This window comes from Mesoplodon mirus, assembly GCF_964341445.2.
Source record: "Mesoplodon mirus genome assembly, chromosome: X".
Taxonomy (NCBI): Eukaryota; Metazoa; Chordata; class Mammalia; order Artiodactyla; family Ziphiidae; genus Mesoplodon; species Mesoplodon mirus.
In genome coordinates this window covers 123,162,437-123,306,615 of record NC_138981.1, presented here as the reverse complement: position 1 = coordinate 123,306,615, position 144,179 = coordinate 123,162,437, and the positions used below count along the sequence as shown (strand labels likewise).

The following is a 144,179-nucleotide window of genomic DNA, read 5'->3' as shown; positions in this document are numbered from 1 at the left end:
GGCAGGAAAGGGGTCAAAAGAATAATTTTGAAGTCAATATATATATATATATATATATATATATATATTTTTTTTTTTTTTTTTTTTTTTTTTTTTTTTGCGGTACGCGGGCCTCTCACTGCTGTGGCCTCTCCTGTTGTGGAGCACAGGCTCCGGACGTGCAGGCCCAGTGGCCATGGCTTACGGGCCCAGCTGCTCCGCAGCATGCGGGATCTTCCCGGACTGGGGCACGAACCCATGTCCCCTGCATCGGCAGGCAGACTCTCAACCACTTTGCCACCAGGGAAGCCCTCAATATTTTTTTATCTTCATATATCTTGACTTTACCAAAGGGATAATCTAAAAAAGATAGTAGAGATCAACCTAAAGAACTTAGGTTTGTTTTTTGACATTTGCCTTTATTCAAGGAGTTTCTAATAAATACATGGTACTGTAATAGAAGGAGATACATAAGACAAATAATTCTCTCTCCCAGAGTTTACAGGGTAGTGGGGGAATTAGATACGTACACAAGGAGCCATAATATGTAGTAGAATATTCTGTATGTGCCATACTAAATGTACAGATGATGTGCCATGAGAATTCAGAGGAAGGAGAAGTAACTTCCTGGGATTTAGGAAGAAGAGAAGTCAAACTTGACCTTGAAGACTGGGTATAACGTGAATATACATAAGGGGACAAAGTATATTCCTGCCTGAGTAACCTCTGGAAAAAGCATGGAGTCCACAAAGCATGGGATATAGAGGGAAAATGTGAGCAGGAATACTTGGAGATTCATCAAAATAGCTCACATTAACTGAGCACTTATGTAGCTGGTACTCTGCCTGGTCTTTTATATACATTTAATCCTCACAAAACATGATGAGGCAGAAGTATTATTATTGCTTTTTAAAGATTAAGAAATTTAAACTAAATATCAAAACTTAACATTCTTCTTTAAGATGATTATTTTTAATTCCTTGTCAGGCAATTCATATTTCTTTGGGTACCATCACTGGAGCTTTATTAGTTTCCTTTAGAGATGTCACATTCGCCTGATTCTTCATGATCCGTGTAGCTTTGCATAGGTGAATGTGCATTTAAAGTAGCAGAGGACTTTTGAAGTCTTTACAGAATGGCATTGGTGGATAAAAATCTTCTCCTGTCAGTTCCTAGGTGGATGGTATTACCCCCAGGATTGCAGTGGAGCTCAGTTCGAGCTGGGTCATGTGGCTGCTATTGGGTCTACAGTGGAGTCTGTGGTTGGAGGGTCTGTTACCAAATGCATGGACATGTGTGGTCCCCACCAGGTCCCTGGGATGGCTCCAGCTGCATCACTGGGTGGGCCGCTGGAATGTCAGGACTTGCCCTATACCATGGCTGAAAGGGATTAGAACCAAATCACAGAGCTGCATCAGGGTCCACAGATGGGACCAAGGTCTGAAGGCCTGCCTCCAGGGTCATGGATGAGCATGCCACCTGCTGGCTTCTTGGTCAGGCAGGACTACCCCTGGACCTGGGCTGAGTGGGGCTAGAACCACTTGCTGTTTCAGGCTCTGCAATCAGACTGAGTTTGGCTGGCTTGCCTTTAGGGGCATTGAAGACCTTGTCTGTGGATGGGTCTCTGGGCAGGTGGGAATCCTCCCTGACTGTGGCTGTGAGGGGCTAAAGAAAGAGCTCAAATAAGAATCCTAACTTTACACCTCAAAAAATAGAAAAAGAAGAAGAAACTAAGTTCAAAGTTAGCAGAAGGAAGGAAATAATAAAAATTAAAGCAGAAATAAATGAAATGGAGAATAGAAAGACAATAGAAAATATCAATGAAACTAAAATTTGTTCTTTTAAAAAGATGAACAAAATTGACAAACCTTTAGCTAAACAAAGAAAAAAGAAGACTCAAAATTATAAATGAAAGAGGAGGCATTACAACTTTTACCGCAGAAGTACAAAGGATCATAAGAGATTACAGTTATACACCAACAAATTGGATAACCAAGAAGAAGTAAATTCCTAGAAACATACAACCTACCAAGACTGAATCATGAAGAACAGAAAATTCAAATAGAACAATAAGTAAGGAGATTGAAGAAGTAATCAAAAACATCCCAACAAAGAAAATCTCAGGACCAGATGGCTTCTTGATTAACTCTACCAAATACTTAAAGAATTAATGCCAACATTTCTCAAACTCTTCAAAAAATTGAAAAGAAAGAAACACTTCCAAACTCATTTTATAAGACCAGCATTACCTTGCTGCCAAAGCCAAAGGACACTACAAGGAAAGAAAAATAAAACAAAACCTATAGGTCAATATCTCTGATGAATATAGATGCAAAAATACTCAACCAAATACTAGCAATCGTATTATCAGCACATTAAAAGGAACAGACACCATGATCAAGTGGGATTTATCCCTGGGATGCAAGGATGGTTCAACATAGGCAAATCAAAAAATGTGAGGCATCACATTAACAGAATGAAAGATAAAAATCACATAATCATCTCAATAGATGCAGAAAAAGCATTTGATAAAATTTAACATCTTTTCGTGCTAAAAACACTCCACAAATTAGGTACAGAAGGAATGCACCTTAGCATAATAAAGGCCACATATGCCAATCCCACAGGTAACATCATATTCAGTGGGAAAAAATTGAAAGCTTTTCCTCTAAGATCAGGAACAAGACAGAAGTACCCACTCTCAGCAGTTCTAGTCAACAGAGTACTGGAAATCATAGCCAGAACAAGAAAGAGAGAAGGAGAGAAAGAGAAAGAAAGAACGAAAGAAAGAAAGAAAGAAAGAAAGAAAGAAAGAAAGAAAGAAAGAAAGAAAGGAAGAAAGGAAGGAAGGAAGGAAGGAAGGAAGGAAGGAAGGAAGGAAGGAAGGAAAGAAAGAAAGAAAGGAGGAAGGAAGGAAGGAAGGAAGGAAGGAAGGAAGGGAAGGAGGGAAAAAGAGGAAGGGAGGAAGGAAGGAAGGGCATTCAAATAGGAAAGAAAAGTAAAATTGTCTCTGTTTGCAGTTGACATGATATTATATATAGAAAACACGAAAGACACCACCAAAAACCATTGGAACTAACAAATGAATTCAGTAAGGTACAGGATACAAAATCAACATACAAAAATCAGTTATGGGGCTTCCCTGGTGGTGCAGTGGTTGAGAGTCCACCTGCCGATGCAGGGGACACGGGTTCGTGCCCTGGTCTGGGAGGATCCCACATGCCGTGGAGCGGCTGGGCCCGTGAGCCATGGCTGCTGAGCCTGCGTGTCCAGAGCCTGTGCTCCACAACGGGAGGGGCCACAACAGTGAGAGGCCCGTGTACTGCAAAAAAAAAAAAAAATCAGTTATGTTTCTATGCACTGACAATGAGCTATCCAAAAAGAAATTAAGAAAACCACCCCACTTATAATAGCATCAAAAAGAATTAAATACTTAGGAATAAATTTTTTAACATGTTTATTGGAGTATAATTGCTTTACTATGTTGTGTTAGTTTCTGCTGTATAACAAAGTGAGTCAGCTATACATATACATATAACCCCATATCCCCTCCCTCATGCATCTCCCTCCCACCCTCCTTATCCCACCTCTCTAGGTGGTCAAAAAGCACCAAGCTAATCTCCCTGTGTGATGTAGCTGCTTCCCACTAGCTATCTGTTTTACATTTGGTAGTATATATATGTCCATGCCACTCTCTCACTTTGTCCCAGCTTACCCTTACCCTTCCCCATGTCCTCAAGTCCATTCTCTACATCTGCATCTTTATTCCTATCCTGCCCCTAGGTTCTTCAGAACCTTTTTTTTTTAGATTCCATATATATGTGTTAGCATACGGTATTTGTTTTTCTCTTTCTGACTTACTTCACTCTGTACAACAGACACTAAGTCCATCCACCTCACTACAAATAACTCAATTTCGTTTCTTTTTATGGCTGAGTAATATTCCATTGAATATATGTGGCACATCTTCTTTATCCATTCATCTGTCAGTGGACACTTAGGTTGCTTCCATGTCCTGGCTATTGTAAATAATGTTGCAATGAACATTGTGGTCCATGACTCTTTTTGAATTATGGTTTTCTCAGGGTATATGCCCAGTAGTGGGATTGTTGGGTCGTATGGTAGTTCTATTTTTAGTTTTTTAAGGAACCTCCATACTGTTCTCCATAGTGGCTGTATCAACTTACATTCCCACCAACAGTGCAAAAGGGTTGCCTCTTCTCCACACCCTCTCCAGCATTTACTGTCTGTAGATTTTTTTTTTTTTTTTTTTTTTTTTGCGGTATGCGGGCCTCTCACTGTTGTGGCCTCTCCCGTTGCGGAGCACAGGCTCCGGATGCGCAGGCCCAGCGGCCATGGCTCACGAGCCCAGCCGCTCCGCGGCATATGGGATCCTCCCAGACCGGGGCACGAACCCGTATCCCCTGCATCGGCAGGCGGACTCTCAACCACTGCGCCACCAGGGAGGCCCTGTCTGTAGATTTTTTGATGATGGCCATTCTGACTGGTGTGAGGTGATACCTCATTGTAGTTTTGATTTGCATTTATCTAATGATTAGTGATGTTGAGCATCCTTTCATGTGTTTGTTGGCAATCTGTATATCTTCTTTGGAGAAACGTCTATTTAGGTCTTCTGCCCATTTTGGGATTGGCTTGTTTGTTTTTTTGATATTGAGCTGCTTGTATATTTTGGAGATTAATCCTTTGTCAGTTGCTTCTTTTGCACATATTCTCTCCCATTCTGAGGGTTGTCTTTTGGTCTTGTTTATGGTTTCCTTTGCTGTGCAAAAGCTTTTAAGTTTCATTAGGTCATTTGTTTAATTTTGGTTTTATTTCCCTTTCTCTAGGAGGTGGGTCAAACAGGATCTTGCCGTGATTTATGTCGTGGAGTGTTCTGCCTATGTTTTCCTCTAAGAGTTTGATTGTCTGGCCTTACATTTAGGTCTTTAATCCATTTTGAGCTTATTTTTGTGTATGATGTCAGGGAATGATCTAATCTCATACTTTTACATGTCCCTGTCCAGTTTTCCCAGCACCACTTATTGAAGACACTATCCTTTCCACATTGTGTATTCTTGGCGTCCTTTTCAAAGATTAGTTGACTGTGTACATGTAGGTTTATTTCTGAGCTCTTTATTCAGTTCGTCTATATGTCTCTTTTTATGACAGTATGATACTGTTTTGATGACTATAGCTTTGTAATACAGTTTTAAGTCAGGAAGTGTGATGCCTCCAGCTTTGTTCTTCTTTCTCAAGATTGCTTTGATTATTAAGAGTCTTTTGTGGTTCCATATGAAATTTAGAATTGTTATTCTACTTCTGTGAAAAATGCCACCAGCATTTTGATAGAGATTGCATTGAATCTGTAGATCACTTTGGGTAGTATAGGAATTTTAATAATATGAATTTTTCTAATCCATAAACATGGAATATCTTTCCCTTTTTTTGGTGTCTTCTTTAATTTCTTTCATCAGTGTCTTATAGTTCCCAATGCTTCCTTGGTTAAATTTATTACTAAGTAGATCAATGGAACAGGATAAAAAGCCCAGAGATAAACCCATGCACATACGGTCACCTTATCTTTGATAAAGGAGGCAAGAATATACATTGGAGAAAAGATAGTCTCTTCAATAAGTGGTGCTGGGAAAACTGGACAGCTACATGTAAAGAATGCAATTAGAGCACTCTCTTAAATATTTGCAAATGAAGCAACTGACAAAGGATTAATCTCCAAAATTTATAAGCAGCTCATGCAGCTCAATAACAAAAAAACAAACAACCCAATCCAAAAATGGGCAGAAGACTTAAATAGGCATTTCTCCAAAGAAGATATACAGACTGCCAACAAACACATGAAAGAATGCTCAACATCATTAATCATTAGAGAAATGCAAATCAAAACTACAATGAGATATCATCTCACACCAGTCACAATGGCCATCATCAAGAAATCTAGAAACAATAAATGCTGGAGAGGGTGTGGAGAAAAGGGAACACTCTTGCACTGCTGGTGGGAATGTGAATTGGTACAGCCACTATGGAGAATAGTATGGAGGTTCCTTAAAAAAACTACAAATAGAACTACCATATGACCCAGCAATCCCACTACTAGGCATATACCCTGAGAAAACCATAATTCAAAAAGAGACATGTACCAAAATGTTCATAGCAGCTCTATTCACAATAGCCCGGAGATGGAAACAACCTAAGTGTCCATCATCGGATGAATGGATAAAGAAGATGTGGCACATATATACAATGGAATATTACTCAGCCATAAAAAGAAACGAAACTGAGCTATTTGTAATGAGGTGGATAGACCTAGAGTCTGTCATACAGAGTGAAGTAAGTCAGAAAGAGAAAGACAAATACCGTTTGCTAACACATATATATGGAATTTAAGGGAAAAAAAATGTCATGAAGAACCTAGGGGTAAAACAGGAATAAAGACACAGACCTACTTGAGAATGGACTTGAGGATATGGGGAGGGGGAAGGGTAAGCTGTGACAAAGCGAAAGAGAGGCATGGACATATATATACAGTACCAAACGTAAGGTAGATAGCTAGTGGGAAGCAGCCGCATAGCACAGGGAGATCGGCTCGGTGCTTTGTGACCGCCTGGAGGGGTGGGATGGGGAGGGTGGGAGGGAGGGAGGGAGACACAGGAGGGAAGGGATGTGGGAACAGAGGTATATGTATGACTGATTCACTTTGTTATAAAGCAGAAACTAATAAAAAAAAATAAGTGGTGCTGGGAAAACTGGATATCCACATACAAGACAATGAAGTTGGTCCCCTGTCTTACACCATACACAAAATTTAACTCAAAGTGGATTACAGACTTACCTGAAATCATAAAACTCCGAGAAGAAAACATAGGGGAAAAAACTCCTTGACATTGTTCTTGGCAATGATATTTTGGATACAACACCAAAGGCACAGGCAACAAGAGCAAAATTAAACAAGTGGGAATTCATCAAACCAAAAAGCTTCTGTGTAGCAAAGGAAACAACAAAATGAAAAGCAAACATATGGAAAATATTTGCAAACTACATATCCAATAAGGTGTTAATATCCAAAATACATAAGGAACTCTTACAACTTAATAGCAAAAAACAAGTTATGCAATTAAAAAATGGGCAAAGGACTTGAATACACATTTTCCCATTGAAGACATACAAATGGCCAACATTACTATGTGATGTGAAAAGGTCACTAATCATAAGGGAAATGCAAATCAATGCCATAATGCAATATTACCTCACACCTGCCAGAATGGCTATTATCAAAAAGACAAGAGATAATAAATGTTGGTGAGGATGTGGAGAAAAGGGAACCCTTGTGCACTGTGGAAATGTAAATTGTTACAGCCATTATGGAAAACAGTATGGAGGTTCCTCAAAAAATTCAAAATAGAAATACCATATGATCCAGTATTCCCATTTCTGGATATATATCCAAAGAAAATGAAATTAGTATCTCGGAAAGAGATATCTGTACTACCATGTTCATTATGGCATTATTCACAATAGCCAAGATATGGCAAAACCTAAGTGTCTGTTGATGGATGAATGGAAAAAGAAGATAAGATCTAAGTATTTACAGTGGAATACTATTCAGCCTTAAAAAAGGAGATCCTGTCATTTGTGGCAACATGGGTGAATCTGGAGGACAGTATGCTAATAAGCCAGACACAGAAAGAGAAATAATGATCTCAGTTATATGTGGAATCTAAAAAAGTCAAACTCATAGAACCTAGAGTAAATTGGTGGTTACCAGGGGCTGGGGGTAGGTCAAATGACTGTTGAATGTTGGTCAAAGGGTACAAACTTTCAATTATGAGATCAATAAGTTCTGAGGACCTAATACACAGCATGGTGACTGTTAATAGTATTGTTAATAGTATTGTGTTGTATACTAGAAGTTTGCTAAGTGAGTAAATCTTCAGTTATCTCTCTGCAGACAAAAAGCATGGTAACTCTGTGAAGTGATGGATATGTTAATTAACTTCATGGTGGTAATCATTTCACAATGTATGCATATATTAAATCATCACATTGTACACCTTAAATATATACAAATTTTTACTCGTTTATACCTCAATAAAGCTGGAAAATTTAAATAATATGCTTATGATACAAAGCTAATTTTAGTTGAAGCCAGATTTTTAACATAGATTTATTTATTTGAAGAATCTGACCTCATTTCAATTCACTGCACTAATACTCAATTACACTGTGTGAAGAGTATAACAGGAAATAAGGTTGAAAATGTAGCAAGCACTTGTGAAATGACTTGATTTATAGATAATGATGATGATAATAATAATAGCAATCATGTAAGAGGAATTGGAAACTATCCATCTTCTCCAGGCAACAAAATGACTCCCAGTGATCCCTGCCTCTTGGTATTCAAATCCTTGTCTACCCTTGGGCACTCTCCCAGGATTGGTCTGTGTGACCAATGTAATATGGCAGAAATGATGGCATGTCACTTTTTTTTTTTTGCGGTACGCGGGCCTCTCACTGGGGTGGCCTCTCCCGTTGTGGAGCACAGGCTCCGGGAGCGCAGGCCCAGCGGCCACGGCTCACGGGCCTAGTCGCTCCGCGGCATGTGGGATCTTCCCGGACCGGAGCACGAACCCGTATCCCCTGCATCGGCAGGCGGACTCTCAGCCACTGCGCCACCAGGGAAGCCCTTGCATGTCACTTTTGAGATTGTTATAAAAGACACTGTAGCTTCCCTCTCTCTCCGTCTCTTTCTGTCTCTGACTTTCATTACTCATTTTGGGGGAAGTTATGCCTTGTAGTAAACAATTGAATGAAAAGGTCTATGTCTTGAGGAACCCAAGAATCTTGCCAACATTCATGTCCATAGGTTTAGAAGTGAATTCTCCAGGCTTAATCAAGCCTTCAGATGACTGTGGCCGAATTGGACATCTTGACTCCAACCTTGTGAGAGACCTGAGCCAGAATCTCCCAGCTAAGCTGCTTCAAGATTATTGACACTCACATACTGTATAATAAATGTTTGTTGTCCTTCAGCTGCTAATTTTGGGGTAATTCATTACATAGAGATAGGTAACTAATACAGATTGTGGTAACTGGAAATAGGATGATGATATTACACACACTTAAAATATGTGAGTGGCTTTGGGAAAATATTAGTGTTTTCCAGAGTTCTGTTTCCAGTTCAGATGTTCATACTCTACACACTCTTCTCTGCATGATCTCATCCACTCTCATGGATTTAACTCTAATCTATATATGGATAACTCCAAAACCTGTTATTTCCAGAATAGATATTTTTTCTGAGTTTCGTACTTATATTGCCAACTTCCTACCTAAAATTTCTTTCCAAATTTCCAATAAGCACCTATAACTAAACATGTCATTTATGGAACTTAGCATCTCAACTCCCCAAATCAGCTCATCATTTTATATAATTTTTCTGAGATTGTGACACCCCATCCTTCTCAGTCACCCATTCTAGGAACCTAGGAGTTATCCTCATGTTTCACATTCAATCGATCATCTTATCCTGACAATTTAAACTCAAGTATTTCCTAGATTTGCACCACTTCTGTATCCCTTCTAACTCTTCCCTAGTTTCCTTTCACATCTGAATTATTGCAACTGTCACCTAACTGGACTCACTAGCTCCAAGCTTACCCTATAAAATCCATTTTCCACACAGTAGACAGTATTCTATTTCTAAATTGCAACTATGATCATCTTTAGCCTTTGCTTAAAATCTTTAAGTGGATATTTATGTCCCTCCAGATAAAGTCCAAATTCCTCACTGTGTATCAAACAGTTTCTATGGTCTTGCCCTTTACTGTGTCTCCAGATTTGTTTCTTGCTTATATATCTCTCATTGCACACTTCAACGAGGTGTTTTTTATATTTCCCCAAGCACAAGCCTTTTTTTTGTGATTTTACCTTTGCATGTATTTCTTCTACTTGGAATGCCATTGCCTTACCTTTTAGTCTAGTTCACTCCTTCTCTTCCTTTAGGAATAAGGTACAATAACCTCCTTTGGGTAAATGCCATACATTTCTCCCTCAGAATGGTTTAGGGAACACTCCTTACCCTCCCATAGTCCCTGGAGCACATCTTGTCATAATAAAAACTTTATTATATTAATATTGTCTGTTTTCATGAATAGCTTCATAACGAGGCTATACTCCTTAAGGACAGGATTTACATCTTAATTATATTTTATCCCTAGTGCCTAACACTGTGACTGGTTCAATATAATTTTGTTTCTTGAATAATACCATCAGGAATTGACAGCTGTTTGGAGGTTATAAACTGGGGGAAAGGCTAAGCAAGCTTAAAAGATGATCCAAGAAGGAATGGGAGACAATGATTCTCAAACTTTACTGTTAAAAAGAATCAACTAGTAAACTTGTTAAAATGCAGATTCCCCAACCTCATCCCTACATATTCTAATTTCTTAAGTCTAAAATAGGTCCAAGGAATCTGCATTTTTAGCAAACACCCAAGTAATTCTTTTTTTTTTTTTTTTTTTTTTTTTTTTTCTGTACGCGGGCCTCTCACTGTTGTGGCCTCTCCCGTTGCGGAGCACAGGCTCCGGACGCACAGGCTCAGCGGCCATGGCTCACGGGCCCAGCCGCTCCGCGGCATATGGGATCCTCCCAGACCGGGGCACGAACCCGCATCCCCTGCATCGGCAGGCGGACTCTCAACCACTGCGCCACCAGGGAGGCCCCACCCAAGTAATTCTGATGCAGAGGTTTTCTGCACAACAGTTCAGGAAACATTGATTTAAAAAATGAAGTTTTAATTTGATATTTCTGTAGTTTAGCATGTATGTTCATTTTTCTCATGATCTTTTGTTTCAAGTTATATGGCATATATGATAAACTTTATTGCATTTAAACCCTGTTCTATCATTTTAAATAGTGTATAAATCCCACCCCACCCTCCACCAGGATTTTTTTTCAATGTATGCTGCCACTAACAGCATACCTTTTTTTTTTAGAACATAGTCCCTGTTCTCAGAAACTTTATTTATTTTATTTTATTTTATTTTATTTTATTTATTTATTTTTAGCTGCATTGGGTCTTTGTTGCTGCATGAAGGCTTTTCTCTAGTTGAGGCAAGCGGGGCTACTCTTCTTGTGGTGCGCAGACTTCTCATTGTGGTGGCTTCTCTTGTTGCAGAGCGCAGGCTCTAGGCACGTGGGCTTCAGTAGTTGTGGCACGTGAGCTCAGTAGTTGTGGCTCAGGGCTCTAGAGCGTAGGCTCAGTAGTTGTGGCACACGGGCTTAGTTGCTCCACGGCATGTGGGATCTTCCCAGATCAGGGCTCGAACCTGTGTTCCCTGTATTGGCAGGCAGATTCTTAACCACTGTGCCACCAGGGAAGTCCAGGATTTTTAAAACAAAGTAAGTTTCAGTTTTTCAGAATGACTAATGTGGGTCTGCAATTCACAAAAAAGTCACAAAGAAATGCCTTGTCATAAACATATGTTGGGGAAATCAAATCCAGATGGTCAATAGTAATTCATATGTTTGAATATTAGCCTCTGCTGTGCTTCCAGATTTAAAATAATGAGGCTAAATCCCCCTTCAAAGAAGGTCAAGTCACACATGGATTTTCTTCCAAGCTTAAGTAATCTGTTTCTTTCTGAGACTTTAGAAAACCTAAAAAATCAAGTAACAAGGTCTGCAGCAACAGAGATTTTAGAGTAATGATTTAGTTGAGAATGTAAGATCCGTCTACTAAAGTGAGTATCCAGTTGAACTAATGTCAGTTTCATTTGTATATGAGTAAAGTTAATTTCTAAGATGTGTATATGTGGGTTTTACTACTTTTGTACTTTAAAAAAACAAATCACATGGCCCTAATGTTAGTGAATGGAAGTGGAATAAAATATATATCCCATATTATGCTCAATAGATTTTTAGTAGAAACTCTTTCTCCTGAGAAGGAGCAATTATATCCATCTACATGTAAGGAGATTAATAAGTTTAAATTGTATGTATCTGCAGTCAAATATAAGAAGACCTTTTAAAAACATGGACATTACAGAAAACAGATGGTTATTTTCAATATTGGGAAGGATAATATTGATAGCCACTTTCATTTTAATCCTCAGAATTGGACACTGAACAAACAAAAATCTGGTTATTTGCTTTTGGATACTGTGTCTGAAATTACAGTACACTGTTATCAGGCAGTTATGCTTTAGTTATATTTTCAAGTATTGAAAACTCAGGTTGTTTTCATATTGACCTGATTAACAAAGAGGGATTAGAATATTATTCCACTAAAAAGTTCATAATATTAAATAAGATCAAAATTACTTTTATTTCAAAGAAAAGATTGTGATATGTAGATTGATGAATTGAAGACCATAACATACAGAGAAATTAATCTAGCATAAATAAATCCAATAACCAAATACAAACAAAAAAGGAAAATGAAGAAAAAAACCTAGATGTCTCAAAAGTCTGAGGATTAAAAATTGTAAGTGAACAAAAAGCTTAGAAAATATCTACAAAACTGATCATTTTCTAGGAAAATATAAATTATAAAATTGACTTAGGTAAAGATAGAAAATCTGAAAAGACCAAAAACATGAAAGAAATATTTTAAGTGTAAAAATAAATTTCTTTCTAAAAGATTCTGAGCTTAAGAAAGATTCACCTATGAGTCATTTTATTTCTTCAAAAAATACTTTCCTATGATATTTAATCTGTTTCAGAGCATAAAGAAGAAAATTGTCCTTAGTGCATTCTATGGAGCTAGTATAATCCTGATAAAATAAAAAACATAGAAAAGATCATTTAAATTATAACTGGATTTTATTTATTATCATGCAAAATAGAGATGCCTGAATACAATATAAAATACTGGCCCTTGGATTTAGCAATATACTGAAAATAATATATATTGGCCTTGGAATATTTGTTCAGATTATGAGAATTGTTCAATATTTGTAAAACCATTCATATGATTCATAACATCAATAACAGATGAAAATAACGTCAATGTGATAGATACTGAAAAGATATCAGGTTGAGGACGTTCACTACTTAGTTGAGTATTTTCATTATGAATCCCAGGGCTAACATCACACTTAATGCTGAAAGACTAAAAGTTTTCCCTCTAAGTTCAGGAATAAGACAAGGATGTGTACTCTTACTTCTTTGATTCTACATTGTAACTGAAGGCTTTAGCCAGGGAAATTAGGCAATAAAATGAAATAAAAGGTATCCAGTTTGGAAAGGAAGAAGTAAAACTATTCTATTTGAAGATGAGATGATCTTATACATAGAAAACCCTAAGTAACACACATACACACACTATTAGAGCTAATAAGTAAGTTCAACAACGTTGCAAGATATAAGGTCAAAATACAAAAATCAGTGTTATTTCTACAAACATGCAAAAGGAAATGAAGAAAAGAATTACATTTTAAAAGGCATCAAAAAGAATCATATCATTGGTAATAAAGTAATCTTGAAAAAGAATAACATAGTTGGAGGATTCATACTTTTCACTTTCAGAAACTACCAGAAAGCTAAGGTAATAAAAATAATGCCATACTGGAATCATAGTAGACATATAGATCAGTGGAACAGAATTGGGAGTACAGAATTAAACCTTCACATTTACAGTCAGTTGGTTTTTAACAAGGGTTCCAAGACCATTCAGTAGGGAAATGTCTTATCAACAAGTGGTGCTGGAACAACTGGATATCTACATGCAAAAGAATGAATATGGACACAGTGTTCACACCATATACAAATATCAACTCAAAATGTATGAAAGACCTACATGTAAAAACTAAAACTATGAAACTCTTGGAAGAAAACGTAGGTGTACATTTTCATGACCTTCTGTTATGCAAAGGTTTCTTAAATATCACATCAAAAGGAAAAGGGATAAATGGAAAAAAGAAATCGGATTTCATTAAAACTAAAAACTTTGCTTCAAAGGACATCATCAAGAAAATGAGAAGAACTGTGGAAAATATTTGCAAATCCTATATCTGATAAGGGATTTTTTGTCCAGAATATATGACTAACTATTAGAACTCAATAATAAGAAGATTAATAATCTGCTTAAGAATTGGCAAAGAATCTAAACAGCTATTTCTCCAAAAGAAAAATACAAATGTGTAACAAGTACATGAAAAGATGCTCAACATCCTTAGTCATTAGGGAAATGCAAAATGAGATAACACTTCACATCTATTGGATGGAGATGTGCAAAAAGATAATAACAAGTGTTGGTGAGGATGTGGACAAATGGGAACCCACATATACTGCTTGTCGAGGTGTAATATGGTGAAGCTGCTTTGGAAAACAGTTGGTGGGAAGTTCCTCCGTCAGTTAAATATAGAATCATCATATGATACAGCAGTTCCACTCCTGACTATATACCCAAAGTGTTGAAAACCTATGTTCAAATAAAAACTTGTACAAGAATGTTCACAGTAATATTATTCATAGTATCCAAAAAAAAGTGGAAATAATTCAAATGTCTATCAACTGATGAATGGTAAGAAAAAGTGGTATACTAATTCAATGAAATATCATTTGGCAATAAAAAGGAATAAAAAGCAAGGAATGATATAACATGGATGAACCTTGGAAACAGACTCAACAGGTTCACATACTATATTATCCATTTACATGAAATTTCCAGAATGGGCACATCCATAGTGACAAAAAATAGATTAATGGTTACCAGAGTTTGGAAGGAGGCGGTAATGGGGAGTGACTGCTAACGGGTATAAGGTTTTTTTGGAGGGTGATAAAAGTATCCTAAAATTGATCATGGTGATGATTGCACAACTGTGAATATACTAAAAACCACTGAATTGTAGATTTTAAATGGGTAAATTGGGAGGTATAAGAATTATATTTCAATAAAGCTGTTAAAAATAATGTATAAGGACATCTTTTCATATATCTGATGTTATTTAAAACAATTTAATGGCTTCCTAATGTCCCTTGTATATAGATTAATAGCATTTATTTAACTACTTCCATACTGTTGAATATTTAAGTTGCTTTGCTTTGATATTATAATTAGTGTTTCAATGAGCATTGCTATAGTTAAAGCCTTGCATGTATCTTTCTTATTTCCCTAGGATAAATTCCTAGAAGAATTGCTGGCCCAAACATTATGCTCATTTTTACTTCAGTCAGACATTGACAAATCACTTCCCACAAGGGTTGTCTCACTTCTCCTGGCCATATGTGGTACATGAAAATACCCTGTGCCATGCACCATGCCCAGTGTCGGCTATTTTGTTCTGTGACTACTTTTTCTTTCCATCCTTTTTGTCCTCCTGCTCATATCCATTCTTCTTAAAATTAAAAAATATTTCTCTCATGTACTCTTTTCAGTATTCATTACTGAATCACTGATGACTTTTAGGAACTTCTCCAGTGAAATGCTCTAGGACATAATCAACATACTTCCTTTGCAACATGATATTCAGAACACTGATAAAGTCATACAAGACTGGCTTATCACATTTTCAGATGGCATGCAACTAAGAGGAACAGCTGTCTGTCACATAATCTCCATTCATTTGCTGCTTTAGTCCTTATAACATCCCTACATGACAAGCATCATTATCACTTCAAAAGGAGAAACTTGATAAGTCAAAGAGGTTAAAACATTTAATCAGGGTCATGTAGTTTTAATTGGTAGAGCAAGAGTTCACACTCAAGTGTGTTTCGTTCCAAAGCACGTGTACTTTGTACTGTACTACATTTGTTGTTCAGTTCAACACGTATGTATTGAGAACCTAGTATGCACCAGGTACACTGCTAGTGGTAGGGGATATAGTGATGTATAAAATTGACGTGGTCACTACTCTCATGGAACTTATAATCTAATGGGAATGCATAACAATAACAAGTCAACAAGTAAAAAAGTATAATCAATTTAAATAGTGATATGAGGAATGAAGAAAATAGAACAAGTTAGTGAAGTAACTGGGGAAGAACATTAGATAAAAGTGTTCAGATGTACCTCTTTGAGGAGATTTAGGCTGAGATTTGAATAACACGAAGGAGTTAGTCATGTGAAGACATGAAGAAGGATGTTCCAGAAAAAGGAACTAATCACAAGTACAAAGGCCTTGACACAGGAACAAACAGCATGATCTAGAAAGAAAACTAAGGTGATGTAGACATTTGCAATTTCTTCTGACAGCACAGTATCTTGAACATTTTCTTTATTTTGAGAAGTCTCCTTTTCATTAGACTTAGTAGTGTAACCGAAGGTGGGGTCTGACTGCTCGCCACTCAGAAGCCAATAAAGAGGCCAGGTAGGTGGAAAGGAAAGTTTGCTTTATTTTGGATGCCGGCAACTGGGAGGGGTGCAGGGGGCAGACACCTGTCCAAAGGCTGATTCCTCCCTCTGGCAATCAGGGGGCAAGAGCTTTTATAGACGGAGGGGGCTACATACAGAAACAGCACAGTCAGCTCTGACAGTCATCTTGAAATTGGTCATGCAGCGGTCTGACCAGAGTCACGTTGATTGTTTTAGGTACAGTTAATCTTCAGTTCCAGGGTCAGTTTGTTTCCATTTCTTTGAGGCCAATTCTCGGAATTTTTGTGGCAGCTTATGTCGTGGCTACAGCCTGCTCGCCATGTAGTTCACTTCTTCCACCTGGTGGGGGTGTCAGTATTTACAAGGCAGCTCACAGGATGTGGCTCAGAATATTATCTGTAGCCCTTAAGGAGGAACTAAAGGTCCTTGATGTTGCTTAATGACTAAGCTATTATTATTTGGTCTCCTTTGACTGTTTTCCTCTGCTTCTGTATTTTCTCACTTCTCTGATTAAACTTATTCTTTGGCTAAAGTTTTTCCACAGACAAAAGGCAGGCTGAGGTCATGGGGCAGGGTGGGCACAAGGACCATAGGGTCCTGCTCCATTTCAGTAGGACACAAAGTGTGCATCTTTCTTCAAGAGATTAAATACCAGGTATTTGCCTTTCTGGCCTTCCTTGCATATAAAGTATAGGAATGTGACCCAGGCTTCACCAATCAGACACAACTGTATGAAATTTTGACTCAGGAGTTAGAGTCACAAGAGGGAGAGGTAGGGGTCTTTTTCTCTTTGGTGGTCATCATGGCTCTGCAAAGTTATGTGCCTGGCCCAGCAGTGGAGTGGTGCACACCTAGTGCTCCAGAGCTTGATGGTGGAAGTTACCTCATGAGATCATTTCTTTTTTACAAATTTATTTATTTTATTTATTTTTATTTTTGGCTACATTGGGTCTTCATTGCTGTGTGCAGGCTTTCTCTAGTTGTGGCGAGCGGGGGCTACTCTTGGTTGCGGTGCGCAGGCTTCTCATTGCAGTGGCTTCTCTTGTTGTGGAGCACGGGCTCTAGGCACACAGGCTTCAGTAGTTGTGGCGCATGGGCTCAGTAGTTGTGGCTCGCAGGCTCTAGAGCTCAGGCTCAGTAGTTGTGGCACACAGGCTTCGTTGCTCCGCAGCATGTGGGATCTTCCCGGACCAGGGCTCGAACCCATATCCCCTGCATTGGCAGGAGGATTCTTAACCACTGTGCCACCAAGGAAGCCCATGAGATCATTTCTGAAGATGATTATTGACTGTTGTTTTTGGAAGCATAGCCTGGAGCCTCGTTCTCTAACACTCTCAGCAAGTTTTTTTTTAAGAATTCATTTTAGTAAGCTCCTTTTCTCATTAATTATTCAGTATAAGCCTCTGTTGCTTCTAATTTAGAACCCTAAATGATATAGTTAGTATGACTGAAGCTTAATGACAATGGGGCTTAGTTTTAGGAGACTGTGGCAAGCAAAATATTAGCTTCAGAAAGAGGTACACATCCTAATCGCCAGAACCTGCAAATATGTTACCTTACCTGGCAAAAGGGACTTTGTAGATATGATTAAGTTAAGAATCTTGAGATGATAAGATTATCATGGATTATCCAAGTAGTGCAAAGTAATCAATCACAATATTCCTTATAAGAGGGAAGCAAGAGGGTCAGCGGGTGAGACTGAGGAAGAGAGGTGTTGATGGAAGCAGAGGTCCATGAGCCAAGAGTTGCAGTCAGAGAGGAAAGCACAAACTACGTCATGTATGGTTTTATAGGTCATAGTAAGGTGTTTGGATTTTATGTATGATGTGAAGTAACTGGAGAATTTTAAGTAGGAAAATCACATTATTTGATATATGATCTTAAAACATGACTTTTGTTTCTATCTGGGGAAATTTACTAGATTGGGACAAGACTAGAGAGAATGAGGATACACCAGTTAGGAGGCTATGGCTGTAGTCAGAGTGAGAGAGGATGACAACTTGCACTTGTACATCAGTGATAGAAATATTCAGTTGAGAGGAAGAAAATAAATACATAAAATGTGAAAGGGAGATTGAATGAAGCAAAGCTCTCAGGAAAGAGACCCAAATACTGGCAGAAAGATTAGTTTCAGTTGAGAGGAACAGCTTCTTTATTTTAACAGTAAGACAGAAGTAAGCAAGGCCATGTGTGCATATGTATGTTTCATATTGAGAATACTGCATCTGATGGTATTTGACTTTCTGATTAGGAGGATGCTTTCTTCTCAAAGTGAAGGCAGTTAGCATAAAATATCTTCTCACCGTGTACAAAGATATAAAATATTATACTTAGATTAAGTAACATCAATCTTGGGTTTAATCTGCCATTGAATACTAAGAGTTAATTATATAGTCCAAATCCTGGGCTGAGGTTATCAAATCAGATTTGGAAAAGGATAAATGATTGAGTCCTAACCTCCAAAACAAAGAGACAAACAAAACAACTCATTGTCTGTGCCACCAGGAATATAATATACCAACTGAAAATACGTTTAATTTTATTGAACTACATGCTGTTCCAACTACATCTAAACTACTACAGATATTTCTAAAAACCACAACATTAGAAGGATATCAACAAACTAGAGTACATACAGAATACAACAAAAAAGATGATGAAATATCTAGAAAACTGAGTAGCAAGTGGAGAAAGTGGAGATCATTACTCAATACTAATTTTCATATACTTAAAAGGCTGTTATGTGAAAGAGTGAAAAATCAGTCATTGTTTAAATGGGGATGATAATAACACTGCCTAATGAAAAGAGTTCTTTTGATGATTAAATAAGTATATTTATATATGTATATTATTGTTTCTACTATTATTAATATATTCTTATTTTTCTAGAGGGCAGAACCTGGACCAGTAATGTTAGAACAAATCAAATATCAGCCAATTATGAGCATGAATTTTTTTTTCTTTCTCTTTTTTTTTATTTATTTTTTTTAATTTTTTTTTATTTTTTGCTTTATAACAAATTTAATCAGTTATACATATACATATGTTCCCATATCCCCTCCCTTTTGCGTCTCCCTCCCACCCTCCCTATCCCACCCCTCCAGGCGGTCACAAAGCACCGAGCTGATCTCCCTGTGCTATGCGGCTGCTTCCCACTAGCTATCTACCTTACGTTTGGTAGTGTATATATGTCCATGCCGCTCTTTCACTTTGTCACAGCTTACCCTTCCCCCTCCCCATATCCTCAAGTCAATTCTCTAGTAGGTCTGTGTCTGTATTCCTGTCTTACCCCTATGTTCTTCATGACATTTTTTTTTCTTAAATTCCATATATATGTGTCAGCATAGAGTATTTGTCTTTCTCTTTCTGACTTATTTCACTCTGTATGACAGTCTCTAGGTCCATCCATCTCACTACAAATAACTCAATTTCATTTCTTTTTATGGCTGAGTAATGTTCCATTGTATATATGTGCCACATCTTCTTTATCCATTCATCTGTCAATGGACATTTAGGTTGCTTCCATGTCCTGGCTATTGTAAATAGTGCTGCAATGAACATTGTGGTACATGACTCTTTTTGAATTATGGTTTTCTCAGGGTATATGCCCAGTAGTGGGATGGCTGGGTCATATGGAAATTCTATTTTTTTTTTTTTTTTTTTTTTGCGGTATGCGGGCCTCTCACTGTTGTGGCCTCTCCCGTTGCGGAGCACAGGCTCCGGACGCGCAGGCCCAGCGGCCATGGCCCACGGGCCCAGCCGCTCCGCGGCATATGGGATCCTCCCAGACCGGGGCACGAACCCGTATCCCCTGCATCGGCAGGCGGACTCTCAACCACTGCGCCACCAGGGAGGCCCTGGAAATTCTATTTTTAGCTTTTTAAGGAACCTCCATACTGTTCTCCATAGTGGCTGTATCAATTTAGATTCCCACCAACAGTGCAAGAGAGGTTCCCTTTTCTCCACACCCTCTCTAGCATTTATTGTTTGTAGATTTTTTGATGATGGCAATGCTGACTGGTATGAGGTGATACCCCATTGTAGTTTTGATTTGCATTTCTCTAATGATTAGTGATGCTGAGCATTCCTTCATGTGTTTGTTGGCAATCTGTATAGCTTCTTTGGAGAAATGTCTGTTTGGGTCTTCTGCCCATTTTTAGATTCAGTTGTTTGCTTTTTTGATATTGAGCTGCATGAACTGCTTGTACATATTGTAGATTAATCCACTGTCCGTTGCTTCATTTGCAAATATTTTCTCCCATTCTGAGGGTTGTCTTTTGGTCTTGTTTATGGTTTCCTTTGCTGTGCAAAAGCTTTTAAGTTTCATTAGGTCCCATTTGTTTATTTTTGTTTTTATTTCCATTTCTCTAGGAGGTGGGTCAAAAAGGATCTTGCTGTGATGTATGTCATAGAGTGTTCTGCCTATGTTTTCCTCGATGAGTTTTATAGTGTTTGGCATTACATTTAGGTCTTTAATCCATTTTGAGTTTATTGTTGTGTATGGTGTCAGGGAGTGTTCTAATTGCATTCTTTTACATGTAACTGTCCAGTTTTCCCAGCACCACTTATTGAAGAGACTGTCCTTTCTCCACTGTACATTCCTGCCTCCTTTATCAAAGATAAGGTGACCATATGTGTGTGGGTTTATCTCTGGGGTTTCTATCCTGTTCCATTGATCTATATTTCTTTTTTTGTTCCAGTACCATACTATCTTGATTATTGTAGCTTTGTAGTATAGTCTGAAGTCAGGGAGCCTGATTCCTCCAACTCCGTTTTTCTTTCTCAAGATTGCTTTGGCTATTCAGGGTCTTTTGTGTTTCCATACAAATTGTGCAATTTTTTGTTCTAGTTCTGTGAAAAATGCCAGTGGTAGTTTGATAGAGATTGCATTGAATCTGTAGATTGCTTTGGGTAGTAGAGTCATTTTCACAGTGTTGATTCTTCCATTCCAAGAACATGGTATATCTCTCTATCTGTTTGTATCATCTTTAATTTTTTTCATCAACGTCTTATAGTTTTCTGCATACAGATCTTGTCTCCTTAGGTAGGTTTATTCCTAGGTATTTTATTCTTTTTCTTGCAATGATAAGTGGGAGTGTTTCCTTAGTTTCTCTTTCAGATTGTTCATCATTAGTGTATAGGAATGCCAGAGATTTCTGTGCATTAATTTTGTATCCTGCTACTTTACCAAATTCACTGATTAGCTCTAGTAGTTTTCTGGTAGCATCTTTAAGAGTCTCTATGTATACTATCATGTCATCTGCAAACAGTGACAGCTTTATTTCTTCTTTTCCGATTTGGATTCCTTTTATTTCTTTTTCTCCTGGGATTGCCATGGCTAAATCTTCCAAAACTATGTTGAGTAAGAGTGGTGAGAGTGGGCAACCTTGTCTTGTTCCTGATCTTAGTGGAAATGGTTTCATTTTTTCACCATTGAGAACGATGTTGGCTGGGGGGGTTGTCATATTTGGCCTTTATTATGTTGAGGAAAGTTCCCCCTATGCATACTTTCTGGAGGGTTTTTATCATAAATAGGTGTTGAATTTTGTGGAAAGCTTTTTCTGCATTTATTGAGATGACCACATGGTTTTTATCCTTCAGTTTGTTAATATGGTTTATCACATTGGTTGATTTCCATATACTGTAGAATCCTTACATTCCTGGGATAAACCCTGTTTGATCATAGTGTATGATCCTTTTAATGTGCTGTTGGATTCTGTTTGCTAGTACTTTGTTGAGGATTTTTGCCTCTATGTTCATCAGTGATATTTTTTTTTCCTATTTATACAAAATTTATTATTATACTTTGTTCAGGATTACAAATCACCAAAAGGTCAACAACATAAGCACAAAAGAGGAAAAAGAGGCCAAGCTGCTGAATGTCACCAGCTTGTCTGTGGGGGTAAAAGGCTCTGGTCTCTGGGGAGTCTAAAGCAGGAGGTGAGGAGACAACTAGGCATAGAGGTCCTCTCGGTCTGCAGAGTAGGCCTTGGCCTCCTGCAGGAGAGCAAAGTTGAGGAATGGGAGGGTCTGTGCACCTCGTGATAGAACTCTTTGGGGTTTGCCAGCTGCAGCTCATACTTCATGTTGGGATCATGCCAGACATCCATAAAAAAACATTTTTTTTTTTTGGCATTTGCCTTTACTTTATAAAAACACACAACTTAAATACATATGACACTCTCTATACAAGACATGAACAGCTGTTAGATTTAACATTTTCCGTTAGTTCAACAGAAAGCAAATATGTAAATTACCTCGTGAGAGCAAAGCGTTTCTTTAGAGACTCTGCATTCCCGGCCCAAGGGCAGACCACTCTGCGGGCAGTCGATGCAGGAAGTTCACCCAAACTGTCCAACCTTCCAGCGAGTCATTTCATCAACATGGCTAACACAATCTAACTTAGCCACACCACAAGTTTAAGCTTTCATCTTCTCTAGAAATGCTTAATGGAAAAACCAATGTATAAACAGTATTAACTGTCTCTTACAATTGTGCCAAGTACCAATCATGAGAAACATGAACCCCTTTTCAGTTTGCAAAACTTGCAATGGAAGGTGGTTAGCTCTATTTCGTGGCTAAATTCCTCTACAGAAGTTTTACAGAAACATTGTCAGAGTCAGAGTGAGCTATATGGAGTGTGGTGGAGAAGGGAGTGACATCCCAAGACCCACTGAAATTGCTTACAGGACAGGCACTGTACCTGTCAAAGGCAATGTGCGCATGGCCTCACCTTTTCTAACTTGAGACCGAAATACCTCCCTCCCCCTCAAGATTCTGTGATTGTTCTATGAGGAACAGCTACCTCATTAATGATTCAGAGCTTACAGGGGCTGCCCGCTTATTCTGGCTTTCTTTCAAAAATTTAGCTGCCTTATCCATGGTTCATTTAGATTTTTTTTTTTTTTTTTTTAGTTTTCTTTTTTGTGACATCTTTGTCTGGTTTTGGTTTCACGGTGATGGTGGCCTCATAGAATGAGTTTGGGAGTGTTCCTCCCTCTGCTATATTCTAGAAGAGTTTGAGGATAGGTGTTAGCTCTTCTCTAAATGTTTGATAGAATTCGCCTGTGGAGTCATCTGTTCCTGGGCTTTTGTTCATGGGAAGATTTTTAATCACAGTTTCAGTTTCAGTGCTTATGACTGGTCTGTTTATATTTTCTACTTCTTCCTGGTTCGGTCTCGGAAGGTTGTGCTTTTCTAAGAATTTGTCCATTTCTTCCAGGTTGTCCGTTTTATTGGCATAGAGTTACTTGTAGTAATCTCTCATGATCCTTTGTATTTCTTCAGTGTCAGTTGTTACTTCTTTTTCATTTCTAATTCTGTTGATTTGTCTTCCCCCTTCTTTTCTTGATGAGTCTGGCTAATGGTTTATCAATTTTATTTATCTTCTCAGAAAACCAGCTTTTAGTTTTATTGATCTTTGGTATCGTTTCCTTCATTTCTTTTTCATTTATTTCTGATGTGATCTTTATGATTTCTTTCCTTCTGCTAACTTTGGGGTTTTTTGTTCTTCTTTCTCTAATTGTTTTAGGTGTAAGGTTAGGTTGTTTACTTGAGATGTTTCTTGTTTCTTGATGTAGGATTGTATTGCTATAAACTTCCCTCTTAGAACTACTTTTGCTGCATCCCATAGGTTTTGGGTCATCGTGTTTTCATTGTCATTTGTTTCTAGGTATTTTTTGATTTCCTCTTTGATTTCTTCAGTGGCCTGTGCCAGTTGGAGCCAGGAGTTCCCGCTCCGAAATCAGAAAATCAGAATCTGGTTTCCCTCGGGACCTTTCACCACTGGGAGATCTCATAAGATGTACAAGGAAATGCATGGCGGCCAAAGTTGCTGGATAGTTTTCTTCCAGGGGATAGAGAGCCCGAAGCTCTGTGGCATGAGAGGGGAGTGTCAGCAAACCCACCTCTTTGCTAGACTTGAATTCCTTTGCTCAAGTGCAGAAAAGCCATGCAGTGAAGAACTCCGTCTGAGTGTCTGTCTGTCTCCCCTCTGCCTTTCTCTGTGTGTGTGTGTGTGTGTGTGTGTCTGTCTGTCTGTGTGCATTCTTGTTTCTGTATATATCTGCTCCTTCCCTCTGTGGCCCACACTCCTGGGATCCCTGTCCCCTCTGGATACTTAAACTCTCAGAGAAATTCTCCCTTGCCTGGCAGCAAAAGACCTCTCCTCCTCTGTGATTGGCACCCACGGGTTCTCGGACTTTGTGTGACCACATGTTTACATAGTGCTTTTCAAACGCTTGAGTGGCAGGCAAAAATTGCCTTTCTGCTAGCCAACATAAGGTGACAAGCGTCCCTCCGGGAACGGACATTGACACATGGCACAAGACGAAGTTGACTCGGCCATCCGTCTTTTGAGAAAGCAAGAGAGGGACGACACTCTTTGGTGGCACTGGGGAACGCCAGAAACTTTATTTGGACACATGCCCACACAAGGAGGTGCTGAGGACCACACCCAGTCAAGGGCCACCACGCGCACACGCATGCCTTCACCACTGCCAACCCGAGGATGTGAAGTTTGCCTACCCTAAGGATGCCCTTTGCAAGTGGTTCTGCTCTTGTCCACCTTCCAAATGAGATCACATCCCAGCCCAGCCCTTCACCCCAGTCTTGTGGGACAGGGGAGCAGTGGTAGAATCAAGCTAAGCCATCACGGCCATAATCCTGAGCCACAAGAGTTGTCAGAAAGTTAAAGAGTGATGTCTTAAACCAGCAAAATCAGCTGAGGTGGTCGGTTATGCCTCGGTGTGGGTCGGTCTGCCAAACCTTACGAAAAAAAGGCCAGGTGTTTCTCAAGGGCCTACACAGGGGTGGGGGGAAAGGTTGCCCGTGCACTGGAGAAGGAAAAAAAGGTGGCTGTAGCTGGGATGGGAGTGGGGCTAGGGGGGTGGCGGGGGTAGGTCTTTCCTCATCTGGGCCTGGGTATCAGGCCCTTTATGATTCTCATGTACTTTGCATCCTCCCTGTCCTTCCACAGGTGCTTTCTTCCTCCCTCTAGTCTCAGCCCCTGGTCGAGGGTGCTGGCATGTGATGCCACTTACACTTTGCTCCACGGGTGGTATCTCTGGGCTGGATTCCCTGACTTGGGGGCTTCAACTGGCCCACGGTTTACATACGTTCTATCAGCTCTTTAAGCTTTTCCACGTCTGCGCGTCCATCCCAACGTGCATGCGTGCATGACAGTAGTCGTGCCTATCCCTGAGCATGCACGTGCACACACGTGCCCACACACACACACACACACACAGGCATGGGCACGTACCTGTGCAGAACTCTACATGTACGTGTTTCCACGAGAAAGGATTTTGGTCAGTGCCCCCTTGTTTACTGTCCCAGTTGTTTTCTGTCCCCCAGCTCCCCTCTGTGGATCAAGCCCACGTGCACATTTAGCTCCACAGGTTGTTCTTGGAACGATACAAACACCTGGGATTGCCCTGCCTACGTACGGGACGGTGTGGTTGAAAGTGGGCGCAGTGGGAGGCTGAGTCACGTGCACCTGGGTTCTGTTTCCTCCCGGTTGCCTTCAACAGGTTGACCGTGGGGAGCACGCAGGCTCGATTCCATTCCCCGTGCCCCTGTGTGTGGCACCATACAGGAAGACAAGGTGCCAGGGGCCCAGCCGACTTGGGACACGCTTTCCTCTTCCTGCAGCTCTCAGGTTCGTTCGCGTGTCCCCGCACCATCTGCTTAGAGAGGTGCTCCTGGGCTCCCTTTGCTCTGTAGGTGTTTGCCCTGAGCTGGTTTCTCTTTCCCCCTCAGGCAGCTGTGGGAGGCCACTGGGAACCAGGTCGTGGCTACGTGTGTGCTACAATGTCCTGAAGAAAGTGCGGATGGATCCAGCACTTGGGTGAAGCAATTAGGCTCTGAAGGTGAGGCTGAAAAGAGGAGGTGGGCTCTCTTCCCATCTGCCCTACTGTTTACTACTAAACACGCACAGAGCCCCCACCCTGATGGCCACCGTGGGAATCATGCCTGCCCCGGGGGCCACCGTCAACCCATCCCTGGTGCAGAAAGCAGCACCCTCTTCAGTCGCCGGGAGGCCCTCTGACCACTCGGGGCCTCACTGACTTCCTCAAGGACAAGGCTACCTTTCCGTTCCTCTCGGTAGCTCTGTGTTGGCCGAGCCTACCGCTCAGCTGTCCCCAGCAGCTTACACACCGCACGGTCCGCAGACGCCCTGGTAACGGGTTGGCCAGGTGACACCAAAGAGCCTGACTGACAGGCCAGGGGCCCTGTCAGGGTCACCTGGGGAAGACCTGCTTCAGGTTCTGTGTGATACACAGAGAGAGAATGTGCCCCCAGCGGCACCGGGCAGAGACGTGCCAGGAGAGAAGGGCATAGGGACCGGAGGATGTGATCGCTTTAGACAGGCAGTGAGGCGGCATATCGCACAGAGGGGCTCCCAGCCGCAGTCAGAGAAAGAGACACGAGCTCACGCGCGGAAAGGGCAGAGCCCCCAACACGGGCAGGACTGAGCTTAGAAGCTGCCTCGCAAGGGACAAGGACACCAAGACCCTGGCCAACTTCAACACATAAACTGTCTTCGCAGAGACTGAGCCTGCGTGCTCCCTCCTGAGGGGATGAGGGAGATCCCCGCTGGACAAGAAGTCATGCGTCTCAGGGCCCCGATGCCCCAATATGCCAAGGGACGATGCGGGTGAGGGACAGCATGGAGGACGTGGGCCCTCCACCTGGAACAACACCTACAGGGGAAGCCCCACATGCTGCGCCTCAGCGGGGCTGACAGGTTTCCACCCTCAAAGCCGAAGCTTTGTACCCCAGGGTGTATCTCAGTGAGGCTCATCCACTGGGGTGGACCACGAGGCCCCGGCGGCGGGCACCCGGGGCCACAGCGGGCAGTGTAAGCCTTCCTTCCCCACCGGAGGATGGCCTGACCATTTCCGCCACATCATGCCCGGGCAGGCGGGCCACGCCTGAACCCAGCCATGGCGCCTTACGCGTGGGTGGCCCAGGTCAAGCTGTGCGAGGACGCTGTCCAACCTTCCCTCTAGCCTTTTCATCCTTGCCAGGCCCCTCCCAGCAGCGCCGACCAGGGCAAGAGGGCTCCAGGGACTTGGGCCCAGCTGAGGGTCGGAGGCCCCCCGCTGCCCTGTGTCCCTCATTCAGCCGCAGGGCCGCTGCACGTAGTTTCCCTTTGCCTCCACGGTAGGGAACCCTAGGCACCGGAGTGTGGGAGCCACGAGAGAGGCTTCCTTCCAGCTTAAGGATCAGGGAGCTGAGGAGGGACAGAGTTCCTGTCTGTCTGTGAGTCTGTCTGTCTGTCTCTCTGCCTGCGGGGACAGCAGCCGGAGCGGGGCAGGACTTTCTCTCTAGGCCACGGCTGTGTGCCACCCTGGAAGTGTACACCATGGCCCTCAGGGCTTCAGATCCCCAAGGCTGATGCACGGCAGGTCGCAGCCAGTGCAGCTGGGAGGCGAGGACGAGGATTCCTGAAGCTGCCCTGGTGCTGCAACCCTCCTCGGCCTTGAAACAGCTGCGGGGGCAGTGGGCACCCACGTGTTCTCAGGAGTCCAAACAGGCAAAGGAAGCTCAGCGTGGTACCTCAGGGACAGAGGTGCTCCCCTCGGAACCAAAGTGCAGGCAACGGGGAGGGAGCACGGGGGCCCACGCTCCACTCTCCGAAGCCCAGCCGCCGCAGAGTCGGTCCCGGACCTTGTGCATTGGGCCAGAGGTGTGCCTGGAAAGCAGCTGTCCGCTCAGGAAGGAGCACTCCCAGTGCCCGCCAACCCTTCCCCTCAGCTTCCCCGGGCCACCCCCCATGCCCCACCCCGAAACGGATCCCTGGGCCTCCCGGCCCGAGATCTGTCTGCTCCAGGGCTTTCTCTTTCCCGAGGCCTGGCGCACAGTAAGCTGAGGGGAGCCTGCCACGTAGCGGGGTCCAGGCCTGCCGAAGGGATGTGCGGACAGAGGCTCCCAGAGCACGAGAACTGCTCACCGGACTGTTTGCTGAAGAGAAGCGTGCTCCTCTTGGGCACTAGTTCCGCTAAGCGTCCCGCCCGCTCCGCTCCCTAGGGCAGGCTCGGGTAGAGGTTTTTAGCCTCTGTGTAGCAGAGACTGAGTAACAGTTCTGCGCTGCCCCTCGGACCGCCGGGGCGGGAAGCAAGGCAGGCGGCCCACCTGCGGTTTGGGAAGGCAGGTGGGTGCCCTTCAGCCCCTTCCCCTCAGCCCTCACCTGTGCCCCTCTGCCTGTTGCATGCAAGGATGAGACCCCAAGAAAAGGAAGGGATTCATGGGCGGCCTTTCGCTCACGAGGGAACGGGGCTTCTCTCTGGCGGTTCCTCTCTTGCCCAGTCAGCAGAGCCTGGAAGCCAGCGAGCCGTCTGCTGCGCCCGCAGGCATCACTCTCTGTCACTGTCCCAGGGTCCCTGCATGCAAACAGCCCGGCCCCCTTCCTTGCCTGCTCGCTCGCTGGCTCACTCGCACGCACACACTCACCCGCGCCGCCACCGGGGCACACACCTACACGTCACACCGGCGTCTGCCTCACACGTCCTTGGAACGCTGCCCCGCGGGGTGGGCTGCCAGTGCCCGCCAGGATCCCACGCTCCCGCCCCGTGTGCTCGACGGTCAGCCTGAGCTTAAGGAGTCACCTGCCTCGCGTCGTGCCAGTGGGCGCCAGACGTCCTGGATGGAGGCTGCTGGCTCAGGCACGGACCCTAAGCGGCACCAGGCCATTAGGCCCCTGCAGGCCAGGGCCCTTCCCTGTCTCCTTGACCTGCCTGCGGAGCAAGTCTCCAGTTCTGCAGGCTCTCTTTCTTTGCCTCCTCCTCCTTCCAGTCCCTGCCCTGTGAGGAAGGCCCTGGGCCTCTCCGGAATCCCACGTCGTCCTGCCCTCCCCACGTCCTCCACTTCCACAGGCCCGCCATCTCGCCCACAGACAGGGAGGTCCGCAGGCACGGGCTAAGAAGCCTTGCACCACTTGATTCACTCGTGAATACTCCACGAACCCCCGTACCTATACACACACACCGAGACAGGAGCACTTGTGAGCGTGTTTATGTCTGTCTGGGCGTCATTCCCGGCACGTGGGGCCCCGCTCTCTGGAACCTTCACTGGCCATCCTTTCCTCGTTTCTCCCCTGGGCACCCGAACCGCGTAGGCAGACACCTCCACCCGTCTCCCACACCTGTAGACGCCTCCTGATGCTGGTGCTCTCTGGCCACCCTCTGAGGCTCCCCCCCCCCGCGCCTTCATCTCTGGGTCTGGAGTGCGCCCGACACACAGACACGTGCACACACAGGAGCCCAGGGACGGGAACACAAACAGGGAGCACGAGGCGTTTCAGCGGGGGACTCTGGATGTGTCCAGCGATATGAGACATGGCGTTGGTGGGCGGTAGGCCCGGCCCTTTTGTGGTCCCTTGCCATTTCCTGCCCCAGGTCCTCAATATTGTCCCCAGCTATCCTTGTGCCGTTTCCGCCTCTGCGTGTAGGTCGCCCGAGGGCATCGCTCAGGACGGGTTTAAAGGAGCATCTGATTTGGGGGCTCTGGCTCACTCAGGCCGGGAGGGAGGGAGGGGTACAAAATGCGGGGCGAGCCTGCGGCGGCAGAGGCCGGCATAACGTTGCACAAGCCTGAGGCGCGCCGTTCATTCTCCCGGGGAAGTTGTCCCTGGATCCCGGGACCCTGGCAGTGGCGGGCTGCACAGGCTCCCGGGAGGGGAGGTGTGGATAGTGACCTGTGCTTTCACACAGGCTTCTTGGTGGCTACAGAAGCATTTCATGCCCGTCTCTGGTGTATGCACTGATAGCCGCGGCTTGCGCCCGTCTCTGGAGCTTGTTTAGGCGGCGCTCTTAATCCCCCTCTCCTCGCGCACCAGGAAACAAAGAGGCAAGAAAAAGTCTCTTGTCTCTTCGGCAGCTCCCGACCTTTTCCCGCACTCCTTCCCGGCCAGCCGTGGCGCACTAGCCCCCTTCAGGCTGTGTTCACGCCGCCAACCCCAGTCCTCTCCCTGCGTTCCGACTGAAGCCCGAGCCTCAGCTCCCAGCCCCGCCCGCCCCGGCGGGCGAGCAGACAAGCCTCCGGGCTGGTGAGTGCCGGTCGGCACCGATCCTCTGTGCGGGAATCTCCCCGCTTTGCCCTCCGCACCCCTGTTGCTGCGCTCTCCTCCGTGGCTCCGAAGCTGCCCCCCTCCGCCACCTGCAGTCTCCGCCCGCGAAGGGGCTTCTAGTGTGTGGAAACCTTTCCTCCCTCACGGCTCCCTCCCAGAGGTGCAGGTCCCGTCCCTATTCTTTTGTCTGTGCTTATTCTTTTTTTTTTTTTCCCTACCCAGGTACGTGGGGAGTTTCTTGCCTTTTGGGAGGTCTGAGGTCTTCTGCCAGCGTTCAGTAGGTGTTCTGTAGGAGTTGTTCCACATGTAGATGTGTTTCTGATGTATTTGTGGGGAGGAAGGTGATCTCCACATCTTACTCTTCCATCGTCTTGAAGGTCCCCCAGCATGAATATTCCTGAATATCAATGTTAGGTGTGTCAATATAGGATATACTGCCTAGTTAGGTAGCAATGTCACTACCATTGAAAGAGCCCAGGCAGAAGACAGACTTACTGCCAGGATAATTCAGAGGATATTCCCATCTTGAGTGAAGTTAGGTGATCATAAGAGTCACATATATAACACTAAGAACCTAGGATGATTATGCTTTAATATATTCTTGAGAGTTATTAGCCAAGGGAACAAAAGAAACCTTTCTGTGCTATTATGATAGCCATTAATTCTGTTTGCCATATATGTTGAGTTTTTCTTCTAAGCACGTGGTAGAATTGTGATTGTGTAGGCTGCATGACTAGTTCTGTCTGATGAGTGTGAAGAAAGGTGACTGTGTCAGTTCCTCAGTGGATCATTCAGTTAATAATTCAATACCTTTACAGAGTCCTTTCTTCCCTCTGGCACAGTGACAAGCAATGTTACAAGATAATGGCTGTTCTTGACAACTTGGCAGAATGAGTAATTGTAATAACAGAGCCCCCCTGTGGAACAGTGATGGATGTATTATCTGAGTAAGAAATAAACTTATTTTAAGTCACTGGAATTTGAGGGTTGTTTGTTAGTGCAGCATAACCTCACCTATTTCGATGGATATGACCATATTGAATTCCAAATATCATTACTGACTTGCACAAGCTTGGGTCTAACATATAGGAGATGAGTTAGCAGACCCTAAGAAGAATTGAAATAATGAACATTTTTTATACATCTTGTACAAATAACATTTTTCACTCTCTGTTTTCCAACTCTGTAGTTCCCTACCTCATGACCCACAGCTCCAGCCCCAGATGAAAGATGGAAGTGCAGGAATTGGTGCAGCCGCTATGGGAAACAGTGTGGAAGTTCCTCAAAAAATAGAGCTACCATATAATCCAGCAATCCCACTTCTGGGTATATATCCAAAGGAATTGAGATCAGGGTCTCCTAGAGATATCTGTACTCCCAAGAGATAAGATTACTTAGAATTTTTTGACTTGTTAAAGTCAAATCAAATTAGAGGGAAATGTACACTGACTCTACAAATGCTGTCATTGTCTGTGACTGCCAACTTTCTCCTTTAGTTCTTGCCTTGCCAGATAACACTACTTTTTGTGTCCCAAATTATATGTTTTTCTTGTCTACCTGAAAGTTCTTTGAGGGTAAACCCATTTACTATCAACTCTGTCATTAGATTGCTTTATTACTTTGAAAATATCTCATATTTTTCTTGCTTGGTCTGGATTTCCTGATTTGTAAAAAAACGGGGAGGGGGACTGGACTAGGTGATATTCTCAACCACTTGTTAAGAATGATTCAGCTGTATTTTTCCCCAGTAGTTAGGAGAGTGCTGCTACTTTTGAGGAGCAAATTTTTAAAGGAAGCAATCATTCTTTTATAAAATAAAGGTACTGAAAAGAAAACCAAAGGAAGTAGTTAAGAGCTAAATATCCTTGAGGATCTGTAGATGAGGCCTGATGATAGGCTCAGAAGAAAATTAAGTGCTGTAGGATTATATTTACTTCTCAGGAAACAGCAGAAATCATTTTGCATATACCAAATGCCAGCTAACAACTGTTATTAATGAGGCCTTAGCTGTTAAGTTTTCATATTTCTTTGTAAAGGAAAGGTTACGGCTTAATAAGGTACCATGCCTATGGAATTAACTAACAGAAGATATCAGCTCTACTATTATCAAAGTGTATAGAAATGCCTCACAATATACCAGAAGAGCAAGAACCACCTCCAGAGATTTTAACTGCTTGGTGCCAGTACCTCTTGCTTCTTTTATTTTATCTTCATGGAGAGACCTCGCAGAGTGCTATGTAGAATAAGCAAGTAGCAGGTTGCCCAAAGAAGATCTTTTTCTAAACTCAAGTGGCTCAGGCATTTAAAAAAAAAAAAAATGGATGCAAATATTAGCTACCCCAATTACCAGCTGTATAAACTCGAACAAGAAAATTTAATTTCACTGAGCTTTAATATCCTTATTTGTAAAATGAAAATGACATTAACCTACCACACTCGTGAAATTTTTATGTATATGTATACTGAAGGGGAGCAGAATTTGCCACTCCAAAATACGTCTTTTTGGCATAAGGATTATTTTAGGCTTATTATTTTTAAGAAACAGCAGACGTAGGAAAAGCTCTAAAAACTGAGTAGAAGTTACCCTTTTGTAAGAGAGATTTACATTTATAAGGGAAATCTCCATTTGTAAGGGTGTGTCCCTCTCTATACCAGGAAGAGAAGGGTGACTCTGAAATTCTAGAAACTCTTATCAGTGGAGAAGGCAGTGACCTAAATCTGCATAACAACCTTACCCTTGTTCACTATGTTTTGCCTGATAACCTCCCATAACTGGCTCCCCTACCCCCCAACTTCTTCTTTTGTCTTTAACTGGAGGTAGTATTTAAGGTGGTGACTTGGGCCCTTTCAGGGAGTTACTCAGTTTTCCTGGGTCTCTCCCATGTATACAGGAGAGATACATGTTATTAAGCTTCTGTTTGTTTTTCTGCTGTTAACCTATCTTTTATTACAGGGGGTGTCTCAGCCAAGAACCTAGAAGGGTAGAGGGAAATTATTTTTCATATATATCACCTAACATGATGGATATAGCAAATAACATGCCCTGATCCATATCTCCATATCACCTCATCCACTTGTGAATTTTTTTGCAGCTGCTGGCTCTCTTTACTTTTCTACCGCAATGATAGCTGAGGGTGAGGGAAATCTAGAATGAATAGCAGAGAAGGGGGAGAAGATGAATACCAGTTGCAGCCCCAAAATCAACTACTCTGACAGTGATTATAGTTTGTTCTCTACACTCTTGCTTCTCAGTTTCCCCTAAGGAAGAAAGAACCACAGAAACCATGGAGAATGCTCCCAAAACTTGCTTGGAGAAGTGCATCTGTTTGGTGCAAAGGGTGGACTGGTTGGGGGGTTGGTGTTATGAAAATGTGCCACTCAGATCTTATGCTTCAGGGAGAATGATAGATTGATGGCTTCAGCCATTGCCCTTCTGGACCTACCACTGCACACCTGCCAAAGTCCTACTGCCCATGGGCTTCACCCATGGCTGAGCATGGTGGAGGTACTAAGGCAGACCCATTATGGTGGGACACAGAGCTCGTACAGTGGGAGACTTTGGTTTGAGGTCCCTCCATGGAGCTGGCCAAATCACCCTTGTACTTGGTAGAAATCTAAGCCTCTTTCTACCCTCTTTCAAGCCTCCTTCGCTCTCTCCTTCCAGAGGTGTCAGATCAGAATCATAGTTTAAAGGCTCTCCTCACCTCCTCCTCCCTCACCAAATAATCCTTTTACATATCTAATTTTGTCTTAGGACTTGGTTCTCAGTACACCAAACTAATGTGTCAGGGAAGATTGTAAATATAGGAACATGAACAACCTCAAGGGCAGCTTTTAAAAAAATGGGGTTGAAGTAAGAAGAACAAGACTCTTATCTTCCCATATTTTGGAGGGACAGTTTTGAAATATATACATCAGTGGTGCCCCAAGTGTGATCCACAGACACATAGGGTTCTCCATGAAACTTTCAGAGGGTCTGTGAGGTAAAAAAAAAACTATTTTTTTGTACTGTGTTGACATTTGTACTAATGGTCTAAAGTCAATAGTGGGTAAACTGCTGGTGCCTTAGCACAAATCAAGGAAGTGGCATCAAATTGTACAAGTGGTCACTGTATATTTCACCGCTATGCACTATCAGTTAAAAAACATCCCGTTTCACTTAGGAAAGTTCTTGATTAAACAGTAACGATATTAATTTAATTAATCCTCTACCTGTTCTTCTACGCTTTTAGATTCGTCTGGCTGGTCTAAGAATTAAATTGACATGAGACAGATTAACAGGAGAAAAATCAAACAATATTTAATAACATGTAAACATGGGAGAGACGCAGGAGAACTGAGTAACTTGCCAAAATGGCCGAAACCTTCACCTTAAAAATCATCTTCACCTAAAGACAGTAGAGGATGTTGAGGGTAGGTACTGGGACCTCAAAGGGGAGGAAGGCAATTGACAGGGAGATGGAAAAGCAAATGTTTGGTAAGCAAATGTTGGCTGGGCCAGGCAGAGACAATGGGACACAGGGTGGACTCTGATCTCTAGGCCCTGTTTCCCCACCGCGTAGCCCATATTCTTTGCAGATATCTCTGGAGATAGCTCTATTCTGGAACAGACCCTTTATCTAAATTCTTTAGGCAGCTCAGGGGGCGGTAAAAAGAAAGACTTCCTGAGTCTTCTGTTTCATAAAAATAATCAGCCTAAATTAATCCTCATGCCCAAGAGACATATTTTGGGGTGGCAAATCTTGCTCCCCTACACACCCTTGAACAAATGTGTTTTTAATATGCTGCGTGACAAAATGGGAAGTACACATAAAGCACTTCTGAAAGCACATACTGAAGTCAGATTGTTGTCTTCAACTAGCTACTATATTTCATGGAACACTGTTTTTTACATGAAAGAACGACTGAGAGAAAAAAACTGTGATTATTCAGACTTGGTTATTTTGCAGACACATCTTCAAAAATAAATGAAATGAGCCTGTACTTCAAAGAAAACAGATGACGGTAGTTCTTCCAATGATAGTATTTGACAATTCAAATGAAAATTAGACTTTTGGAAATTTTGTATCGACCACCATGAGTTTCATAGCTTCCCAATACTGAAAGACTTTTCTGATGAGATAGGTGGTGATATTAAGAAATGTGAAGTAGTACTTTTCAAATGGCCATGCAGACATTACAGAGTCATCCATGTGAAAATTCATTCAGCATGCAAAGTGGTCCTTGATATGGTTTCAGATTTCGCACTGCAATTATCTTTAAGAAATTCTTCCTTTTCCAACTAGCTATTTAAGTAAGGCTGAATATTCTTCATATACTTCAACCGAAACAGCATATCATTACAGATTAAATGGAAACACAGATTTGAGAATCCTGTTGTCCTCTATTACATTAGATATTAAAGAGGTTTGTAAAAATGTAAAACAATGATACTTTTTGTGTTATATTTCATTTTGAAAAATATAGGGCTTTTTTGTGTAAAGTGAATTATATATGATAACAGGTAATGGGTAATGTTATATTTAAGTGAATTAATAGATAACTATTTTATAATTGTTTCTGTTTAATTTCTAATGTAGAGAACAGCAATTGAAAAAACTCTTAAACAAAAACTCTTTAGAGTCTTTAGGGCCTTTAATAATTATTAAAAATGCAAAGGGGTCCTAAGGCAAAAACGTTTGAAAATTTCTGATCTAGCATAATGCTTTTAATCATTGCATATTATTACAAAACATGAGGGCACTGTTGTTGTTTAACCATTTTCTCATTTGTGCACATTTAGTGTTTCTCTCATCTTTTGCACAATTGCAAACATTGTTTTTGTTCCTGTTGATGTCTCCTAAGTAGATCGTACTCTGACATGACTTTATACATTTTATGCCCCATCTAGGCATGTCTCTTTTAAGGATCCTTCGTTTCAAGCCCTACTCACCCTACAAGACTCAATTCCAGTGCCACCTGGATAGATATAACCCACACAAACAAAACCTTTTGGGCTCTCAAAGTTTTAAATGTACAAGGGTCCCTGAGACCTACTGTTTTGAGAACTGCTTTGCTACACAGTTCCTCCTAATGCCCCCTTTATTCTCTTTTTGTTTTCCCTGTCTCATTGTCCCCACTCACTGCCGTACTTCTGCTTCCTGGAATAAGCTACCAAAGTCTCATCTCACGCCTACTTTAGTGGAAATCCAGATCAAGATTGTACCTGACCCATAGTAGGTACTCACTAAATGATAGTCTATTATTAGCAGTGTTACTTCTTAGCTTTAAGATCAAGGGCAAGCTATATAGTTATTTTTAACTAGTCTGCCACATACCACTAAATCACCTAAATTGTGAACAAGATTTGATTGCTAAAATGAGTCACTCTAAAGTACTTCTGAGTGTTGCATCTGTGTGATTGGTGTGTTGCGTTTTAGGAGGACTCTGACCTCTGACCCCAGAAGAAGACTGGCTAGTATAACCACCAGAATATCACTGCTTCCGCCTCAGAGGTCTCCTGGGACTGCCTGAGGACAGAGGGTGAGATTCCCATGAGCTACCAAGATTCATTGTGTAACTGGTTTTGTATCTGTTTTTTCATTAATATAGGTTTGACAAAAATTGATCTACCTTGTTTTATTTTAACACAGTAACGTCTTACTTTTAGCAAGATCATGGGGTAGAGGAAGCATAGCCCTTACCTCCCTCTTACTGTGGGAAGCTAAGATACTTACCTAAAGAACATAATAATTGTGGACCAGCCAGATTGTCATAGGTCAATAGGTAGCACTGTATCTTCAAATCAAAATATTCAGGAGGTCAAGTGTAAGAGTATATCCTCTTGATGGCATAAACACCAAACAGACTTTTTTTCTACAGAGGAAAATGTAGCAAATATAGCTAGCTGGTTGAAAACTATAGAATAACACCAGAATTTCTCATTTATTTTCAATAATAGCAGTAATACTAAGTCTGAAAATCTCTCTTTTTCCTTAAAAAAACCCAGCTTTATTGAGATATAATTCGCATATCATACAATTCACCCATTTAAAGTGTACCATTCAGTGGGTTTGTTATATTACAACATTCGTTTTTCTTAAATTATGGTAAAAATATATAACATAAAATTTGACATTTTAACTATTTTAAAGTATATAATTCAGTGGCATTATTCACATTCATGATGTTGTGCAACCTGTAGCCCTTTATCCCCCTTTTTTAAAGTCCATGCTTATTTATTTTAAAATTGCTTTTTTAATTTAAAAAATAGTACAGATTCTTTTGTACTTCTGCATAAATGTTATCACGTTGTATATAATAAACTTTTTGATCCAAAACTAAATTGGCTTCCAAACAAAGCAAGGAATATTTTGAAAAAAATACTTTCAACAGGGAATTCCCTGACGGTCCAGTGGTTAGGACTCCATGCTTTACTGCCAAGGTTGTGAGTTCAGTCCCTGGTCAGGAAACTAAGATCCCGCAAGCTGTGTGGCCAAAAAAAAAAAAAAAAAGACTTTCAACAAATATTCCAAAATCTATCTCATAAAATTTAAAATAGCATCAGGGGCTTCCTTGGTGGTGCAGTAGTTGAGAGTCCGCCTGCCGATGCAGGGGACGCGGGTTCGTGCCCCGGTCCAGGAAGATCCCACATGCCGCGGAGCGACTAGGCCCGTGAGCCATGACCGCTGAGCCTGCGCGTCCGGAGCCTGTGCTCCGCAACGGGAGAGGCCACAACAGTGAGAGGCCCAAGTACTGCAAAAAAAAAAAAAAAAAATAGCATCAGAAACAGCCCCAAATAGATAACACCTTACCCTGTTCTGTGCTCCAATTTCCTTCTTCCTCTGTAAAATCAGGAGACAAGTTTAGATGAATCCTAAGATCCGTTTCAGCCCTTCCTTCTCTAAAACCAAGCCTCTGAACAAGCACCTATTATCTAGGGGATAGTGGAAGATGCTGGGAATACAAAGAAACTTAAGATTCTTTCTGTTCTTGAGAAGCAACTTAGTTAGAAGTTTAATACAAGTCAAATGCTAATACACAGAGCACAGAGTCCAAGGAGTAGTGAGGGATATCAGCAGAGAATATTACAGAATTTCACATTGGGGGTGGTCTCAGGGTTCAGGATTTTAGGAGAAGTCTCATTGAGGGTTCATGGTAGGCCTTGAATACATAAATGGCTTTAAATAGGAGGATGGAGAGACTTGGCAGCTTGTTGGAGCCAGTGATATTTGTAAGGGAACAGTAAGAGGCAGACTTGGAAGGAATCAGATCATGGGTGATTCAGAATACGAAGTTCAGGAATTTAGATTATATTCTTTTGGGCAAGGAGAAGTCAATACTAAGGACAATAAAAAACACTGACAAGTTGCTGTTCAACAATGAATGCAGGAGGTGATATTTGAACTAGGATAAGAAGTAAAGATTTGAAAGGTGAAGCATGGCATTTCAACCAAAGGAAATGCTGTGTATAAAAGCGCAAATGGTTAAAATGCACTACATATTTGGGGAATGGAGAGCAGTCCACTATGGCTGGATAAAGGAGAGCATCACATGCTATAGTGACAGAAAAAAATTGAAAAGATGGGGGCGGGGAGGTCAACTTAGGAGAGCTCAGAACAGCATGTCAAAGGATTTGGATGTTGTTTTGTGAGCAAAGGAATCTTTAAAGATTCTTAAAGAATAGGGTCACATGATCTGAACTGCTCTTTTGGAAACCAAATACCCAAACAACTCTAGCTACAATTTAAAGGATGGTTTGGAAGATAACAATAAGGGAGAATTCCATTGTGATTGCCCAGGTGAGAAATGATGAGGCACTGGCTAGAAGGAGTGGGGTAAGAAAGGAGTAGATACCAAAGAAGAAGCCAAGTTGAAAGCAGCAATATTTAACAATACAAGAGGAAAAGTTGATGCTGGAATAAAGCAACAATAGTAAAAATAGTGAAACAATGTTGTCAAACACAAGTTTGTGTGCCCGACACGCCATGAGGCCAAACCTAAAAGTTGGAGTTTAGAGCAGATGAAGATTTATTGCAAAGGCCAAGCAAGGAGAACAGGTGGCTCGTGCTCAAAAGACCCAAACTCCCCAATGGGTTTCAGAGAAGAAGTTTGTATAGACAAAATTTGGGAGGTGGGCTGCAGTGTGTGTAACCCTCCTCTGATTGGTTGGTGGTGAGGTAACAGGGTGATGTTCCAGGAATCTCAATCATCAGCCTTCTGGTTCCAACCAGTCTGGGGTCCGTGTGCTTGGGCTCAGCCTGAAGTTACCATCCTCCACTGGGTGTGGGCCCTAGTTCCTGTAGAAGAACTCAGAGATCATAATCAGATTGTTACGTACGTCCCCCCCAGGAGGAACCAGAACCCTGCCCCATCCCCACACTATTGTTTCTTTCTGCATTCCTTCACTCCTCTAATTACTGTTTGAATCTGTCCTTTGGAACTCAGAGAAGGTCTAGGAAGCTAAAACGTTTTTCCTACAAACGGGAAATTGGGACACAGAAAGGCCTTTATACTTGGGAGAGCCCCACGGGGTCCTGCAGAGTTTCAACAACAGTACTAATAGTAATAGATACAACTTACTGTGTGATACTTGCTGTGTGCCAGAAACTGTGCTAGGAACTTTACGTATATTATTTCATTTAATCCTTACAATTACACACTGACATTGGTCATTCCTATGTTTACTGATGAGGAAATTGAGACTCAGAGAGGCTAAGAAATTTACTTATGTTCACACAACAAGTATTGAAAAAATTCTCAAGTATTATGGTATTTCTTGGTTATTCTCCAGTCTTATTTATGCAGAAGCTCAGTAACTGGCCCATGTAGATTTAGGTGTTCCTTCCCCTGTGAACTTTCCATGTGCATACACAAATATTAATGTTTCTTTCCCTGTCTACTCTCTAAACATCTTGAGGGAAGGAATCATTATCTTTGTATCTTAATATTCCCAACATCTAATGCGTTTTCACATTGGACACTCAACAATAATTTTCTAAATTATTTTTAATTTTTTATTGTGGTAAAATGCACATAACATAAAATTTGCTATCTTAACTATTTTTAAGTGTACAGTTCAGTAGTGCTAACTAATATATTCACATTATCCTGCAACAGATTTCCAGAACTCTTTTCATCTTGCAAAACTAAAACTCCTTATTCATTAAACAGCTCCCCATTTGCTCTTCACTCAGCCCTTGACAGCCACCATTCTACTTTATGTCTCTATGGATTTGACCACTCTAGGTACCTTATATAAGTGGAATCATCCAGTGTTTCTTCTTATGACTGGCTTATTTCATATTGTCCTCAAGGTTCAAGAGAAAGGTTCATGACACATGCAGCATGTCAGAATTTCCTTCCTTTAAAAAACAAAATTAACATGAGATCTACCATCTTAATAAGTCTTTAAGTGTACAATACAGTATTGTTAACTTTAGGCATGATGTTGCATAGTACACCTCTAGAACTTATTCATCATGCATAACTGAAACTTAATAGCAACACCCCATTTCTCCCTCCACCACCACCAGCCCCCCAGCCCCTGGAAAACACTCTTCTACTTTCTGCTTTCTTGACTATTTTAGATACCTTCCTTTTTAAAGCTGAGTAATATTCCATTTTATGTATATACCACATTTTGTTTATACATTCATCCATGGATAGACACTTGGGTGGCTTCTACCTTTTAACTACTGTGAATAATAGCTGCTATGAACATGGGTGTACAAATAGATTTTTAAGACCCTCCTTTCAATTATTTTGGGTGTATACCCAGAAGTAGATTGCTAGATTATTTGGTAATCATATTTTCCATTTTTTGAGGAACCACAATACTGTTTTCCACAGTGGCTACACCATTTTACACCCCATCAGCAGTGTACAAGGGTTCTAATGTCTCCACATCCTCACCAACCACTTCTTCTTTTCTTTTTTTTCTTTTTTTTGAGAGTAGTCATCCTAATGGCTGTGAGGAAGTGAACACTAATTTTTGAATGAATTAATGAATGCTTGAAAAAAATTTTTTTAATATTTCCAGCCTAATTTATCCTATTTCCATTTCTTTAGTTCATTCTTTTGTGGATAGCTATGGACTCTCTCTGATCACTCTATTATGTCTTTTGAACTATGCTTTGCCTAGGCTGTATGAAAATACCACTGAAAGTTCCCACTTAAACATCATTTTAGCTTTCAGAACTATTCTTCTCTTCTCAGTAAGCATCCTGCAAAGATTACATAGGATTACCCAGCTGACCTTTCTCACAGCCAACTCATGGCAGTTTGGGATAGGATAGAAACTTCAGTCTGGCTCTGGACCCAGTTTTTCATGTGTAGGTGCTTCTACATCACTGGGTTGGCAAGAACATACTTGATAAAACCTATGGATAAGATTCAGTTTATGGCTTTGTTAAACCAGTCAAATTTTGTTTGTCATGTACACATTATAAAATAAAAATGCAGAAAAACATTACCTATAGATGTTTTCTTTAGAAGGAAGGAAAATATTGCTTGAAATAAGCTGCATAGGATATAAAATTTGAAGATATTGATTTTACATTTCAAAGAGAAAATTATCTAAGGTGTTGTATAGTATTGTTTGTTTGCTTTCCTAAGGAGCAATATAAGTAACAATTTTAGTCTGAAGTGCATTTGCAAAAGCAAATTACAAAGCCTCCCATAAATATATGCTCATCTAGTATTCTTAATTTGAGGTTTCTACTGCCAAAAAAAGAGTGCTACAGCTATCTGTTATACCTGTATCTGTTTAGATCCACTGTTTAGAAGGACTGTTTTGACTTTGTAGTGGAAAATTTATCTTTTTGTTTTGATTTCTAGAAAATAAATCTGTATCCAAATTAAAAATATATATTGGGTTGGCCAAAAAGTTCGTTCGGAGTTCATTTGGTTAGTGAATACATTGTTCAATAAAGTTTTTGGTAAAAATGAAAAATGTATCTTTTAGTTTTACATTAAACCGAACGAACTTTTTGGCCAACCCAATATATAGGATGGTGTGATAAAATATATGAGATACATTCAACAGATGTCTTGTTCATGTTCTAAACATTCAGAAAGAAATAACATGGGGTCCAGTGAAGCTAATAGAAAGTATAGGAGAAGATTAGTTTTAAAACCATTGAAAATTATGAATTATGTACCACTTTGGAATAAATTATCTCATAAGACTTTACAATACACATAATACCAATTGAATCTTAAGTCACTTTTTCCTTAGAGTTCTTCTTTAATTATTTAGATGCAAATTGGTACTATTTAAAAGCGAGTTTTTATTTTTCATTAATGTGACAAAGATGTTAAAAATGAAAAGGTAAGACCTTTTAAAGAGAAAGGTGCTTATTTTTCTTGAACAGATTATACAGACAGCTTTAATCACAGTTACGAATTTACTTTTCTTAGATTCAAGGTGTAGGGTCAAATTCAGTTTAGCTTGGCTAATAGTCTCACAAGTTCACTTTGCCCAATCAGGATTCACCGAATGTTTATTATATGCAAGGCAGGGCCTAAGGCTAGGACAGCATAAAAATGAACAAATAAAACACTCTCCCTGCCCCTAAGGAGTTCACAGGCTAGTGCAGAGTAGACAATTAAATTCTTCAAACTTGTCACAGGAGATGAGGAGTTAGTGCCATGAGAAGTGCGGAAAACAGAGAGTTGCAAATAGACCTAAATCAAATTGATTTTTCACTACAAGTAGGTTCTTTTGCCAAGCAAGGGTCATAGGTCTCCTCCCCCCCAACCTTAATACAGAGTAGTATGTTACAATGCAAGCAAAATTTCATCTGCATTTTACCATATACATTTTTAGGAGCCAATTCCCCCAACAGTCATTCAGCCTGTTCTGTAAGCTGGATGAAACCCCAGCTCTGTGTCCCTTTGGATACTCCACAAGCATTTTACATGAGAGGTTCATTCAAACCAGCTTCAGACCAGATGTGGCACAAAGTAGTATAGAGTTCAACTATACTTCTAGTGGCATCAGGCAACAGAATCTCATGAAAATGGGATGGAGTCTTCAGCTGATGGAGCCACTGCAAAGAACATAAACTACTGGGCCTACTTTTTTATTTTACCCTATTTATGCAAAGGCAGTGAGGCCTATAAAATATTTCCAGGCATTTCATATATCTGGAATGTTATTCATTTCACTGAAGAAAACTCATGTCTAAAATTCATTATGCTGATTAGCACACCCTCTATTACAGATTTGATATGAAGAAGGTTGAAGGATTGTAGTAGAGCTTTTGATCTTAGTGTTTTCAATATGACGGACCAGCCCTGGATTGGTTCAATAACTTCAATTGTTAACTAACTAATTTAAGTAATTAGGTTAATACTAACCAATTAGCTAATACATGAAATAAATTAATTGATACACTATGCATTCACAAGCATATATATATACCAATGTATCTCTCTCTTTCTCTCTAATTATTTAAAATAATTATGAATAATATAATGAATAGTTTCTAAATGAGCAGAGTCTCATTCAAAAGTATCTTACTAATAGTTGTATGTTTCAGGAGCCTTTTAAAACTGGTAAACTTCGATGCCTTATAACTATACTAAGGATGCTGTCCTTTTGATAATGCAGTCATAACCTCAACAGGAAAATTTGATAAATTCTAAAAAGAGAAAAATATTATAAACCAATCTGTCATACGAATATAAATTCAAAATCTCATGCAGCTCAATATCAAAAAACTAACAACCCAATCTAAAAATGAGCAGAAGACCTAAATAGACATTTCTCCAAAGAAGATATACAGATTGCCACAGACACATGAAAGGATGCTGAACATCACTAATCATTAGAGAAATGCAAATCAAAACTACAATGAGGTATCACCTCACACCTGTCAGAATGGCCATCATCAAAAAATCTACAAACAATAAATACTGGAGAGAATGTGGAGAAAAGGGAACCCGCTTGCCCTGTTGGTGGGAATGTATATTGATACAGCCACTATGGAGAACAGTATGGAGATTCCTTAAAAAACTAAAACTAGAACTACCATATGACCCAGCAATCCCACTACTGGGCATATACCCTGAGGAAGCCATAATTCAAAAGGACACATGTACCCCAGTGTTCATTGCAGCACTATTTACAATAGCTAGGACATGGAAACAACCTAAATGTCCAACGACAGACGAATGGATAAAGAAGATGTGGTACATATATACAATGGAACATTACTCAGCCATAAAAAGGAACGGAATTGGGTCATTTGTAGAGATGTGGATGGACCTAGTGTCTGTCATGCAGAGGGAAGTAAGCCAGAAAGAGAAAAACAAATATCATATATTAACGCATATATGTAGAATCTAGAAAAATGGTACAGATGAAACTATTTGCAGGGCAAGAATAGAGATGTAGACGTAGAGAACAGACATGTGAACACAGAGCGGGAAGGGGAGGGTGGGAAGAACTGGAAGATTAGGATTGACATATATACACTACCATGTGTAAAATAGATAGCTAGTGGGAACGTGCACACAGGAAGTGCAGCTCGGTGCTCTGTGACAACCTAGATGGGTGGGAGTGGGGATGCGGTGGGGGAGGTCCAAGAGGAAGGGGATATATGTATACATATAGCTGATTCCCTTCATTGTACAGCAGAAACTAACAGCATTGTGGAGCAATTATACTCCAATAAAAAAAAAAGAATGAAGACAATAATAAGAACAAATTTCTTATGCTGTTAGCTGCCACTGAATGCCATTCCCAGGAGAATGCAAACACTCTGAACAGACTGATTGGAATATGGACACAGCCTCTCAGTGCAGTCAATACTCTTTATGGCAGTTACACTCTGGAGGTCTTTCTTTCTTCTTATGTATTATTGCTCATTTTAATTACATATAACAATCCACATTCACTGTCAAATATCTAAGCAATAAAGAAGGAAATAGAGTAAAAATAAATAAATAAATAAACATATTCAGAGTGACATTTCTGGAGGTTTTTTTACAGCCAAGTTTCAATGATAATAAAATTACCCAGTGGACTTTATAACCTCATAATAAATTGAACCTAAGACAATATAATCACCCGTTTTCAAATACATGGCTGAAATATCTATTTTACTCTCTGGAAGCCAAATACACAATTGAAGATAGAGACTTGTCATTATGAACTTCTGATTCAGCCAATGGGTCATCCAATGGTCGACTGAACATATGTTTCTTTCATCTATTTAGCCTTATAGAAACTATGAAATACTATTTAATAAATATTTATAGTTATTATGTGAGCCAGGGATTATTCTAGAAAGAGAACAAAACAGAATTGAACAAACAGACAAAAATGCCATCATGACGCTTTCATTCTGGTGGAGTTTTTTGGTTTTGTTTTTGTTCTTGTTTAAGTAAAAACCCAAGTAGTCCCTCTCTCCTGAACTCCTGACTCATATTTAACTGCCTGCTTGACATCTCCAATTGACTGCATTTAGGCAACTCTAAATTAACATCTCCACAACAAGCTCTTGATCTTTCCCCTCCCCACCTACCCAGTCTGTTCCATTTGAAATCTCCCCCCATTTTAAATAAAAACAGTTCCAACCATTTAGTTGCTCAGAACAAAATCATTGGGTCATCATTGTCATATCTTATTCACAATTCTAGAGTCCCACCGTACCTCACCCTCCAGTGCTACCATGTTGGTCCAAATCACTATCACATCACACCTGAAAATAGCCTCCTAACTGACCTAACTGCTTCTTCCCGGCCTCAACTATTTTCCACACAGAAGCCAGAGAGATCCTGGTGCAACAACAGCAAGATGGCAGAATAGGAAGCCCGAGACTCTCTGTCTTCCCATGGAGACACGAATTTAACAACAATATATGGACCAATTCCCTTTGTGAGAAATCCAGAAACCATTTAAGAGGCCCTTGCACCCAAGGTAAGTGTAAAACCAGCCACATTAGAGCCAGTAGGAAAATTACTGGCACCCTCTCTTCATAGTTCCTCCCTCTGGACTTTGCCACACAATTGGGAGGGAACTCCCAGCTCCCAGATTCTCTCCGGGGAGGAAAAAAGATTAGACCATAGTCCAACATTCTGACTTCTCAGGGGAGCTGCCTGATGGACTGGCTTCTGTGTCTCCTGTCTCAGCATGCTGATGGGGTATGGCATCCTCTAGATGCCTGGCGGCCACTGAGAACAAAAAAGAGCAAGGCAGTGTGCTGCTGCTCCAAAGGACCTGTGCTGCCACTGACAGAAGCTGATACAGCTTGGCAGCCTCTCCTTCAGGGGGGAAGGAGTGGAGCACGCATCCGACATTGCAGCTTTTCTGGGGGCCTTCCTTAGGGACTGGTTTCTGACGCGCCTGTGTCGCCTGTCTCGAGTACTGATGAGAACTGGCGTGCTCCCGATGCCTGGGGCCCTCTGAGAACAAAAAATCTTGTGTGGCTTGCTGCTACTCCATAGGACCCATGTTACAGCAGAGGCCAAGAGATACTTTCAACCAAGTATCTTATATTGGGGAAAAAAGACCTTTCAAAAATGTGGGGGAGAAATAACATTTACAAACAAAAACTGAGGGAAGATTTTACCAGCAGATCTAGCTTACAAAAAATATTAAAGGAATTTCTTCAAGCTTGAAAGCAGGTGACACCAGACAGAAATTTGAATCACACAAAATATCAGAGAGCACTGGTGAAGGTAATTGTATAATTGTAAAAGACATCATAAATGCATATTTCCTCTTCTTCTGTTAAGTGATTTTTTAATTGTATAAAATAATATGTATATAAGTGTATTATTGGTCCTATAACATATATAAGTGTAATATATTTGACAACAACAGCACAAAGGAGGCAGTAGGTGCAAAGTTGTATTGGAGTAAGGAATTGAGACCAGATGAGACCTCAGATCCATAGGAAAAAATGAGAAAACCAGAAATGGTAAATAAGGTTAATAATATGACCTATAAATATAAGTATACTTTTTCTCTTTTCTTCTCTAAGCTTTTTTATATTACATAAAATTTTATAAAGTAATAATTAAAATAATGTATTCTTAGGTTTGTAACATGTATAGATCTATTAATAGCTATCATAATAGTGCAAAAAGTGGGGAATAGAATAGACCTTTATAATTCTATAGAGATTAGAGTTATACAGTTTTAACATTTTTCACTAGAATTAAGTTAGCATAAATTTGAAGTAGATTATAAGTTAAAATGAATGTAGTAAACCCGAGCAATCACTAGGAAAATAGTAAACATGTGAAAAAAAATCATTTAAGGAATTAAAATGTTACACTAGAAAACGTTCACTTAATGCAAAAATACCCTTTATATATTCAGAGATAAGAAAAGATATACTGTCCATACCAACTAAAATAAAAGTTTTCTGTAAAAAGGGAATATTCAGAGAATAATAAATAAATCTTAGAAATTAAATATATGAGAGCATAATTTTTTTAAAAATCAATACATAATGTGGGATATAAAATTGAGGAAATTTCCCAGAAATTAAAACAAAAAGAGAAGAAATATAAGATAGAAAAGGATTTTTTTAAGAAAAAAAACCTAGAAGATCATTTTAGCATGTCTAACATCTGAATAACGAGAGTTCCAAAGAGAAATAATAAAGAAAAGATAGAGGGAATTTTTGAAGTAAATAAATTCATAAAACTAAAGAGTATGATTTTCCAGATTGAAAGGGCCCAGCACAATGAAGAATGAAAAGAAGCTCATGATATCATGAAATTTTTAATACCCGGGATGAAGAGAAAAATGAAAGGCTTCTCGAGCTACTTCTGGCTATGATGGTAAAAAGTCTGAGAGTAGCTCTCTCACTGTAACAGTAATAAAAGTGGACAAATTATATGAGGCTACTGCTTTCAGGCTTTTGACAACAGGCAACACAAACTGCAATCTCTGAGGGAGGCAAAATTCCTGAGGTGAGCCCATGATTACTATAGCTCTGTGCCTGTGGATACATTGCAGACCACAGTGCAACATGCTGGAGGCCAAGACAGTCACCCTGAGCTGATGAGGCCAGATCCACCAGGCATAGCAGCTGAAGTGGTCAGAACCCAGGGGTAGTAGACAACAGAGAGGAGAAACCTGAGCAGAGAAGTGGCTCTAGAAGTCTGTTAGGGGTCCCCCATGAGTTAGTTGCTGAGGTTTGGGTTTAACATATGCAGAATAAGACTATCCATAATTTACCAAAGAGCAGCTTCAATGGGGTTAAAACCAGAACAGAGATACTAAAGGTTCAATAGTGCTAGGGGACATTAGAGCTCCAGTCCAGCCAGGCCAGAAAGACCACATCATCACTTCCATAACAATCTAAATTGGCTAATATTAAAAAGAAGTCAATCCCAAGCTAGACCTCTTATACATTGCAGGTAAGAATGTCAAATCATTCAACATCTTTGGTAAGCATTCTTATAAAATTAAATATACACTTACAAAATGACTTAGCCAGCCTACCTCTAGGTATTTACACAAGAAGAATAAAAACTCTTGTGTACATTGACATGTACACAAATGTTTATAGCACACTTTTGTCATAATAACCAAAAACTGGAAATAACTTAAATTTCCATCAGGAGGTGAATGGATAAATAAAATGTGGTATATCCATATAATAGAACCCTACTCAGAAAACAAAACAAAACAAAACAAAGAACTACGGATACACACAACAATGTGCATGAATCACAAAAACATTACGTTGAATAAAACAAGCCAGACATAAAGAGAACATACTGTATAGCTTTATTTATGTAAAACTCTAGGAAAATGAAATCTACTCTGTAGAAACAGAATGTATTAATAGATTAGTAGTTGCCTGAGGACAGGGGAATGAATGAAGACTAACTGGGAAGAAGCATAAAGGTACATTTTATGGTGTAGGACATAAAAATGTCCTACATCTTGATTGTAATGGTGGTTGCATGGATGCATATATTTGTAAAAACTAATCTAATTTTACACTTCAAAGTTCATTTAAAATAATACTAGATATGAAGAGAAATGGGAAAATGCAGTCCATGTTCATGAAAAAAAGCAATCAATAGAAACCAAACTCCAAATGGCCCAGATGGTAGATTTAGCAAAGTCTTTAAAGTAGATATATTAAATATTTTCAAAGTTTCAGAGGAAAAATATGTCAGAATAACTGAAGGAAAATGCCTTAAATAGGGGATCTCTGAAGAAGAAAATGGAAATCTATAAAAAGGATCAAATGGATAAACTAAAACTGTAGTACAATACTGTATTGTAAAATCCACTGGATGTGTTTGACAGCAGTTTGGAGATGGCAGAAGAAAGACTCATCAACTATACTCCAGTAAAAATTTTTTTTAAAAATGAAGAAGAAAGACTCAATGAATTTAAATAAGGATCAGTAGTAACAATCTAACCTGAAGAACCAAGAAAGTATGAGATTGAAAGAAAATGAATAGAGCTTCAGTCTTGTACCACAATAAGAAAATTCAATAAACATCTATTTGGAGTTCCAGAAGAAGAGTGAGAATGAATTGTACAACATTTGAAGAATTAATGCCTGAAATTTTCCCAAATTTGATCAAAGTAGCCAATTTAAAGATTATATATAAAAGCTCAGTGAATCCTGGACAGGATAAATTAACACACAGGCACACACATATGCATGCACCCCTAATTTTATCTAGCCAAACTACTAAATACCAAAGACAGAGAAATCTTTAGTTAGTGTGGGGGGGAAAAGACATTAAATACAGAGGAACAAAGATACAAATGAGCTGACTTCCCTTCAGCAACAATTGAGACCATAAGACAATTGAATGTCATCTTCAAAGAGCCAAAAGAAAAGTAGTCAACCCAGAATTCTATATTAGATGATGGTATCCTTCACAAAAGAGTGAAATAAAGTCATTTTTGCATAAACAAAAGCTGAAAGACTCTGTTACCAGCAGACCTGCACTCAAAGAAATGCTAAATGATTTCTTCAGACAGTGGAAATGATGCCTGGTAGAAGCTCAGATCGACAGTAAGGAATGTAGAACATGAGAAATAGTTAACTAATGGATAAAGACGAAAATTCCTTGGAAGAGAAAAATATTGGGAAAAAAAACTAAATTGCATACAAAAAAAGAAAGAGGCATTAGAATTATGCTTTAAAAATTCTGAAGGGAAATAATTTCCTACATAATATTATATATTTAACCAAACCAAGAATTGATTATTCTTGGTTTGAATAACCTCAGGTTCAAATATTTTAAATTCTTCTCCTGCACTCTTTCTCAGGAACCTGCTGACTGATGTATTCCATTAAAACAAGGGCGTAAAACAAGAAAATAGGAAATGCAATATCCAGAAAACAGGCTCCAACAGAGGAGAGAGGTAAAAGGAATACCAAGACCCATTCTCCAGAATTATGATCCAGTGGATTGGGAGTGAGGCCCACACCGTTTTATTTATTTATTTATTTATTTATTTATTTATTTTATTTATTTGCGGTATGCGGGCCTCTCACTGTTGTGGCCTCTCCCGTTGCGGAGCACAGGCTCTGGATGCTCAGAACCTCAGCTCTCAGCCCCCGCCCGTCCCGGCGGGTGAGTAGACAAGCCTCTCAGGCTGGTGAGTGCTGGTAATCTCTCCGCTTTGCCCTCTGCACCCCTGTTGCTGCGCTCTCCTCCGTGGCTCCGAAGCTTTCCCCCTCCGCCACCCGCAATCTCCTCCCGCGAAGGGGCTTCCTAGTGTGTGGAAACCTTTCCTCCTTCAGGCTCCCTCCCACTGGTGCAGGTCCCGTCCCTATTCTTTTGTCTCTGTTTTTTCTTTTTTCTTTTGCCCTACCCAGGTACATGGGGAGTTTCTTGCCTTTTGGGAAGTATGAGGTCTTCTGCCAGCGTTCAGTAGGTGTTCTGTAGGAGTTGTTCCTCATGTAGATGTATTTCTGATGTATTTGTGGGGAGGAAGGTGATCTCCACGTCTTACTCCTCTGCCATCTTAAAGGTCCCTTCTAATTATATTCTTTTATGGAATGCATAGTATCCTTGGTATAGAGATGCCAGTTTTGTTTCTATCTGACCTCAAAAACTTTGTTCACTGTTGCTAAAATAAACTGAATCAAGAAGAGACAAATTGTTCAGTTCAGGAACTATGGAAATATGGAGGTAGAATACATACATAACCACTTTGCACGGATAAAACACATAGGAACAACAAACATAATAACTGAGGTATATCATCTAGTGGAAGCTCCTCATTTGAAAGTTAGTTGAACTTGAGGCCCAGAGATAGGAAGTGTTTGACCCAAGTTGTTTCATATAGATTCTCTCATTTGATGATCACAGTAACCCTATTAGGTATGCCAAGCTGGTCTCTTTAGTCTTAATTTACAGACAAGGACTTTGAGGTTCAAAAAATGAACATGACTTGTGGAAATGGCATCAGTCCTAAAGGAGTGAATTGTGCTATTTCTGACTCTGCCTTCTAGCCTTTCTGCATAACCTTGGCCAAATCCCTTCCCCATTATTGGTTTCAATTTCATCATCTATAAACCAGAGAAGTGAAAATGAATGACTTTCTGATCCTCTCATGTTATGATTCTACAGCTTTGTCACTGTAACGTAGTCAAGGCTTGACTCCAGTTCTGTTTGAACTCAAACCCACTACAGTTCACTCTGCCCTTTGCGTCTTTGTGCCTAGAGCAGGACAATCCTTATTCTATTGGGGGAATAAGTCAAAATGAGGTTCTACTGAGACTTGCACCTGAAGGCTCTTAAGTCAAGCTTGGCCCCATATGATTTCAGAATTGGGAACCAACAAACCCTTTTTCGTTTTGGGGGAGTTTTTTTGTTTTGTTTTTTACCCTTTTTTGTTTTCAGCGAAATCAAGCAATCATCTTCAGACATACTGCCCTTGACCCAGATGTGAAGAGCAGATGGTACAAAACCCTCTTTGCAATGGATTACAGAAGACAACATTTCCCCTTTCAAAGGAGAGAGGCCATTATTTCAGCTCCTTTTCTGAAGAGAGAAATTTCACCCTTAGCATTTTGTTTGTAGAAAGTAAATCATGTGGTCTGTTGCCCTGCTTGGTCTTATTGGGAAAAAAGCACTGAGACACAGATGGGACCATCAGTGAAGTATAATTTCCACGTATGAAGACTTTGTAGACAGCATTAGTACTGCATTAGCACCACATGGTTGAGGAGAATTGTAGGATCATTGCTGAGCAGTGTGATGAGGACATAATGCCTTTGGAGGCAGGCAATGTGGATCCAAATTCTGGGTTGACCTTCTGTAATCTTTGCTTCCTAGCACAATTTTTTATTTTTTGCGTTGGTTTTTATTTTTTGAGGATGGGGAGGGGCGTGCCGCAGGGCTTGTGGGATCTCAGTTCCCTGACCAGGGATTGAACCCTGGCCCCAGCAGTGAGAGCGCAGAGTCCTAACCATTGGACCACCAGGGAAGTCCCTTCTTGCACAGTTCTTTACCTCTATGCTTCCCAGCATATAAGCAGAGTCTAGCATAGAATAGGCACCGCATACATGTCGGAGGAATGAAGTAAGTTAGCTTTTCTTTCTGATTCACAATCTTTATCTAAAAATACACGTATAATGATTTACATCTGACAGTGCTGTTGTGAAGATTAAATGAGAAAAGGTATGTTAGGTTCCTGTACTGGTTTCCCAGGGCTGCTGTAATAAATTATCACAAATGTGGTGGCTTACAATAACAGAAATTTTTTCTCTCATAGTTCAGGAGGCCAAAAGCCTGAAATCAAGGTGTCAGCAGTGTTGGTTCTTTTCTGGACATTCTGACAGAGAAACCATGGAGACAGAAGTTTAATAATATGTATCTCTCCCTGTACACATGGGAGAGACTTGGGAAAATTGAGTAACTCCCTGAAATGGCCCACGTCACCACCTTAAAAACCATCTTGGGGCTTCCCTGGTGGCGCAGTGGTTGAGAGTCTGCCTGCCGATGCAGGGGACACGAGTTCATTCCCCGATCCGGGAAGATCCCACATGCCGCGGAGCGGCTGGGCCCGTGAGCCATGGCCGCTGAGCCTGTGCATCCGGAGCCTGTGCTCCGCAACGGGAGAGGCCACAAGAGTGAGAGGCCCGTGTACCACACACACACACAAAAAAACCATCTTGAACTAAAGACAAATGAAGGGCTTCCCTAGTGGTGCAGTGGTTAAGAATCCACCTGCCAATGCAGGGGACACGGGTTCCAGCCCTGGTCCAGGAAGATCCCACATGCCACAGAGCAACTAAGCCCATGCGCCACAACTACTGAGCCTGCGCTCTAGAGCCCGCAAGCCACAACTACTGAAGCCCACGTGCTCTAGGGCCCATGTGCTGCAACTACTGAGCCCATGCGCCACAACTACTGAAGCGCACACACCTAGAGCCCGTGCTCTGCAACAAGAGAAGCCACCACAATGAGAAGCCCACACACCACAATGAAGAGTAGCCCCTACTCGCTACAACTAGAGAAAGCCCACGTGCAGCAACGAAGACCCAAAGCAGCCAAAAATAAATAAATAAAATAAATTTTAAAAATAAATAAATGAAGACAAATGAAGATGTTGGGGTGGGTGGAGCCCGGTTTTCAGACAAAGCACAGTAAACAAGTGTATGGTTGTTATGCAGATTTAAGTCCATGCCTTCTCCGTGGATAAGAGTTCCAGATTTAGTAGTTCCTCCTCTTCCTGGTACAGAGAGGAAGACACTCCTACAAATGGAGATTTCCCTTATAAACATAAATTGCTCTTATAAAAAGGTAACTAACTTCTACTTGGCTTTCAGAGCTTCTCTCATGTCTGTTTTTTGTTTGTTTTTTTATTTAAAGCAAACAGCCTAAAATGATCCTTATGCCAAAGAGACATATTTTGCAGTGACAAATTGTGCTCCACCTCATTTTTTTAATACCCTTGCATCTGCTTTTCCCTATCTCCTTCATTGTTTTAACTTTGGGCAATTCTTATTAGTGTTTTACATCAATTAGAATTTGATTCAATTGTCTAACACAAAAATTCCAAATTACTACTGACAAGCAATAGAGAAGTTTATTTTCCTCTCATCTAAAGTAATTCTAGGACTGGACATCCAGGGCTGGTAGTGCGATTGTAAAGTCACCAGGAATTGAAATTCCTTCTCTTTTTCTGTTCCACCCTCCTAATGTGGTCTAATATGGCTGCTGAAGCTCTAGCCATTGCATCTGTGTTCTATGCATTAGTAAGAAGGAAGGGGGTTAGGCAATGGAGTCAGTTACCTTTAAGGATCCTTCCTGAATGTCCCACACAACATTTTCACTTATATTACATTGGCCAAAATTTAGTTCTCTCACTTGTTTTCTCTGCCAAGGAGGTTCAGAAATGCAGTCATTTAGTCAAGCATATTGACACAAGAGACATGTTTGGGGTTCTATTACTAAAGAAGGAAAAAACAAGCCTATTGGGTCAGTAACTAGCAGTCTTTACTACATTATTAATAAAGGAACTTGAGAAAGGTGAGAAATCAAGGAAAAAATGTCCAAAGAACAGCTGGGAGTAAGGCGTTGGTCATGCCTTCCTCCGAAGTTCTTTCTCCACATCAGGCTTATTTCAAACCAGTGGGTTTGTACACCTACCTCTGAATTTTTTTTTTTAAATCTCACTCTGATAGTAAAACATAATGATTTCCACATTCATGAGCATTTAACACTTGTGGTAATAACCTGACATTTCTATGCCCTTGAATTAACTGATGATTCAGTTAATGTATTAATTGAATGTAATGTTTACATTACATTCAGTGATGTAAACATCACTGAACGTAATACAGTTAAACATGAGTGAAAAAGAAACAGAGACTAGATAGTTTCTGAGTCTGTAGTTTGTGAGCTCCTTTGTTGAGTCATGGCTTTATAATCCAATCTGTTCCCTTTTTGCCACTGCTCATTCTTATGATGTATAAATGAGAAGTGACTACTTATAAATGAAGGAAACAATGGTTTAAACATAACTTATTCTGAAACACTTGAGCACTGCATTGGAGTACCTAAGTTGTTCCTCTTCCTTGGAAAAGGGTTATTTTACTTATTTTGCTTTACTATTTATGACTAAGGCATTGTGCCACATTTTTGGAGATTTTAACAATGTGCTGATGCATAGACAGGTACCAAATTGCTACGATGTTAATGAAGAATCCATGTTGGAGTCTCAGAAAGCTTGAACTTGTACAGTAGCAAATAGTGAAGGCAGTTTCAAAGCCTACTTATGTGTAGCCATATCCATTTTTGTTAGTCAAGAAAGGATATCTAGACCACTTAGAATCATGTTCTTATAAGAAACAGAGTAGCTAGTGAGCTGTAAATAAATGACATTACATTTGGATGCAGATTTTTCTTTTTGAAATTGTCTTCCTCCTTACTTTGTTCTCTCTGTATTAGCAGCTGTGTTAACATCATTGTTCTTTCCAAGAATGAGAAAGATCTTTTTTTTTAGTGTTACTCTTCCACTCTGGAATTACTGAACGCATCTTAAATTCCAAAGAGGTCTTGAATTCTTATACCCCCTTCATCTCTTATATTTTAAAACTAAATACAGCTTATTGTTTATATTCAGAAATAGTGTAAAGTTGTATGGAGATTCTAAGAATCCAAAGAACTTTCCTAAAATTATTCTCCATTAAGGAAAATAACTATTGTATAGATTCATTAGAAGTAAAGCCTATGCATAAAAGCAAAACTGAGCAAACTAGAGTAGTGTGCCCCTCAAATAGCATAATTTTCAAAGAACTCTGTTAAATCTTTTGCATCCTTTGAGCTCCTTAGCATGAGGGCCCATTCCAAAGGCTGTGCCAGCTCTTTTAGCAAGGAAGCAGAATTTTCATAGCTTGCCTTGTTCAGCTGTGAATTCCTCCTTCAAAATACCAATGTTTTTGATTCAATTTTTCCCTTATACAACCCATTCGCTTTGCTTTTACCAAATTTGAGTTGGGTGGCATACCACAGCTTCTCAGATCTAGAGTATTCACTGTGCAGAGGCTGGACTGGGAATGGATTCTGAACAGCTAGTATTTATTCATCCACTGAGCTAGTCATGCATATGGTACCACATTTACTATTCTCTGCTCATTGTTGCAGGTGATGGCTCCTGGGATCTAATTAGTGCAATGATTTCTTCTGTAAGAGGTGTTAATCCCATGCATTGTATCTGGCATAGGTAGCACTTCACTGGGTTATCTAAATTCAAACGTTTCTATTTCCTATTTAGATACAGCTGGAGGTCAAGATTTAATTGTATGGAGGGCAGGTAAAAACATAACTCCTCATTACTTGCTTTGCGTCATGGTCTCTCTTTTACCCCAAAGCCACTAATGCTACTTCTAGTTCTCAGGCTGGCATGCGGTCTTTAGTGGCTCATGTCAAGATGGAGGAGATCAGAGTGATTTGCTCATCTGTGGTTCACAGAGATATCCTTCAGAGCCTCTGTTGACACTGTCACTGACACTTCCAAAGCACAGAGGAGGGTGACTGACAACATCCATGGTATTACTGCATAGGTAGCATAATTTGAGATTGAAATATTTAAAAGGGCTCATTACTTGGAGGACCAAATTGGAGAAACGTTTCCTGCAATTGCTTATTGCCCATTCACTCATTCAACAAATATTTATTGAATGCCTATTATAAGCCAAGTGTTGTTCTAGGTGCTAGGGACACAGATGAGAGAAGCTAGTAAGACAGTAAGGTCCCAGCATTCCTAGAACTCATATTTCTGTGCAGGAGACACAATAGACTAGTCAAAAAGAATTTCAGATGGCTATAAATGCTATAAAGACAACAAAACAGAGGAGAAATACACAAATGGAAAAAGTGTGACTTCTGACATTGTTTAAATTTACTCATCAGGGCCTTTTAGCACCTTGAAGAGGTGTTCTGGGGTAATTCACTTGGAAAATGAGAAAGCAGATATAAACACAATCAATCACATTCCAGTGTAAGTGTATGTTCACAGTCCCTATTGAAAACCAGCAGCCATCAGTTCAACAATGAGGTGGAAACCAGTCATGTCAGGGTAGACACAGTCTGTTCACTTGCGCTTTGTTGCTGGACACAGAGTCACAGAAATGCTTTTGCCAAGCAAGCAAGTCTGATCCTACGCTACTGACGCAGATGGCTGCTGTCAGTGATCACCACATACAGGTTTCTAGGCCAGGTTTACTGGGAATGAGTCTCTCTACAGGGAGGGGAAATAAGCCAGTTTAGGTGAGGAGACCGATCTGAGGCGGTGTCAGTGTGGGTACCTCTCTTGCTGCTGCGGCCATGCATATAATTTACCCCCTGCCCTGATTTATTCTCTCAGTTTCTGGCAACATCCTGTGTGATGACTCTTTTCTGTGTTTGCAAATGATTTATTGCACTTGATTTCTGTTTGCTTTCCTGACTTTCTACCCCCACCCCCCGCGCTGTCCTGACTCGTATTCTATTTGAAGTCTGATTTCCGAATTCCAGCTTTTCTCCTCGTCCCCTTGCCCTCTTGATACACACTGCACAGCCCATACACTGGCCCAATCACTATGATATATGTACACACCTATCTGCGAATGACCTTATGGGCTGTGATTAATTGTATTTTAAAGCCTTCACAGAAAAGTGATTTTTAAAAATCTGCTTAGTTCTGAAAAGATCCTATTTTTGTTTGCTTTTCTTAGATCAAATCAGGGGGAAAAAATCTACCGTTTGAGTTACATTGATCATTCTTTCTCAGTTTCCACCTTAATTTTTGGTGGTCTGTATAAAATATGAAACTGTTAATTTTCCTTCTCCACTAGTTAGAGATGTAGAATAATACTCAGGTCTCAACTCAAGCATCAATACGGAGTTCTCAAGCCAGGGACAGTTTTGCCCCCTAGGGGATATTTGGCAATGTCCAGGGACATTTTTGGTTGTCACAGCCTGGGGAAGGTTGCTACTGGCATCTAGTGGGTAAATGCTGGGTAGACACCACAGATTCTGCTAAACATCCAACAGGGCAAGCCCCACAACAAGGAATTCTTGGGGAGAAAGAAATTTTCCTCTACCCTTCTAGGTTCTTCTGGCTGGTCTAGGAATTAAATTGACATGAGACAGATTAACAGGAGAAAATCAAAGTTTAATAACATGTGCACATGGGAGAGACCCAGGAGAACTGAGTAACTAGCCAAAATGGTCCAAGCCCTCACTTTAAATGCCATCTTCAGCTACAGACAAGAGAGGATGTTGGGGGTAGTGATTCGGGATTTCAAAGAGGAGGAAAGCAGTTGACATGGAGATGGAAAAGCATGTGTTTGGGAAATAAACGTTTGCTGGGCCAGGCAGAGACAATGGGACACAGAGAGGAATTTTAACAAGCTGACTTCGCTAGGCTCCTCCCCGTCTACACACCTAGTTTATACTATAGTTATCTATGGTGCTGGCTCCCTTCCAGGATCAGGTCCTTTATCTACATTCTTTAGGCATTTAGGGGGAAGGTTGAAGGTTCTTCCTGAGTCTTTCAGGCCTTGATTGTTTTCAGCTCAAATAATCTACATGCCAAAGAGACATTCTGGGGTGGCAAATTTTGCTCCCCTAAGGAATCATCTGTCCTCACACATTAATAATGCCAATGCTGAGAAGCCCTGATATAGACTACAACAGGTTGATATAGGACTTTATTCTTCTGCAGGTTCTACATAAAGCTTGCTCTCACCTTAGAAACATATACTTTATGGGTATCTTGAGTAATGCAACATGGAAAAGTGTGTTTTTAATGAAGGCTTGTGCATGAGGAGAAAAATTTAAGAAAATTTGAAATATATGTAATATATTGATGAGAATTCTCTGGAGGTCCAGTGTGTAAGGCTCTGTGCTTCCACTACAAGGGGCACGGGTTCAATCCCTGGTAGAGGAACTAAGATCCCACAAGCCATGTGGCGCAGCCAAAAAAAATTAAAAAATAAATCCAATTACATCACAACTGAAATATACGTAATATACTGAAATGTATATAAAAGTCATAGTTGTGTCATTACTACATCAATAAATTTACAGTGTATATTTCACTTAAATTTTGTAAATTAAGATGTTACTTTTAACTGAGGCAGGAGATAGATGGGCCCCAGGCTGAACAGTTTCTCCCCTGTGGACAGAAACTCCATAATAGCAGAAACTCCATAAAAGCAGGATGATGGAGGAGGCTGGGCCCTCCCCAGATAAGAGATAAAAGACCACATATTCCTCATTCTCGAAGTCAAGGAGACATCCCCGACTACACATATGCAGAAAGGCTCCTTGGAGGTCAAAAAGGCAGGGGGCACCACCCCATACTAGTCCATCTTGGCTAAGAGATGCACACGCACAGAGGGGAGGGCCCTGAGTTATACCAAATACGGAGTCAGAACCAGGCAAAACAAGATGATTGGTCAAAGGAAACCCAGAACACATGCCCCATAAAAGTGATTCAAACTACCACAAGGGTGCGACTCTGAGCCCTCCTGTGTGTCTATCCACATATCCTGTACTCTTTTTCCTCCTAATAAACACTTTACTTGCTTCACTATTTTCCGTCTCTATGTGGAAATTTATTTCTACACAGCTGACGGGCCAGGGCCTTGTGGTCCAGTGGCTAGAATTCAGTGCTCTCACTGTCACTGCCTGACCTCAGTCTCTGGCTGGGAACGGAAACCCTGCTTCAAGCTGTTTCAGGCCAAGGCCCCCTGAGATCATATTCACTTGAAATATGTAGTTTTACTCACATTGTTACTGAATCAGGTCCAACTGCTCGCTGCTCAAAAATCAATACCAAGAAACATTTCTTGGTAGAAAGGAAAGTTGCTTTTAATCAGAATGCCAGCAATCTGGGGAAATGGTAGACTCAGTGTCCCCCGAAAATCACCTCCGAAGATTCTGCACAGCCACCAAGGTTTTTAAATGGGAAAAGGGAAGTAATCTCAGTTAATCATTGAGATAGGGAGTCAGAGTCATCGCCACCCCCTACTGTGTGCAGGCTTGTCCACTCGTGATTTTTCTTTAGGTGCTATCTCGTTCACACAATTTGTTCTAGAGGTTACTGAAGGGAAGCTAGGGAAGCGATCTAGTGATCTGTTAATTGCTTAATTCTTCATTTCTACTTCTTTGATCTATGGAAAGAACCAACAAGTTAGGCAAGGTGTTGTGTGATCAAAAGATTGGAAAGGTGTGCTAGGGCTGGAGATGAGTAGAGCATGCTCTATATAGAGTTTTAGCTGCTGCATCAAAGAAATTGAATTTTTGAGCTGTGTTTGTTTATGTTGTTTAGTTTATCAGCTTGTAAGACAATCAGTGTTCCTCAATCATTTGGACAGCAATTTTCATTTGATTTTTCACTAGTGAGAGAGAATTGAGGAATCATTTGTTGAAGGGTCTTGATACAGTTGAAAAAATATTTTGAAAATAAAAGTTTTAAGTATTCTCAGAATTATATATTATGTAAAGACAAAATAGTGGCCTTTACCTTTCTAATAACACCTTAAAATTTGTTAAATTCTATAAATAACAATTACTGGGGACCTCCCTGGCTATGCAGTGGTTAAGAATCCTCCTGCCAATGCAGGGGACATGGGTTTGGTCCCTGGTCCAGGAAGATCCCACATGCCGTGGAGCAACTAAGCCCATGTGCCACAACTACTGAGCCCGTGTGCCACAACTACTGAAGCCCACGCACCTAGAGCCCGTGCTCCACAACAAGAGAAGCCACCGCAATGAGAAGCCCGCTCACCGCAAGGAAGAGTAGTTCCTGCTCGCCGCAACTAGAGAAAGCCCGAGCACAGCAACGAAGACCCAACGCAGCCAAAAATAAATGAATAAATAAATTTATAAAAACAAACAAAAAATTACTGTTGGGGAGCATATGGGTTTTAGTACTGATTCTTGCTTTCTGAATGAAAAACACTGAAATCAAATATTCTGAATGACCACTCCACTTTTATTTATTTCAAAACTCAGGTTAATATTTGGTAAACCAAAGGCAAAGTGAATATTTCCAATAGCAAAATACTTACCTGAACAAGTTGGGCCTTAAGAAATGAGATAATTTAACAATTGATAGTCATGAACATACATGGAAAGTATATGGAGAGAAAAATAATTATTTTCCAAGTTGTCGTTCCAACGATTTTTAAGAGTCAAGACAATGAATCTCACCTCCAAATCTTTCATGAAACTATTTAGAACTTACTTATATAAATTTCATTTTATGAGATTTCTTCTTCCCTGAAGTATTTTAGCTAGGTAGACAAGTAACAAAATCAATGAAACCCTTATCAATGAAGAAGGCGTGGACTTAACCCTGCGTCATAACCTTACCCTTGTTTATTGTGCTTTGCCTAAAAACCTGGCTCTCCCCCCTCCAACATCTTCTTTTGTCTTTAGCTGGAAATGGTATTTAAGGTGGTGGCTTGGGCCATTTTGGGGAGTTACTCAGATTTCCTGGGTCTCTCCCATGTATACAGAGGTATACATGCTATTAAAATTCTGTTGTTTTCCTCCTGTTAATCTGTCTTTTATTACAGGATGGCTCAGCCAAAACCCCAGGAGGATAGAAGGAGAATTATTTTTCACCTCCCACAGAGTAAAGGGTCAAACTACATAATAACTGTATAAGAACCAAATTTTTAAGAATCTAAACCTTCATACAAAATGAAAAGGGCATGGGAGGGGGAATTACTTTAACCATATAACCTTACTATGAATGAATTTATTTTTATCGTGTGCATATATTTTTTAAAAGATAGTGCCTTTTTCAGAAAGGGTCTTAACCTTCAGTGTTTTCTCTCGAGGGAATCTCCATAAGGATATATTCTTTCTTTTCTTTGTTTTGATTTTCTCTCTCGGTGGTGTTTCATCCAGGCTTTGAAATTAACCAGAGCATTTCCATTGTTGAGTGAGCAGCTGTCAGAGGAAGACAATTTGGTTCAGTGGTGACTGTTTATTCTTACTGACCAGAAACTCTGTGTGCCATGTTTCTTCAGCATCCTATCAAGTTTTTCATTAACTCTGGCTGTGAATTTGACAACTTTCTGGGCTTCATTTTGTTGTCACTCAGAAAAACATATTTACTTAGTTGTGAGCCTGCCACTGGCCTTCACTTCCTAACTTCTTTCTAATAATGACTTGAAAGAGCTTGCCACAGGACCTATACCTTCCATGCTTGCTGGACAGATACCCTGCCTACATTTGAGTCCACCTGGTGCCTGCTATAAAGTTTTCCAAGTTTTGCAGATGGAAACTAGACTAAAGGGGACATACCTGATCTTAGCCAAAAGCTAGGGCACCATTGGAGACCAAAGGAAGCAGAGACAATTTCATCCTCATACCTGAAATTTAGAATTCAAAGAAATTTAGAATCCATTCTCCTGTTTAAGATATTCTATACCATAATAAATTTTACCCATTAAAAAATATTCACCTTCTAATGTGTGCCAGGCACTATGTCTCAGACAGAGAGACTAAGAGTGGAATTCCACGTACCCATAACATGAAGGAGCTCACAATTTAGCCTATACCAGAATCACCTGGGAAGCTTGTACATTCTAAGTCTCCGAATGCAGTAGGTCTGGGTTGTGGATTCAGGGATCTGCATGATTTATAAGCATCTCAGATGATTCTGATATAGGTAACCTTTGGATGACATGTTAAGGAACCCTGCCTAGTAGTAGACACAGCCAGATAAAGCAAGAAGAAAAGCTTGTAGTTGGGAATGATTATAATATTAGTGAACAGTGAAGAGGTACCTTGACTGGAGAACTGGGTCACTGTCATGGAATAGTGGGATGAGAGTACACAGGCAAGGTCAGGCCAGAACCTAGAATACCAGCCTAAAAAGGCTGAATTAATTCTAGATGTCACAGAGTTTGAGCTACATCCAAAAGGTCATTGAAGAACCACTGGATGTTTTGAATAGAAAGACATTTTAGTGAGATTTGTGTTTTAGGCAAGTTATTCTTTTTTTTATGTATTATTTACTTTTGGCTGCATTGGGTCTTTGTTGCTGTGCACGGGCTTACTCTAGTCGTGGCGAGCGGGGGCTACTCTTTGTTGCGATGCACGGGCTTCTCATCACGGTGGCTTCTCTTGTTGCCGAGCATGGTTACTAGGCACGTGGGCTTCAGTAGTTGTGGCTCGCGGGCTCTAGAGCACAGGCTCAGTAGTTGTGACGCATGGGCTTAGTTGCTCCGAGGCATGTGGGATCTTCCCGGACCAGGGCTCGAACCCATGTCCCCTGCATTGGCAGGCGGATTCTTAACCACTGCGCCACCAGGGAAGCCCTAGGCAAGTTATTCTGACAGCAAAGTCTAAGATGAATTGGAGCAAAAGGAACTTGAGAGTTTCTAAAGCTAGGAAGCATCTGTTGTAATTGTCTACATGTGAGGTGACAAGGATTCAGACCAGGTGGAGCAGTGAACAGATATAAAAGGCATGCATCGGAAGGATTATCAAGGGACCAAAGGGTTGCAGCAGATAAGGGCAGAAAAAGATTCAGAAAGGGCTCTAAGGTTTGGTACTAGGACTTATGAGAGATTGAAGATGACACTGATTGATATAGGAAGGTGCTGAAAGACAACAGATGTCCAGGGAAGATGAAGAATAGACATTTGGACAAACTTGATCTGAATTGAGAGGAGGAAAATTCAAGTAGAAGTCTCCTGCTGGCAAATAGAGGTACTGACTACAGACTAAGAAAAATGTAGACCTCCAGGTCCTAATAATGGTGACCTGAATGCAAACTGTATTTTCCCTGTTGGGTTTAGTAAGAACAAATTATTGTTAACACATCATGAATGATCTTAATCTATATACTTATCTTTAAATTGTATTATTTATATTTATAGCAGAGCAGATACTGTGTAATTTTCTTAGTTTCCTCTAAAATTGTGTATTAAAATGTCAGTGTTGGTGTTCGTTTAAGGACCAGGGTGATGCTTTTAAAGGAGGCATTTAGGCTGACATTGCGTGGATTTTATTTTGGTGCAGAAGGTAGTTCAGGTACTCTCCCAAATGGCTGACCGAATAAAAACCTCTGCCACATCAAGGACTTGCAAGTGTCCAGAATTTCCAAGGGCAGGAGCGGACTCTGAGGAAATAGCTAATAGTGAAAAATGGAGAGGTTGAAGTTGGTTGATTTATAAATAGCTAACATTGTTCACATTGCATTTTGGAACTTTATAGGAGGAAAAAACCAACTCTGGTTCATTGTAACAAAAGAATCAAGAAGTTCCAGCAGAGGAAACAAACATATACCGCTTTAAATAACATACAGATATGTAAACCAAAGTGTTTATCTATCTCTGCCATACTCATAAGATATATTAAATCAAAATTTTGGAATCTTTTAGAAGGTCTGTGAAACCTGTTTTCAGATGATCATTATATCTGAAAAGGAGCTATGTACTAATTGTTTTCAAGTCTCCAGGGACCAGTAAGCATGGTATGGACCATATATCATTTAAAGATATCATAGGCAATATATTAGCCATTATTTATTGACTAAAGAGATATAGAGAAATGTTTCCAGACCACATTGCATTGGATATTTAGGCCACGAATAACAGACATCGCTTCCTTTGCCAAACAGATATAATTTGGGATTTTCCTCTGTTTTTAAAAAACAAAAACAAACAAAAAATAAATAACTTAAAAGTTTAAGGGCTAAAAATCAAAGCCTCATCTTATAAATTATGAGAATTTTGCCAATGCCTAATGATTTTAATGATTATCTATGTAGGTTAGGGAAGGGCAGTATTGACAGGTGAATTTTCAACTTCGAATAGCAGAAGGTGAACAGAATTTGTCTTGGTTATTGGTAAGCTGTGATCATTTTCTACCATACTGAGAAGGTGTCTAAGGTGATACTGGAAAATCCTCTAAAGGCTCTGATGCTCCTGACTAGAAACTTTGTAATGTTTTCTAGATCATAGTTGGGTAAACTTTTAATAGTCTTGGTAGATTTCACTACAATGTTTTGAAAAATTATTTAGTTGTGTACTGGCAGAAGTTAAATATTCAAATGCATTGAGCTTAATTATTACAAAGGGTTTCTTTAAAGATGATGCAGTTATGGCTAGTGTTGCATTTCCTCTTTGACACATGGACAGTGAGGATATTTAAACTATTTGGATTGTATTGGCTATAAGAGAGTGTGTTTAAAATATATGGAAAGTGATTAGCTTCCTTTGTAGCCCATATGTAAAGTATTCATTGCTTTAAAGGCACCCAAAATGAGGCCTCCTGCCTCTGCCAAGGTGGATTTAGTCACTTCACGGAGCTCATTTGGTCTGACTACAGATTTTTGTCTCTGAAGGGAGTTTTCCCACTGGTATTGACTCCTCAGCTAGTTGGAGTTCCATTAAACATTTCTGTGATCCCAAGATTATCCAAATTTCTCTTTCTCAAAGGAAACCTGATACAAGATACAGTCAGTAGTGTAGCCCTCCATTCATTCTCCATTCTTCCTCCAAGCAACATAGCCACACATAGCTTGGGGATCTAAGGGATATGGAAATAAAACAGATATGAGTGAAACTACCTGTTGGCTACTGCCTTTCTCTGTGTGACAACCAGTGCTATCGTTATGAGGGACCACAGATTGAAAAGGACCTGGGGACAAAGAAAAGACACAGCCTTTTTCTTCAGGTTGAGTCCACCCAAAACAGAAAGGTGAGGTGCGTATCAAACCTCTCTCAGACATCTGAAAAACCAAACTTGGTGTAAATTCTAACACCTCTGTGAGCTTGCATTATCTCTTTCCTATCCAGTATTCACTGAAATATATTGCTGCATGTTATACTCTTTTCTAGAATGTCTCTGCAACTCCATTTGATAGTTATACTGCTATGTTGTTTTCCCCTCTTTTACCAATAATGATGGGTCCTTTTGATGTTTTGTACTGGGGAAAAATGTGCCATAAACAGATATCTATTAGAATGTAACCTCCATAGAGTATGGATTTTGTGTTTGTCCTGCTCACTTAGAGAGCCACACTATCTGGCACTTAATACTCTGAATGAAAGAATGAGAGAATTAATTAATTAAAAGTTATATGTTTAAAATATGAATAAAGGGACATCATATAGAAATAAAGTTACTTTACAAAATTAGTCTCTCAAGCTAATCATGCTACTTTGTATAAGTTTTCTGTTGCTTACAAATTAGAGGTAGCTTCTCTTATCCTAAAGATTCTCCTTTCAGAAAATTGATCATTATTATCGTGTCAGTAGCACCTCGCAGAGATTCAGGTTTGCCAATTTTATTCGCAGTACTATGTAATGGAATCTTCAGCCCATTTAAAATTTTGAGTGTATCAGTATTCTCTTATATTAAGCATCAGGAATTCTCTAGTGGATCAACTCATTGTGGTCAGGGACAACTATTCCACTGAAAGATATTCTCCTCTGTAAAGGTAGCCAACCAGCTTTCCCATTAGTGTGAATCCTGACTTCTCTCACATTACTGAACAGGCACTTACAACTTTTAATGCTTCAGTCTATATTGGTCATATTTCCTACTTAAAAGTCAAATTACATATGATTGTGAATTCTTTAGATAAACACTGTGTAGCTACATAATGAAATTAAAGCTGGAGAAGGTCTCGATTTATTGCAGTGTTTCCCCCACCTCTTGGAACCTTTAACACATGGCTCGCTTCTTTTGTTAAGTATTTTACTGACAGTTTTAACAAAATGTCTTTCCTTTTTGTACATTTGAATTAAGAGTAAAGTGGCAAGCAGCATGAAGAATGTAATAGAAATTGCCGTCATTCCTTCATTCCGTCATCTGATAAAACCAAATCTACTTCTTGCCTTACACTCTATTACTGACATTCAAATATATGTACTTTGAAAGTTCTAACATGTCTCTATTACCTCTAAAATTTTGTAGCCTATGTAACATAAATAGAACTTCAAATCCCTATTCTTTAAGAATTTAATTCTCAGGAGAGGAGCAATGATTATTAAATATTTAGCATGGAATTGAATATAAACCATATACATGAGTTACGTACAGAATTTCGTAATTTGCTCCATTGGCATATAGCAATAGTTTTTTTAAATTCACTGTTCCTTTTATTCCTCCACAATTTTTCTATATACCTTTTCTACATAATCAACAATAATCTGTGTATAGGTTAACCGTTGTACTCATTCGGCATATTCTTCACTCTTATTTCTGTCCTCAGGAAAATGATTTCAGGCAAGGTATGAATGTTGGTATAAAGATATTATTGGCATCTTTTAAAAGTACTTTCCCTGTCGCTAGTGATACTTTTACTATGTACAAACATGGAGCAAAACCTGTCATTATTTGTTTTAAAATTCCATATGACTATTATAACACTTTTAAAAGTTGTCCCGAGAAAATAATCTCTCCAATCCCCAAGAAAAACACACCCCAAAATGTTATGTACAGCAGCGTTTATCATGATCAAAAAATGGATTCAACATAAACGTCTAATCATAGAATCAAGAAAATCATGTTACATCCACGCTGTGGAATACACTGTAGCCATTAAAATAAAAATTATGACCATTACATAATTACCTGAAAAAAATAAACATATTAGGGTATAAAAAGCCAAACATAAATCTGTATCTATATTATGATTACAGGTATGTGAAAACAAGGTATGTATGTATGTATGTATGTATGTATAAATATATGTATGTACCTACACGAGAACTGGAAAATAGCAAGGCATAGTAAACACAGGTAAGCTGTTTGAGGTGTGGAATAGGAAATTTTTACCTTAAAAATGTTTTTGCTGTTTCTGTTATCAAAGTGTTTAATTTTTTAATGTATTTTGAAGTTTCAATATAACCACATTTCCCCTAACCAACAGCTGATGATAATAGACTGTAATTAATGCAATGTTTTATCCTATTTAGCCTTTGGTGTTGAACTCGGGCAGCATTCATGGACTGTTAAGTTTCATGACTCAATAATGGCAGGGCAGCTTCTTAAAGCCTTCGTGACCTCCAAATAGCTAAAAGATATGTTTAGATTCTCTGCTATTAAAGAATAAATAATCCAACCCATTCTTTCAGGAGGGGAATTTATTTAGGCAACTAAAACATGTAAAAGAGGATTATCTACATGTTATTCATTGTTCTATATCACATAGATGGAATAGGAGCTAAATACCTTACATGAGTTTGACAAAATATGTATGTGATTAATTAGAATACATACCGCTTCTGTCACAAAATTCTAACTGAATTCAGCTTAATCTCGGGTGGCCTCGTCCGGCAGCAGCTTGAAGGAGGATCTCAGTTCCCCGAACAGAGACTGAAGCCAGGCCATGGCAGTGAGAGCACAGGAACCCTAACCACTAGACCATGAGGGCCAGTGACGAGTGGCTAGTGACAAGGCCCTGGCTTGTGTGCTTTGTAGAAATGAATTTCAGCAAAGAGACGGAAAGTATAGTGCTTATTAGGAGGAAAAAAAGAGTATGTGTGAATACACACATGGGTGGGCTCAGAGCGAGAGTCAGTCTTCATGGTAGTTTGAATGATTAAATGGGGCATTTCTTCCAGGTTACCTTTGGCCAATCGTCTTGCTTTGCCTGGTTCTTTTTTTTTTTTTTTTTTTTGCGGTACGTGGGCCTCTCACTGCTGTGGCCTCTCCCGTTGCGGAGCACAGGCTCCGGACGCGCAGGCTCAGCGGCCATGGCTCACGGGCCCAGCCGCTCCGTGGCATGTGGGATCTTCCTGGACCGGGGCACGAACCCGTGTCCCCTGCATCAGCAGGCGGACTCTCAACCACTGCGCCACCAGGAAAGCCTTTTTTTTTTTTAATGAATTTGTTTTATTTATTTATTTGGCCACACTGTGTGGCATGCAGGATCTCAGTTCCCCAACCAAGGATCGAACCCGTGCCCCCTGCAGTGGAAGTGTGGAGTCTTAACCACTGGACGGCTAGGGAAGTGCCATTGCTTTGCCTGGTTCTGAGTCCGTATTTGGTTTATCTCAGTGTCCTCCCATGTGTGTGCGTGCATCCCTTAGCCAAGATGGATTCCAGCGCAGAGGCCTATGGGTAAGTTGACATCACCTACTATGGGGTGGCGCCCCCTCCCATTTGACCTCCGAGGAGCCTTTCTGCACGTGTGTAGTCAGGAAGGTCTCCTTGACCTCGAGAATGAGGAATATGTGGTCTCTATCTTTGAACTGGGCAGGGCTCTGCTTCAGCTATTATCTTCGTCTTGGAGTATCTGTCCACAGGGGACAGACTCCAGCTGCTCAGCCTGGACCCCGTCTATCTCCTGCCTCAAGATCATTCAAGTTTAGTCCAATGGAACTTAATGTTTTCAACTTTCTATCTTCTTACATTGGCATTATTCTAAACCTAGTTCATATACAAATATTATCAGTTGTTCCTACACTGCAACTCCATGCACAAGGACAGAGAACTTATGAATTAGTTTATTAGTTTACTTTTTTTCTAACGGCTGTAGGGGAGCAAAATATGCCACCCCAAAATGTGTCTCTTTGACATGAGGATTATTTTAAGCTGATTATTGTTAAGAAACAGAAAACTCAGGAATTTTTTTCTTTATACCTTCTCCTTAACTGCCTAGAAGAATTTAGATAGGGAGCCTGTACCTGGAAGACAGCATCACCAAAGATAACTTTGTTTTACATAAGAAAGACTTCTCCCTTGGCATGGCAAACATTTGTTTACCAAACATTACTTCTTCCCATCTTCTCCTTGCGAATTGTCTTCCTCCCCTTTGAAGTCTCAAACCCCTACCCCTCCTCCTTAGTTCAGGGTAGCATATAAACCTCAGTTGTATGACTGCCTATGGGCCTCATATTCTTATGGGGTCCCATTAGAATTCAAAATTAAATTTGATTTTCTCCTACTAATCTTTCTCATGTCAACTTAATTATTAGACCAGCCAGAAGAACCTAGAAGGAAAGAAGAAAAATTTTCCTCCCCAAAACTACATAGAAAATAACATACCACTGTGTATGGTAGGCAGAATAATGACCTTAGAAAGATGTCCACATTCTAATCTAAGGAACCTGTACCTGTGTTCCCTTACATGGCACAAGAGACTTTGCAGATGTGGTTAACTTAAGGATCCTGAGATGCGGAGACTATTCTGGTATTTTGGGTAGGCTCAATGTACACAAAAGCCCTTATAAAACAAAGGCAAGAAGGTCTTAGAAGGAGATGCAAGGATACAAGCATAGTCAGAGGAGAGAGATTTGAAGCTGCTACATCGTTGGCTTTGAAGACAGAAGAAGGGGTTATGAGAAAAGGAAGGTAGGTGGCTTCGAGAAACTGAATAAGGCAAGGAAATGGATTTCTGTCTAGAGTCTCCAGAAGGAATGCAGCCTGGCTGACAAGCTGATTTTAGCCCAGTGAGACACATTTCAGACTTCTGACCTCCAGAACTGTAGAGAATACATTTGTGTGTTTTAAGCCCCTCTGTTTGTGATAATTTATTACAGCAGCAATTGGAATCTAATACAACGTGTTTCATAATGTGTTCCCGAGGAGCTCATGGAAATTTAAGTTTTGAAGGTTAATTGATAGTTTTTAAGCGTGCTGGGGAAATTCACTATTTCAAGGAAGGTCAAGAATGGATCCAATTTTTTAAAGCAGACTCCTTTCCCATTGTGAAAATCCACCTAATACATTTTATATACTTACATTGTTCTTTGCCACATTTTTCTAATACAGAAAACATTAAAATACCCCAGATAAAGCAACAAATGTTGCCTAGACAGCATAGAAAACTCTGAGATTCTGGATTTTTAAGCCTAGACTGTGGGTTGACTGTTTCAGACCTTCAGGGGTCACTGGGGTATTGCTGGTGGTGGCTGTTGTGAATGTGTGTTTGTTTCTTGTGTTTCTCCTTCGTGAGGAAATCTTAACCCCTGTGTACAGAAAGACTTGCCTAGGTTTGCCTCTAGATTTGATGCTTGCCTCTGGCAGTGGAATTCCTAACAACCGAGCAAATCAGAATGAGATGGGGATCTCATATGAATCAGTGCCATTTAGGAACTCAACCACTTACTGAACAAAAGGACCAGACCCCCGGTGGGAACAGAAGTGCTGATTAGGAAGCATAGGTGGCTGTTTCTAGCAGTTAGAATCAAACTCCTTTTTTCAGTGTAGCCTGGGGACATTTTCAACTCTGACCTCCCTCATTACTCTGTAAGGAAACAAAATAAAAATGTTTCCATAGCTCTAGGCTTCTACCCCACACTGTAGCAAAGGTCAAAGTTTACTACCACTCTAGCTAATTTCATGAAAATAATTTTTGTTCATTGTGTAGGAAGCAGCCTCAACTTTGTGCCATTGCTGCACTATGAAAGAAAATGCCATGAGAAGACTCTTGGAACATTCAGCAAGTACTTTTTATAGATTCTATTCTACATAAAAAGTGCCAACATGTAGAGTCAAATAGGAATTAGTACAAGTGGGCAACAAACCAAACAAAGTTGAAAAACATTGAAATATATAACTATTTCAGTTCTATTTTCTCCCACTGCAGTTTATTAATTGGGTTGTTAAACACATGTCTGCAACTCCTCCTGAGCTGAAATTGGTCATTTACCTAACAATTTATTTTCTAGTATCTCAAAGGATACACGGCCTATCTCATGATTCTTCAGAAATTCATTTCGAGTTAATTGGCAAGTGAGGAATTCCGGACCATTTGATGAATGTGTACTGTGTGCCAGGCCAGGGATCTGGAGTAGGAACCAGGATTGCTGGACACTGACCTCATGCTGATCAGAATGTGTACGACTTGTTGGGGCAATTTGGGAGCATGACTTAGAGGTACAGACTGAGGCAGCAGTATAAACAGACAGATTTGTCTGCTGCTCTGGCACATTCAGTCCCTATAATATATGTAGTCCATTTCGGTCTACAAATGAAGATATGTTGACCCATCGTTTGCTGCTGGTAGAATATACCTTGGACTAACTATTGTTATAATCTCACATTCTTTCTTATTTTTAAGTGAGCATTTTCTTATTGTAATTTTTAAAACAAGTTTACTGCATTATAATTTATATAATAAAATGTACACATTTCAAGGGTGCAGTTTAATGAGTTTTGACAAACATATATAGTCATATAACCATCACCAGAGTCAAGATATAAAATATTTCCATGACCCAAAATGTTTTATCCTGCCCCTTTGAAATCAGTTTTTCTTCTCCCATAGTGTTCAAGACCTACCTGCTTTTTGTCACCATAGATTAGGTTTAACTTTTCCAGAATGTCACATAAATGAAATCAGACAGTATGGGCTATTTGTGTGTGGTTTCTTTCTTTCAGCATAATGGCTTTGAGATTAATCTGTGTTATGTGTGAATTGAAAGTTCATTCCTTTTTATTGCTGAGTAGTATTCCACTGTATGGATGGACCACAATTTGTTTATTCATTCACCAGCTGAAGGACATTTGGGATGTTTCCAGATTTGGGCTATTGTGAATAATGCTGCTATGAACATTCATATGCAGGTTTTTGTGTAGATGTGTTTTTATTTCTCTTGGGTACATGCCTAGGAGTGGAATTTTGGATCATATGGTAAGTATATGTTTAACTTTGTGAGAAACTGTCAAATTGTTTTCCAAAGTGGATGTACCATTTTTCAATTCCACCAGTAATCATGAGAATTCCAAGTTGTTCCATAGTCTCATCAATACTTCCTGTCATCATTCTTGTTCATTTTAACTGTTCTAGTGTGAATATAGTGGTGTCTTTTGTGGTTTTAATTGGCATTCCCTGTTGACTAATGACGTTGAGTATCATTTCATATTCTTACTGGCCATTGATATATATTTTTTGTTAACAATGCACAGATTTTTGTGGTTTTTAATTGAGTTGATTACCTTTTTATATTCAGTTGGAGATGTAGTTTATATATTCTGGATAACTATCTTTATTAGATATATGTATTGTAAATACTTTTTCCCTGTCTGTAGCTTGTCTTTTCATTTTCTTAATGATGAAGAATGACTGATTTTTCTAGGTATTTGTCTGTTACAGACATGTCTAGGTGAAGTGATCAATGTTACTTTTCAACCTGCCTATGTGAAGAAAGACTCAAAAAGTCTAAGACTTAAATTTTAGAGTAATAAATTCTAATTGAGTGACATTTTCAGGAACTCATGAAAACAATCAGGAACACAAAGGTAATATTAATATTTTTGACTTGACATAATAAACAAAATCTTCCTTGTTAAAATTCTCCTTGCAAGAGTATAGAATCAGAGATTCATGCCTAGAGTACTATCCTAATGCAATTATTTACTATACTGTTTCTTTAGATATTTCTTTTAAAATTGAAGAGGTACGTTGAGTTCATGTTTTAAGTGTAAAGTTCTCCTTTAACTCCCTTCATCCAGTACAATTCTGCTAGTATTGTGGAAAGACAAAAACAAAGTTTTAACCTTAAGGTAACATTTTTGTCACTCAATGCATCATTTTATGATTTGTCCTTCACATATTTTTTTCTCTTTTCATAGAAGTTAATAGCCATGTTATAGAGCTATTCTTTGAGGGATATGAAAATTAATATTGTAAAGGTTTAAGTTTGGGATAAATGTTTCAAGTAGGACATTGAGCTTTTCATTTTTGATAAAGATGATCTATGTTCTATTAAAATCCACATGCTCTGGATGGACAGACATGTTTGCATTTTCTCCATTTTTACTCTACATTTCATTTTCTGTCAAAAGGGAAAGAGAGGTGAAAAAGGAAGAATGATCAACAAGTATATTTCCCTTATAATTTATTTTCATGGCTGATGTTGAAGAAAAAGTTAAGTAAAAATTAAGACTCTTCCTCCTCTAAAAAAATATTAATGAAGTAGTATTCCAATGTCATAAGATAAAAAAAGAAAAATTTAATATCAACTTGTTTTCTGCATATATTTGTGAGTAAAGATGAAATATTGCTTGGAGAGTTGAAATTCTCAACATTGCTGTATTCATAGTTCTTATCATTAATTTCTGAAGAAGAGCATGCATAATTTGTGATACATTTTGCCTAAAGAAGTTTCCCCAAAACCCCACAGAGAAAACCCAAAATAGAGCCAGATTCATCAAACAGGACTACTATTTTCCATTCGTACCTTTCCACGTTTTATTTTTCAGTGATTCCTAAAGCAGTTTCTCAAATTCCAAAGCAGGCTTAGAATTCTTTGAACATTGGCACAAATTAATATTAATAGTAATGAGTTCATTTGTGTTTCAGTAGTGGATGACTTAATTTCAGTTATTAAAGTACAATCCTGAGGGTAAGAGAAAAGCATAAAGGGGTCACCAGAAAACAGGACAAGGGGAGGGTATCCAACATTTAGGCTCACTTATCAAACTTTCCCTTAGGCCACCTTTCTTTCCAAGTGTCTCTGACTGTCTATGTTATGTTCACGCAACTTCCTCGGGAATCTTAGCACCGTGCAAGATCATTTAAGTAGGATGTAATGGAGAGGTCCCTGAACTCTGAATCGAACCCATCAAAATCTGAATCTTGGCTCTGTGAATGCTACCTTTCTGAGCTTCAGTTTCCTGGTCTGTAAGATGGAGATGGCAAAATGTGCTTCACATAATAGTGAGGACAAAATGAGATAATGTATGTGAGGGTATCCAGCCAATGGCAAGGGGTTATATTACATATAAATTGAACATAAATTTGAATTCAAACATAATGAATTTAATTGAAGTGACATAATTTTTTTTGGGCATTGCAGAGATTTGTTTGCTTCAAGTCAGAGTTGGAAGAGACCTCAGAAGTCACCTTGCTTAACCCTTAATTGAAATATGTGTTCTGGCAACAGCCTCCCAGACTGGTGGTAGACTATGATCTGCTAGGACATCCCAGTTATGAGGAAGCTACTGCCCTCTGAGGCATTCCACTCCATTGTTTAATAGCTCCTCTTAGAAGCAATTCCTACTTCATTCATCATTCAACAGATATTTATTAAGCATCTACTATATGCCAGGCATTATGGATAAAACGGTAAGACAGACAACCTTTGCTCTTCTGGAGCTCACAGCTTTATGAGGATGACATATAAATGGATAGTTACACAAGTGTGATGAGTATTGTGATGGCAGGCATGAGGGCTGTGCAAATACAGATAAGGGCATAAGTATGGCCTCCCATGGGGGTTGGATGGTGAGAAAAGGCTCCCTAGAGCAGAGACTTGAAGGATGAGTAAGTTCTCCTTGCAAAGAACAGGGGAATGGGTGTTCTATCCCAGCAACTGAAGCAACAGGAACAAAGGCAAGAGGTGAGAGAGAAGATGGCTTGTGTGGAAAACTGCAGGTATGACTAGAAACTGAATATGAGGGGCATTGTAAGGGCTAAGACTTACAGGTGCCTGGTCATGAAGAGGAAACTTCGGTGTACTAACAAGCCGAGGCTTTATCTTGAGGGCACTGGAGACTCATTAGAGTGTTTTCAGAAGAGGAGTAGAGTGGTCAGGTTTGTGAAGAAAGCATAAATGTGCTCCACAACTCTTATTGCAAGAAATGGCACAAAATTCAGTTTCAAATAGAATTAAATTAAATCTGGCTTTGAGCACCCACTCCCCCTTATCAGGATGGCAAGATTCTAATATTGCTCATGTTTTAGGAATTCTCACATTTTTCTAACTTGCATAGATTCTTCATCTGTTTTTTATTTAAGTTGTTCAGCTACTGTTTCAGGGTGAATTCAGGGTGATTTTTTTACCCTTGTTTTTTTATTATGCTCATAATATCAAATTGTGCTTCACTAATTAATACTGAAGAAAGTTTTATAGGCATCGATAGACCTACAGAGTTCAAAATCTATTGAAAAACCAACTCTAAAGTTTCCAGAAAGAGATAATTTCACATGTGGTTGGTTTTAGAGCTCCATGTGTATGAACTGTACCTTATTTAATATCCTGTATAATGTACTGTGGAGTATGCTATACAAGAGGAAATTGAAAGAATGGTGTGCTGGTCTCCTCGTTCTCTCCAAAAGGCTCACGCTCTCTCTCCCAGGTCAAAGGGCTTTGATCTCCTCAATGCCAGTCTCTCTCTTTGGACACAAACTCCAAAAGGAAAGTCTGTGTACGTGAGTGTCTTCCAGGTATTCTGTAACTTTGGGTTTTGAATCTAGTGGACACAAGGGAAAGATTGTCCTTAGCAAAAGAAGCTGTGGAGAAGGAAAACTAATTTTCCCTCTACCATCTAGGTTCTCTGCTGAGACCCCCTTGTAATAAAAAGACAGCTTAACAGAAGAAAAACAAACAGAAGTTTAATAATATGGACACCTCCTGTATACATGACCCAGGAAACCTGAAAAGCTCTTTAATGGCCCAAGCCACCACCTTAAATATCATCTTCAGCTAAAGACAAAAGAAAGATGTTGGGGGTCAGGGGAGCCAGTTACGCGAGGTGACCAGGAAGAGCACAGTGAACAAGGGAAGGTTGTTGTACAGATTTAGGTGGTTGCCTTCTCCATTGATAAATTTCTAGAGATTAGAGTCTTCCTCTTCTTTCTGGTATAGACAGAGAGACCTTACAGATGGAGATTTCCCTGACAAATATAAATGTCCCTTACAACAGGGTAACTTCTACTTGGTTTTCAGAGCTTCTCCTGTGCCTGTAGTTTCTCAAAATATCCTGCCCAGGGCTTCCCTGGTGGCGCAGTGGTTGAGAGTCCGCCTGCCGATGCAGGGGACACGGGTTCGTGCCCCGGTCCGGGAGGATCCCACATGCCGCGGAGCAGCTGGGCCTGTGAGCCATGGCTGCTTAGCCTGTGCGTCCGGAGCTTGTGCTCCGCAATGGGAGAGGCCACAACAGTGAGAGGCCCACATACGGCCAAAAACAAAAACAAACAAACAAAAAAATATGCTGCCCAAAGTAATCCTTATACCAAAGAGGCATACTTTGGGGTTTCAAATTCTGCTCCCCTTTAAAGCAAACACCCAAAACACAAAGAGTTTGATTGCCTTCTTGTGTTGGGGGAGGAAAGTATATATTTTCCCCTGATATGGAGCAGAATATTACACCCCAAAGTGTGCTACTTTGGCATGTGGATTGTTTTGAGCTGAAGGCAATTCAGATGCAGCAGACTCAGGGAAAGCTTTACCTCTCCCCTAACTGCCTAAAAGAATTTAGATTAGAGGGCCTGTACCAGGAAGAGATCTATTACCAGAGATAACTTTCTATATCAGAAAGATTTGCCTACACCTCATTGCCAACATTTGTTTACTAAACTTTTGGTCTTCTCAACTACTTGTGAATTGTATTCCTCCCCTTTGAAACCCCATACCCCATCTCCTTCCCCTTAGTTCCAAATGGAATATAAGTCTTACTTGCCTGACTGCCTTGAGTCTTCATGTTTTTGTGGGTGTCCTGTATACATGTAATTAAATTTATTTTGCTCCTGTTAATCTGTCAATTTGATTATTAGACCAGCCAAAGAACCTGAAAAGGAAGAAGGGGAACATTTACACCACTACACCCCACTCTTTCAAAAGTACTTCATCAACTATAACAAAATAAAAAGCAAAATCCTAGTAAGTTATCTAAGCACAGTTGCTTTGAAGAAAGTTCAGTATCATATTCAAGAGCAGGATTGGGGTAATGTGGTTTGAGACAGACTGGAAACTATAAACTAGTCAGGAAATTCACTCAATACAGTGCCCCAGTAAATATTTGTTACTCTGTGCCAAACACTGTTCTAGGTACTGACGAGACAGAAGTGAATAAGTGAGATACAGATCCTTGCCCTCATGGAGCTCACATTATTTTTGAGGATGAAAGCAAATAAAACAAATTAGTTAAACACATATTATGGCAGATTGTGATAAGTGCTATGGGCAAAGTGAAGCAGAGAAGGGAAAGTGACACTAGGGAAAGGTGAATTTAGTATAGGGCAGTCAAGAAAGACCTTGCTGAGAAAGTGACGTGTGAGTAAAGGCCTGAAGATGATATGAGAATAAGCTGTGAAGATATCAAAGTGGAGAGAGCCTTCCAGGCAGAGGGAAGAGTACACATGTAAAAGCTTTGAGGTGAGTAGGACGTGGGTCTTCTTCTGGGCTTTTACTTTTTTGTTCCATGAGCCAGTCTCTCTGTGTCTCTGTCTCTGTCTCTCTCTCTCTGCTCCTCTCTGTCTCCCTCTCTGCCCATACCACATTGCCTCTAATAGCTATAGCTTAATAGTAAAGTGTGTACATACCCACCTTATTTTGCTTCTTCAGTAGGTTCTTAAAAATTGACTTTTGTTTTTTCATACAAATTATAGAATCAGATTGCCAATTTTCTTGAAAAGCCTTGTTGGGATTTTAATTGGTATTTAATAAAATCTATAGGTCAATTTGGGGAGAAAACCTTTATGATATTGAATCTTTTCCATGAACATGGTACATGTCTAATTACTTAGTTCTTCTTATTAATGTATTTCAATGCCATTTTACAATTCTCTCTATACAAGTCTTGGTTATCTTTTGATAGATTTATTCTGAGGAAGTTCTATTTTGTTGATATTATGGAACACATCCTTTAAAAATATATTTTCTAATTCTGCTTCAAGTATATAGCAGTGTAATTGAACGTAACATAGTGACTATGAGCTTTGTTACTGGAATTAGCTTACCTAAGTTTGAATCCTGGCTCTACCACTATTATTGTGTAAATTTGTTTGAATTACTACAAACCTCTGTGTTCAGTTTCCTAAAGTTTTAAATAGGAATATCTTGTTGGGTTGTTGTGATTATTAAAGTTAGTTAATATAAATAGAGTACTTATGGTATCACCTGACTCAGAATAAACACTATGTAAATGCATATACTTCTTGTTAATATTATGTATTGATTTTACATAGTGTCGCCATACTAAATTCTCATTATTTCTCATAATTTGAGGTAATTTTTGCTTTTCTCTGTAGATAGTAAACCATATCATTTGCAAATAGTGACAGTTTTATTTCTTTCTCTTTAATTCTTATACCTGTGATTATTGTCTTCCCATGTCTAACTGTACAGGCTGGATCCTGCAGTACAAGTTAGAATAAAAGTGCTGATAGTGAACCTCTTTGTCTCTTTCTAGATTTTAAGTAAAATGTTTCAGATGTTACATCATTAATAATAATGTTTAGTATAGATTTTTAATAGATAAACTTTTTTCAGATTAGGTCAGTTCTTTTCTATCTGTCTGGTTGCTTGGGAAGACCCAGCCCTTCTCTTCATGGAAAATTGGAATAGAATAGGCCAGTTCAACCTCAAGAATTTGTTATTTAGGGAATTCCCTGGAGGTCCAGTGGTTAAGACCCGGTGCTTTCATTGCCGAAAGCCCAGGTTCAATCCCTGGTCAGGGAACTAAGATCCTGCAAGCTGTGCAGCACGGCCAGAAATAAAAAATAATCTGTTATTCAGTGTTTCCATGAAGTGTGGTGTGAACTGTTTATATAATTTCTGAGTTATTAATCTAGCTGTTATAATAGCTAGTTAAACCCTAGAGCTTCAAAATAACAAAACCAGAGTAACACAATTTTTAGACCTGTGCAAGGAGTTTCAGTTAGTGGAAAGAGCGGAAGGTTCTCATTACATTGCAGCTTTTAACAAGGCTCCTGTGCAGTGTTTAACTGTGAGAATGCACTTGGAGGTACTCAGTGAAGCTGTGTTATGAATTAATAATGTTCTCTGGTGACCAGGCATTTCACTACATTTCTGCATAAACTAACAACTCATAATAGTGGCTCTGCCTGGAACTAAATGCCATGAACAGTAAAAATAAGATTGGGGAGCATCATTTTAAAGACAGGTTTATACAAAGGAAATTGCTATCATGCTTTCTTGAAATTTTAATTATCCAATTAGATTCTGAATTTTAACAACTGTTTACCTTTAAGAAAATAATGCAATTATGTTCAGAGCAGTTATTTTACCAGACAATAAATCTATGGGAGACTAAAAAATTCTCTCTTGTAATTCACAGAAAACAAGGATGAGAACATATACTAAAGGGAAAATGAAAAAAGATAGAAGTTAATGTGTTAGAGGCTGCCAAGGGAGTCCAAACAGCATTAAATATCAGTGGAGAACAGACTTGACTTGTTTTCTTTCTAAATTACTTTTCAATTCCCATCCCAAATGTTGCACGTCAATATTTTAGTGGATTCCATTTTAAAATTCATCAAAGTATATACATATGGCACAGACCCAGTTCATCTGGAATCCACAAAGTTCAAAGGCTTTGTATTATCTTCAGAATGCTGGGATGAATAGAGCAAAAAAATTGTCTTTTGAAAATGTGTCCCTTTACATCAAGCACCCCGGGCTCAGCAGTATTAGGGGAGTTGTTTTGAGCTGTTTGCATATAAATTTGCAAAACTTCTTTTTTTTTTTTTTTTTTTTTTTTTTTTTTTGCGGTATGCGGGCCTCTCACTGTTGTGGCCTCTCCCGTTGCGGAGCACAGGCTCCGGATGCGCAGGCCCAGCGGCCATGGCTCACGGGCCCAGCCGCTCCGCGGCATATGGGATCCTCCCAGACCGGGGCACGAACCCGTATCCCCTGCATCGGCAGGCGGACTCTCAACCACTGCGCCACCAGGGAGGCCCGCAAAACTTCTTTTCATATGAATTACAGTGGAAGGCTAGGATTTTCAGTAGACCCTCATTTGATGAATAAGCATTTACTGAGTACCCATGTGTCAGGCTCAGTGGTGAATCAGTCAAAGTTGATGTCTGGTAGAACTCACAATAGATTAAGAATGACAACTAAACAAACAATTACAATGTAGTATAAATGTTCATAAAGGTAAGCACTGAGAGTTGTGAAAATATTGTGGGAGACACAGCTACCTCTGCCTGGAGTGTTTGGAATGGGGGCAGGGAAGCCTTCAGAGAAGCACTGGCTTGTGAATAAGAGACTGAAAGAAGCGCCTCTGATTGCCAGAGGAGCAGGGCCAGCTTTATGGGTATGTCACCTGTTTAGTCACACATGGCCCCATGCATAGAGGGATCCCATGCTTGGCTTAAGTTCTGCTGTTGCCATCTTGAATTTCTTATTTTCACATTTTCATTTTACATGGGGTGTTGAAAATTATGTAGTCAGTCCTGCAGAGGAAATAGGAGACTACAAAAAAATCTACATATTCTGCATCCTGAAGGGGCTACTAGACTGGGATGGAAGTAAGTGGCTCAGAAGAAAGAAAGAAAATAGTATAATACAACAGATTGAATGCTGTAAGTATATGGATGAAATATCAAGGCAAGTCAGAGAAAAGATCAGTTCATTTTTCCTGAGGTGGGGTGGGATGGAGAAGGAGAGTACTGAGGTACCTCACCGAAGAAGAAACAATTGAGTTAGGCCTTAAAAAATGCTTTGCCTATTTCACCAAAGGTGAAAAAAGGCATTTTAGTCTGAGAAAATAACATATGCAAAGAAAGTATTCATTCACTGAACAAATATTTATTGATTGCCTGCTGCCTGCTGTGTTCCACGCACTATTCCAGGTACTTGGGGATAGAGCAGTGAGCAAAATAAAGTTTCTTCCTTGATAGAGCTTGCATTTTAGTATGGGAACTGGACAGTAAAAAAAAGTGAATAAACTTACACCATCAGATGATATGAGAAAAATAAAGCAAGGTTAGAGGGTAGAGAATGGGGGAGGAGGCTTTTAAAATGCAGTTTCTGAGGTGGTGACATTTGAGCAGAAACATGAATGAAGTAAGAGAGCAAACAATGTAGAGTGAACAGCCAGCAAGTTCAAGGTCCTGAGGCAGGAATAGCATTAAGATCTAAGACAATATGGATGTCAGTGTGAGTGGAGCTCAGTTAGGAAGGGAGAGGGTGGCAGGCAGTGACATCAGAGATTAGACAGGGATCAGGCCATGACGGGCCTTACAGGCCATGGCAAGGACTTTGGGCTTTATTCAAAGTGAGATGGTTGCTATTAGAGAATTAAGAGCAAGGGAAGGGCTTCCCTGGTGGCGCAGTGGTTGAGAGTCTGCCTGCCGATGCAGGGGACGCGGGTTCGTGCCCTGGTCCGGGTAGATCCCACATGCCGCGGAGCGGCTGGGCCCGTGAGCCATGGCCACTGAGGCTGCGCGTCCGGAGCCTGTGCTCCGCAACGAGAGAGGCCACAACAGTGAGAGGCCTACGTACCGCAAAAAAAAAAAAAAAAAAAAGAGCAAGGGAAGACTATTTCTAGGTTGTATTGTGAAAGGTGACCTTGGCCCCACTGTGGATAACAGGCTGTAGAAGGGCAAGAGGAGTGGAAGCAGACAAGAGATGGTGGTAGTGATGTTGTCTAGAGAGGTCACGGTGGAGGAACTGAGATGTGGTTAGATTTGGGTATATGCTGAAGGCAGAGGCAACATTATTTGTTGCTGGATTAGATATGGGGTGTGCAAAAGGATGCTTCCAAGGTTTATGGATGGCCTGAGAAAATGGAAGAATGGAGTTGCCATTTACTCTGGGAAAGTCTTGTACACATTATGCCCCAAGGTGGGGGGCTGGCTTAGGTCATGAGAAATAGAGTTTAAAATGTGTATAAGTAAAGGATGGGAAATGTGGCTGAAAAAGATAGGTGGAAACTATCTCAATTGGGTCTTATAGATTAGGAGAAGGAGTATGGACATTATCCTAAGGATTTTAAGTCTCAAAATAGCATAATAAATCCTTCATTGCAAAGGATTATTTTGACTGTCATGTAGAAATTCTTTTGGTGAGGTGGTAGAGGGGTCAATTAGGAGGACATAATAGTCCGTAGGAGATGGTGGAAGTGCTGGCAGTTGATTTAGAGAAAAAAGGATGAATTTGAGAGAAAGTCCTGGATTCTTTATATGTTAAATATTTTTGAACACCTGTTTTCTAGGCATCATTCTTGGGGCTTGATGATTGCCAGTGAATAAAACATAATAATTTTGCCCTCATGAAACTTACATTGTAATGAAAGGAGAAAGACAGTAAAATAAACAAGTAAGGTATGAGGGAGTTAAGATAGTGATAAGTTCTATGGGGGAAAACTGTAGCTGAGAAGGAGGATAGTGTAGGAGAGGGGTTGCAGTTCTAAATATGGAAATCACAGCAGGCTTCACTGAGAAAGTGACATTTGAATAAAGATCAAAGGCTTTGATTTTGAATTTCTATAAATCCATTCATTCCACAGATATTTGCTGAATGTATTCTGTGTCCCCAGACACTTTGTTAGGTACTGTCGTTCAGTAGAGCTTTATTTTTATTTTTCCATAACATCTGGAAGCATGAACAATACAAATTATATTTTTAAAAGACCTTGGTAATGTTTGCACTGCAACTGTCATGGCCCTTTGGGATGTTCGAAAGCTCTCACGTATCCTTATGGAATGCTCCCACAGAACAAATGCCACTACTGGAAGAGCAGTTACAGGAACTCAGGGGAGGAATTAGAACATTTGGCCGCTGCAGTGAAAGACTGTTGCAAACTAAATAGGGGTATAAACTGAAGTTTAATCTGATAATACTGTTCTTTGAAAATGCCCGCCTAATTGAAATAATGTAGGAAATGACTTTGTAAATTATAAAGCCACATCTCATCAGAGAGACCTTCCCTAACAGCAATATCTAAAAAAGCAGCATCCTACAGACACCACCTCTCCCCTGCTTTCGTGCTTCATTTTTCTCCATATCACTTATCACCAGCTGACATATTATCTATTTCACTAAGGTATTTGGGGTTTTTTGTTTCTCTCTTCAACCAGAATGCAGGCTCCACGAGGTCAGGGATTTTCTTTTATTCACTGCTGAATTCTCAACATTTGGTACAATGCCTGGCAGATACTGTAAACTTATATTCTTAAAAAAATTAAATTGTTAAACACATAGATTTTAAGCAAGAAGAAGAGGAGGAGAGGAGAACATCTAAGAGGAAGAAGACTAGGAGGAGGATGTTATGAGCTCCTGACCCAGTAGAAGTTGGCACTGGTAATACACTTTGTGAGGTACATCTGTATAGTCGGGGCCGATCCTCTTTGGTCTGTTGTCGTGTGTTTTTGGAATAGCTGGCCAGGTAGGGTGGCCAATCATTCCACTTGCCCTGGACTGAGTCCCAGGGCACGGGACTTTCACTGTTAAAACTGAGAAAGTTTTGGGCAGCTCAGGAGGGTTGGTCACCCTCTGGTCATGGATATGGGTGCCATTTGAGAATGCAAATGTTACCAAGTTAACACAATGTGGCCTTCATATTCCAGCTCTTCTACTCATTCATCTTATGAACTTGGCTATTCCTTTCCTACCATTAGGTCTCTATTTTAAACATCTGGGGAATAAAGATTGGGGCTAGCTGGTTTCTAATGGTTCTTCCAGCTCTAACAGTCTAGTTCTTATTGCCATACATAGGAATTGAAGCCATTATGCTGATCTACCACAGTGACCTCAACAACTGAGCTAGCTAGCCAACTGAATCCAAACACTTAATTTAATAATTGAAATAACATCTCTTGCCACTGAGAAATGGCACCTACGTGTGTTTTTAAATTTTATTCCAGAACACCCAATATTCATGTTATTTTCCAAATTCAAGTGATTTATGTTGGAGCTGACTCCAGTAAGATTTCCCCAGTGCTTTTCATGTGGTCCTTGTTGCCCTTAGGCTGATTAGGGAAGTGGAGAGTAGACTGTTATTTTAGTGACTCTGAGGAAAGACTTCTTTCTGCCCCAAATCTTCACATATTTGTCCTTGGTGCCTTAAAGTCTGTTAATAATGGTATAAGGTGTATAAAGGAAATACATCTCTATGTTTCATAACACATTCACATTCTCTCATTCAAAATAGATTATAAGTGCCTGATATTACAATGTTTTCTCAGCATAGATAGGGGAGAACAGGAAGACAGAGGACTAAAAGCCCAGGAAAGGGAAAAGTGCAAAGAGCTTACCTTTGAATCGGAAAAGGCTATGGTATCAAACCACCATTTTGCCCAAGATATCCTTAGGGACCCTGTGTCCCCAGATCCTTGTAATCCTCTCAGAGCTGGGTGCCTAGATTAGTCAAGTAGTATTTTTACAGTGACAACCTTCTATCTCATGCTCCTTATTTTTTTTGCTTTTTTCCACCTCAGACTGATTTACTACCTCAGCACTGACGACACAGACATTTATCTGACCTACAGTCCTCATGAGTTCTCTTAACTCTAATCAATTCCCAGATCATTCACATCAAATTTGGGCTCGTACATAACTGCAGGTAATATTAGATGTCAGAATGGAGATAAAATATTTACTGTGGATAGTAAATTTCCATGGGAAGAGTGAATTTTTGTCTGTCTTGCTTTCTTGCCTGCTTTTAGTCCAACTTCTACATGTACTTTGCCATACTCAGTCATACCTTTCTTTACCTTTCCTTCTTGCCTTGCAGTCTGTCTGGGTTTTGCTTCGATACCTCTTATTAAATCCATTTCCTCCCTTCAGTATCAAATTGCTTTGGTTATAGCCTTTTCTTAAATAACCCTAGTCTCATATTTTCAACCACAATTTGGAGATACCATGTTTTGAATACCACCCTTCAATTTGCCCTTATTTTCCCAAATGTAGTAGTTTTATGTTGGCAGACTATATAACTAAAGGTAACTGTAGTCACATACTCATAAGATTTCTCAGTTTTGGAAGTGCCTCAGAGGCCACTTATTCCCAATTCCATATATGGTGCTTGAATACTTTTTGGTCTGTGCTTGAGTATCTCGACCCATAGGAGCTCAACACTTTGGGAAGCAGCTTAGTGTAACACAGGACAGCTCCATCTGTTAGAAATATCTGCCTTACTTCTGAACGACATCTGTCTCCTAAGATGGACAGCTCATGGATGCTAGCTCTACCCAGAACAAATCTCTCCTGTCCACGTAATAGCCCTTTGGAAGGTTGAAGAGAGAACAGTGTCATTGTGTCCTACCTAAATCTTACCTTCTCCAAATTATATGGTCCTATTCCTTCCCAAGTTCCTCATATGACACAGTCACAGGTCCCTTTACCATCATTGATTCTCTTCTCTGGTCATGTTGCTGGTTATGGCACTCATTGCACAGATGCCTACTAGGGCTAATGGAGAATACTTATACTATTACCTCTTCATTGCACAAATTTTGCTTCCACCACCTAAACTTGCAGTAACCTTGTTTGAAATTGGTATTACACTAGTGATTCTCAAATGCTCATCCCTGGACCAGCAGCATCAATATCAGCTTCGCCCAGGAACTTGTTAGAATACGAATTCTCAGACTGGACCCCAGACGTATTGAATCAGAGACTGTAAGGGGGAAGCCCAGCAAACTGTTTTCACAAGCCCTCCTGGTGATTCTGATGCATGCTCCAGTTTGGAAACTGATATACTCTTGACTGAGAGTCAACCCCCTAAATATCTCTTCCATGTGCTGCTTCTATGTCAGACCTCTGACATATTTGGCTTATGTTTGCCCAAGTCTACTGCATTTCATTAGATTCATTCCACTGCCTCATTTTGTCAAATGCTTGTTGGATTCTGATTCTAGGAGTGACATCACCAAATGGTGACATAGGTTCTTTCTGACTCTGCTCCCCTCACAAGAAGAACAACTAATCATGGACAAGACACCACTGAGAGAATTCTAGAATACAAGGGTGAGGCTGAAGCACCCCCTGTACCACACAGACCAGACAAATGGCATTAGGAGGGTAAGAGGGGCGGCTACATGTGCACTGCGTAGCCCTCCCTGGGCTGGTAGCGCACCACACCCAGAGGATTTGGAGTCTGTTCTACAAAATAACTTGCTAACACTCACAAATTTGGCTTTCTGTCAACTGCAATTTTGATAAACTTGAGTCAAATATTTATTTTTTAAAAGGTTTCATTTTCTGTAGACAAAGCTATGTTCATAATTTTCCTCAGAGGAGAAAATATGTTTCTAAGTCACAGAAACTGACAGCTTCTGAGGGGGACTGTGTTCTAAGTAGGCTCTTGTGTTTTGATTTACTTGTGTGGAGAAACTCGAGCTTGAGACAAGTACTGGAGAAACATGTTAATGGTTCAGAAAGAGGCAGCCCATGGTCCAGAATGGGCCTCTAGTCCATGAAGTGAACAGGGAGAAGTTCATCCAGTCTTCCTGCAGCTTTACCTCAGACTAGCTCTATGGTTCTCAATCGACCCTGACTTCACTGTGGAATCACTTAGGGAGGTTTAGAAAATAGCGCCTCTAAGGATTGGATTCACTTGGTCTGGAGTCAAGCCTGGATATGGATTTTTAAAAATTAGTTTCTGACAGGAGTCAAATGTGTAGCTGGGGTTGAGTGAGAAACACCGAGATAGAGATTTCTAGGGACTTCAGCATTTAGCTGAGTGAGATGGGAACCACGACGGAGTTTTGAGCAATGGAGTGGTGTGACCTGACTCACGGGATGATAGAGTAACTTGTTTCCCTGCTGAGAAGAGGATAAGATGTGTGACACAAAAGAGGTGCAGACAAAGTGCTCTGAGCATTCATAGAAATGAGAGCTCACTGCTCAGGGTGATTAGGGTGTCTTCATAGAGGAGTAGGCTGTGAAGTAGATTTTGAAGGCTGGCAAAGTAGACACGTGAGAGAAATTTCAAGCATATGAAACAGCATGAACAATGTGGGAATGTTTGCAGAATGGCAAGGACTCATGGCTAGTAACACTGTAAGTCCGATACAAGAAGACAGGTGCGTTGGGGCTGTATCTTTGTAGGTCTTAAGTGCCAGGCTCAGTGTTTTAAAGTTTTTACTACAAGCTAAAAAAAAAGCGGTTGAGAGCTTTTGAGCAGGAAAAGGACACTATGGAAGCTGTTTGACTATTTCCTCCCAACTACCTCCCCCACATCCAATTGCTTATTAAAAATCACGATTGTGGACTTCCCTGGTGGCGCAGTGGTTAAGAATCTGCCTGCCAATTCAGGGGACATGGGTTCGAGCCCTGGTCTGGGAAGATCCCACATGCCGTGGAGCAACTAAGCCTGTGCACCACAACTACTGAAGCCCATGCGCCACAACTACTGAAGCCCATGTGCCTAGAGCCCATGCTCCGCAACAAGAGAAGCCACCGCAATGAGAAGCCCGCACACCACAATGAAGAGTAGCCCCCACTCACCACAACTAGAGAAAGCCCACACACAGCAACAAAGACCCAACACAGCCAAAAATAAAAAATATAAATAAATAAATTTATTTTTAAAAATCTAAAAAAAATCACGATTGTATCTCTGACATTTCTCCCAAATTCATCCTCTCTTGTTCATGACTACTATCACACCTTCTTGGCTGAAGTCCTCATTCTCTAAATGACAGTGGCAACAGTCTCCTCACTGGCATGCCTGCATATGCTATGGCTTCTAGCTAATCTATGCTGCCTACAGTATATTTATAAAGCGTAAGTTTGGAACATGTTATTTGATTTCTTAAAATTTGTCACTGGCTTCCTACTCTCCTGACTGTTGCCCTTCTTAAATGGTGTAACTGAGACATTTCTCCCAATGAAAGAGTATGGACACATACTCCCATGAGTTCAGTGGTTGGAAAGGCCTGCTTATCTAAGTGTGAATTTTCTTTGAAGTTTCAAGATTTATCTTTGCGATGCATGTAGATTCTGCACTCTACTTTATATGTCAATTGAATATAAGCATTTTCCTTATACTCTTCGTATAAAATTGACATTTCTGCAAGACACATCAAATTTGCACATGAGCTTCAAATATACCACTGCACTGTCTTCCTTTTGTATCTCATTGCATTCAAGACTCTTTCATTGGTTCTAAGATTCTTCACCAGCTTTTCTCCTGTCCCCCAACACACACACACACATGCACACACACCCTAACCTTCCTTTTCTCTTTACCTTACCAGCCACACGGAAATTCTTAGTTGCATTGTATCACAAGAACTCCCCCATGTTGCTATACTTTTCAAAACCATTATTTTCAGTGGCTCTATGATATTTCATTGGCCATCCTCTACTGTTGAACATTTAGGTCATTACAATTTAGAGAGGTTCTAAATTATCTTCACGTGTGTGTGTGTGTGTGTGTGTGTGTGTGTGTGTGTGTGTGTATATATATAGGATAAATTTCCAGAAATGCAATTACTAGGTCAAAAGCAATAACGAACTTTGTGATTATTCATACTTATTTCCAAATTGCTTTCCAAAAGTAATGTAAAAGAGTACTGCCTTCTCTGCCCCTTACCCTTCTCAAAGTTCTTACTAGTACTGTGGATTAGCATATAAATTGACAGATCATAAGGACTTCCCTGGTGGTCCAGTGGTTAGGACTCCATGCTTTCACTGCCAAGGGCCTGGGTTCCATCCCTGGGCAGGGAACTAAGATCCTGCAAGCCATACAGCCAGCCAAAAAATAATAACAATAACAGATCATAACTTGTATCTCATCTTTGTTTCAGTGTATTTTCTGATTCTTTGGGTCATAATATATGTTTGTTTGGTATTTGTTTTTTTGCTTTTTAGAAGTTGTTTAATTTCCTTTGCCCATGAGGCAGAGTAAAATGTGTGACCCAAAGTGTGCCATTTTGGCATGTGGATTGTTTTGAGTTGAAGACAATTAAGACCCAGCAGACTCAGGAACAGCTCTTTTTTTTTTTTTAATTTTTAAAAATTTGTTTTCTGGGTTTTTTTTAATTTTTATTGGAGTATAATTGCTTTACAATGTTGTGTTAGTTTCTACTGTACAGCAAAGTGAGTCAGCTATAGATATACATATATCCCCTCTTTTTTGGATTTCCTTCCCATTTAGGTCACCACAGAGCACTGAGTAGAGTTCCCTGTGCTATACAGTAGGTTCTCATTAGTTATCTATTTTATACATAGTATCAATAGTGTATATATGTCAATCCCAATCTCCCAACTAATCCCACCACCTGCTTCCCCCATGGTGTCCATATGTTTGTTCTCTACATCTGTGTCTTTATTTCTGCCTTGTAAATAAGATCGTCTATACCAATTTTTTCAGATTGCACATATATGCATTAATATATGATATTTGTTCTTCTCTTTCTGACTTACTTCACTCTGTATGACAGTCTCTAGGCCCATCCACATCTCTACAAATGACCTAATTTCATTTCCTTTTTATGGCTGAGTAATATTCCACTGTAAAAGCTCTTTACCTCTCCCTTAATTGCCTAAAAGAATTTAGATAGAGGGCCCATAACAGGAAGATAGCAAGTATCAATGATAACATTTAATATCAGAAAGACTTATCTGCATGGAATGGAAATATCTGTTTACCAGCCTCAATTGCTTGACTCTTTGGGTCTCCTGTCTTTGGGGATCCCATAAGTACAAAATTTGCTTTTCTCTAGTTAACCTGTTTTATGTCAATTTGATTATTAGAACAGCCAAAGATCCTATAATGGAAGAATGGAAAACTTTTCCTCTCCTACAGTTTTGGCGCCCAATGTGGGGCTCTACACTGGCTGGACGCTGCTCACTTTGGGGCTGCTGCAGCTGAGAGATCCTGGGACTGCTGACAGGAACCAACAGAAGGTAAGAATTCTTACCATGACAGTCCCTTGTATCTCTGCCTGCATGGTCTGGAGGAAGCGAGACTGGTAAGAGTCCCTTTCTCTCTCTAAATTGAGATTAGCAGGAGAAAATATTTGTGTGAGCTAGTTTCTTAGGTATAGCAACTCTGGTAAAGATTTGTTATGAGTCCTCTTGTTTTCTATTGTTCCCTTTCCTCCCAGAGAAAGTGTTTGTTTTCCTTTGTCTCTGTCTTTTGTGTCATTTGTCATACCGTAGGGTAGAACACAGGCATAGGTCCTATAACCCTGTTGTTCAAGCTGGCCTCAGAAATTGGTAAGTTCATGCTTCCCACCAGATCGACATCTGTTTAGACAAACTTTGGAGTAGGTCCCCTGTGTAAAACCAGATGAGATTTTCCTTTCGCCTTGTTCTACGTCCTGAGAGCTTGGCCTTATGACGAGTAAGAATAGTGTCTCTGGTTTCCACGAGCCAGAAGATGCAAGTACCAACTTCCATTTTGGTGGCCAGTCGAATACACTGGGATTCTGAGATGCGAAGTCACAGCAGCATTCTCTTTGTTCAGCTGTGCCAGCTGTCAGGAGAACTTGTCATAAGGTGTCCTGGTCCACAGGGGACCTTTGTTGTCTCAACCTTCATTGCCTTGTAGTTCTGGAAAAGTCCCATTCCAGTAGCACCCACCAAATGTCACAGATTAGTGGGTCTGTGATTGGGGGTGTCTCACATTCTCATGGGCAGCTGCAGACACTATTTGCACTACACCATTCTTAGCACGTAACAAAAGTCTTTGCTTTCTTAGGCTAACGTGGGAATGAACTTTCTGGATCTTGTGAGGGCTGTATCTTTTGTATTCTCCTTTGAGATGCCTCTTGGGTCCATGTTAAGCCATATAGAGGCTTATTGATTTGAGTCACTATTGAGATTAATATAAGATCCTACTTGTCAATGGCCAGAATATGGATGCCTTGAATTGGCTATATTTGAAAGAAAAGAGTTTTTAGAGAGCTCTCATCCTAAGTATCTTATTTGTACCTATGGAAAGGCTGAATTAAAAAGTGGACATGGGCCTCCCTGGTGGCGCAGTGGTTGAGAGTCCGCCTGCCGATGCAGGGGATACGGGTTCGTGCCCCGGTCTGGGAGGATCCCATATGCCGCGGAGCGGCTGGGCCCGTGAGCCATGGCCGCTGGGCCTGCGCGTCCGGAGCCTGTGCTCCGCAATGGGGGAGGCCACAACAGTGAGAGGCCCGCATACCGCAAAAAAAAAAAAAAACAAAAAAAACAAAAAAAAAAAAGTGGACACATGGGGCTTCCCTGGTGGCGCAGTGGTTGAGAGTCCACCTGCCGATGCAGGGGACACGGGTTTGTGCCCCTGTCCGGGAAGATCCCACATGCCGCGGAGCGGCTGGGCCCGTGAGCCGTGGCCGCTGAGCCTGCGCATCCGGAGCCTGTGCTCAGCAACGGGGGAGGCCACAACAGTGAGAGGCCCGCATATCGAAAAAAAAAAAAGTGGACACAGAGGAATATAATGGCTACTCTTAGGGACTCCCTTAATAAGATGAAAGAACAGAAATTAGAACAAAAACTAAAGTCCACGTCCAATGCATATCGTCCTTCTTGAAATCCAGCCCCATCTCCCTAGCAAATTCCCTTAGTTCCCAAACTCCTCCACCTTCCCCAGAAAATCCCTTAAAAACCCAGGTGCCTGTTTTAGCTTCCCTTTCCCTACAAATTTACAGAGAGCACTCCAGCCTAATCTCTAGGCCCAGGGTATACAGTTTACTCATGTAAAGCATGAAAGCCAGCAAGTAAATTTAGCAAAAACATGGGGATGGACAGTAAGACTCTCTGCCAGCTTCAGGCCTTCCTATGCAATGTTCTTTGTGGATGTATCCTGGATTCCCTACGACAAAGAATTCACATCCTCTGGACAGCAACAGATCCTTTAAATTGTAAAGCCCTTTTACCTCCACTTTTAGAAGATCCTACCAGATTTAGAGAGGAATTAGAAATATTAGTGGCCATTCACAACCCCACTCATAAGGACCTTAATTGGCTGCTGAAGGATATTTTTCCCAGTCATAATTACACTATAGTTAACAGACAAGCCAGATGGCTTCCTGGGGAAAAACATCTCTCACAGAGGAAACCGATGACTAGAAATTCTCCCGGGCCCTCCTACAAATGATCAGGAAAGGGATCAGCTGGAAAGCAATATTCAGGGGCTTATAGGAGCAATAGTAAATGCTTCCCCTCATCTAAGGTGTATTGGTCTAAGGTTAAATTGTACACTCAGAAAGAAAGACAACATCCAAAGGCCTTTGTTGAATGCTTACATAGACTTTTCAACGTATACTGCATTAAACCCCAAAGTTCCAGAACATAGAAATCTTTCCATTTCTGCCTTAGTAGGAAATTTTCTCCCTGAAATAAAAAGGCAAATTCAAAATAGTATAGTTGGGTGGGCTAGTCAACCTCTAAGTATTATAATGGAAGCAGCTGCCCAATTCTTTGAATGTAGCTTGCAGAAATGAAGGAGGAAAAAAGGAGTTAAAATCAACAATTCTTGGTTTGCAGTTTGAATCTTTAGAGGAACAAAAGCATAACTCAGAGGAACTCAAAGACCCCTCAGATCCTTTCCTTTTTGCCTCCAGACATTTGCAGGTGTCGTAAAAAATCAGGACATTAGAAGTGCAATTGTTCTGCATATAAGAAAAAGAAAGAAAAATTTAAACAGTAATTACCCTAGACTTCTGATAGTGGACCAATATACCCCAAAAACGCCTAGGAGAAAACTTGTATTCTTTCTTTGTCCCTTGAAGGTGTAAATCTTACCATGTCTTTGAAATATAAACACCCCAGGCGGTATCTAAAACACTGCCCACACTTACCTGAGACTGAAAAAAAACGAAAGAGAAGCTTTTTAAAATACAAACTGCTGTAAAGGCTCCCTTGCCCAGATCTAGTCCACAGACTCCATAAGATTACTTGTCAAAGGCAAATACAAATCCTAAAAGTCTTCTCTACAAATTGTAAAACACTTTAGAAATTTGAGCTGGTAAACTTAACCTATTCCAACTGCCAGAAACATAATTTGGATCTAATTGTGGTTTATAAACTAGTGAGTTTTGTATTTGTACCTGATTCATGGCTAAAATTTTGGAATGGAAGCTATAGGGTCTTTGTGTCTATCTGTGTGTTTACATGTCTATGGATGTATGTTACATATATGTGATATTTTACTACCTGTGGAAGGTATTCTCAAAATTAATTGGTAAGAGATTGCTACTTAATTGGCTTAACAATAAGCACTTATGAATTAAGTATTCCTAAAACTCAGAAATATAGAAACTAACCCAAATATTTTTCAACTTCATGTAGTATAATCTTTGGTAAATAAAAGCTAGTTTAAGTTTTGGTTTAATCAACATAGGTATGCCTTCAGAGTTATCAGCATTAAATATGCAGATAAACAACTTTTATTCTACCTGAGTTTACTAGTGAAATAAGTTTATGTTATCTGTATTATAAAATTTGTCTGCAAGAACAGTAGCTTGGGATGATTGCTGACTTTGACTAGTGTCTAATAAAGTTTTCATGGGTAGTCTAAACATAAATGTAGGGACGAAGTGATCTTGATAGATGTAAGTGGGATGAGAGTTTTTAGGTGAACTTTTCAACAATAATTATGTTTTCTGATACGTTTACTTAGTTTCTCAAATCTCTTTGGTAACTTACACCCTTAGAATTTTTCTAAGTTAAGCTAAATGATGGAAATTCATTGAATTTAGATCACTTTCTAATAAGATAAAATGCAGAAACATTAATTATTGAACATAGGTTTATCTACTTTTGGTTTCTTATTACATTATCACAGAGAAACTAAATATATTTGGGTCTCATAGTAAACATGTGTTATGCCACATTGAAAATTTATACTATGAGGAGGTGTATGCTTCTAGAAATTATGAAACTTAGTCACAGAACTTGCCAGTATAAAGAATGCTGGTATAACAAGCAGTTCACAATTGTTTACTACTTACTTTTCACCAGAAATTAAGGTTTCTAAGGTTTAAAAATTCTAATTCAAAATTTAATTAATGTGTATAATTAAAACGACTAGAAATAATAATGGAAACAAGTTTGCATATGAGGAAGGTAGGAAGTCTGTGTGTGTGTGTGTGTGTGTGTGTGTGTGTGTGTGTGTGTGTGTTACGCGGGCCTCTCACTGCTGTGGCCTCTCCCGTTGCGGAGCACAGGCTCCAGACGCGCAGGCTCAGCGACCATGGCTCACGGGCTTAGCCGCTCCGCGGCATGTGGGATCCTCCCAGACCGGGGCACAAACCCGTGTCCCCTGCATCGGCAGGCGGACTCTCAACCACTGTGCCACCAGGGAAGCCCGGTAGGATGTATTTTTGACTAAGAAGGTGTGAGGTATGGAGATGTATTTTTGTTAAGGGAAAGTAAAGTTAATTTGTCCTAATGTAAAACTGGTAATTTCAGAATGGGAAAGAGGATAATAAAGGACAGAATTCTATAGAAAGTTGGGAAGAGAGAGAAAAAGAGAGAATTTTACCTTGTGTAGTCAAGTTGGCTAAAACTGAATTGCTATTATAAGGGTTTTTAAAATAAGCTTTAATATCAATAGTGTGCTTATGTAATTTTCCTTCATCTACTAAAAGGACAAGGGTGTTTTTTGACTATTGGTCTGCTTTTGATAAGAGATTATAAAAGATTGTTTTTACCTTTTAAGTAATCTACCTAGAAAACAGAGATTCTGTGTTTTATCAAAATAATTTTCTGAGTTTCATGTTGCCCTTTTCAGACCTTCGATTACCTAAGAAAACTGAGCCTTCTCTATTAAGAGCTAAAGTTGTTATATATATATATATATATATATATATATATATATATATATATATATATATGACTATGTAACTTTCTGTATTTGCCTGCAAAATCTTTAATTTTCACTTTGGTTAACTGGATAACTACATATTGTTTCACAGTAACTATGATCCTGTCTAATCAAGTGTTTTAAAACCTTTTTGATATTTTTGACAAACTTCTCCAAACTCAAATTCTAAATGAAGTCTTTTTTACCTCGAAGTGACTTTGAGATTTTGCAGAGGGCCCCTGGAACATCTCAAAAGATTTGTTCTCTCTCTTTATTAAAAAATAGAGATGTTATGCTAATTAGGCTTATTTGGTGTGTTAAATTACATGGGAATCATTGTCAAACAAGTGATGATAAATCTTCTTAAGTTATATTGTATGAGTGAATGTTGTTAATACAACTGTTCTCAAAATTGTATGAAATTCCTAAAAGTCTGATATGTCCTGGTATGTTATCACTTGTAATTCTAGTTATTATCTTAAAAGGTTTTGTACCATAGAAATAACCAAACTTCCTTGTCAATTGCATTATAATGAACTCTCATCTCATCTTTAACCATTGCCATTTAAAAATCTTATGTCATTTACAGACAGTTATTATTTTACACTGGTGCTTTTGCAAAAGTATTCCTGCAAAAGAGTTTCATTTTCAGACAAATTCATGGAAAGGACTCTGACAAGTACTCTGAAATACAGTATTCTGATGACTTTCTGATCATACCACTGAATTTGGTAAGAAATTACAGAACTCTAATGAAAAAAAAATGATGGCTTCATAGCCTGCTAACAAAAGATCAAGATCAATAAGAGTTAATTATATGGAACTGAATGAACTGATTATAATTTTTATGACTTTTTATTTAAAACATTGTTGGTTCTTTAATGTTTTGTTTTGGTTTTTGTTTTCCAGGTAAAGGAAGTATTTCCTCTTAAGCTGTCTATAGCTTACAGCAATTTAGTGAAATGTATCTTTATCAACAAAGATAAAATATTTATCTTTTTCTCCCTACCTGATCCCTCCAGAATTTGGAAACTCATAATGAGTCTTCTTATTTTCATGGCAATACAGTTATGCTTATATACAGCATAAGTTCAATAAGAATCTGTTCTCCTTATGAAAGGATACAATTGGAAACATTGGCTATATTACCAAGGATTTGACTGGAATATCGTATTTGAGAGGGATATGCATAGACTCATGTATGACCTGACAGCTTTAAGGAACTAAGATTGACTTTATGGAGCCAATAAAGCCTTTTGGAAAAATCAGGCCTGGGAACTTGCTACAGGGTTCCCAGCAGCCTTACCAGGTTAGTAAGTAAGGTCACTTCCTGCAAGCCCAGGAACCTCAGGATATTTGGGGGACCTTGTGAAGAGAGGAATTAACCCAAACTTATAGGTATTTCAGGCCTTAAGTGTGACGGTGAGTGCTTGGTTTGGCTTCCTAGCCTGAGATGATTTTAAGAGTTCAATATGAGATTCCTTATGAAAAGCTCTAGCAAAGCAGGTTTAAGAGTCTATAAGGTTAAACACTATTATTGCTGTACTTATGTAAATAATCAGGACAACTTTATTAAAACTAGACTTAATTTGCAAACAAATTAGTCTTATTGTGGTTATCTTTGATAGAAATGGGGGTAACTGTAGAGAGAAACATCTTCTTCCCCTTCGAAGCTCCAGATACCTACCCCCTTCTCCTTAGCTCAGAATAGCATCTAAGCCTCAACTGTGTGTCTTCAGGTCTCATGTCTTTGGGAATCCCATACATTTGAAGTTAAATTTGTTTTTCTCCTGTTAATTTGTCTTATGTCAATTTAATTATTAGACCAGCCAAAGAACCTAGAGGGGTTTTCCACCCCTCTATCACTTATCTACTTGGGTCTTTAATGGTTTTGATAATCTCTCTATATATATTTAGGATATTAATCCTTTGCTCTTCGATTTTATAGACTTGTGCATTTGGCCAAAAGAAGTAGCAAAGCTCTAGTCCGTACTTAGAAATGCCAAACATTACAGTTTCCTAGGGAAAGTACTTCTGGGAAAATGGTACTGGTGGGAATGTCTGGTGGTTGGTATATTTTCAGAAACCATACTATAATTTCACACACAAAAATATTTCTCACTGCAGAGTAGGTTGGTATGAAAATCTGAGCTCACCTTATGTTTAATTTATCATTATTCCTCCACTGTTCTCTATTCAATGCAAATTTACTTTAATACTATTCTCAAGACTTTGCTTTTAGCTTGACTACTTTTGCCAAATGAATAACACTAACTCACCCAAACTGTTGAGGTATTTGTGAACAAAGACCATGTGGTGTACAATTACTCATATGTGTTTTCTGTTCATTCATTAGGATAATGATTATGAATAATGTTTTCACCCAAAATAGGTTTTTATAAAATTCTCAGAGAGTCATCTTCCATCATTAATTTATGGTTCAGTTTAAGTTAAAAAGTATAATCATAATATCTTTGATTACTAAAGTCACAGTAGTATTCCCTTTGGAACAAACACCACAGCATCACTAGACCTGTTGATATACCTTTCTGGAGCCCATAGAAAAATCTTGTCTCCAGGGAGCATGGAGGTAGAGGTGGGAGATATTCCAACTTTTTTCTCCAGTTGGGCATGTTCTTTTGCTTTGTAGTTGTCTGACATGCAGTTATATCTCAAATTCCCACCTCTACCTCCCATGCCAACCTAGACAGAATTGGAAATAGTGGTGATTGTGGTTGCAGTGGTGGTGGCTGGGCATAAAAGAGGCTGTTCATCCTCTCAGAGACAATTGTAGTGATGGATCTAGATTCCCCTGCCCTGCTTTTACATCCTTTAGAACATTTTTACTGGAAATCCAATAGGAAGTGGAAGGGATCAGATTATCATCACAAATCCTCATGGAAGTTTCATTTTAGAGGGAAGTTTAATTTCCATAAGATTTACATGGATAGAAACTGCCACAACCCAATACCCAATCGATCCTATTTCTGAGGACAATTTCCACTACATTTTTTCTAGTTTAGAACATTAGAATATGGTTATTTTTTTAAATTATGAAAGCAGTAAATGCTTGTAAAAATTTTAGCATTTCTAAAATGCTAAAAGGTATAAAGAGATCATCCATAACTTTGTGCTCCAAAGGATATTATTAACATCTTGGTAAATTTGATTCATGCCACAAATATTTAATGGAACACCTACCGTGTGCCAGAAACTGATTGGGCAATGGAGGTAGATCAAGGAATAAAACAGACAGAACCCCTGCTCTCCTGGAGCTTACATTTTAGAAGGGGAGAAAAACAATTATTAAATAAAATAAATGAATAAATAAAATAATGGCAAGTAATAGTAAGCATTGTGAAGAAAAATGTACAATGTAAGGACAATAAAGAGTGGTGTTGATACAATTATAAATAAACAGACGGGGAGTCTAAGGACATGGTATTTGGTATTGGAGCTGGATGAAAAGAAGAATGCAGCTCTGTGAAGATCAGAGGGAAAAGCATTCCAGGGAAATGGATTGCAAACCCTAGTGAGGTCAAGGTGGCTGCAGCACTGAGAGACAGAGGATGGTGGAGAAATAGGCCAAAAAAAAGTTTTTATCTCATTGTAAGAGTGATAGGAAGACATTACAGTGTGTTAATCAGGGGAGAAAAGTGACCTGATTTATACTTAAGGAGATAGAATTGAGTGACATATAAGATGCCATCATGCTGGAAATTTCTGGAGTTGGATTTCCTGTTTGCTGGATCCCATTTTTTTCTTTTTTGGTCTCCTCCCTTATTTTGGTGCAGCAAATTTTCCATAGCTTTATTTTTTTAAGTGCAAGGGAGTTAAATTTGAAGGCACTGCTTACCTGAAAATATATTTACTTTCCTCACACTGTTGATTGATATTTTTTCTTGATGTAGAATTCTAAGTTAATATCATTTTCTGTCATTTCAAAGTCATTGCTCCATTATCAATTAGCTTCCAATAATGCTGTCTAGAAGTTTGATGGCACTATAACTCCAGATTCTTTGTACGTAACTTACTGTTCCAACCCCTCTGTAAACTTTTAGACTTTTCTCTTTATCCCTGGAATTCTGAAATTTCATGCTCTGCCTTGGTATGGTGACTTTATCATTCAATGTGCTGGAGAAATGGCAGAACTCTACAAATTATAATCTCTTGTCTTTCAGTTCTAGGAATTGTTATTGTATTTTTAAAATATGTCTGGCCTGCCTCTTTTTTTCTTCCTCCCTCCCTTTCTTTTCTCCCTCTGTCCTTCCCTCCTTCTCTCTCTCTGTAACTCATTATAATTTGGATATCTTAAATTGATTCTGTAATTTACTTATCTTTGGGGTTTTTTTGTCTACTATGTTCCCGATCTTTCTTTTAAGCTCCATTTTCTGCATGATATACTGATCCTTTTATTTTTTAATTTATTTTTATTTCTTTATTTTCTTTATATTTTGGGCTACATCAGGTCTTAGTTGCAGCACGCAGGATTTTTCATTGCTGCACACAGGCTTCTCTAGTTGTGGTGTGTGGGTTTTCTCTCTCTGGCTGTGGCACACAGGCTCCAGGGCACGTGGGCTCTGTAGTTTGTGGCACGCAGGCTCTGTCGTTGAGGCATGCGGGCTCAGTAGTTGTGGCGTGCGGGCTTAGTTGCCCCGCAGCATGTGGGATCTTTGTTCCCTGACCAGGGATCAAACCCTCATGCCCTGCATTGGAAGGTGGATTCTTTACCACTGGACCACCAGGGAAGTCCCAATATACTGATCCTTATTGCCCAGTTTCTACCAAGGTTTTAAAAAATTTGGAATCATATTTTTATTTTCTAAGACCATTTTCTTTTGGGGGGAAATATTTCTTTTTTAATATTATCTTGCCTAATTTTATGGATTTAATATTTTATCTTATTTATCTGAGATTGTCAATGATGAGTTTTGCTCCTTAAATTATTTCTCTTTCTTCTTTGTTTTTTCTTATGTTAACTTATTAAAGTATCTATCTTTCCTTTGGAGAATTTTCTCAAACGTTTGTTGTCCTTTGGCCGCCTGCATATTTGAGAGCCAGGCGATAAAAATATATTTGGAAATTCTGAGCAAATACATTGTGCTATTCACTGGTGGACTTCAGTGTGATAGATGCCCACATGTCAGGACCTGTAAGTCATTTATCCAGAAATGGATATTCTAATCTTCCCCCTTGGGATCTAGCCTAGAATCTGAGAACTGTGCTGGTGGAGGGAGATCAGAAATATATATCTACCTGTGTTTTCTTATCAAAGACTTGATGCTTTATGTATAACTCTTTAATCCATTTAGACTATATGATAATATAATATAATGTATCATACATATCATAACATAATCTAATCTAATCTAACCTAACATAATATAAATCAGTTTCCATGTATGTATAGTCTAGTGGCCTCAGACATAGAGCCTGTGTTTGAATTTTGGCTCTGCCACTCACTAATCACATGAGCTTTGGCAAGTTGCCTATTCTCTCTTTGTGTCAATTTCCTCTCTGTAAAATGAGGATAATAATAGAATCTATTAGGTAAGGTTGTTGTGAGTATTATAATGTGTTAATACATGTAAAAAACTTAGAACAGTTCCTGTCATACAATAAGCACTATCTAATGATTAGTTATCATTATTAATTACTTTGTATCAGTATCAGAGTGTTGTAATATTACAATCATAGTGTTTTAAAACTTGTGGAAGAAGAATTAGACTTTTCTCTGTGACCTCATTGATAAGACTACAACTAAACAAAGGAAGCTTTGAGGAGATGAATTTTTATCAAAATAAGGAAAAGAAGGGCTTTTCCAAACATTCTAAGTGCCCAAAGATGGAATAGACCATATCAAGATTTAATGAGTTTCCTGTCAATGGAAATGTTCAAGAGAATGTTTTTGAACAATTTTGTGGCACTGTTAGAAGGCATTCCTGGTAGTAAAAGACTAAATGCATTGAATGAACATTGAAGCACTTTTTAAAATCTGATATTTTACAATCCCAACACTGTAATCAGAGAACATGAATGCATCAGAAAGGCAGAAAAATCGGTGTCAACTTGACCCTAGTTTTTAATGACTCTACAATTTTGACCAGGCAAAAATAGAAGGACTTTCTTAAAGTGTGATGGGGTATCGTATGAACAGAATTGAAATCACATGCCTACAAAGTAAGAATTATGGGAAAGCAAGTTTAAGTGTGAAGAAAATATAGAAATTTAGCTAAGTTTTGGGATGTCTAGGCAAAACTGGTTCAGGACCAAAGGAAATTAATTCAGATTCCTCCTACTCAGTTTTGTTTTGTTTTGTTTTATTTGTTTGTTTTAGGTTCTCATTAGTTATGTATTTTATACATAGTAGTGTATATATGTCAATCCCAATTTATATAATTTTAATAAAATGAATAATCAATGTCATTGTAGTAGGTATTAAATATAATGTTATGCGTGGGTGGCCAATGATTGTGAAAAAGATAGTGTCGGGGAGAGGAGTTTTCCCCCTCCCCCCCTCTTGAGTTCTTGTGGCTGGACTAACAAGAAAATTGACACAAGACAGATTAATAGGAGAAAAAGAAACAGTTTTTAATTTGGATACACAGAGGTCTAATAGAAATTGGTCCTACGAAGTGGCCAAAGCAGGCAGTTTTTATACTTTTTAGACAAAGAAACAATGAATTTGAGAGGAATTGACAGGACAAAGAAATGTAGATTTGGGGTGCTAAATTAGTGAAGACTCTAAACAGAGTTTGGACTTGGGGTAGTCAATTAAAAAGTGACAAAGTTTGTTTCTACAGGCTTGTAGAAGGATGTCTCTGGTGCTAAGAGTGTCCTTCTGCTTCCAGATACAGGGAGCGCACCTTTCACATGGAAGGTTTATCTCCTGCTTTCAGGGAGACAGCGAGGAGGGTCAGAATGTCCCTCTTGCATAGGTCTTTTCTTAAGTAACATTAACTTAAAATAAGCAATATGCCATTGAGGCATATTTTGGGGCAGCCTGTCCTGGGCCCCAACAATAGAAATCATTTAAACTTTAAAGCAAAGTATCTTTCCTGGCTTAATATGAGCAAGTGTGTTTGTTAAGGCTCTGAAATTGAGTTCTTTCCCAATACTCCAATGTTGAGTTATGTTATTTAAAGACACCTTCATATCTAATTTTATATCTCTTAAATTTCATTTTCCTTTCAAATAATTACAGAGTTCTGTTAGCAATAACACTCACAGTGACTGTTCTGTGTATTTTAAAGATCCTAAGTAAATACTGAGGAGATTGAAAGAAAATGACCCCCTGAGTGCCTGTGAGAAAATTAATTCACTGGGAGGCAGGCATAGGCTTTGTGTTGTTTTTCCAGCCCTAGCTCTTTCTGTGTACCCAAAGACACACATTTATGAAGTGCTTTGTTTAGGTACCAGCTGGAATCACAGAACCAGAAAGTCTTGAAATGAACCCAGAGACCTAGGCTACGAATGAAGGTAGAGGACCTAAGACAAGAGCACAGTTTTTAGGATCTGCACGTCTTTTGGGGGGGGGCGGGGGGCCGTGCAGCGCAGCTTGTGGGATTTTAGTTCCCTCACAGACCAGGGATCCAACCCAGGCCCTCGGCAGTGAAAACGCCGAGTCCTAACCACTGGACCACCAGGGGAGTCCCGGATATGCACATCTTGACTGAACAATCTTGAGTATGTGCTTAAACTTGCTGAGCATCGATTATCTTTATCTGTAACATGAGGATAATAATGCTGCCATAGGGCTGATGGAGGATGCTAAGACACGATGTATAAAGAAGCATTTGCATGGAGCCTCGCACATAGTAAGCTCTTAAATATTTGAATTATGAGAAGTCAGGTCAGTCCCTTTAAGACTTGGGAAACGGGACGGGATAGGAGGTCTTGTGCATAAAAGAAAGCACAAACCATATCTCCATGCCTGGCAGAATTACAGTGGTCTCCCCTTGTCGGTGGGGGACACCTTACAAGACCCTGCCCTCAGTGGATGCCTGAAACCAAACCCCATACTCATAGACTATAATTTTTCCTATAAATACATACCTGTGATAAAGTTTAATTTATAAATTAGGCACAGTAAGAGAATATCTGAATTGCACGCATCACTACCTTTGTGCTTTGGGACAATTATTAAGTAAAATAAGGGTTACTTGGACACAAGCACTGCTGATGCTGCTCCAGTCAATCTGATACCTGAGCCAGCTACTAAGTGATTAATGGGCAGGAGCCGCTGGACAAAGGGGGATATTCATGTCCCAGGTGGATGGAGCCAGTTGGCATGAGATTTCATGAAGCTGCTCAGAATGGCATGCAATTTAAAACTAATGAATGGTTATTTCTGGAGTTTTCCCTTTAATATTTTCAGGCCACAGTTGAAACTGAAACCATAGCAAGTGAAATCACGGGTAAGGGGGGGGGCTACTATACTCTGCCTCTCCAGGTATAAAAATCGGAACCCCAGTCATTCTCTCTTCTCTCCCTCCAGCTATCAATATTCCTGCATCTTCCCAGGCCTGCTGGAGGCAACTAGGCCACTCAGTGGCAACCTCCTCATCTAACTTCACTTGCCTCCTGGATGTCCCATGCCTTTTCTGGCTCACATCAGGACCTGGATTGGACTTTATCCTCCAGGTAAGTATTTTGGGTTGTCCCTCTCTAAACCCTTCCCTACTTGCCCAACCCATGCTCTCTGCCTCTTGATAAACGTGTGCTACACTGGGCCATAGGTACTGAGCTATCAGATAGGGGAGCAAAACCATCTTGGCACACAGTCTAAACATCAGTACTTCAATACTCTCTGTTAAGTGTGGCGATATGGAAGCACACATTTCCCAGTCTGTGAAAATAGACTCATCAACTTCCACCAATACTGAATTGACCCTGATAGATGTCTCTCATTGTGTTATAATTCAGTGCTATAAAAAGTCATTTACAAACAGCCCAGTTGCATAACATCAAGGGAATGGTAAAGTAAATGATGGTATACCCACATGATGGACCATTGTGCAGCTATTAAAATGATGTTTACAAAGAGTTTTTAATGACGTGGGAAAGTGCTAATGATATAATGCCTAGTGAAAATAGGCTACAGAAAAAAATAGGCTGCAGAAATATTCCACATAATATGGTATAAAACCATCTAAGAAAATATGATAGATATATCCGTTACTATATATAAAATAGTATAATTTACAATATTAGGGACACATATACCAAATGTAAAATGTATTTGTTTAAGCATGCATATATGTGTATAAATATATATAATGTATTGGAAATAAACATGATGTTAACAGTGATTATCTATAGGTAAAGGAATTACAGGTGATTTTTTTTTAGTTTATAAATATTTTTCTTTTTCCCCTTTATGTTCTACAATATGCAAGCAGTGGTTTTATAATCAGTAGAAAATAAGCATTCTTTATTCCAAACAGTTATCATAACCAAAGTTAATTGTGTTTGAGCTGTGAAATCAGTTCATTACCTAGGTAGTTGAGATCTGAATCTCTGACTGCATTTCATCTTGAGTGCAAATGGTTTCCTTAGACTGGTATGGCCAAATGGAGAAGCTTGATTCTGTAAAATGTGGTTTAAAAATATGCTAAGTAGGGCCTCCCTGGTGGCGCAGTGGTTGAGAGTCCGCCTGCCGATGCAGGGGATACGGGTTCGTGCCCCGGTCTGGGAGGATCCCATATGCCGCGGAGCGGCTGGGCCCGTGAGCCATGGCCGCTGAGCCTGTGCGTCCGGAGCCTGTGCTCCGCAACGGGAGAGGCCACAACAGTGAGAGGCCCGCGTACAGCAAAAAAAAAAAAAAAAAAAAAAAAAAAAAAAAAAAAAAAAAAAAAAAAAAAAAAAAAAAAAATATGCTAAGTAGGGGCTTCCCTGGTGGTGCAGTGGTTAAGAATCTGACTGCCAATGCAGGGGACATGGGTTTGAGCCCTGGTCCAGGAAGATCCCACATGCCATGGAGCAACTAAGCCCATGCGCCACAACTATTGAGCCTGCACTCTAGAGCCCGCGCACCACAACTACTGAAGCCCGTGCACCTAGAGACCATCTTCTGCAACAAGGGAAGCCACTGAAATGAGAAGCCCGTGCATCACAACGAGGAGTAGCCCCTGCTTGCAGCAACTAGAGAAAGCCCGCACACAGCAACGAAGACCCAACACAGCCAAAAATAAATAAATAAATTTATATTTTAAAAAATATGCTAAGTAGCCAAACTGGTCTTGAAGTGGGGGTTTCAGTAAGCTGAATAATGACCCCTCCCCAAAGATATTTTCCATGTCCTAATCTCTGGAAACTGTATCACTTTATGTGACCAAAACAAAGAAACCAAAAAAACCCTACTGTGTAGATGAGATTAAGTCAAGTATGTTGAGATGGGGTCCTAATTCCAATCATAAATATCCTTGTAAGTGGGAATTGGGCAGAGATTAGACACAAACAGAAGAAGAGACGACAATGTGACCACAGGGGCAGAGACTGAAGTGACATGAACACAAGCCAAGTGATGCTGGCAGCAGCAAGGAACGGAAGAGCCTCTGGAAGGAGTAGGGCCTGGCCAACACTTTGATTTTGGTCCAGTGAGACTGAGTTCAGACTTCTGACCTCCAGAACTGTGAGAGAATAAAGTTCTGTTGTTTTAAGCTACTAGTTTGTGATAATTTGTTACAACATCCAGAGGAATTGAATACATGGTCTTAGTGACATGCATGAAACATGGCCCCTGGCTATAAAGATTTCATAGGCTAGGAGGGTAGGGTAAGATATAAACAGAGAAAATTATAATATGTTGCTAAAGGTGACTGACTGGCCCTGTGGGGTCTGAGAAAGTCATCCTAGAGGAGAGGTGATATTGGAGCTCTGTCTTGGAAAATTAGTACATAAAAGTAACAGATTTGCAAACCAATTTTATGGGATATGAGAACCAGCCCTTTGGGGGAAATGATTTGTGGTTTCAGTCCCATTTGGGTAGCACAGTGCTTGCTTAATTGGTGGCAGTAGTGGTTTGGACACAATGAGGAGGCTACATATCAGGAGATAATGTGTTTTGTCGTTGCTAAACAACTAACTGTGTGACTTTGGGCTAGTCGCGTCTTTGATCTGTGCATCAATTTCCATATATATAAAATGTGAAGTTTGGACTAGATTTCTAAGGGTCTCTTGCCATTCTAAATTTCCTTAAGTCTATGTTTTGACAACACTGTAGAAGTGAAAATTGAGAACTAGTATATATGGACTAGTAAATTTCAAGTATTTATAAGACTGAGATAAGTGTTCATAAAAACTCAAATTACAAATTTAAGATAAAGGACAGAGTGTATTGCTCTGAGAATGGATTTATGTGACTGTAACTCCATGTAAGTATTTGCACACTCATGCAACACTCAGACACTCAGAAGACATAGACATTCATTGCATAGTATTGTGTTTGCCAAATTTTCTACGATTAAAATGTTTATGTTAAATTCAAATAGACTCCTGGTCCACATTTAAATACTAGTACTATAGACACTGAATTGGGATCCAGGGGAGGGAAGATAAATGAGAGAAAAAAAGGTTAGCACTGGGTGAAAAATGTTTTTTACTCTTCATGTCACAGTGATGCAGTGTAAGGTGCAGAGGCTGGAATGGTTTAATCAACCCAACTTCCTAGAAAAAACTTGCTGTGATTCTTTGCTGAAGCCTTAATAAGAAGGCTAAGACTGTCCCCTAGGGTAGCAGGTGAGATGAAGCAACCTTTGCTCATGACAGCACTACAGATCAATAGCAGGATTGACTCAGTGTCTCAAAGGAGCAGGCAGGCAGAAGGAAATTCAGAGGATATATCCAATTTCTCTTTTCTACTAATCTCGGGAGGAAGCAAGCTCACACTCTGTTTTCTTCATTGGCATTATGACCAGTCTTCTTCTATCAGACCATCGATGACATTGCATCCAATGCACATATCGGCACATGAATCTGAAGTCACCTATAGGGGAAGACTTCCCCGAGGAAATACTCCAAGCAGAGTGTCACTTCATCAGGGGAAGGGGGAATTGGGTGTTGCACAATGTGAGTTATCAAGCGAAGACAATGATAAGACTGATGGGCCAGGTGAGAAGCAGCTTGTGAGGAGAGAACTACACCTATTTTCCTGTTGCTGGAACATAAACTGTGGGGCAGAGACTGGTAAAAATTGAAGCTGGAGAGCCCACCAAGGGCCGGGTAACAGAGCCTTTTGTGTTTCTAGCCAAGAAGCTTGGATTTCAACTGTAAGCCAACGGAGAACCTTCGAAAGTAATGCTGACATTTGAGTCAGATGGACCAGTAGCTGGAGGGATACCCACGGAGTAGGAAACCATTTTGAATTCCACGTGTAGATAGTGCTAGGCATCTTACAAAGCTTACTAAAGCATCAGTATAATTGATAAGGGAAATAATAAAAGTACACGTCAAGCAATTGTATAAACTAAGGGCTAGAGCAATGGCTCTGACTTAAGGCAGGGAGTTGAGGGTAGATTTAAGGGCCGGGATTTCTTCTGGTTAAGGTTTTTGTGCCAGCACTTCTTGCAATTCAGAGTTGCCTGAAGACAGATTCTATTTGTCTTAAAGGATCATGTCCTGAATTAAGGTGAAGTTCCCTAGTAGGACTTTTTAAAGTCTCTTTCCTTATCTCCTTGCCTTTGGTCTTTCTTCCCTTAACTCCATTTACACTCTGTGATCTGATTTATCTATCAAAGCACAACTGTGATCATGTCCTTGTTACAAAACCACCATTGACTCACATCACCATTTAACCACCGCCTAAAAATACAAATCTGGATTTTCCTGTCCTCACCTGTCTGATGCCCAGCTAAGGTTCTCACATTATCTCTCATTATTCCTTTTCATACATGTTACATCCAAACTAAACAACTCTTTGCTGCTTTAACATCCTGTGTGCTTCTGACCACGGTTGTCAGGAATGTCCTTGTCACGTGCGCACATTCACCTTCTATCATCTCTCAGGGCCCAGCTCGGGTGTTTGCTCCCCCATGATGCTTTTCTTGATCCACCGGGTAAAATTCAAGCTGGATGTCTTCTCTCCTTCCTCCACCCTCTTCATGCTATTTTGTCTATGCCTGTCTTATATTCCTTGAATCTTCTACCTTGTGTTGTGTGTCGTGATCCCTCATCTAAGCTCAATGACAGAGAGGAAAGGGGATCTTATCATCGTAAACTCTATTTTTTATGTGGTTGCCTCTGCCTGGAATCCTCCTCTTTCATCTGGAGAAGCCCTGTACACCTTTTAAAGCCTATTTCATTTATTATGTCTCCAATGTCTTTTCTGATTTCCTTTTTCCCACCATAGAAAAATTCTCACCCACCCTGGTGCAGCTATAGCATTTTGTTCATTCCATTACTCCTAAAATGTTAATTAAATTGTAGAGTTCAGTTCATGCGTGTTACTCCTTTTTTTTTTTTTTTTTTTTTTACTTCAAGTCAAATTCTGACAATAAAGAACAACAGTATGGAATCTGAAAGCATGGGCTCTTTCCAGACATGCAAAGATACCACAATTGATGTCTTTTGTGAAAGCGTCATCAAATCCATGAGTGATGCCAATATGCAGGCACATTAAGCCTTGTCCGTTTGATGGTTATTCCACATCTCTTTCTTCTGATTGGTCATGTCGAAGCTATCACACCTATAGGATGAAGCAGTGCTGTAATTGATCATCCTTCTTTCCTCATCGATGCTCCTGAATGTCGCCTACTGACTCTGTAACAATTTCAATGAAATTAGGATTAAATTAATTCCCATAGAGTATGTAGACTCATTTTATCAAGAGGCAGTTTTGATGAATATTTTATGCAAGTGCCATATCTATATAGATTAGTGTCAGATGAGGGGAAGGACTTGAGTCTCAGACTTCAGTTTGCATTAGACACTCACTTCAGGCATGATTTTGGGGCTGGAAGCTGGGTGAGTCAAGGGAGGCATTTACCTAAGATGCAGAATTTAAAATGGTGCCAGAGTTGTACCTATATTTAAAAGCTTAGCATTTAAAAAAAATCATATTTATGATAAATTTTGATTTTTTTAAATATTACATTAAAATATTGTTTATCTTGCTTACTGAGTTTTGAGGCATCCTCCCTTAATTTTGCATTTAAAGGGAGTGCCTCCCTCACCTTTCACTAACCCTGGCCTTTCTTGGTTTATAGCATAGACATACTAAGGCTTACACTCTTTTGTCTGCCTCAACCCTGGACCTTCAAAATCAGGTGACTAAGTCACACATCAGGCCTGATAACACCTCTGCACGGTTTGTCAAGATCAGTGTGTTCAATGTATACTTTTACTCATGAGTATCTCTTGATGAGCTATGTCTCATCAGGGGTCTCTGGTTGCCATATTAACTTAACTGAGATACCCAAACAGTTCAAATTGGTAGACTGCTTCATTTGTGAAATCCAGAGTGTGTTTCAGCAGATAGTGGGAGCTAAGGAGTGGTTATATTTGTGAGAACTTTGTAATTTCTGCGAAGGAAGGGGACTGACTATAAGGAAGTAAAATAATTTCTACTTTTGGTATAGTCGTCTGTAAGACATGTATTTTGCTTAAAAGATTAATTCCTTATAAGGAATTTATTATCCATCCCTACTTTTTGTTTTCTTGATTCACATGCATTCAGTGGTATTAGGTAAGGCACATTTTTAACCTCTAAAGACTGTGGTACATGATGGTGGACCTTTTCAACGACCTCTGCTCTACAGCACAGTATCTAACTACTTAGGAATGAAAATTAATATTAAGCACATGAATTCAAGGGCATCGGTCTAAATTCTCAGGTGAATTTCCCCAATGCCTTTAAAATCTAATAATATTTCACACAGTACAAGCTCCCACAGAGCTTTCCACTCCAGCTTATTAATCAGCGTCCTATGATTTTTCTTACACAGCTTATAACCTAACTCTAATAATGCTGGGAAATGTCATAGCAGCTAATGTTTAATCTTCAAGTACTTTTTTATTTGAATCAGATACAGATTGTAGTTTGCTTTTTTGGAACTTTAAGCATAACCAGAAATTTATATTTTTATATACAGCATTAATGTCATCAAAAAGACTGAGAACCAGAAATTGTAAGTATCCTCGGAAATTACAAAATGCTTTAATTTCACAGATGGGGAAACTGAGATCTCAAAGGTAATACTGTTATTACAACACATTCTTTTTTTTAATATTTATTTATTTTGGCTGCACTGGGTCTTTGTTGCGGCATACGGGATCTTTTAGTTTCAGCATGAGCACTTCTTAGTTGCAGCATGAGGGTTTCTTAGTTGTGGCATGCAGACTTTTTATTTGCGGCATGTGGACTCTTAGTTGCAGCATGCATGCGGGATCTAGTTGCCTGACCAGGGGTCGAACCCGGGCCCCCTGCATTGGGGGCGCAGAGTCTTACCCACTGGACCACCAGGGAAGTCCCACAACCCATTCTTCTTCTCCTTAGATATACTTGGGTGTGGCATGTGGCTTTATTTGATAAAAAAAAGTATGTGGATGTAAATATGTGTGTGTGTGTGTGTGTGTTTGTTTGTTTATACTCATCTACCCGATGCAGTCTTCTTTTCTGTTAAAAATAAGAAGTGTCATCATGTGGTATTGGGCCAAGTACTATGTACAGTGATTTAAATGGACAAGATTTCTCTAAGCATTTTTCCCCTTGCTCTTTTAAATCACTTTTCATGTCTTCTTCAGTAAATTTTTTTCATTTCTTCTTTCACATATAATTATTTCTCCTAATAATTAGGATTATTTGAGTTTTAGAACAAAATATAGGTATTGCAAAGGGGAGAAAGGAGTAAGATAAAGCAGAATGGAAGTTTTTTAGTTAGGCTTTGGGAAACATATAAAGACATTTGAGTCAAAAACACCAGATTTTTGGAACTGTAATCTTATTCCATTTCTATTTGTTCTACTGGGGAGCACTGAGATTTGGGTGAAGGGGCTGGAATCAGATCAGACTATCATTCCAGAATCTGCTATCTTCTAGCCTGAATTTGTCTTGCTTAAGACTTCATTGTGCAAAACCGCCATGCCTTTGGAAGGGTGCCTATTGTTTACGGAGGATGTTCCATTAGTTAGGCTGAATGAAAAATAATTCATTCAATACTACTTATTCAGAATTTGAGGCACTGGTATATAATAGTGTACATGACTCTTAAGGAGTTACATCCTTATGGAATAAACAACACTCCCTAATAGGGAAGTTCAACCCCTGAGTCTTGGTTTATGGAAAACCCCTGAGTCTTGGTTTATGCTAGCAGGGAGCTATACATAAATGCTTCTCATATCAGACAGCGTGCAATTTTATGGCCTGAAAGTATAGGAAGAGCAGTGAGCAACAGGAGTATCCAAAATAAAATGCAAAGCGAAAACTTGGTCATGCCTCCTCCAAACTGATAGGAAAACCTCTTTGAGTTGAAACTTGATTTTTAATTAGGACATATCCTTCAAACACCTATTATATTGACAACTAAAGCCACAGTAGATGAAGGAAGTGATTAATGGTGGCTTGTATAGATGTAGCCTAAAGATACATGAAATCATTAATATCATCACATGAAATTCTCCTTCATGGACACTTTTAAAAGGCTTTGCATCGTTGAAACCATGATAGAGAGATGTAAACAAAGGCAGTAAAGTGCTTTTGGATGGTTCCCCTGTGAATATACTTGATGTGTGAATTAGAACACAATAGATGCATGCAGCCAACATCTTTCTTCCGGGCACTGAGGGTGCAGAGCATGTGAAGTGAGGCTCTTTCTATTTTTTTTTTCTTTTAACACCCCAGCATTTGGTTAGTTTGTTGGTGAGGCCTCCTTGGGCATATTATTAACCACCTACTGCTCAGTTCTCTAGGAACTTAGTAGTCAGGAGGATGAAAATGCAGTTATAAAAACCAGGAAACTTGACAAGATGAGATACTAGCAAAGGCTTCTGGCTCACTCCTACAAAATGTACCTCAGAGAATCCATGGAAGGGAGGGGAAACAGGTGTTTCAACCATGATCAATATGAACTTTTTCTTCTCAAACCCACTGATACAATTTTTCCTTGCAAGACTTTTGGTCCTATCTAAAATGACCATGCTACATTTGGTCCGCAAGACATTTGGTCCGTAAGACATTTGGTCCAAGCCAAAAGGTCTTTGATATTTGGTCATATTTGGTCCTGTACAAAGTGTCCATGGAGACATTTGGTACACACCAAAAGGTCCTTGATATCTGGTCCTATCCAAAACCTTATGGACGGGGGCTTCCCTGGTGGCACAGTGGTTCAGAGTCCGCCTGCCGATGCAGGGGACGCGGGTTCGTGCCCCGATCCGGGAAGATCCCACATGCCGCGGAGAGGCTAGGCCCGTGAGCCATGGCCGTTGAGCCTGCGTGTCCGGAGCCTGTGCTCCGCGACGGGAGAGGCCACAACAGTGAGAGGCCCGCGTACTGCAAAATAAATAAATAAATAAAAATAAAACAAAACCTCATGGACGTTTTGGACTGGACCAAATGTCTGCTAACTGAATTTTGAAGTATGATATACCCTCTCATGTATTATAAGTTGATATTTTAAATTTATCTTTATGAGTTTACACAGTTGTAAAACGTTTAATTCTTAATATATTGTAAGTATTGTAAATACTTACAATAAAGCTGTTATCATGCTTCTAAATGGAATGAAATGGAATCTAAATGTGAGCTCAATATGTTATAAAGGGGAAACCATTAATCATGGGTAAAGGAGGATGGTTTAGTAAATATTAGGAAAATAAGCTTTTTATATGGAGAAAAGTAGAGCTGATTTCTTGTCCACTGCCATATATAATGTGGGACTCTGGATGAATTAATGACCTAAACGTGAAAGGTAATACTACAAAGTTAAAAGAAGAATTTATAGATTATTCTTATTATCTAGAGTTGGAGGAGGAATTTGCTATGGACTGAATGTCTGTGTCCCCTCAAAATTCCCTGTGTTGAAGTCTAATACCCAAAGTGACGATATTTGGATGTGGGTTCTTTGGGAGGTGCTTAGGTCATGAGAATGAAACCCTCATGAATGGAATTATTGCCCTTATAAAAGAAAACCCAGAGAGCTCTAGCTCTGTTTCCGCTGTGTGAGGCTACAAAAGGAAGTCAGCAGTGTGACTGTGGAAGAGGGCCCTAAGCAGAACCTGATCTCAGACTTCCAGCCTCCAGAATTGTAAGAAATACATTTCTGTTGTTTATAAACCATGAGGCCTATGGTATTTTGTTATAGCAGTCCAAACTGACTAAGACAGAGTTTTTAAACAAAACTCCAAAAGCACCAAGTACAAGGCAAAAACCTGATGAATATAATTATATTAAAATGAAGGATTTCTCTTTAACAAAAGACACCATGGACAATATTAACAAAAAGGTGACAGAATGAGTCAATACTTGCAATGTCGAAAACAAAGATGAATATATAGATTATTCAAAGAACTATTCCAAACCAACAAGAATATAAAACAGTAACCTTGATTGAAAGATTGGCAAAGGATATGAACTGCCTTTCTACAGAAGTGGAAACACAAAGGCTACCAAGACTATGAATCAGAGAAATGAAAACTAAAAACAATGACATATTTTTCTTCTATTAGACTGTTGAAAGGTATAGAGCATGATCATACCAAGTGTTTGTGGGAATGTGGGGAGATGGGAACCCCCATGTCCTCCTAGTGGGTGTCTAGACCGGTGCAGTCATTCTGGAAGGCAAACTGTTGGCATTTAGTCAAAGTACAATAGAGATACACACAGGTCCATGTATGGATGTATACAAAGTTATTTGTTGCAATTTTCATTTTATTTTTTTGCTGTGGGAGGGATTTGGCTGCAATCTTGTTCATTATGGTGGGTGTGCCAGAGAGACATAATGGACTAAGTCTACATAGAGCAAAATGTTGAGTGAAAAATGTAAGAAAGAGGATGAGATCTATTAACCCAATACCACTTACATAAATTTAAAAATACATGACATACACAGAAAGATACACAGTTTACAGGCATATGAATAAAGGGATGTATGTTAACCCCATTCCAATGGTTATCTATGGTGGGAGGAGAACAGGAGGGCAAACTGGGGATAAGAAGGCATGAATATATGTAAAATCGAGAAAGGATTTACAAAGACTAATAATTACAATGTTTCATGAATTGAAAAATACGATTAATGCTACTCTTTTCATTTGAGATTCCACTAACAGGGATGTGGGGAGTCTCTGAGGAATTTGGGACCTGAGTCTTGCCAGTATGTTCTCTTTCAGTTGTGTTGCCCTAGTTGCCTCTGCTACCATGCCACTTGGGGGGCACTCAAATCAATGCCTCAGTGCAGACACAGCTTGTCGACTAATTTTAATAAAAATGTAAATATGAAGCTGCCATCAGTTCTTTTAAGCTTCAACTATTTGGGGTAGAAAGCATGGCAGAGTGGAAAGAGAATGGACTTCAGAACCATATACACACACCTAGGTTAGAGCACAGGTCTGCCATTTATACAGGTGTGGCCAGGGGAAAGGCACTTAACCTTTCTGCATCTCATTTTTTCATCTTTAATATAGGGCTAATGATACCTATTTTGTTGAATTACGAGGATCAGGGATAATGCTTATACAGTGTTTGGCCATCAAGGAATGGGTGGTGATATTATTTCCATTGCTGCTGTTGTTAGCAGAGATTATTCTATAAGACCCAGAAATGTGCCAGCAGTAGACTGGCCTGCTTTGTTACATTTATTATGTGTTTTAAACAGTAATCAAAACAGCAAATAAAATATTTGAGCCCAATAAAAGGGAAGTTCCCCTTAATTCAACATGATGTGCTCTTATGGTACACGTACTACGGCCTCAGTACAGTGCTAGGGACTGGAGTCCGGGGTGGGGTGGGGTGCGGAGCAAGTAAGTAACAGGAAACAGCCATAGTCTGGATCTTTGTCTTAGTCCAGCGACACTGACAGATACAGCGGGTGATGAACGTAATGCAAAATAGACTCTGATTATAAATATTTATGGCTCTTCTTTCTTTTGCTGTTCCTGTGATCTTCTCCAAACACTGCTTTGCTGCGAGTGGTGGTAAGGCTGCTTGCTGTAGGCAACAGATTCTTTCTCTAAACAAATATTCTATGAGTGCCTATTCTGTGCTAGTCCCTGTGGTAGATTTAATGATGAACAACTGAACATTCTACCAGAAACAGATATGAAATATCTCGTTCAAGAATCACACTTTGGTGATTTTGGTATCATATTCTTAACTAATTGAAGAAACTTGCATATATCTTGTGTATTGAGTGTTTAATCAAATTACGGCATTACTGCATTTTGGGAGAAATCCTGTCTAGTATTTTGTATGTCAGTTCGGAGAAGTGTCCATTCCTCTGATAATTTATGGCAGTTAGAATCCTGTCTGCTTGGCATTGATATTGGTTCTCTTGGCTGTTTCTGTCAGTCTCTCTCAGCCCCTCTCTCTCTCTCTGTCTCGTCCTATCCCAGTTTCTGTCTTTTATTCCTTCTTTCCTTATCTTTATAAGACTTCTTCCTGCTTAAAGGCATTTATGCAGTTTTAAAAAGCTTCAGGAAAAAAAAGTGTGGTTAATAAAAATAACTAATATTTACCACTGTAATTTACAAAGCATATACATGTCCCTTATCTCATTTGGACCTCAAGATAGCATCATGTTGTTGTGGTTAAAACATGCATCAAAATTTGGACTTGAACTTTAAACCCACTCTTGTGGCGATTTTTACTTTTCCATAAATGACGCCCAACATGGGGGGGGGGAAGCCCACTTCACATTTTTCCTTATGAATATTCATTAAATTAATTAAAGTGAAAACAGGTTTAGCAGACTATTGAAAACTTCATCAACTATTAAAGTCGAAATTTCCTTTTGCCTTTTCATTTCTCCTTTCCTTCTGTTCTATGATATCTTTACTCCTAGGCTAACCCCAGGACAATATATATTTGATCCATTCCCTTCTGCCTTCTTTGGGCCCTCATTCCACTAAGAATGTCTTCTTTCTCTATTGTACTTTCAATTTTTCTCCATTAACTACTTCTTCTCTGCCATCAAGTATGGTCAGACATTTCCTTTCCCAAGTAGGAAAGATTTCTTGCCCTATATGCATCCTCGTGTATGTCCTTTATTCTTCAAATAGTCTAAGCTACTTGAAATAAATAGCTCAAGTTTATCAAAATAATCTAGTCCTATTTTCTCAGCTTTTGTCCCTCTTTTCTCCTCAAATCTTTGCAAACTGTTTTCTTTCCCCACCAATCTACTGAAACCACTCTCTGTGAGGTTAGTCTCTTTACCTGCGTTAAGTATGGTCTATTGCATCAGGCTGTGTGATCATTACTGCTCTTATGGCTTGTCCATGTACATGATACTGTGAGTCGGTTGATAGGGTCTACACATTGCGTTCTTTTAGTGTCTCTTACTTTGTTGCCCTAATTAAGCAGGAAGTTTTCTAAATGAAATGAAATAAGCACTCTGACTAGGCAGAATCAAGAAAATAATGTTATCAAGCTGTTTTAAGTGACCTTGAGCAAATAACATTTCCTCTCTGTATTTTGATGTCCCTCACAGGGAAATGTAGTCTAATTCACGGGGTTGCTGTGAAGATTGAATGACAGAATGTGTGTGAAAACATACTGTAACCTCTAAGGTATGACCTATACGTGTGCTTGGACTCCCGGCCCATGTAGCCTAAAGCAGTGCCCACCCATGGCTTGAGTAGTTAGCTATACACTGTCATAATAACTCTGTGCATGGTTAAACTGAAGAAATTCCTGAGCAAAAACACATGGAAATGGAAGAAGGACACAGGTATAAACAAGCTTGACCCAGTGGCTTAGCCTTAGTTGTTAGAGGAAAGGAATTGTTTTGGGTTTTTTTTTTTAATTTAATTTTATTTATTTTTTTTATACGGCAGGTTCTTAATAGTCATCCATTTTATACACATCAGTGTATACATGTCAGTCCCACTCGCCCAGTTCATCACACCACCATCCCCACCCCCTGCTGCTTTCCCCCCTTGGTGTCCATACGTTTGTTCTCTACATCTTTGTCTCAATTTTTGCCCTGCAAACCGGTTCATCTGTACCATTTTTCTAGGTTCCACTTATAGGCGTTAATATATGATATTTGTTTTTCTCCTTATGACTTACTTCACTCTGTATGACAGTCTCTAGATCCATCCACATCTCTACAAATGACCCAATTTCGTTCCTTTTTATGGCTGAGTAATATTCCATTGTATATATGTACCACATCTTCCTTATCCATTCGTCTGTCCAGGGGCATCTAGGTTGCTTCCATGACCTGGCTATTGTAATTAGAGCTGCAATGAACATTGGGGTGCATGTGTCTTCTTGAATTATGGTTTTGTCTTGGTATATGCCCAGTAGTGGGATTGCTGGGTCATATGGTAATTCTATTTTTAGTTTTTTAAGGAACCTCCATACTGTTCTCCATAGTGGCTGTATCCATTTACATTCCCACCAACAGTGCAAGAGGGTTCCCTTTTCTCCACACCCTCTCCAGCATTTCTTGTTTATAGATTTTCTGATGATGCCCGTTCTAACTGGTGTGAAGTGACACCTCATTGTAGTTTTGCTTTGCATTTCTCTAATAATTAGTGATGTTGAGCTGCTTTTCATGTGCTTCTTGGCCGTCTGTATGTCCTCTTTGGAGAAATGTCTATTTAGGTCTTCTGCCCATTTTGGGATTCAGTTGTTTGTTTTTTTAATATTGAGCTGCATGAGCTGTTTATATATTTTGGAGATTAATCCTCTGTCTGTTGATTCGTTTGCAAATATTTTCTCCCATTCTGAGGATTGACTTTTCATCTTGTTTGTAGTTTCCTTTGCTTTGCAAAAGCTTTTAAGTTTCATTAGGTTCCATTTGTTTATTTTTGGTTTTATTTCCATTATTTTAGGAGGTGTGCACAGACACAAGGAGCATCATTCACATCATAAACTATGGGAATGACACCCCTTTGAATTATGCAGTCCTGGAGGTAGTCTATTCGCCTTAGGTAATTGGATTTTGCTCTACTCCCTTGTTACCACCAGACTTTAGCTTGTTTTGGATAGGAACTATAATCATGAATATTTTATGTAAAATTCAAGCATCTCCACCAAAAAGGAATATCTTGGGAGAAGTGTATTTAAAATTATGCAATAGGGCTTCCCCGGTGGCACAGTGGTTGAGAGTCTGCCTGCCAATGCAGGGGACGCGGGTTCGTGCCCCAGTCCGGGAAGATCCCACATGCCGCAGAGCGGCTGGACCCGTGAGCCATGGCCGCTGAGCCTGCGTGTCTGGAGCCTGTGCTCTGCAACGGGAGAGGCCACAGCAGTGAGAGGCCCGCGTACCGCAAAAAAAAAAAAAAAAAAAAAAAATATTCAATAAACATGCAGCCCGACATAGTCACATTCATGGCTTGAATGAAATGCAAACCTTCCAAGGTTTAGGGTCAATAAATGACAATTAGGCTATCTAGCCCCTTATTCTTCAGCGCTTTATCATGAAGGCAGATTGAGAAGGCAGTTCAGGGTGATATTTTAAGACCTATGTAGAGTGCTCACCCTCTGCACAAGGAAATCAAGTGAACATGATGCAATCACTTCTTTTCTAATATCTTGATTTATCCATATTAAAGACACCATTATCAGCTAGAGTTGGAAGTATCATTGAATGCAATTCCCTAGCTGTGAACACCATGTGGTCTTCCTTCTAATTCATACTATAACCAAATAAATGGTATGACAAAACACTTGGGATTGCAGGTTGATAAAATTCAAATGAATCTAGGATATATTTCAAGAAGCAAGTCAGTCTTCAACAGAAATTAAGCAGCCTACATGTAGTGGACTATCATAGCAATATTGTGAAGTGATAAGGCAGGCCACTTTCTGCCAACTAAAATGAAAAAATAAAAATAAAAACAACTATCTATTGCATACTGATTCTTGTTGAATAATGTACTGATGATAACACAACTTGGAATTGTGTTCCAGCTTAAAAGAAACATCTTTTGTTGTGGCAGCCTTTGAGAAAATAGGTACCTGCCAAAACTTGCATGTAACCAAACTTGACAAAAATTGTTAAAAATGAATTTACATGTAAATTTAGAACTTTAAATAAATATTTTAAAAAGCCATCTGGGTTTATTTGTGAGGAAGAATTTAAAAACGAGAGCATCTGAATTACATGTTGGAATGGTTCTGAAAAAATATATAACCCTTTTCAATAGCTAATTATCCTAAAATTACTAAAGGAAATGTAAGTGCTATCTTTTCATCTATGGTAAATAGTCACTTACTGAGCATGTATGGCATTGCTTTGTCAAGTCTTTCTAGAGTGGTATTTTTAGAAGTATTTGAGTGCCATAGTTAGCTAATTTTCATTAATAAAACATGAACTAAGTGGAAATTTTACCACACAAAGTAGAACTTTTTTTCTGTTTTCAATATCTTCTTGAAGAATATCATCATTCTTAATTTAATATTTCAGAACCTACTCAGGATATGTGATGGTAATATTAAAATAGCAGATCATTTTTGCTAATTACCTTTACTAGTTGGTAACTTTACTGAGTTTTCAAGTACTTAATTCAGTCACGTTAATTCCCGAATATATAGCAGTAAATTTAGAATTTAACATTAGGGGAATTCTGCGCTTAGTGTAACACTTATGTTTAGTTTCTGCTACTTCTTTTGTCTTGAAAATACATTATGCAAAGAAACAAAAACCTGTTCTCTGATTCAGTACTTTCTTGAATTATTCCATGATCCAGTCAGAAGATAGACGTTTTCAGTACCTCTTCTGTAATTTACTAATGAAATGACAACTTCTCTGGGACACAGTTTTTAATTCTGTAAGTTGGGACTGATAATAGCTGCCTAACTTAGAGTGATTTTTTTAGGGGGGCCTCACAATCCATGCAGGTGAAAGTACTTGTAAAATTGTTAGATAAGGTGCAATAGAGCTTTTTTTTTTTTTTTTTTTTTTTTTTGCAGCACGCGGGCCTACTGCTGCGGCCTCTCCCGTCGTGGAGCACAGGCCCCAGACGCACAGGCCCAGCGGCCCCGGCCCACGGGACCAGCCGCTCCGCGGCACGTGGGATCTTCCCAAACCGGGGCACGAACCCGCACCCCCCGCATCAGCGGGCAGACTCCCAACCACTGCGCCATCAGGGAAGCCCTGCAACAGAGCTTTGAATTTACAATATGATTGTTATTATTAATATATTGGCCAATTAGTAAAGTTCACAGATCACTTTCATATGCAGCATCTTATTTTTTTAAGCTTACTAAATCCAACAGCAGCCACATCAATGGTATTTTATGAACTGTTTCTTTGCAACTTCAAAGAAGTTGTTTTACTCTTTTTTTCTTTTAACCAAATTGATACAAAAATCTATTTATGGAAAAGGTCAGAAACTAAGTATTTCTTCACTCTTCTGAGAACAGTGACCTTTGAACACAAACTTACATCAACCTCTTTTCTGCCTTCTCCCTTGGCCAAGTGCCAACCGTAGAGTGATTTACACATTGTCCTTTACTGACTAAGCCAATGTCAGAGATCAGTCCATTTCTTGCGAAGAGGTGGATTTCATAGGTAGAATACCCTTGGGCTTAAAGCAGAAACAAACATGATTCTGAAACCAAAACTCATAACAGTAACTATTATTGAGAAAGAGAAAGAAGAGGCAAGATTTCATTGTTTTACTTTTCAAGACCCTGTGTCTTTGTCAAGAATGTAGTATTTTTGTATTTTTAAAAATTTATATAAATTGTATTGTGCTATAGGTATCATGGTTTCTGATGTTTTCACCCAGTGATGTTTCCAAGATCTACCCAGATGACCATAAGGAAATCTAGTTTATTGCTTCTACTGCTGCAGACTATTCCATAGTATGTATCCACATTTTCTTTATCCACTCTTTTGGTGATGAACACCTTGGTTGTGTCCAACTTCAGCTACCACAAACAACTCTGTGGTGAATATTTTTGTACATACCCTATTACAGTCCTGAAATGAGCTTCTTTAGAATAATATTGCAGGAGTAGGATTTTCTGGATCATACAGTATCTATATACTTAATTAATTTCACTAAGTCTTGCCAGACTGCTCTCCAAAATGGCTGTACCAGATTACACTTTGATATACATGAGAATACATGGTTCTCACCAACATTTGCTATCAGATTTTCACATTTTTTACCATAGTATGGAGCACAAGTGTTAGTTCACAGTTTAATTTGCATTTCTTTGATTACTAGTGTTACATATTCGGTTTTCCATTTCCATGACTTGACTATTCATATTTTTGTTCATTTTTCCTATCAATATCTCTGATTTTCTGTTGCTGGTAATCTAACTTGTGGAGTCTAGATATTAATCCCTTATCAGATTTTAACTGAACATTTCATCTTCCAATCTGTCACCTATTTGTTAACTTTGTGTGTCTTTTGCTGAACAGAAACCTTTGTTTTGAGCCATTTTTGTCAAACAAAAATGTATCACTCAGAACTATTCGAAACACACAATAATTTGTTATGCTTATGCAAACCATGAAACATGACGAAAAATGTACCTCACTTGAATCCACCACACAATTTAAGAACAAGAAATTACCAATAGTGTTTAATATATCTTTGTCCTCCACACCAATTCTGCCCCATAGTTACCTCTGCCCCATACCTTCCAGAGGTAACCATCATTTAAAATTTTTTTTGTATTCTCTTGCATGCTCAATTTTAACCAGTTTTTGTATGCATCCCTAAACAATGTATTGTTAATTTTTTCCTGTTTTAAAACTTAATGAAATGGTATCAGTCTGTATATATTCTTCTGACTTTGTTTTTTCATTTGACCTCATGTTTCTAAGATTCATCCGTGTCAGTGTGTGAAGCTGCAGCTCATTCATTTTCACTGTTGTGTGGTATGTTTTTTTTTTTTTTTTTGGCTGCATTGGGTCTTCATTGCTGCACGTGGGCTTTCTTTAGTTGTGGCAAGTGGGGGCTACTCTTTGTTGTGGTGCGCAAGCTTCTCAATGCGACAGCTTCTCTTGTTGCAGAGCATGGTCTCTAGGCGTGAAGGCTTCAGTAGTTGTAGCACACGGGCTCAGTAGTTGTGGCTTGAGGGCTCTAGAGCGCAGGCTCAGTAGTTGTGGCACATGGGCTTAGTTGCTCCGTGGCATGTGGGATCTTCCCAGATCAGGGATCAAACCCATGTCCCCTGCATTGGCCAGCGGATTCTTAACCACTGTGCCACCAGGGAAGTCCCTGTTGTGTGGTATTTCATTCTGAAAATTTACCACAATTTATTTCTGTATTCTCCCATCAATGGGTATTTGGTTACTTCTAGTTTTTATTGTTGTGGGAGGAAGGTAAGGAATAATGTATGATGCTCCTATGAACATACAGTCTTTGCTCCATATCTGTGTGTTCCACATCTGCAAATTCAACTAACTGCAAATAGAAAGTATTCGGGGAAAAAATTCCAGAAAGTCCCCAAAAGCGAAACTTGAATTTGCCTCGCCAGCCACTATTTACATAGCATTTACATTGTATTTGTAACTATTTACATGGTATTTACATTGTATTAGGTATTATAAGTAATCTAGAGATGATTTAAAGTATATGGAAGGATGTGCATTCGTTATATGCAAATACCATGCCATTTTGTATAATGGCCTTGAGCAATATGTTTGAATACCAAGGGACAACTTTATCTTCCGTTTTACATGTGCAAGACTTTCTCTAGGCTATATCCTATGAGCAAAATTACTGGATTGTTAGGTATTAGCCAATATAATTTTAAAGATAACGCCAGGTTGCTTTTCAACGTGCTTATACCAATTTCTTGCACCAGCAGTGTAGGAGAGTACATTCACAATCCTCCCTAGAACTTGGAACTGTCAGATTTCTTAACTTTTTCTCAATCTAGTGAATATAAAATGGTGTCCTGTTGTGAATTTATATTTGCATGTCCATAATTCTTAATTATGTTTAGTATAGATGAATATGTCACAAGCAATTTGAATGTTGTCTTATATAAAGTGTCTTCATATTTTTGCTCATTTTAAACTTGGTTGCTATTTTTATTTTTAAGATATTAAAAAAAATATTCTGGAAACTAACTTTTTGCCTGTTATATGTGTAGCAAATATATTATTCCAATTTGTGATTTATCCTTTCAGTTATTTTATGGTTTTATTTGGAAAACATAGATTCTTAATTTTAATGTAACTTAATTTAGCAAACTTTCTTTATGAATATTGTGGGGTTTTTTGGGGGGGGGTCTGGTTTTAGAAAAATTTCCCTACCCATGTTATAAAATTAACTGGATTTAATTAAAAGATATTTAGAATTTTGCATTTCATATTTAGGCATTTCATATATCTTACATGGATTTTTATTATATTTACTTTTGTTCTTTTCCCATTGAACTGCAATGTCAACTTTGTCATCTACCAAATTTTTATATATCTTTGGGTCTATCTGGACTTGTCTTTTATGTTTCAGTTAAATATTATCATTGTACCAATATCATTCATTCACTTATCATCCCTTCAACGAACATTGAGCATCTGCTATGTGCCAAGCACTTTTCTAGCTTATTAGAATCCATCAATGAACAAAAAAGAACAACACCTGCCCTTCTAGAGCTTATAGTCTAGTGGGAGGAAGCAGCAATAAAGTTATAAATAATTAAAATATGTAAAATATCAAATGTTGAGAAGTTCTATGAAGAAAAATAAAGCAGAGATGGAGGATAGGGCATACCAGATGGGTTGAGGATTGCTGTTTAAATAAGATAGACAGGGAAGGCCTCACTGATCTTAGCAGAGGCCTGATGGACATCACGGGGTGAGTCACACAGATATCTGAAGGTAGCACATACCAGGCAGATGGAACAGCAAATACAAAAGTCCAAAGGGGACAATCATGCAAGGAGGCCAGTGTAGCCAGGAGTGGAATGAACAAAGAGGAGACAAAATCAGAAAGATTACAGTAGGCAAGAACAATTATTATACCACACTGTTTTAATTACTAAAGTTTTATGAAAAGTCTTGGTATTTTGTAGATCAAATCTACCTATTTTCCTATAGGAGTATCTTGGCAACTTAATTATCCTTGTATCACTGTTTCTCTAAAAAATTTTAAAATTAACTTACCAAGTTCCTAGAAAAGCCTGTAGAAATTTGATTGGCATTACATTGAAACTATATATCACTTTGGGAAAATGTGTTATTGTTTTATCTTTCTGATAGTTTCTTGAGGTAGAAAACATGGTACCTCTTTCATTTACTTTGTTCTTCTTTTGTGTGTGTGTTTTACCATTTTTTTCCATGAAAGTCTTGCACATACATTGTTCATGTAAAAAGCTGTCTACAAGACCTATTAGCCACTTCCCTCATCCCCTTGTCTACACTATCATCACTATACCACTCTCCTTGCTGCTCCTCAAGCACACCCCTACCCCAGGACGTTGGCCCTTGCTGGCTCCTCTTCCTGGAATGCCCTTCCTGCAGATAACTGCATGGACCACATTCTCACCTCTTTCAGGTTTCTGATCATGTGTTGCTGTATTAGTGTGCCCTTCCCTGACCACCCAATTTCAATTAGTCCCATCTCAGCATCTGCTATCTCACTTTCTTCTTTTAATTTTGTTTTCATGGTATTTTTACTCATCAACATCTATTCAAAATTTATGTTGTTCCCCCATAATTATTAAGTTTGTGAAATAGATACTAAAAGCCCTAGAAATTATCTGAGATGAGTTGTGGGCTAAAGCCTTCGCTAGCAGTAAGTGGAGACAGAGGAGTGAATAAATACAGTCCTCAAATCAAGTGGCTTCCAAATCACTGCTCCCCCAGAAATGAATGTGACAAGTTCTTCTTTCTTCTCTAGTCCATTTTAGGGAAGCAAGCAGTTGGCTAGAGAACAGGGAGTCTGAAAATGCAAATTTCCACTACTGCAAGTTGGCTGAATCAAGGTCATAGGTAATCACTAATCCCTGGTGAGGACTTTCATCACTAGGATTAGAATCCTGGGTCATCTAGTAAAGGACAAGTTAACATTAGTTGAGGATGCTACTACGTTGTTATTCAAATATCGGTTTCATTTAGGGGTTGCTTGGAAACTTAAACCCTTAAACATAGTGTTTTGTTAATATATAAGTTCACTGGTGTGACACCTATCTACAGATACTGGTCACTGAGATATGAAAAAATTCCTTATTATAAGTGGCAGTCGAAGAAAAAAGGATCTGAAGCAGAGCAATCCCCACCAGATGTAGAAAGTGTGAATCCTGAGCACATGCACCTTAGCTTGTGTTGAGCAGTTGTAAAAGCATCTCAGGCAAAAATGCCTGGGGCTTGAATCTTGCCATTTAGAGCAGGAAGCATAATTGTCAAATGAGGGCAATAAATATCAATATTGACAACATCACTACTTTTTGCTGAGTGCCCACTATATGCCAAATATTGTGCTAGGAATTAAGCAGCCTTATCTCATGCAATCATCAAACAAGTCTGGGAAGTAGGTACCATTTGTATCACCATATTAATAAGTAACTTGCAGCTCAGAAAGCTGAAGCGACACATGATCACATTCACATGAAAAGAGGTGTAGCTGGGATTCCAACCCAGGGGTCTGGATCCAAAAACTAGGCACTTTCATCTACATCATTGAGACCTAAGGAAACTGAGAATATTTGGAACTGTAAAAAAAATTATAGAATCACAGTTTCACACCTAGAACCCCACATTCTTCCTTGTAGACCTGACCATCCAATCAGTCCACTGAGGGGCATGTGGAGAAGGTAGCTAGGGAAGCTAAATGTTTTCCCATTTATATTGATCTTTAGTTTCAGAAGCATTTTTTCACATGTTATCTCATTGGATTCTTATTATACTGGCAGGTATAAGTTCCATTTTCCAGTTGGATGAAGTGAGGCTCAGAGAGATTCACTTCTTTGCGGAGAGTCATTTAGAAGCCAGTACTCAAACTCAAATCTTCTGGCTCTAAAAGGCATATATTCTTACCGTCTGGTGCTCACTTCTTCCTTCGCCTTTAATATACACACGGTGGTAGCTATATTAAAAAAAAAAGATTTTTAACCTTATTCTGAATTATTTAAATGGTTAAATCACTTAAAAATATTAAATTGATTTGTGTACATAAAATTGCTCTTTGCCTTTTTAAACTAAATCTGTGTGTGTGTATGTATATATATGTGTGCGTGTGTGTGTGTACAAATATATGTATGTATTTATCTATTTGCCAAAAGGTCCTTAATCAAAGGGAAAGTGTATACTTTTCTGGTTTAACCTTGTTAAGTTATAGGAGTGGTGGTAGGAGGGGGCATTAGAGTGAAAATACAACATGACATCTCCCTTACAAGTCTGAAACACATTCCTTATTTTTAAAATGTAGTTATGAAAAGAATAGTTGTAAATCCACAACATATGGCACCCATTAAGGGTAATACATGTTTGATGGTTAAAATGGTGCATTTTATTATTCCATTGTGATTTCTATCTTATTATTTATTGTTCGTAGTTAGCAATGTTATCTTATCTCTAGGCAATTGCTCTTTGCTATAAGGAGATGAGTTTGCTTTTTGCCGTATTCATACACCTTTGGAATAGCTATTTTATATTCATTCAAACTTGATATCTAGATCACCTTATGTATAATGTAGTATAATACCATTAGAAGCTCTAGAAATAAATGGTTTCTAAGAGTATGAAAATGTAAACCAAATAAAAGATAAACAGGCAAGAGACCATACTAGTGGCGGGTTTCAATGACATATTACTTTTATCATACCTTTTCCCATATTTCATGTTATAAATAGACGTTACAGTTTCTTGAATTCTTGTTTTCCCTGAAATAGGCATAGCAAATAATATGTTTAATCACAGCTAATGTCTCCTTTTAGATTTGATCGTTTTCTACCTAATTCATCATCTTATCTTGCCTGCTACTGCTTTCTGTTCACTTCAGATTGCAGATGTGGAAAGTGTGAATTCTGCAGTATCCTTGGATAAATATTAATAGCAAAACAAATTCATCTGAGCAGATTCACCTTAGGTTATTATTGAGCACTATTCATTATGAAAAACTATCTTGTTAAAATGATAGTAACAGCAAATTATTCTTTGATTGTGTTATATTATGACTAATTAAAACCCAAAACATAACTCTGACCTCAGCATGATTTACTGTTCTCCTGCTATTTCCCTGGACTTTCTCTAATGTAATTTTCTGTACTGGGAAAAAAGAGTGATATATTTTTTCTTGTGGGTATATATGTCCCAAGATAGAAAGATTGACTTTACATTTTCGGAAATAATTCAAATAAAATGTATAAGCAAAGTTAAATTAAATATAACTATACAGCCAAGCCAAATTGCTTTTCTTCATCAAATGGAGATCCATTCTCAGTGACCAAGATAGTTTTTCAGAGGTATAATCAAATGTGTATGTGAGTGTGAGTGTATGTGTGTGTGTGTGTGTGTGTGCTTGTGTGTGTGTGTTTGAGGATTACGATTACCTACAGTTCAGTTCTAGGCCTCCTTTTTGTCATCTGCAATATAACAAATTTGGCCTTTCTAATCATTAATGCTGTTTCCATTTGTGTATTTTATTGGGTACCTTAATCTCAATTTCCATAGGTGACTGGAACAGAAAAACAAATTAGACACAGCTTTAATAGAGAAGAGGTTCCAAAAATATTTGTTGATTGAAATAGAAATAAATGTTGAAAATGGAGTGGTTCGCCTAAGTACTCTGCTCACAACTGGTTTGCCAGTAGAGACTTCCAGGCAGGACTGTTAACTTACTGGTGACCAAGTCCCCCCACACACACACTGTCCATTATTTACCCTCTGACTTGGCTTGACAAAACTTTAGTCAGGCTTCTGTCCTCCCCACAGGCCCCTGACATTTGGGTCACCTGAAGCTTAAGCAAGCACCAAGGTGCATAATATCCCCCTTAACAGTTCATTCCAAGAATGGAGAACCGGTTGACCACACAGAGAGAAACACTTCCTGTTGAAGAGCTCTGGTTTTACCAAGCTGCTCACTCCCACCACTTGCCCCTCTTTCCCACAGAGTTCCTGCTAGCCCTGCTTCCCCCTTCATATGTAAGAAAAGCCTTTCTCTGTTCGATTTTGAGGCACTTGCAGATCCTGAGGTTGGAGTCTCCTCCTTATTGTAACAGTCTTTTTGAATAAAGTTTCTCCTTAGCTAAGTCCAGGTTTGTTCCTATTTGACACTGGGCAGGCAGACTGATCTTCCCAGTTACACTTTGCCAATTCATACAATTAAGCATAAAGGTGAAGCTGTGCCGGGTCTATTCCTCTGTTTGAATTTCGCTTTTTGTGGCCTCTATTCTTTGACCTCACTCAAACCCTGCTTTGAATATTTTGTCTTCCTTGTGGTCAAACATAGAATTGAGTCTAAACCTTATGTTCTCTTTATTATATCTAAAACGGTGATACTTCTGAAACATTCTTCTCATGAGAGCCTTTAACTAATTTTTTCAGGATCTGTTTGCTCATTCTTTTCCCCTCACCTGGTTCTTGTAATTTGAATTATATGTATCTAAGGGCTCTGTTTTAAACTTTTCTTTCTACATTTAGTTACTCCCGTGGCTTAAAGGATGCTTGCAATTATTTCCCATCCCCAAGCAGTATATTTCTATTTTCCCATCTGTCTGGATTTTTTAACTGGATGTACAGGGAAGGATTTGGGGCTAGTTGGGGCTAATAATTGTCCTATAATCGGATAATGACAAGCCTCAGTGAGATTAGTCTGTCCTGTGAGGAAACAATGTGCCTAAAGAAGGATTGGTTAAGAACTTTGAAGTGAGACTTCCTTGGCCCCTTGGTGTTTCCAGAAATTTCTGTAACTGAGTGGTGTGATTGTGGACAACTAATGAGAGGCTCTTGCTAGGCCACACCCTATTATAAAACATAGTTATTGTCCCTAGATGGGCTAGTCTTCACCCTCATTTCATTTGGACTTGCACACCCTTGGTTTCACCATTCACCTGCATGGATCACTAACTGGTAAGTTCACCTACCAGCAGGCATCTGAGCACTAGAGGAAACTTTTTCTTACTTAACTCTGTTAGGCTTAATAATGATTTTTAAAAATGAGAGGGAGAAGTGTGGCAGAGAAAACTGTGAAAATGTATGTGAGGGAAAAGTGATGGAAAAGAATATGGGAGAGAATGTGGGTAAAAATAGGGAGAGAATGAAAGTTAGTAAAGGAACATAAAGCAGGGAAGGAGGAAATCGAAAATAAAGGAATAAAGTATAATCTGTGATACTGTAGAAAGTAAGAGGTAGTGAAAAAACAAGACTTTGAGAAAATAGAAATTTATAAACATGAGAAAGGGCAAAAGATAATATGTGAAAATGAAAGAATAGGAGAAGAAGTTTAATATGGAAAAGATGAGACACTAAAATGAAATTTGAGAATGAAAAAAATGTGAGAGAGTAATACAAATGTAGAAAATATGAGTTTAAACATGAGAGGAAAGTGAAATAAAGGACAAGGACATTTATGGGGGTAAAAATGAGGAAATGAGTAGAAGATGAAGTAAAGTAAGAAGCCTGGCAGTGAGAAAATAGTGCCAGATAATAAAAGAATAGGAGCAAGAATGAGAAACTACAATGGAAGAAAAATGGGACAAACATAAAAGAATGAGAAGTTCGACGAAATTGAAACATGAAAAACGAGAATGAGAAAATACACAAATCATAACATTTTTTAGAGTTGGCTGAATTGTGAGCATATGAGCCACGTGGGAGAATGGAAGGCAGGACTGATGCAGATTTGGGAAACAGCGTAGGCACAGATACTGACACTGGCAGAACACAGGAATCTACAAGCGGCTGGTGTGCACCTGCCACGTGGTGACATGAGTAGGGGTCCAAGGCCGAGAGCTGGGACCCTGGAGCCAGGACCCCCAGAGCCTGGAGCCGAGAGCGGGGCCAGATGTCAAACCTCCCTGAGTCAGGTCAGAGAGGCAGTGGGGCAGGACGCTGCAGAGGCTCTAGAACATTCAGAATGTAATGGGAGAGACAAGGCAGAGGGGGTGAAATTGACCAGTGCCCTGGAGTTCAGTGATTTTACCTTTGCGATACAGGGGAGTGTTTAACCATTTGTTTCCTCTACTCTGAAATTGAATTTGTTATAATTTATTCAGCTAACCTCTAGATCTCGTGATTTGGGCTTTCAGAGCCCCTTGTCTTTACCTTTACCTCGAGGTTGGATTTTGTTTGTGCTATTTTGGCTAATCTGGAGGAGAAGAGGCTTTTACTTTGTAACAGTCCATATGGCCTCATCACTTGCTGTCCTGAAATGGGAAGCATTCTTCCGACATAGACAGGGTTACTTTGGATGCCACAGGTCTACTGTCACTAGGGGAGGGCCCTTCCCTTGAGCACCTAAGGGCTCCGGAAACTCCATATTCGTTGTCTGGTCTGTTGCCTTCCCCGTGCCTTGCGCTAGTTTACTGTTGGGTGAAGTCTTTCTTTGTCATTGCTTTAAAAATTTTTCTGTTTAGTTTGTTTTCCAGATTTTCAGCAGGCTTATTGTTGAAAATCACCTATAACCCCATTATCAAACGAATGTCTCAGTGGTCATTTATTTAAATTCTATTTTAATGGCAAGCAATATTGCTCTTTAGGGAAGGCAACAGAGCTGGTTTGTCTTTGCTGCATGTGCTAAATTAAACAAGTGATTTTGGATCTTGAACTAAGGATAAATGTCTTGTCTAGGAAATGACAGTAATCTTGTGATTTTTGAAATGTGGAACAGCTTATTAAAATTTTATATAAGCTCCTTTTCAAAGAATATTACATATTCTGTTTTTAGAAGCTGTATACGATGAATGAATAAAAGTGAATCAATAGGTTTTAGGAATTAGTTGTGCACTTGAAGTGAACAAAAGAGAATTTTTTTTCCCCTAAACAAATGTGTATTCTTGGTGCCAACTAAACTAGGAATTTACGGATGGGAAAAACGCCTCAGGATGATTCCATAAATCCTTTTACCATGCAGATTTTTCTCCATGGAAATTTCACAGTTTCTTTAGAGGGAAAGAAATTTACCTTGCTGGAGAATATATATATATATATATATATATATATATATATATATATATATATATATATATATATTCCTTGCAAAGAATAGAACATTCAATGTGTAGTAATGAGATCTATCAGGAACCGTTACCTCTAGCCAGTGGGTTGATGCTTGGCATTGCTTAAGGACTTGCATCTAAGAGTTGACTTAGCAAGTTAAATTCATTTTTTTCCTACCAAGGGCTTGCTTCTCCCATATAACCTATCCTTTTTTCCTTTCCTATTAAACATTTTTAAAAAGTTATTGCCAGTATGTAGTGTGTTTTAAAAACGAGTCACTTGTCTCACCCCTTGTCTTGGTTTCTAAGATGCACTCTTCAAAGTGTTCTATTAAAAGATTTCAATGCAATTCACATGGAGATTATAGGGGAGCAGAATTTGCCACCCCAAAATCTGTCTCTTTGGGATATTAATTATCTTAACCTGGTTAAGTTCTAAGAAACAGCAGACAAGGGAGAAACTTTGGAAACCAAGTAGGAGTCACCCTTTTGAAAGAAACATCTACATTTACAAGGGAAATCTCTGTTTGTAAGGGTGTTTTCCTCTCTATACCAAGAAGAAAATGACTAAATCTCTGGAAATTTATCAGTGGAGAAGGCATGGACTGAAATCTGCATAACAACCTTACCCTTGTTTACTGTGCTTTTCCTGGTCACCTCTCATAACTGGCTCCCTCACCCCCAACTTCTTCTTTTGTCTTTAGCTGGAGATGGTATTTAAGGTGGTGGCTTGGGCCATTTTTGGCAAGTTACTCAGTTCTCCTGGGTCTCTCCCAAGTATACATGTTGTTAAACTTTGATTTTCTTATTAATCTGTCTCATGTGAATTTAATTCTTAGACCAGCCAGAAGAACCTAGAAGAGTAGAGGGAAATTTCTTCCTCCTCCCCAGCAAAATCTTTCAAGATCTTTGACTACTGTAAGAAATATATATGAAATTCAAGAAAATGCTTAGCCTCTGAATATCTTATGAATAGTTATTTTAAAATAATAATTCCCAAATGAATTCCATGTTTCTAAATTATTATATTTAATAAGCTATTTTTATTTGTACATTTTATCTCATTGTAATTAACTTCTGGATCTACATTTATCTGTTGGTTCCTGTTTGTTTCATTTTTTAGTCTTCAGACTTTTTTTGGCTTATCAGAGAATGTTTGAATCAGTATTTCCATAAATTAATGGTAGGAGTTTTACAAACTACAGAATGCAGAGAGAGCAAATTATCCTTAAAATTGGACAATCCAAGGATTATTTAAAAGATGTTTCCCTTGTAAATGCAATGAAATAATGTAGCAATTAGAAATGAACCATATAAATGTGTACTCCAACTGTGAACCCTAGAAAGGTGACAGTGTAATGAGATTTGACAGCATGTAGAAAGGTGAAAACTCATTACCAAGCTAGGAGCTGCATTAAAAAAATTGATTAGCATTTTTGTATTATGTAAGAAGATGGCTTAGCATTTCAGGAGGAGAGCAGCAGTTGTGTGGCATTTAAATCTATTCTGAATTAAAAATGATCAGTTTTTAAAAATTACAGAAAAGTCTTATGCAAATGAAATATAATCAAGCCATGCTTCAGACTCATTATGCGTGATTGATATGCACTGTAACTTGCTTACTAATTTAAGGAGCAGAGGAATTCCAGTTACCTGTCGTATTGTGGATGCAGTGCTGTGCCTCACTGCTGGAAGTGATATTAAATTTATTATGATAAACGGTGTAAACCAACAAGTTGGGTCCTTATCCAACTTGACATTTATGTGAAATGATAAGAATTTCTTATTATCCTGAAAACCTTAGCTTCCTCATAAATGTTGAGATCTTTTGGAGATTCTTAAAGATATCAACATCAAGAGCATGAGAGAGAATATAGGTAATAGAGAAGAGTACTTTGTAATGCCTTTAGAAGAAGACATTTGCTTGTTGACCTAAAAGTTTGTTTATTAGTGATCAGTAAGTAATTAGAGAGTTCTCTAATGTGTTCCTTTAGTGAGTTTATGTCTAGTTGTGAGAAAACTTGGTCATGAAATTGCAAATTGGGCTAACCTTGCAAACTATGAAGTTATTAACGTGCCCACATTTCTCCCAGCTTCCAGAGTTTTAACAATTTTTAAGTGTATCACAACCTACAAAATCCATACTGGTCTATTTCAGCAATTCTTCATCTAACTTTAGGATTTTGACAATACTGATTAGTTCAGGATAAAAGCTAAAATTGATATATCAAAAGTCAGTGTTTCTTTATTTTTTTAAGTTTTAAAAAGACAGATTTTAAGATGCCCTTTCTGATACTGCTTGTTGGACTTACCTTGGAAATCTATGACGTTAACACCCTCAATTTTCTCAGTTTTCAAAGTTTTTAAAATTAACTTTTTAGTTAATATTTTTTAGGCTCTTTTTTTAGTTAAACACACACACACACACACACACACACATACAAACAGTGGTTGGTTCAGGATAAAAGCCAATGCTGGCATACCAAAAGTGTTTCTTTCTTATTTTGTAAGTTTTATGTGACAAATTTTAAGATGTCTTTTTCATATTAATGATATGTAATTTGTAATTTTAAAGGCTTTTGTAATTGGTAGCATTTTTCATTGGTATTTTAAATGATACTTAATTTTTATGATTTTGATAGTAATATATTTTCACAGTAGAAAATTTGGAGGACAGAAACCTATGAAGGAAGCAAAATCAAAAAATTACCTTGAAGGGGAGCAGAATATGTCACCCCCAATCCAAAATATGCCTCTTTAGCATAAGGATTATTTTGAGCAGATTATTTTTTAAGCACCAGCAGATTTAGGAAAAGGTCTGAAAATCAGTAGTAGTGGTTACCCTTTGGTAAGGAACTCTTCCATTTATAAGGGAAATCTCCAATTGTAAGGGTGTGCCCCTCTCTACTAGGAAGAAGAGGGTGACTCTGAAATTCTAGAAAGGCTTATCAATGTAGAAGGCTTGAACTTTTCCTGGGTCTCTCCCATGTGTAAGGAGAGATACATGTTATTAAACTTCTGTTTCTTTTCCTCTTGTTAATCTGTCTTTACAGGGGTTGTCTCAGCCAAGAACCTAGAATGGTAGAAGGAAAATTAGTTTTTCTTCCATATAATATATAATATTATAATTCAGAGTTAACCATGGTTAACATTTTGTTATATTTCCTTCCAGTCTTTCCAGTACGAGTGTTCTTCAATGTTCATTTAAATCCAGTAGAGGAAATTGGTTCAAGATGGCGGAGTAGAAGGACATGCTCTCACTCCCTCTTGCGAGAACACCAGAATCACAACTAACTGCTGAACAACCATGGACAGGAAGACACTGGAACTCACCAAAAAAGATACCTCACATCCAAAGACAAAGAAGAAGCCACAATGAGATGGTAGGAGGGGTGCAATCACAGTAAAATCAAATCCCATAACTGGTGGGTGGGTGACTCACAGACTGGAGAACACTTATACCACAGAAGTCCGCCCACTGGAGTGAAGGTTCTGAGCCCCACGTCAGGCTTCCCTCTCTGCCCCCACTATTATCTTCGTCTTGGAGTATCTGTCCACAGGGGACAGACTCCAGCTGCTCAGCCTGGGACCCATCTATCTCCTGCCTCAAGACCACATCAAATATGACTTTCCTTTCGCTTCTGTGTGTACATAGGCAGCTTCTCCTTTGATTTCAGGCTCCAGGTGAGTGTTTGGTGCAGTGACTGGATGGGCACAAAGGGCCTGCATCCCCACTTCAGTACGTGCTCTGATATAATGGTGTTTCACTTGGCAGAGTGCTCTTGTCTGTATATTAATAATTATATTCATTATGATATTAATAATTTTCACAGTGGTCCTGTCTACAGATTAAAAATCCCATCTTTGGGCAAGTCAGCTGGACCTCAGCAAAGTTAAGTGACTTGTATAAGCTCAGGCCTCTCAGATGTGGTGGAGCCAAAGCCAGAATTTCAATTTTTCTGATCCCATTACTCCACGTGGCGGGATGTGTGTGTGTGGCTGTGTGTGTGTGTGTGTGTGCATGTGCACACACACGTGTAGGTGTGCTTGTGTGAAAGTTTGTGTTTATATCCTCTTCTGTAGCTGAATAGCAGTTACAGATATTTTCCTTTTAATTTTTTTCTCTCTTGCAAATACCCATGCAGGTTTAGAATAGAGCATTCTTTGCCCTTAAAATAATATTATCTATTACTTATGAATACCAAACTTAAGGGAAAGGAATAATACAGTGCTGACCTGTGTACATACTGCCCAGTTGAAGAAATAAAACATTACAGTTAGAGCCTTTGATGTGCCCTGCCTGATCCCATTTTCTTCTCTGCCCTTATAGGCTATACTGCACTTTTAGTATAATTTTTAAATGACCACTCTTTTATATATTAACAGTTTAGTTTGTGTCTAAGACTAATCACACGTATATGTATATTCATATATATGTATGTGTGTGCATATATGTATATAAGTGCATATATGTATATAAATGTATGCTTGATGCTTCTGAAATTATAATTAAGATCAACAATAATATATTGCATTTCCATAGCAATTTACATTTCCAAAGTACTTTGAAATATTTCATCGCATTTTACTTTTATTAATTGACATGTGTGCCTTAGTCTTTGGAACCTGCAAAGTCTCTGAAAGTCGGATAGATATACATGTGTGAGGCTGGGTAGTGCAACATAACTGCTTTAGATATTCCCATATCCTAACCCTTGTGCAAATGCTAGAGAATAATGCTTCAGAATTCTCAGTTCTGAGTAGTCATTAATGTGAAGCAATGGGGTATTATTCCACTTTTGAGTTGTAACCAAATGCACCATCTATATGCATAAATACATTTTAATTCATGACATTATTATAGACATAAAAAGTTGACATATATCTGACTTAGGTGCAACACCTGCAGGTTTCTTGGAACCTCTCGATATTCTTTACTGACAGTTCTCACAAATCAGATTTTCTCCTATGGTTCCTTTCCTATTTCTGGTTAGATCAAGCTGGATGAATTATCTCCCTCTGTTTCATTCCTTAGCTTTTCCAGAGCCACATTTTGCTCTGGGAAGGGGAGAGAAGAGTCAATTGATTTTCTTCCTCAGACTCAGAATGGGTGCAGTAATTTTCTATAATATATTTCAGGCCGTTATTCTCATCTTCCAAAGCAATTTATTATCTTTAACCTGATTTTTATCCCTAAGGCTAAATCATCATTTTTATATTAGGGATAACACAGCTGCTGGGGGATTGCATAAAGGACTGAGGAATAGTCAAATTGGAAGAAAAGCAAAGTTAACCCTTGACCAGTTGGTGTATACTAAGTAATGCAGGAAATGAATGCTATAGGGTTGTAGCCCCAAACTAGCCCTGGGAGTGGGGGTGATCCAACCTTATTTATTAGCAAATTCCTGTGGGTCTCACGAGAGAATTCACTCTTGGCAGTGTAGGAAGTAATGACAGGTCCCGGATGAAGGCATACAAATAATCTGTTTTTGTTGCATGGATTTCTTACATTACCAAATGCAATACTTATGGTAATTATGATTTTTTAGAGAACCGGCTATATCCATGAACCTCAAAGAGATGGATCTGTTAGTTAAGAAATACCCAACTGGCGAAAGGAATAATACAGTGACTACCTGTGTGCATGTCAGCCAGCTGAAGAAATAAAACATTCCTTATAGTTCATGGCTTTCACTCACCATTTCTGCCCTTCAGAAGTCTGAAAATCTTTCCTTTGAACTAAACGCTCTCAGGCAGTGGGGGCTATGAAGGAGATGATTTGTTCCACAGTTAGCATGCCGCTTGCGAAGGTGGGGTTTAATCCTCTGGGGATCTCCCAAGTTCCAGAGGAAGTAGAAGGCTCTCAAGAAAGAGGACTGGGAGAGCAGTATTCCCAACCCAGGCTGCTGTGGCTTAGAGACTTCCAAGCTTCTCTAGCAACTTACTTGTCAGATTTCAAATTGAGCTTTCCACTTTAGGTTGAATATTGGGCTGAAAGCTAGCTGACATATTAACTTAGAAGATATTTCACTAACAGCTGCCCAAAGAGACTAAATATTTTTATAATATAAATATAAACTAATAAATATAGACTAATATATTTACCACACAATATAGGATAAGGAAAGCAAATTAAGGAAAGATTATAAATGAAACTAGGTGTCATGTCCTGATTAAGAAAATGTAGTCCCTCTCCCCACCCACCCCCGGCCCAGTAACATGGGATTATTTTGGCGTCATAACCCAACAATATTCTTGAAAACATTGCCATGTAATCATTCTGCAGGAAATCGGGCTTGGCTGAGTCTGGACTGACAACACGGTGGCTGCTATAAACTGTAGCTTAGCTAACTACTTAGCATTGAAAGTAAAAAATAAACATGTAATTCCTGAAAACAAGGGATGGTTTATGAAATAAACATTTTCTGCTTTAGAAAAAAAGCTTTATGAAATTCAAGAGGGTTTTGTTTTTAAAACATTACTTACTAATTGCATTTAAGCATAAAAATAACTCTTAAGTTTTTCTTTCAGTCTGCTCCATACTGTTGCATATACAATATTTAATTAGATGATTCATTAAATTTATGAAAGTTTTCAACTCGTGTTGAATATGACTTATTAAATTTTAATTTTAAATGACGCTGTAATAACCTCTTTGGGAGTCATCCTGCTTAGGCTGGCTGTGACTGCAGACATTCACATATTTTGCCTGTGCAGAGGGGCTGCATACATGGACAACTCAACGGCTTTCCTTCCCTCTACTCTCTACCTGTGTTCAGCCCCGGTATAACTTAGCAACTTTTCCCATCAACTGATCAGTGATCTGCACGTAGGAGGTAGTCAGCAAATGCTAAGTGATGCAAATATTTCTGTTTGAGCAGCCAGTGTAATCAAATGAAGCAATTGCAAGATTTGAAAAAGTCAGGCATCCCAGTTCTGTCTGTAAGTGTCTGTACAATCTAGGGCCATCCCTTGACCTCTCTGGGTCTCAGTTTTCTTACCCGTCATCCAGATGGCTTAGACCCAGTGGTTTCTGAAGACCAGCCCAGGATTAACCTTCTCTAGTTCCATGTCCCTCCCCTCTCATCCTGCCTACGATCTCAGATCCATCTTTCCCTCCACTGAAGACACTGCCCTATGACTTACCTTAATGTCCTAGAGTTAAGTATTTGCTGTGCTTGCCATTTTTCAGATTTATCACCAACTTCTACATTGCCATTTGGAGAAAAATAAAAATAGCTTTTCCCTGTAAACTGAGAATGTTGCTACATATTTGCGATCTGGATCATCAAGTGAAATATTCTTCTGGTTGGGAGTGGCCCTTGCCTTCCTGCCCTCAAGTTTCCTGGCTGCTTCCATTTAGTGCTTTGATGGGGAGTCATGAGGACCAGCTACCAGATCTCCATCTGCCACCAAATCCCTGTGTCACCAAGGGTCAGTCTCTTCCCAACTTGCACCTCAGTTTCCCCAGATGTCTAATTAGAGACCTTTATTTGGTTATATCTAGAATCCATTATATTCTGATTCTTTATAAATCTGTGTTTTAGGGTTGCCAGTTATTTAAAGACAAGAAAAGTCAGAAGAACTTTTAATGAGCACCTACTGTATGTCAAGATGGTAGGTATACTTTAAAGGTAAGGTAAGTGAGGAGCAGAGTGGTTAAAAAGCATGCCTAATCATTAAATAACTAACAAAGCTGCAGATGGCACAGTCAGGACTTGAATCTGTGTCTGTCTGATTCCATAAGCCATACTAGCTGGAAAGGTTAGTTGGATGTGTTTTATTTTATTTATTGTATTTGGTAGGTGATAGGGAACAAGTTTTTAAGCAAGGGTTCGTGTGTTTAAAGGCATAATTTTAAAAGGTCAGCGTGATGGTGTTCCTAGAGGATAGCAGCCGTATTTAATTTCTCCCTTTACTTTCAGTATCTAACACAGTGTTTAGCAAATGGCAGTTACATAATTGATGTTTATTGAATGGAGAGATGGATGGATGAATGATGGTGATGCATACATAAGTCATGAAGTGAGAGAAAGGAAAAATACTAGTGGTAATGCTACTGCGATAATCTAGATATGAAGTAATAAAAATTTGAACCAGAGTGGTGGCAGTGGGACAGGACACATGCAAAGAGGAAAAATTGACTGGACCTAGAAACAAATTAAATATGGGCACGAGAGACACCAAAATGGCTCCAAGGGCTTTTGAAGCCTTGTTGGTTGCCATTGATGGCTTGATATCATCCTCAGAATTCTGGTGGTCATCTTGTAATCAGGCATCTATTGACAAATGCAGGGGAGGGCTGCAAACAATAGAAGACAATTGGAACACATTACCATCTGAATGAATTATAAAACTGAATGCATTTATATTTGAGTTTGACCCACATAAGGACCGCAATACAGCAGACAGGAGGTGCTGGAGAAAATAGAGAATATAGGTCTCATGTAGAGGCTATAGTTGACACTGATTTCTTTTAAACTATTTCAGCCTCACTTACCCCCTTCTCTTTCTTTACTCAAGACGTCTCCCTTTGGTATTGAACTGGGTACTGCTTATTCGCGAGTAGGGGTCTTCCAGCATGGAAAAGTAGAGATCATTGCCAGTCACCACGGCAAATGTACCAGTCCAAGTGGCTCTCACAAAGTGAACACCTCATCGATGAGGTTGCTAAGAACCAAGAGGCAATGAACCATCTTTGATGCCAAGAAGCTGATTGGATGCAAGTTTGATGATGCCACGTTCAGTCAGAAGGAAGCACTGGCCTTTCCAAGTGATTTGTGGAAAGGGAAAGCCCAAAGTAATTGTAGAATATAGAGGAAATAATATTTTTTCCCCTAGAGGAGATCTCTTTCATGGTTCTAAGCAAGATGAAAGAGTTTGCTGAAGCCTATTTAGGGGAAAAAAAAGTAGAAATGCAGTAATTACTGTTCCTACCTACTTAAATGATTCACAGTGTCAGATCACCAAGGATGCAGGGATCATCACTGATCTTAATATCCTGGGAATCATTAATGAGCTTATTTATTGCAGCACCATACTCCATGGCTTGGATTTAAAAAGAAAAAAAATCCCCAAACACCTGAAGCTTTAAAACAGAGAAACGTGCTGATCTTTGACTTAGGTAGTGGTACCTTTGATGTATCTATCCTAAACATCCAGGATGGCATCTTTGAAGGAAAATCCACAGCTGGTGACACACATCTGGCTGGGGAAAATTTTGATAACTGTATGGTGAATCACCTGGTTGATGACTTCAAATGCAAGTGCAAGAAGCATACAGCCTCCAACAAGCAGGCAATGTGCCACACCGAGGCTGCGTGTAAGAAGGCAACATGTATTTTGAACTTCTTTGGTCACCCCGGGTTTGAAATTGACTGGTTCTATAAGGGTGTGGATTTCTACCCTTCCATTTCCTGAGCCCACTTTGAGCAGCTCAGTGCTTATCTCCCCTGTGGTACCTTGAAGCACGTACAGAAATCTCTGAAGTATGCCCAACTTGACAAGAGGCAGGTTAATGGAATTGTGCTAGTGGGTGATTCCACTTGTATCCCAGAGTTCCAGAAATTGCTGAAAGATGTCTTGAATGGAGAGGAGCTCAACAAGACCACCCACCATGATGAGGCCACGGCGTGTGGCGCAGCTGCACAGGCAGCTCTTCTCACAGGCGACAAATCAGAGCATGTGCAGAGAAGCTCGTTAATGTTACCCGTTTCCCAACAGGCACTGAGACAGCAGGGAGGATGTGACATCCCTTATCAAGAGAAAGACCTCAGTACATCCAAAGCAGACCCAGATGTTCCCAGCTTACTTTGACAACAAGACTACTGTCTTAGCAAAAGTGTATGAGGGAGAAAGGGCTTTAATGAAAAGAAACTGCTTGGCAAGTTCGTACTTTCTGGGATCCTCTAGCTTACTGTGGTGTTCCTGACATCCAGGTGACCTTTGACAGGGTCACCAATACCATCCTCAGGGTACCTGCTGTAGACAAAAATGCTGGCAAGAAGAACAAAATCCACATTACTAATGACGAAGGCTGTTTCAGTAAAGATGATATTGACCAGATTGTAAAAGAAGCAGAAAATGATGAAGTAGAAGGTGACGTCAATAAAGATCGGGTAGCAGCCAGAAGCACCGCAGAATTCTGTACCTTCAGTGGCATGCGGATGGTTGGAAATCCTACTGGGAGACTCCATTTCAGTCAAGAAGATAAAAGGAAGGTTCTTGAAAAGTGCCAGGAACTGTTAAACTGCCTCAAATGTAACCAGAGCTGAGTGTGAGTGTAAGCGGGCTTCACTCCGCAGTGGGATCTGGCCGCTGGGGCTTCCCCAGCACAGCCGAGCCTCGGGTTAGTATCAGGGAAGTGGGCTAACAGTCATTCTTTGGAGAAACTTTCCTGGTCTCCACAGTCATTTATACAGTTTCAATATTTCATGCTTAGTTTGCAGCATCAATGTGTATGTTTGAAAAAGGACAGATTCAAAACTTAATGATAAATATTTGTAAGTTTATTCAACATTTTAATATTAATGCTTCTGCATCTTGTGGGTTATGAACTTCATCACATATTTTCACTCTTGCTGTTTGTGTCTGGTGACTAGTTTGGGAATTAGCACTTATAAAATATTTAAACACTTAACTTTGGTAGTAAGGAAGAGGTTGTATTACCATATCACAGTCTCACCACTTTAATAACAATGACCACTTATAAGCAAATATTGTGTCTGTAAACTTGTATAAACACTGTGCCCTACTCATCTGTGTACTACAGTAGAGTTTACTACTTGTAGTCACATTTTCTGTGTATTTCTTCAAAAGGGCTTCATAACCCACTGGTGTCTGTGTCTCTCAATCTACAGAAAAACTAGTCCTTCTCAGGTCCAAGTTGCCCTTTGGCGTTTTAAGTCTTCTCATTGTACATTGCCTAACAAGGGCTGGAATGTTCTGTGTTGCTGCTGATGGTTCATACATTGACTTCTATGTAAAAACATAGAAGACATATTCTGTTGATTTAAGGAGGAAGAGATCTGTTTCTCACCCTTCATAAACTCAACACAATTTCCATGAAACTATGGTTGGAATCACAACTTATCACTGAATCTTATAGTATTTGTGAGTTTTAGAAAAGAAATATTTCTTTGTGTATCACAGTTATGGTACCATAGTTTTACTGTCGTTCTTAAGGGTAGGTTGAGACCTAAGGGAGAAGAATTGTTGTTTTCAGCATTCAGGCCAACTCTGTAGAATTACATGGGATTCAGCGTGACGTGGATTATTGTCATTGTGACTCACAATGGCCTGCTTGTGCTTTGGGGCTGCCTGACCTCCCCACTTAGTCTCTTCCCCATACACTTGATGGACCGACTTCTGAGATGGAAAGTTGCCTTAACATTGGTTTCAGGAAAGCCAGAGAAGGAGGACAACTGTGTCAATATCATTGTTGGTTTTACATTATAAACATTGCGTTCACTGAGCTCCTAGTTAATAAAGAATATTGAGCCCTTGTCACTTCCTATAAGTTGAGAACAAATTCCATCAGGAGGTACCAAGGAGGCCTTCTGAAGAGTGCAGTGCCTTTGAGAAGAGGGGACATACCATGAAAGAAGACATCATATGTGGCACATATATACAATGGAATATTACTCAGCCATGAAAAGAAATGAAATTGAGTTATTTGTAGTGAGGTGGATGGACCTAGAGTCTGTCTTACAGAGTGAAGTAAGTCAGAAAGAGAAAAACAAATACCGTATGCTAACACATATATATGGAATCTAAAAAAAAATGGTTATAAAGAACCTAGGGGCAGGACAGGAATAAAGACACAGACGTAGAGAATGAACCTGAGGACATGGGGAAGGGGAAGGGGAAGCTGGGATGAAGTGAGTATGGCTGAGTAATATTTCATTGTATATATATGCCACAGCTTCTTTATCCATTCATCTGTCGATGGACAATTAGGTTGCTTCCATGTCCTGGCTATTGTAAATAGAGCTGCAATGAACATTGTGGTACATGACTCTTTTTGAATTATGGTTTTCTCAGGGTATATGCCCAGTAGTGGGATTGCTGGGTTGTATGGTAGTTCTATTTGTAGTTTTTTAAGGAACCTCCATACTGTTCTCCATAGTGGCTGTATCAATTTACATTCCCACTAACAGTGCAAGAGGGTTCCCTTTTCTCCACACCCTCTCCAGCATTTATTGTTTGTACATTTTTTGATG

General features: G+C 39.4%; 1 pseudogene across 1 annotated transcript; it reads left to right on the top strand.

The window, feature by feature from the left end:
* Positions 1–29,649: 29,649 nt before the first annotated feature.
* LOC309796992 (heat shock-related 70 kDa protein 2-like) lies at positions 29,650–142,232 on the top strand (annotated as a pseudogene). Its single transcript has 4 exons — positions 29,650–29,758; positions 90,738–90,838; positions 140,482–141,280; positions 141,871–142,232. The product of its transcript is annotated as a heat shock-related 70 kDa protein 2-like (transcript).
* Positions 142,233–144,179: the final 1,947 nt, after the last annotated feature.